This window comes from Rhinolophus hipposideros, assembly GCF_964194185.1.
Source record: "Rhinolophus hipposideros genome assembly, chromosome: 1".
Lineage (NCBI taxonomy): Eukaryota > Metazoa > Chordata > Mammalia > Chiroptera > Rhinolophidae > Rhinolophus > Rhinolophus hipposideros.
In genome coordinates this window covers 35,303,321-35,439,434 of record NC_138047.1, presented here as the reverse complement: position 1 = coordinate 35,439,434, position 136,114 = coordinate 35,303,321, and the positions used below count along the sequence as shown (strand labels likewise).

At 36.9% G+C, this 136,114-nt stretch overlaps 1 protein-coding gene and 3 pseudogenes across 4 annotated transcripts; 2 read left to right on the top strand and 2 right to left on the bottom strand.

Annotated features, from left to right (window-relative positions):
* Positions 1 to 19,860: 19,860 nt before the first annotated feature.
* On the top strand, positions 19,861 to 94,364 carry SLC30A9 (solute carrier family 30 member 9). Its single transcript, XM_081045765.1, has 18 exons — positions 19,861 to 21,730; positions 31,510 to 31,656; positions 41,684 to 41,746; positions 44,757 to 44,856; positions 47,654 to 47,746; positions 48,131 to 48,213; positions 53,487 to 53,545; positions 57,826 to 57,893; positions 60,080 to 60,182; positions 70,338 to 70,393; positions 74,364 to 74,499; positions 76,135 to 76,174; positions 76,999 to 77,070; positions 77,507 to 77,614; positions 79,878 to 80,043; positions 84,045 to 84,174; positions 85,966 to 86,079; positions 92,900 to 94,364. Exons 1-18 carry the CDS (start codon positions 21,619 to 21,621, stop codon positions 92,942 to 92,944), a joined length of 1,695 nt encoding a protein of 564 aa, XP_080901891.1. The 5' UTR covers positions 19,861 to 21,618; the 3' UTR covers positions 92,945 to 94,364.
* Positions 24,284 to 30,537, bottom strand: LOC308495857 (large ribosomal subunit protein uL22-like; annotated as a pseudogene). Its single transcript has 2 exons — positions 30,480 to 30,537; positions 24,284 to 24,826 (listed from the first exon to the last, which is right to left on the bottom strand). The product of its transcript is annotated as a large ribosomal subunit protein uL22-like (transcript).
* Positions 61,669 to 65,644, bottom strand: LOC308496575 (glycolipid transfer protein-like; annotated as a pseudogene). Its single transcript has one exon. The product of its transcript is annotated as a glycolipid transfer protein-like (transcript).
* A 5,740-nt stretch (positions 94,365 to 100,104) lies between the features above and the next one.
* Positions 100,105 to 114,202, top strand: LOC308499131 (septin-10-like; annotated as a pseudogene). The gene is made up of 3 exons: positions 100,105 to 100,260; positions 110,880 to 111,213; positions 112,913 to 114,202. The product of its transcript is annotated as a septin-10-like (transcript).
* Positions 114,203 to 136,114: the final 21,912 nt, after the last annotated feature.

Genomic DNA, 136,114 nt, shown 5'->3' with positions numbered 1-136,114 from the left:
GGACTGTGGTAAAGACCCTTATTTAATGCTAAGGAATTTATTTTGATTAATAATAGTTATTTCGAAGCTTCTACCCTGTCCAAATCCCCTTAGGATCTGCTAGCCTGAAAGCTATCACCCAAATTTAGACTAATTTTGCTACCTATGCTGTAATCAAAACTTCAGAGAGTGTGACCAGATAGCCGTGTTTCTGATCAGTAGGTGGCACTCTTTCCTCAAGTAGCCCCCCAATTTCACATGTCACATGGGAAGATTAAGTTACTAAAAGGGCTATCAGCCACAAAGGTAAGGATCCTGATTCTATGACCTTTTAAAATATATACTCCATATCTAACAACTATTTAGTAAGTATTTAAGTACATTTTTAAAATACTGAAATGTTCAAAAGCTGGAAGAAGTACCCTGTTAATATCTGCTTTCTAGGTAAACAGTAAAATAGCCACAACTGGGAATGGCATTATTCAGATCATGGTCTCTGTTTTTTTGTTCTTTTCTTTTTCATTATAAGTGCCTAAAAACACATCAATTGTAAAATTGTTTTCTCCTTTTCAGGTGTATAGGGAAATAGTACTTAAAAATTTCTTGTGGTCGTTTTGTGGGTATTTGAGGTATAGGCAGTCCAACCTCTTAAAATTTGTACTTTCATAGAAATACAAAAGCATTTTGAAATTTTTGGATATTGTATCAGGAATGGTATCTAGATTTGTAAAGTCAGTTTAAGTTACAGAGACTAGTTTCTCTTAACAACTCATTGGAATTTCTCTAGGATTAGGAGAATTCTGAAAGGCTTTATGATAGTGTAGCTCAACAGATAGTATTATACCATAGGCATATGGTTATATATCTAGTTGTTTCCAGAGATTGTTTTAATGAGCAGTCCTCTTATATTCTGGGTGGAAAGTTGTTACTGGATCTAGTATTAGAAAGGAGCTGCTAAAAGTTTGGGAGGTTTCCAGGTAGTGGTAAATATTCTAGGACATGTTTATCTCCTAAGGTGATATTCAGATGGCTTCTTACTGAGTTTCCTGGAAAATAAGACCTAGCTGGACAATCAGCTCTAATGCGTCTTTTGGAGCAAAAATTAATATAAGACCCGGTCTTATTTTACTATAATATAAGACCGGGTGTTATAAGACTGGGTATAATACATTAATATAATATAATATAATATAAATATAATACTGGGTCTTACATTAATTTTTGCTCCAAAAGACGCATGAGAGCTGATTATCCGTCTAGGTCTTATTTTTGGGGAAACATGGTAGATGGAACGTTTCTGTGTGATGGATTAACTTTAGCCTAGTCTTTCTCTTGTGCAGTGCAAATAGGAAAACTGACCTGCACTGATTTTAAGTTGATGTGACAAGAGAATAAACTATAGTATTTTTTTAATCTAAAGCAGATTCTTTTTCTTAGAAAGTAATAATAAAAAATTATTAGTGGATATCTTTTCTGTAATCTGAAAATTAGCTCATACTCCAAGAAAAAGAAAGGCCCAAGAATCATTTCACTTTTTCCTTCCTTGCCGTCTGAAGCTACTTTTTTTATATACTCAGTGCTTTTATTATTTTTATTTTTTCCCCCTTCTTTCGCCTCCCCCCCACACTCCGGTTCAAGCCGTTGTTTCTCAGTCTAGTTGTGTAGGACACAGCTCCCTGGCCCATGCTGGTATTATGAGTGCACCCTCTCCCACGCCCCCCAGGGGTTGTGGTGGCACACGGTAGCCTTGGCAGCCCACGCCAACCTCGCCAACCTCTGGCTGCTCACGGCAGCCCAGCTCCAGGGAGAACTGTTGTTCACAATCTTAGCTGTAGAGGGCACAGCTCGTTAGCCCATGTGGGAATCGAACCGGTGACCTTGGCGTTAGGAGCATGGTGCTCCAACCACCTGAGCCACTGGGCCAGCGGCTCAGTGCTTTTAAATTAACCTTTTTTTCTTGGTTCATGACAGTTTAATTCCAAACTTTGCTTCTTTTGGTAACTTCAAAATAGAACAGTTGCTTTTGACATGAATTTTTGCTTATGTATATATTTATAAGTTGAGACCAAATGGGCTAAGTCTTGAGCAGGTAATATTTGTGATGTGAATATATTGGAACAATTGTAAAAGGGTCGCAAGGATTAGGGTCATAAAAAAACTGCTTGATTTATAAATGCATTACTTCTGGTGCTCTATATAATGGGATATATTGAACTAAAAAATGTGTATATACAGTATGTCAGCATTTCTTAGTAACTTCTCTTGAATCCATTTTTAATATCTAATATTGTACAAGTTGGGGAGTTACACTCTTCAGGCCAATACTATCCAGACTATATAAATTTATAAAATAAATTGAAAAATTCATCATTCCCCTATACTCAAGACCAAAGCACATAAATGCTAATGTAGGGCTCAGAGGGGAAATATATTTCTCTTGAATATTTGAGAAAATGTGAAGTCCTTTCAAGAAAATCTAATAAACATAATAATCATAGCCTGCTGACACTAAGGAAAAAGGACCTTATTTGCTCTTTCTTTTATGTAGCGATTTACTGGTCCCTACTGATTTCCAAATTGGATCACTAGTAAATTATCTATGCTGGTACCTGTGAAAGTAAGCCCTGAGATCCATATTTGTTTTGTGTTCTGCTTAAATCAGCAAGAATGATAAATTTGATGGTGTGAAATTGGAAGTGTCAAGGGCTTTCTTTGGTGATTGAGCAAAATAATGTCTCCACTTATAATTTATTATGCCCCTTTTTCACTGTATGCTTTGTATATCTAATATTTATTTCAATACAAATTAAATTGTTGTTCCTTCATCTGTATTGTTATATCTAAGAATTTATTGATGTAAAAATGAAATTGTGTAATAAAAACCTCTCTGGATTTAAGCAGATTTGAAAATGTTATGTTGCAGAAAACATTTACCTTTAGAATTTAGCTTTCCATTACACTTCATTGCTGTATTGTTAGAATAAGGTGAATTTGAACACTTCCGTTGTCCTCCATTCATCGCAAATAATAGAAATGGTGTAATTTTTGGTCTAATATGAAACTGGAAAAAATATGGTCTAAGGTAAATTATAGTGGATCTTTCTGTTGTTTCTTTGCCTGCTTCTGTACTTTTTTGTTCAGTGAAATTTACAGCTTAGTGGATGAGTTATTATAACCCTAAAATGATTCACAATATACAGTATATCCAAAGTCATAAATCATCACGAGATAACAGAGGAATATATTTCTCTTCTGGTTGTTTATAGTTGGCAGATATTTTCTGTGGCAATTTTAACAACTTGTACTAATTAAAACAGTACAAGCAAGTTAAATCCTCATCCATTTAGAGATTATAATCTTAAGAGGCATTATGGAAATCAGTTGTCTAAAGGCAATTCTGATAGGTGAATAAATATTAACTTAGTAAATGAGCTGTAAAGCGTATGTATAGTAGCCTAGTAAATAAAGAGTATTAGAAAAATAGATTTCCTAAAGCTATAATGGTGTAGGGTCTTAGGAACCTATACATTGTTGACTCATAATGCTGTTTCCGTTAGCATATGGGAATACATGGAGCTGTTTATAAAATAGTTCTGTGCTTTAGGAAGGGAAAGATAATCTCATTCTCATTGAATGGAGAGACTCGTCAAAGAAGTGGTTCCCTGAGATCCTTGAGGGTTAATCAGTTTAAGCAGGTGATTTGTCAACGAAGTTCTTTTTAGAATTTATGTTATTACGGGGAGCTCTGAACATACATAGAAATAGATATAATGAACCTCCATATTACTATCACCCAGCCTTAACAATCATCCACCATGGCAAACCCTGCCTAGCCTCACCTCCATGCACTTTCCCTTCTGGTTTAAATAATTTCACATTCTTTTATATCACTTAGTAAAATTTTCATTATGTGTTCTGAAAGATAAGAACTCTTTTTAAGATCAATGTAAAAAAAATAATTAACATAGGTCTTTTAGACTGGAAGACTAAAAGTGATTGACTAAAAAATAATGCCCTGCCTGATACGAAAAAGGTTTACCCGATTTTATAACAATAACCATAAAATGGAGGGGGAAATTCTAGCATTTTTCAGTTAAAGGAAGACCTTTCTCCCTATATTGCTGCCCTCAGAGAGAGACCACCACCCTCTTGTCACAGTGATAGGGAGGGAGATTTTGCCTTCCTACTCTATTCCTTCTAAAGGAGATTGTGTGTGTATCTAATGATTTTTCATTCACAACATGGGAGTGTGGGACTTTGACGGTCTCACCAGAAACTAGGGGCAGGTCAGTTCTTCAAAGGGAGTGCTGTTAACCAAAGAAGGAGGTAAATAATCTGGGGCTATGCCACTAAATTAATATTAGAAACATTGTTCTTGTTAAATTGCCTTTAAAACTAAATTCCAAATAAATTGTGAGATTCAGGTCAATTTATTCCCAGTTTTATTTTTAAAATATAAAATATCCAGTATATAATATTTTTTCATTAAATTCTTCAAATTTGGATCTCTACAACCATTATTACCTGGAGCTCCAAGTGTAATAGGCCATTTCATTTAAGTAACAAACTAAAAACCCTCAGGACAAAGAAAAGAAACTTGCAGTGATTCAGAATAAAATAGGCTATCTTTTCTTTCAACTCATAAAGGATACAATTGTATATGCAGGATTCTCCTATCTGAAGTAATGATCCTTGATACTATGAATTACCAAGTTCATATTTTGCAGTACAATTTAGTAATATCCAAAGCATATAGTTCATCATTTGAAATATTTACAAATTACCTTTTTGCCCCTTTAAAAGGCGAAAACTTCCTTTTTGGGCTTCTTGTACTGTTGGGCTTATTTTGAGTCAGTGTTTTTTGTATGAACTTGGTATTTCCTTTTTCTGAAGACAATCCTCAATTTCAAAATAAAAACATTTCTTACAAAATGTTAGAACAGTTGTTAGAAATATATTTTAATTTGGGCCCTTTCATATTTTTAGTTAATGGATATATTTCTGTGAATAAAATGTTTTCAAAGTGAGTAATTAAATATTTACCCTAATAATTGGAACATACAGGGGAGGTTTTTTTCTTTGCCTTTAATATTGTGGTGAAGTCAAAGGATATGTAAGGCTTACATACCTGGATTTTTATGTTCATTATACTTTTCTAAAATGGTTTGTGGCAGCTATGATTATATAATAGTTATATAGTACTAATACGCTTTCAATAGCATCAATATCTTTTAAACCTTTGACATTAAAATGTACAAATAACCTTGAAGCAGGTTTATAAAATCTTTTTGTCTATTTTCTATATACTGTTAGTTACCAGTTTCTCAAATTTTAAGACATTAGAATCTTATTTTAATTACAAGCAAATTTGACACCCGGGTGGCAAGTTTTCTGAAACATAATTCTAGTGGCTGTCAGTTTGCATGTATTGAGAAACCATGGGGGCGGAGGGGGAAAGAAACCTAGCTTGGCTCTTGATTTTATTTCCTGTTGGTTTTTACATTGAACACCTAATCAAGGTTTTTCAACCTTTTAATGTTATAAGTTTTTAGGCCATTATCATTGGTTAATAATTAGTACCAGTTTTCAAGATGCCTAAGTACGCTAATAATTTTTTCCATTTATGAGACAAGTAGAGACTTTATTTTAAGACTGAGAAACCAAAATTCCACGGGCAAGTCAGCGGGAATTCCTAACAATTTATGAAGGAAATCATACTACAACCCTCTTTCAGACCATGTTCACTGAGTGAGTGTGCATTTTTATAGTCTAAGTGACTCTTAGAAACAGCAGCCCATGTATTACCACTGTTGGAGTACTTGGGTTCCCCATGATAGAAATCAAGAGGAAACCCCAGAAATATTTCCAGACAGATTTTATTAAGCTTATGCTAAAGCACGAGGGAGGCAGCACAGAGGAAAGTTCCTCCGAACCGGCTCGGGGGCTGGCTCTGCTTGGTTGCTTCTATAAGCTGAGGACAAAGTGGTCTGGTGGGAAAGGGCCGGCTTGCTTTACCCATTCCGTCGTCTGGTAACCATGTTTGGCCTGCGCTGTGAGGCAAGATAACGGACTGCTCGCTATCGCCACCCGAGGAAGGTCGTGTAGCAGTCAAACCTTGATCAACTGCGCATGTGTAATACTGGTTTTACATCTGTTTGGAAGTAAACGGTTAGAAGGGAGAAAATAATCAACTATTTCTGCATTTTTGTGTAAGGGGTCATGGAGTGGTGGCATTCTTGTGGTCAGCGTATCCCGCGTTCCTCCTGGCCATCTGGCATTCCTTGGGCCCCTGGCCCAAGTCCCTGTGCTGTCTCTTGTCTCACATGGATGTTCTTTGGGATACCAGGGTAATGGATATTCACGTAATTCTTTTTTAAAATTTGTAGAATAAATGATTCAATACTTAGGAGATCCTCCATATATTTGCTGTTAGTTAGCCCAACCTCAGGTCTTCTTAGACATTCACATGTCTTCAAAGATTTGAGCAAGGATAAAAGGAGATAACTCTTCTGTAAATGAACATTTTTTTTTTTTTTTGTGGTCATCAATAAAGGTTCTCTTACAAATGGATCTCCTAACTTCCATGCCAAGAAAAAAAAGTATTGCATAACCATTTACACCAAATATTCAAATTATTTTCCTTGAATTAATAGCTTATCAATCACAGACATCAATAGAACTTAATACTGGTTATTTTAGTGTCATTTCTGTATAATCTTTGTGTTTTGTTTTTTATTTGATTAGATGCTTTTCCATCCCATTTCCCTCATCCACCAATTTATACACACTTGCTACTATTTTTCTTTTTTTTTTTCATTAAACTTCAGAAATTTGAACATGCATACTTGGTAAGTTTGAGATTAAAAGGATTTAAATTTGCTTCTGCCAGGTGCTTTGGGGCACTTACCAAACTAGGAACTACTTTAAATTTTTAGCTCTAGATTTTGTTTTTTTTTACAGGAAGTAGAAATTTGGGGCACATTGTTACGAGTACTGACTTGTGGTTATAACTTCTTGGGGGAGATTTTTCTTTCCACTTGGCACCAAAGTAGAAAAAGGGCACTTTACTAGCTGTTGCTTTAGACTTCAAGTGCAGTGGTTTGTTATGCAAACATATCCTATTAGATTCCCCTTCTGGGGTGGGCCCTCTTCTTTATCTCCTGCGTTCAGTGTCCCAAACTAAGTTTAACTAGGAGCTAGAATAGATTACCTATGTGCATTCGCTCATTCTGAAAATTATTTGTATTTTGCCGTCTTGGGGTTGCTTTTATGGTGTGTTGGGAGGGGGAATGTTTGCGTTTTCTTCCTACTTTATTTTTAAGTTTGATTTTAGCTGAAAGATAATTGGGTGTGTCTAGTTGACCACAGTACCAGAAACAAATCAGTCCAAAGTTAGGCTTTGAGATTTGAGAACCAGTCAGCATTCAGAAAAGAGTTTGTTTGGTACGGTTTTATTCTGAAGAATCTGATGGACCCAAAGCTTTCTCCAAAGATGGATGGGACTTGAAAGATCCTTTATTGCCCATCCAAGATAGAGATGGGAACCTAATGGGAAGCAGGGGGCAAGAACAGATTGGGGAGAAAGGATGGATAGAAGGAAGGAGATGGTGAAGAGGCAAGGAGCCAAGATAGAAATGGAACTACTGTCTATTTGACCTGGACTGTGAGGTATAATCTGATAAGAGACTCCATGAGAAAAGTAAATAAATGTTTCACCACATTCTCCAGGCTCTTGAGTTACAAATACATACAATATCAGGATAATGTCACAAAGTCCACAAATGGTGCTTCCAACCTGGAGACATTCTCTTCATTTCCCTGGGCCTCAATTTCCTCATTTGTAGAATGTGGCCGGTAGAGAATTATGTGGAGGATTGTTATGAGGTGAACATATTTGTACACTGTAAAAATTTGTACAAATAGCTACGTTTTATATTATGCTTCTCATTTTTACCTTAGGAGATTCTGGGACTCTCGAAATTTAAAAAACTTCCCTCAACATCCTGCTGGATGAATCAATGTTGGTTAAAACTTACGTTACCACATTTTCTGTCAACACCTTTCTGGGCAAAAAAGAAACTTTGGACCTGTTAAGAGAATTTTTTCCCCCTTTTTCCTCAGTACACAATTTTATGTTGACAGTTGGGTTTTTTATACTTAGGTAAATTCCAGGAACATAAAGGCTTATGCAAGGGACAGAAAACAAAATTGCTATTACTTAGTAAAATCAGATCAGCCTCTAACTTATGAGTTCTAGAAGTTCATCTTCAAAATCAGTAAATGATTAAGTCCTCTCCAAAACGTTGTCTTTTTAAACTATCCCAAATGAATGCATAAGGATGCAAAAATAGTGTATGAAAATGCTCAAAACTAAATTGATCTGTAATGTGCAAAGAATGAGGCCCAGAATACAATTCTAGCTTCTTTAGGGAATCTGCCAGAAATTGGGGGTAACTTCATTTTTATCCTAAGTGAGACACCTAGGAGATAGTGGAGATGAGACCATTATCATTGGAAAGCAGAACTTGGCCAAGCTCTAGGGCTCTGAAGTCTGACAGACCTGGTTCCAGTCACTGTTTAGCTGTGTGATCTCTGCTTATCCTATAAAATGCGGATAATGATATCCCATACATTGCGAGGTGATAAAATGAGCTTAAGGACAGAGTGCTTAATATAGTGCTTCCTATAAAAGGGCTGAAAACATTTTGGCTGTAATTTAGAACAATTCTGTGGAGTGCTTTATTGAATAGTTAATATAATTTCCCACTTATCTATATCCTAAACAGTAAGAAAATAACTAATTGTTTTCCAGGTTCTGTTTAGTAATAATTGATATTTGTAATGATGACCATCTCCCATTTTCTTCCCTACCCAGAAACTGTACATTTTTAAATCGTCTAAGTTTAAATTTTGGAGATCACATGACATTGTGATACAATTTTAAGAGCATAAAGGTCAGAACCCAAGTTTCAGTTGTTCCTACTTCATACAGATCTGTAACCCTGGGTAATGGCATTTAACCTCTCTTCATGTCTGTTTTGTCTTTTGAAAAACAGAGTACTATAGCATCAAAATCATTAATGTCTGTATGATGGGATGGGGTTTTCTTCCCTGCCATTCCCTTCCATTTTCCAGAATGCTGAGTAATTCCAGAGGTGTCGTTAAAGTGATGTTACCTAAGGTATTGAAGGAGAAAACGTATCAGTGCAATGAGGAAAGGTCTCATTGCATTAGATATTTTATCTGGGGGTCATACTCCCATGAGGACTTTCCCCCTTGCCTCGTTCACACTCAAGTTCCAAAACCTGCCCGCTATCAATAACAGAACCACTTGGCACAGAGAAAGATTGACAACATCCTTTGGAGGCAAGACCCAAGAAGAGCTGGAGGTGGGACTTCAAGGAAAGAGTGAGTACATCAAAAAACTGAGACTGTGTGTGTTCAGAGCAGTCCAATGGAAATACAATTCACGGCACAAATGTGAGCCACATGTGTAATTTAAAAACTTCTAGTAGCACATTAAAAACAGTAAAAAGAAACTGGTGGAATATTTGTTTAATGTTTTATTTAACCCACTATATCCAAAATATTATCTTTTCAACAATTAATATATTTTTCTTTTTTTCATACTAAGTCTTCAAAATCTGGTATTTTATTCTTACAGAACATCTCAATGCAGACTAGCCATAGATCATACATTCCTCTCCACGTGACTAGTGACTACTATATTGGACAATGCAGATAATGAAGGTATGATGGAGATTGCTGGAGATTCTCTGGTGACCTTGGTGTTACCATGTTATTCCTCCAGAGCGTAGGACTGAGACTCCATCGCTGTGAATGGAGTTTAGGGGTAAGTTGAATGGATTAAAAACAGTGAGACTCTATAAGGAAGACAAGACAAGAACAAAGAAAGGAACTAAAAAGAGTAGAAGAAAAGAGAAAATTTTTGTCATTTGCAGATGATATTCCTGTCTATCTGGGAATCCTAACGAATCCACCGAAAAATGATCAGATCATACATAGTTCAGTAAAATATTAGTTAGAGTTAAATACACAGATATCAGTTTTCCTAGATAATAGCAAAACCAACTAGAGAATGCTTTGGGGAAAGATTCTATTTAGAAGGACAAGAAAAAACATGAAATACCTAGAAATAGAACAAAAAGACCTATATGAAGAAAATTATAAAACTTGACTGAGTCACAATGCTTTATAGCATTTTGAGTCACAAAATGCTATAAAGACAAAAATATCAAGACATCAATTCTGTCCCCACTGTGCCCCAATTTATTGATAAATTGAATGTAATTCTTCCTGAAAAACAAACAAAAAACAGTGAGACTCTAGTCTCCGCTGGCTTATGGATTTGTGGACTTTGTATAGTTTGGATTATTTGGCCTGAAAAATGAAGTTATAATTTAACAGTCTTTGGGACTTTGTATGTACATTAAATTGGCTAACATTAAGACTGTTTTGTTATAGATTAAACCACCTTTCTCTTCTGTAATACAGTGTATTAGTTTGCCTGGGCTACCATAACAGAATACCATAGACTGGGTGACTACTTTTCTCACAGTTCTGGAAACTGGAAATCCAAGATCTAGGTGCCAGCAGGGTAGATTTCATTCTCAGGCCTCTTCTCCTGCCTTGTAGGTAGCCAGCACCTCACATGTTCAGGTACATATATGTGGAGAGAGGAAGAAAGATATTTCTCTCTTCCTCCTCTTACAAGGCCGCCCATCCTATTGGCTTAGAATACTACTTTTATGACGTCATTTAAACATGAAGACCTCATAAAGGCCCTAGGTCCAAATATAGTCACATTGGGGGTTAGGAGGACTTTGAGGGGAAGCAGGGTTTGCCACCCCAAAACATGCCTTTTGGGATATTGATTATTTTAAGCTGGTTATTTTTAAAGAAAGACTCAGGACAAACCTTTGACCTTCCCCCTAATCGCCTAAAAGAATTTAGATACAGATCGGCTCCAGGAAGAGCGTTATTACCATAGATAACTATAGTTTAATAAGAACTAGTGTGTGATAGGGAAGAACATAGCAAGACCCATTTAATCAGGCCTCTCTGTGTCCCATTGCTAATGAAGGCCCCCCCCCCCAAACGTTTATTTACCAAACATTTGCTTTGCCATCTCCATGTGAATTGCCTTTCTGCTCTTTGAAGTCCCAAACCACAACTTCTCCTTCCCTCCTAAGCTCAAGATGGCATATAAGCCTTATCGGCACTGTCTGTCCTCGGGTCCCATATTCTTAATGGAACCCCTGTATGTACATATGTAATAAATTTGGACATTTTCTCCTGTTAATCTCTCTCATGTTAATTTGATTAGTCCAGCCAGAAGAACTTAGAAACATAGGAAAATTAATTCTCCCCCACCACAACTTCAACATAAGAATTTGGCAGAGGGGACACAATTCCATCCACAGTATATGGGCTTAGTGTTCAAAATAAATATGTACAAAGTATTTTATAACTAAGAAATAAAAGGGAAATTTAGGAGATGGTGTAATGCCACTTTAGAGTGCGGCAATGATATAGCACTTTCAGCAGTGAGTTCAAGGATCGGGCTTTGTTCCAGGCTGGCTCTCGTTACCAAACTGAAAGGGGCTCGTTTGCCTATGTGCATCAAAGCCAAACTAGCTAGGAACGGGCCTGCAGCCAAGTAAAGACTTAAGGAAATGATGCCAGCGCTCAAAGACCTGGCTCCCATGGCCTCTAGGGGAAAGATCATTAGTGATGGCAGCTAAGGGAGTTGGGGTCGTGGGCTCTACCGATTGGTCGGGGTAGGGCAGGAAGCATTTGATCATTGCATGAAGTCCTGGTATCGGTCATGGTGTTCTGTCTGGTCACGAAGGAGGCTCGTCCCACCTTCATGGGTCTAGAGCTGAGACACAGCTGAGGTCAAGACGTTAGCTTTAGTTTATCTAAAACTCTGGTCAACAGTCCTGAGGCTTTGTTCCTAAGACTGTTTAATGCTGACCAATATCTGATGTCCTAAGGGCTTAATTAAGGGAGAATGCAGTATGTTGTTGTGAAGGAGACCCTGCTGGCTGCGCCATTTGTCGCTCAGGGCGGCCTGTGGGGTCTCTGCTCCCGCTCCCCACATAACCCAGGACATGGTGAGGCCAAACAGGAACACCCACGGAGCCATAGGTACGGGAGTCATACCACTGTATTCTCGCTGGCGGCTGGGTTGGAGACACAGGAAGCAGGAGCCACACTGTTCGCAACCCTCACTGCACCGCTTGCAGGCTCAGCCACCATCCTCTTCTTAGCTCCCATTTTCCTGCTAGCGTAGCCACAGCAGTTACATTAGTGGCCAATGGCTCACTGGTTACAGCTGACGGCCAACTAGCCACAGCTGATGGCCGAGAGGCTGAGAGCCTGGAAACTGCTCTTTGGGGCTCTGTCCCCACAGTGTACAATGGTGGAAGGATGAGGAAAGAAGCAAGTGAGTCATGGTGCTATTAGACTAACAAGGCCAGTTTGAGTCAAGGAGAAAGAGAAAGTCCTTTTAAAGTGAAGTTTTTGCCCCATTACACTCTCTGACACTAGTAGGTGACCTGAGGCAAGTCACTTCCATTTGTAGGTCTGTTTCCTTATCTGTGAAATAGGTAACACCTACCTTTTAAGGTGGTTTTGAGTTTGATAATGAATGTTAAGGTGCTCTGTAAACTCTAGTGCTATTTAAATTTTTGGCAAAGTTACCAAATTACCATGTCTCTCATAGGAAGCACTGAAAATGACTTCAGCAGAGTAATGAGCTACGTCATTATCTGTATCAGATTGTATTAACTTTAAAGGTCTATCTCAGTGTGAGAGAGCTTATCTATTAATGCTGAGACTACATATATTTCTGCCTTCTGATTCTTATAAAACATTCAATTACATATGCTAATTCTGGTTGTCAGAATTGTTAGGTCATCAGAAGTCCCCAAACCAATCTGTCAACAGACTGTTAGTTACACCTCCAAAATATATCCAGAATTCGTACTATTTTTCTTCACCCACCTCAGTTACCACCATGCGCCAAAACGCCTTCATCTTTTACCTAGACTGTTACAATAGCTTCTTCATTTTTCTCTTTCTACAGCTTTGCCCACCCCTGGTGCGATTTGTTCCCAATGCAGCAATCTCAATGATCCTGTTAAATCATACAGCAGAACACATCTCCTCTGCTCGGAATCCTTCAGTGGCTTTCATTCTTGAAGCCCTTGCAGTGACCAGCACCTGCTTGATCACTCTCCTCTTGGTCCTCACCTCCTACTTTTCCCCTCGTTCACTGTTCTAGCCACACTGGCTTCCTTGCTCTTCCTTGAATGCGCCAAGCACACTCCTGCTCCAAATACTCCTTGTGTCCCTTCTCCCTAGAACATTGTCCTAGATAACCATAAGTCATTCCTTTAACCTCTTTCAGATCTTTATTCAAATGTTCCTTTGGTGAGACCCTTCCTGACCATCCTATTTAAATATGCTACACTCGATCTCTACAGTGGCATTTCTCCTCCTCCTCCCCTGCTTTATTTTTCTCTATATTATTTATCATTTTTTTATAGTACTCACCTGTCTCCCCCTCCAGAGTGTAAGATTCAGTAGGAGTAGAATCATTTTGTTTTTTCATTGCTAAAAGCCAGTTCCTAGAACACAGTAGGAACTCAATGAATGCACACTGAATGCTTGAACAAAATCCATTCTAGTTAGTTAAACAGAAAAGGAACTTTTTTCAAAGGCTATCAGGTAGCTGACAAAATCTGAAAGGAGGGGAGATCAGGCTTGGAAGGTATATAACTAGGAACGATGGCACTTCTTATTGCAGTTTCCACTGGAGGCAGTCATCACTTGTGCTGACTTCTGTCCCTATTACCTCCGAAAACCGGATGTATCTGCCTTACGTCTCTTCCCTTGCCAAAATATATTCCATGAGATGCCTTGCTTTTCACCTCTTTTTTCTTTCAAATTGAAGCCTCTCATAAATTTCTGATGATTGGTTAGAACCTCTGTCACATCTGTGGGCCCTAGCTGCAAAGGAACCTGGGAAAGTAAGTTCAATGTCTACTTTGGGGGGGAGGGTGAGGGAAAGGTGGGTAAATCCACAAGATGGGAAATTCCCCAAATATTGGAAGTATGTTCAAAATATGCTAGGTAGCCACAAAATATAAATGTCCTTCACTGGCACTAAGTTCTACCATTTGAAAAAAAAAAATTCCAGGATACCTGAATTTAGTTAAAGCTTTATGTTTAATCCAGAATTTGTTTCCAATAGCAACTGTTAAACAATCTTAAATTTATATTTCTTCATTCCTGATCTTGGCCCTAAGCTTTATCAGTTGCACATTTTCTCTTTTGACATCCTGGTAAATAATAGCCAAAACCCACTGCCTGGAGTATGGTTTCTTTCCATCATTGACTTGTACTTCTTGGTTGGGGGCGTGACTAAATAACTTGACACTTTCTTATGGAAAAGGAATAAGAGTATGAGCCCATTATCAAAAAAAGCAGCAGGGGTGTAAAATATTGGGTTGTCTCAGAGCTTCTCATCTGGTACCATAAAAACCACTGTATTCAACAGCTAGGTCAGTGAGCAGCCTGCTGCCAATTTCAAATGGTGTATTAGATTCTATGACAAGTCTGGACGCCACTAAACCATTTTTTCTATAACCTTCATTCCTTCTTTCTATCCTACCCCCACTCCCTCCCTTCCTCTATTGTTTTTGCCTTTCTGCAAGCATGGAACAGGAATGACTCTACTGAATTATTATGTATTTCAAGTTTAGAATTCACTGGCATCACTGCATAATTCAGTTGCTGAAATAACAGGGAGCAGATGATATGGTGCAAGTTAATGAATAATTATATTTTTTGTACTCTGGCCTCTGATTGCGATTCATTTGTCAGCCATGTGGGTTTAGTAATTATTCTTTTGACACTTGCCAAAATTTTAAGAAACATTTTTGCTCCTTATTTTTAAATTTTTTGTTTAGTTCTTTTCTATTTATTAAATTCCTCCATTTACCTCTATCCTTTGGAAAGTCTCATGGCTCTTAATGGTCTACTTTTGTTTAAATATAAAGAGAAATGTGAAATTCTTCAATTGATTCATTTGTTACTGTAAATAAACCAAAGCCACAGTCAAGCTTGTTTACCATTTCATGGGCACCATTTAGGCCTCGGCTTTCAGAGGTGTATTTTCAGCTTGTTACAAACCATACTTTGGTCTCCCTTCTCCAAAGTTGACTCCTTTTAAACCAGGAAACAGGGCGGGGACAGGATTCCTTTCCTCCCACTTCAATTTCTTTATAGCTGCTTATGTCCAGAAGTAATTAATACCAGAATTGACTCAATTCACCTCTTAAAAAAAAGGGGGGGGCTAAAAAGGCCTGGATATTTTTAGAAAGAGCAAATAATTAGTGTAAAATTTCACAGAAATCTGATGGATATATATAGTCGGAGCAAAATATTTCCAGCAAGCAACCCAAAGAAAAGGAACGTACGAGGTATTAGAAGAAAGTGAAGTTGGTGGGAGCAAAGAACTTATAATGAAGCATGTACATTCTGCTGAAATAGTTGGAAGATGGGTTTGCAAGAGGCTGAGAATAGAATAGAGCAAGAACCCAGCCGTTTATCTTTTTACTTTTCTATCTCCACTTATATAGATATTTAAGGCAAGAAGATGAGGAATATTACCTCCTATCCTTCTCTCCCTGAGTCCCAACAGCGATACTGAAGTGAGGAAGTAGCTTCAGATGTGAACACAGTTGGTGGATGGGAAAAACTCAGTATTAAGATGCATGTGTAAGGATGAGGAATTTTTAAAAATTCACACACACACACACACACACACACACACACACACACACACACACACGGTAGAAGCTGGTGGACATTGCCTTTATCATGTAGTTGTGAATTGTGACTCTGAGGCAGGGTTTCTGAATAGTGGCACTCCTGACATTTCGGGGGGTGTAATTCTTTACCGTGACAGGCTACCGTGGGCACTGTAGGATGTTAAGTAGCATCTTTGGCCTCTACTAACTAGATGCCAGAAGTATCCAGCTGTGACAACCAAAATGTCTCCAGACAGTGCCAAAAGTTGCCACTGGTTGAGAGCCCCTGCTGCAAAGGCAACATGATGTGGTTATGCTGGGGAACATGAGACTTGGGGCTGGCGCAGGCAGGCTGGAAGGCTGGAAGGGCAGCAGTGTGAGGATACACATGGAAAAATGGGAGGAAATGGATAAAGAAACTGAGTGGAATGCTGGGGATAGAGCATGGAGATTTATAAAGAGAGGGAAAGGATCCTAGAGGCTGAAATAGCCTTTTAGGAATGTAGATCAAAAGTCATTTAACATTTAAGGGGAAGGCCTGCTTGCTCTTTTGATGGTGGGGTCAGGTCAGGAAGGAAAAACAGGCACTACGTTAAGCGCCTTTCTGTAGTTCACTGTGGTTTATCAAGCTTATTGTCAGTGAGGATGTATGGGGACCCCAATAGGCCCCACTGAGGAGAAACTTGGTCCCAAGCAGCCCTTGCAAGACTTGCTGTATCTGTCAGCTGACTCTCATGTGACAGTGGTGAACTACATTTTTTGGATACATACATACCTCTTGCCCCGTGCTGTGGTGTTCCATGGCCAGTCTACAGACCTCAGTCTCATTTACTCTCTGTGATGCCAACTCTGAGTTCTATAGCATCAGACAGGATCCAAAGTTTATATATGTCACAGGAATTCTCTCTGGTCCCTGTACCATCTCCCCAGTGCTCAAAATTTTCTCCAAATTCACAGCATTGCAACAGGTTAGCAAGTTTGGTGGCTAAGCAAACATCCAAATGGGGGTGAAGAGATCAGTCTCCTCTTCTTCCAAGACACTGCAAAACTTTACAAGTAACATGGATTAGGTACAAATTTCCTAAACAGAACACAAAAGATATTAACTATTAATGAAATAAATTGATAATTTGGACAAATTGATAATTTAACATTAAGAACTTCTTTTCATCAAAAGACACTACTAAGAAAATGATAAGACCACGGACAGAGTGGAAGAAGATATTTGTAGTACATATATCCAACAAAGGACTTGTTTCCAGAATATATTAAGAGCTCCTACAAATCAGTAAGAAAAACACAACCTAAAAGAAAGGCGAGCAATAGGATATAAACAGGATATCCAAAGGGCCAATATACATTTGAAAAGGCATCCAACTTAATTTATCATCAAGGAAATGCAAATTAAAATCACAATGCCATACTACTACATACCCCCCATAATGGCTAAAATAATAAAAGATAGTAGCAAATGTTGATGCAGTTGTGAGCAAACAGAACTTTCACACACTGCTGTGGGTAGTGTGTATTGGTACAACTACTTTGGAAAACTGCCCAAGCTGTAAGTTTGCATATCCTATGACCAATAATTTCAGTCCCAGGAATATATCCATCAGAAATGCATACATATGTCCACGACAATCTGTAATAGCTCCAAACTGGAACTACAAATGCTAATCACCAGTAGAATGGATAAACTGGGCTATTCACACCAGGATCCTTTATAGCAATGAGAATGAACACAACAATATGAATGAGTCCCACAAACATAATGCTGAAATAAAGGTGGACTTTTTCATATGGACTATTAAAGAGTACAGAATATACAATTCATGCAAATAAAAGTCCTCAAACAGGTAAAATTAATCTATGTTGTTCGAAGCAGGATAAAATGGTACACTTGAGGGGTGGGAGGGTAGTGACTAGAAGAGAGGCTTCTGGGAAGCTGGTAATGTTGGATACTGGTTACAGTCTTGTTCACTAGTTAAAATTCTTAGACCTGTGCCCTTAAGACTTGTGCCTTCTGTGTATTATACTTCAATAAAAAGTTAAATTTTGGAAAACTTAATGAGAATTTCTCTTGGAGCCCCAACCTGTGGCTTTGGGGGAAAAAACTCTCTTCTCAAATGCTGCCCTTCCTAAAAGTACCAAATCTACATGCTTTCAAGTCCCCAGCTTACTTCTCTCAAGGATAAAGGTTATCAAACAGTTCTCTTTTGCCCCCAGGAGTATTTAGTAAGTTGATTTTCCCAGTTGTAATAACTGTAATCCAAATCTTGTTCACTGACCTTTGAGGAAAGGGTGTGTGTGTGTGTGTATGTGTGGTGAAATACATTTATATATAAATTCTCCACTTTACAGGGTGAATTTCAGGAGGAGGAGCTATTGGAGAAGCTAAGAAGAGTTGAATAAGATAGCTAGGACCCAGGAATGTGGTCACTATTGGAGAAATCGTTCTCGATTTTATTCCTGGCTGGAAGTGACAAAGTGAAGCTAAGTTTAATGGTAATGGAGTACTATATGGTTATGTCACATAATTGTGATAAAATTCCCACAAGTAACTTCACAGAATGTGGAGGGAAATTCCATCAGAACAACCAACCCCTGCCTTCCCCTTGCCCCTGGCCATGCTCACTCAAGTATATACACAGGTTTGGAGCCAGAGGACCTGAGTCTAACTCCTTGTTCTACTCCTCAGCACAACCTTGCTGAGTGGTCTCAGGAAAATCCCTCAACTTCCTCAAAAATACAGGTGAGGATTAGTAACCTGGTCAGAAACCGTATCACCCCCACGTTTCACTTCCTTTGCGTATTTAGGAGAAGTTTGCCTGTACACATACAAAATATGTCTATACAGACCCACTCTGCTTCTGATCATGGTTCAACAGCAGGGAATGACGCTGGTGTGGCTAGGTATTTTCCCTTTTATCCATGTGTAAGCCATTTTCTTTTTGAAGTTTTCAGGTGGGCAAGTTCCCTCCTTCCCCTATCCCTCAGGCAAAACAACATGATGCTAACAAGTATTTATGTTCAAAATTAATTTGTTTGGTAAGCCTCATGACAGACAGAGCCGCTCACTTTATCTAATGGATTATTTAAGTCAATTTTCCAGATAAACAGTCAAGTTTGTCTCATGATCAGAATCATTCTTTTCCCAAAGCTATACACAAGATGAAACCAAGCAATTGTCACGTCAGTTATAGAAGCGAATTTTCAAAAGACGTTGGAACTTCAGAGTTAATAGAAAACCTTGCGTGAGTTATGGTGTATAGTAGTAATCAAATGACACTTCACCCCTTTCCTTCTATTTCCATCTATCTGACTTAATAGTTAACTATATTTAGGCATCTATTTGTATCACAAATCCTCATGAAATTCAGGCAATTTAATATGTTGATCACACATAAAATGGTGTAAAAAAATCTGGGGAAATGCTCTTTCTTGACGTATATTTCAGGAAACAATGAAAGGCCACATTGTCATTCACATCTCTTGAAAGATCTCATATTTTCTTCCAAAGGATAGGCTCACTGACTTACAACGTGTGGTGGTTAAGAACAAGATCTTTGTGCCTTAGTTTCCTCAACTACGCCAATACTTGCTAAGGTGTTATGAGATAATGCACATAGAGGGTGTGGCAATTAGTAAATGATCAATATTACTACTAACATCACGATTTGAAATGATGTGTGTTTACTTTTAAATTTTCTGTCTCCTCCAATAGATGCTGGAATCTTACCTACTTAGTACATACAGGTAGCTGCTGAATGTCTCAAGTGGAACATTAAAGCAGTCTCTTGGTAAAGATGGGATTTCTCGAAGAATTTAAGGTCAAAGAAAAGTTCCCTAAAGAACTCTAAAACTGACATTGCCTTATTTTTCAGCACTTGGAGAAAATTTGAAAACTATCCAGTAGGACAAGTATATATGATGACAATATAGGTAAAACACAGAGACAACGGCAGGAGTATTTTAATCCAATTCCCTAGAGACCTTATTATGGGATACAGCATTATGAAGGTTAAACAAGGTAACAGCATGATCCACTTTATTCTTCAAACTTTTTTAGCAAGTCAAGACTTTTGGAGGTTTACCAAAATTAATAGTGTCTAAGTCAAGTGATAGCCCAGCTATATCAGGGGAAAGAAAGGTAGGACAAAACTAACACGTGGTGAAAATGTACTATGCACCAGCATGTTACACACATCACACAGTTGTGTTATTAAAATTATTTTAACCCCCTGCAAAAATTGTATTTAGAAAAATTTTTTAAATCACAAAATAAATATTCCCCTAAGAATGATTAAAAGATACATATAAACAAAAAGAAAATTAAAATCCTATTGTACCTAATGAACTGCGAAGCTTTGATCAGTTTTGATTAAAATGATTGTTGAAACCACGGGCTACTTTAAGAATCCAATTATAATTAGCGTTATAACAAAAGTTAACGATATGGTAAGTTACAGTTACCATAAAATTAAGAGTTAAGCCTTTTGTATTTTATATCATAAAGTTGAATTTCTTAAAATCTCTTTAATCAGATTTGAGTCATCTTGAGGTTATGAATATATGGAACAGCATTAACTTTAGCCACTTAATGTTTACGTTTGCCTTAGGAAGTTAAATTTACCAATTTTGTGATAATTTAATCACTATGACTTCATTAACCTGGTTGTGCTTATCTCAATCAGCATAAAAGACTATTGATTCTCTTAAAATTAGGAACATGCTAATTTATTTCCCCTTGAAAGTTATTGTGTAGTAATATACCGTAGTTAAGGGACTCGGATTAACTTTAAAACCAACCATTCAATTAATTTACTTGTGCCAGACACTGTTTCAGCCTTTGGCAAACAGCAATGTACGAAACACAAGATCCAACACCAGGATGCTTCTTTTCTATTCTGAGGGACAGAAAATAAAATCACAGATAATTTCAAATAGCGATAAGCGTCTTGGAGAAATGTACCGAGGCCGACGACAGCAAGGAGCCCGCAGAGACGAGCACCATTAACGTCCCGGGGAGCACCGTTCTGTTCTCTCGGGGACTGGACTGACTCCTGTTTCGATGTCTGCACATCTTCGATGACGCAGACAAATCTTTAATTTACAAAAGTCTTATTCTACTGTATTTCAGACGCGAACCCGAGGTTCAGAGGTGAGTAGGGCCAGTACCTTACTCCGAAGTGGGTACTTGCCTTCGGGGCACCGGGCACACAAGGCTGTTCCCGGCGAAGAACGCTGCACACCCGGTAAAGGTTCGGGGGGTACCGCGGACACGCGGGCCTCCGTTTGGGCTCATCCGGAGAGTCTCCGGAGAGGGGGACTCAGCAGACCAGCGTCCTTCCTGCCCACCTTTCCTCCTGTTCCCAACACACGGCCCAGGTGGCGAGCGCGCAAAAAAGCAGCACGCAGAGGCCCCAGAAGCTGTCACTTCCACTAAGGCTATCTTGGCTGTTAAGGGGCAAACGATTTACGCGACGATTTCAAAGCAAGATGTGAAAGTACCGGTGCGGAGGGAGACAAGAAGGACCCCCGCCAAACAACATTGCACCCACGCCGCGGGCCAGGTCGGCGGACGCGAAGGCCTGCGATTGGCGCTCCGCGCTGCGTCACTTCCGCTGCCTCCTCGGCAGGGGTCGCTAAGCGATGTTACCATTTCCGGGTCACTTAGGCCGCCTGCCGCGGCGCAGGCGTGCGTGTTCGCCGGTGACCTGTGTATGGAGTCAGTTGGTGCCGGCTGCGGCGCGGAGGCAGGAGGAGGTGTCCGAGCCGGCGCCTGTGCCCCGCCAGGATGTTACCGGGCTTGGCCGCCGCCGCTGCGGCCCACAGGTGTAGCTGGTCCTCGGTGTGCCGGCTCCGTCTGCGCTGCAGGGCGGCGGCCCGCGTCTCCAGTGAGCCACAGGGTGAGTGAGTGTCCCGCCCCGGCCGCTGACACCGCGGAAGCCAGACTGGAGGACCGGGCCGGGCTCGGCGCTCGGCCCTTGGATTCGGGCGGGAAGCCCGCTGGCCTTTCCCCAGCCCCGGAGCCCTCCTTTCCGCGCTCCGCCTTGGCCGTTCGGCCCGCCCAGCCCGCGGGGCTCATGACAGGCCCTTCTGACCCTGTTCTTGCCGCTGGTTCTAGCACAGCCCCCGGGAAAAGGCGCGGGCCCCTAGCGGGCCGGGCCACAGCCGATGGAGCGATCGCTTTGTACCAAATAAAGCCTTAGTGCGCGTCGCAGTGTCTGGCGGTGACCCCCCCTCCCCCCCCGTGGGAAATGAGACTCCACACACGGGGTCTTCTGAGCTCACCGACTCGCCTTCATTGAGTAGTTTTGGCCGAGTGGATTTCCTTGCCCTGCCCCCTTCTCATTCCCAACTTGTGCTCTTACATTTCCTAAAAGAAGAGGAAGGCGGTGGTTTTTCGCAGTGGGTTGCTACTCGGCATTTGCGAATCATACGTGTTGAGAGTATGACCATCCCACAGTCACGCAACGAGCCCGGTTTTGTACCGAGAAAAACCCCAAACACCTCAAGTTCCGCTGAACGATCTTTTTGGTGAAAAAGTGTCCCCCGGAGCTGTAACCCAGACAAAGGTGATTGGCGAGAATCTTTATCCCGCTACGTAAGCATCCTTTGCTGACTCAAAGTTAAATTGTCCGACAGTTCCCAAAATAACATTGAACTTGTAGGTTGTAATCAGGCTTCCCTCCGTGTTGGCCCTAGTTTGCCATGCCAGAGCTTGACACTTGAGAACTGATAGGAACAATGAGGAAGAAAACGGAACCCAACTCACCTCTAATCTCATCCCCCAGATTCCTGGGGGTGCAAAAAGTGTTTACAGAAAAACTTCTCAAAAATCCGTGTTTGAAAAAACTTGTAGCACGTGTGTGACCTTGCAGTAGAAGTTGGAAGTTGTAGTCAAGTCATTCAAGTATATAACATGCCGTGATAACACCTATGCTATGCAAATAAGAATATATTCATCTTTTAGTTGCAGGAAATGTAAAAACTAGCTCTCAAAATTTAAGAGCATTTTAACAGCACTGTTCTTGGGGCTTTTTGGTGGTGATGGAGAAGTACAATGTTTGTATTTGCCTATATTGGCAGTATACCTGGTTCTCATGTGAACAAAGTGAATTATGTGGTTATGCTGTACTCCAAAGTACTCACATAAACTTCTAGCACAATTGCTTCTATTGACCAAGCAATGCCAGCCTTTTACACTTCAATTACATACAGTGGCTGTTGAATTTAGGCTAACCTGCCCTGTAAGTGTTGGTAAAAAGGAGTTGAAATCGTGTAATTTGTAATCCAAATTCTCTGTAGCTGTCATTATGTCAAAAATCATGTGCTCTTTGTATCATGCATCTGTGAACCACGGATAATAATTACCTATCTCACCACTCAGAATGACGTTGCAAAGTTCTTTGGAATGTTCACACTTAAAGACAGTAGGTTTTAAAAATAATCTTGTTTGTGAAAATTTAGTTTTAGTAATACTGAAACAGTTTTTAAAAGGACAGCCATTAATTGTGGTAAAATTTAAAAATCATTTTTTAAAAAGTACTATTTAAGTTGGATGCATGTAAGAACAATAGTTGAAGAACTTTGGGGGGAAAATTCTAAAAACATGTTTTTCTTTGTCAAGAAATAAAGTTCAGTTTATGCTTCTAAAATTCCTGTGTGGGAGAATTTGGAGCTGAGAAAAACTTACAAAAAACAAACAAAGTAGAAAACCTTGAGGGAAACAGTGCTTTATTTGCATACTTAAAAATGAGAAAAGCCTGTTTGTCAAACTAATACTGAAAACATTTAAAGGAGAAAAGGAAAACAATAATCGAGAGCAGCATTGTCCAAAAGAAATATAATGTGAGCCATGTATGTAATTTTGAGTTGTCTGATAGCCATATTTTAAAAAGTTAAAACCTGTAATTAATTTTAATGATAATTTTTATCCAGTGTATTCAAAATGTTTCAACATGTAATCAATACAAAAATTATTGAGATATTTTACATTATTTTTTGTACTAAATTTTGCTTTCCGGTGTGTATTTTACATTTACATCATGTCTTAGTTCAGACTAGCCTCATTTCAAGTGCTCAATAAACAGTGACTATTGTATTGGAGTTATAGAGTTAGTATCTCTACTTTTTAGAGAAGTTTTACAAACCAGTGTACATTCCAGTAGAAAAGTGGGCAAAGGAAATGAATAAGAAGTTCATAAAGGAGTTCAAGTGGCCGATAAAAATGCCAAAATGTTTTATACTTGCTAATAAGAGTAGGAATATAATTTAAAGGATTTACTACTCATTGCCTACGTCTATTGGCTAAGTTTTTCCTAATGATACCACATAATGAGGGTGCAGGAAAGCAGGAACTCTCTTACTACTGATTGGGACATATAGTTGAACAGTGTTTTTGGAGGTCAGTTATTCTTTTTTTTAAAACTTTTATTAGCATTTATTTGATGCTGAATTTACTCTCGGGCCATAAGATTTTGTTTCTTCAGTCTCTTCTGGGAGATCTTTTTCTTCTGCACAACCTTCTTTTCTGGTTTAGGAACAATCTGGTCTTTTTCAGGACCATGTCAGTGTGGCAGGGAGAGCTCACGTATGGGTTAATCGTCCGGGATCTCCGTAAGTTCTGCGCTGCATCCTGGGAGCTTTGGTCACCTGTGTGCTCAGTGACCAGAGAGTCTACATCTAAACCCTTAAGTGCAGCATTCCTCTCTGCATTTTTAAGCATGTGCAGCAAAAATTCTGCTCTCGTTTTGGGCCACTGACCCTGCGTCCAGCCCCACTGTTTGGCCTGGGCTTACCTACCAGCTCCACCACTGTAGCAATGGAATGGCACACATTGCTGTGTAACGTGACATCCTTTAGGTACTTGGTGGCTTTTCAGATGCATGTCCTTTATGGCCTGGGCAGTTTCACAAGTGTTCTTAAAGTGAACACACAAAGATTTGAACCTCTTGATTTACATGATTTTATGGGGTTCTCTGGGTCAAGTGAACAGCAAACTATTTTTAGAGGTCACCTCAGGCTGCTTATGGAAAGCCAGTTATTTTTATATGAGAAGAACTTTAAAAGTTGATGCCTTCTAATCCGGCAATTCTTATTTAAAAGGGTTTACTTTAACAAAACAATCAGATACATACTAAATGCATAAGTTCATTATTTATAGTAATAAATTGGTAACCATATGAAAAGTTGGAAACTGAAATATTCTTATGGTACATTTATTATGGGCTGGTGATATATGCAACCATTTTTTAAATAATTTAGAAAAATATTTAGTGACATGGGAAAATGTCTTAATGTACTTTTAGGTAAAACTAGAAAAAAATTTAGTAAGGATACATACCATGATATTAACAGTGAGTTTCTCTAGAAAAAATTTTTAATTTTATTTTTCACATGATCTACAATGACCATATACTTTCAAATAATAAAAATGCTACTTACTTTCTATAGTAAATGTATCCTTTTTTTCTTTTAAGTTTCTTTGGTTTTTGCATAGAGCACGTTCTTAGTTTTCCATGTATTTATGCCTTGCTTCATTTGACAAAATTTGAGGTGGCAGGATGCTCCTTCAAGTACCACATACTAAACAGATACGTGCTTTTGCTTCAGTCTGAATTTAATAAAAGTGTGGTTTTTAAATAAAAAAAAAATTAAACCTTTGTATTTATTCCTGTCTCTACTGTGGTCATCTTTATTACCATAAGAAAAGTAGAGTGGGAATTTTAACAATTTTAACTAATAGGAACATTGACAGTTATAAAAGAGCATTTTGGCAGACTTGACAGCATGATTCTATGTGGTTCAAGTTAATGATAGGATTTATAACTGGAAAGTGAGGGTAACCATAGTATGTGCCTCATGGGGCTTTTGTGAGGGAGGATCATTTAATAAAGAGATGCCGGTAGTGTAGTGCTGGACGACACACACAGTTTCTGCCTTCATTGGGCACACGCTAGGGATGAGAAAACATCTAAGTGCTATACAAGCAATAAGCAGGGTGATGGGCTGGAAAGTAGCCAGCAGGGGCCAGATATGCTGGCCTGGAGCTCTAGTTTTTCTACTGAGCCAAGGTATGAAAAATGAAAATGAGCATGCCAGGTGAAGACTGGGGCAAGGAGCAATTTAGGCAGAGCATATAGGAGCCCTGAAGTTCAGACTAGTGGTATTCATGAGCGGAAAGAAACCTGCTGTGGCTGGGGTCGGCTGTGGGGGCCGGGCTGGTGGGGTATGAAATAAGGTTTGAAAGGTTTCAGAGCCCTTTAGGCCGTAGGTTAAAAAAAGGGTGATGTTTTTTAAAACATCCCTCTGACTACTTTGTGAAGCATGGATTGGAAAGGGGAAGGTGAGTAGGAGATCATTAGGTGGCTGTTACATTATAGTGATCTAGGTGACCGAGATGGTGGCTGGGCCATGGTAGTTGGCGGGGGAGGTGGAGAGTAGTAGATGGCTTTGATACATGTTTTGGAATATAAATGATAAAATGTGGTCATTTCTAACTGGTAAATCATTTAGGGCAATTGCATTTTGTAAGTCCTTAATGTATTAGATATTGTTATTGCTGTTTTTACTTTTTCTAAGCAAATATTAAGAAGAATTAAGCAAGGCAGTAGAAATGTGTGCCAAGAGGCAGTGCAGGAAGTTGTCAGCATTTCATATTCTTTACTTTAAAAAAAAGAAAAGGATTCCTTGTTGCTTACTCTGTTCTGGAGAAAACTCATCAGTGGTAGTCTTCCGGGTTGAGCCACCCAGTCTGGGTCATGCTTTTGCTTACTTGATGATTAGGCATAAAAGTGACTTTCCCTGCATTTTTGGCTAACTGAAAGCAAGCTAGGGATAGTGTGTTAATATTAGCAGTAATAATACTAAAAGTAACTTTGCAATGGAAATATTCTTAGTTTTTAAATTGTAGGCATTTTTTGAAAATATACCAAAAGTGTATTTGATATTTTTTTCTGCCTCCTAGAATAAAAGTATAGAGTAAAAGTAGTGCATAATCCAGATATTTCACCAGTCACATTTGTTGAAATCAGTGTATTATTTTGTCTCCTGCTTTTTAAGTGCAATGTTATGAGTGTTTTCCCGTGTTATTAAAAGTTTTAAATGAATACGCAATGAAAATATAGGGACCTTTCATAACTTAATCATTCTATTGGGGAACATTTATGTTGTTTGCAATTTTTGCTGTTATAAATAATACCATAAAGAATAGTTTTTGCATTCTATATTATTGTGTATTTTGTGGGTCCAGCAAGCTTCCACTGTGCTACTCTGCTTATTGTGTATTTTAAATCCACACTAACTTCTTTAAAAATAAGTGTAACAACGATTTAGTTTTTAATATGTCAGTGCTTTAGAAATTTTGGGGAAAAATGACTGAAATCATTTCTTAAGCAGAGACTGACCTCTGGAAGACTTAGGGTACAAGTTTGGTGCTGAAATTATGCAGAAATAAAACATTCCAAACGGCAAGAAATTTTTTGTTTGTTTTTAGTAATTGTTATTACCTAAGCAACATACATAGTAGGCAGAATTGTCAGTTTACATGGGAGAAAGTGTTTCTCGTCTTGTTTGTTGTAGCCTGAAAAAAAAAGGCCAAATTTCCTCTGTAGCAAACCAAATTGGAGAGAGGACAAGTGATCAGTAGTGGTGGTCATGAGGAGCTCCGAAGGCACAGACAGTAAAATAAAAGCAGAGTAGAGTGATTGTTGTGACTAGATAGAGATACCAGTAGCTCTGTAGTCTTGATGAAGAAACGTCCCTTATGTGTACAGCAGTAAGGTCCTTGTCCAGGCCTGTAGAACAGTGAGCACCAAAGGTAAGATTAATCTATACGAAGGCACCTCGAAGAAACAGTATTAATGGTTGGTGATATTTTTTTCTGCCTCCTAGAATTAAATAATGAATTCAGTAATTTATTCAGCAGATGGTGTGTTTCTACTGCAGAGTGTTAGGTATTATTTGTTTTATTGACCCAAATGTTGTCCTGTATATTTTTAGAATAGAAAATGTTGAAGGCGGTAATGTGTCCTGTAAGTTCTGTGCAATTTTTGATCTTGTTTTAATGTCAAATGTGTACTTTTAAAGTTGCTGATACCTGAAATTCTACTGAAGTTAAAAATTAAGGACTTTTCAAAACAGCCAACAAGAAAGCTATCAGATTACTAGGAAACTGTCAAATAGACGCAGGAGTCAATTTGAAGAGACTATGAGCCAAAAATGGCACTGTTTGAGTAATAATCAGGATAATGACTAAAATGGATTGAAATACATCAAATAATGTTTAAATCTATGAAATCATAATGATACATGATACACACAAATTAACATGTCACTACTGCAGATGGTAGGTCATGAACTCATTATTTTGAGAACTAGTAAATAAAGGGGACAATTAAACATTTAGCCTAGTTTCCTCTATGAACTATACTGCTGGTTAAATAAATGAAGAGAATGTTCTCTTTGTAGAGTACTACAAAGTGACCAATAAAAGCGATAATGTTAAAATATCACCATTTTGTAACCACCTAATGAATGAATGGGTCTAGGCATTGAACAACAGCATACACTATCACAAAAAGGAGAGACAACCAAATATTATGTGGTTCCTGATGAAACAACTATCAGCATCTAACAAGTGGTGGTGTCCTAATAAAAAGAATAGAATTTGGATAAAGCCTTTAGATCCATCAATTTATAGGACATTATAGAAGAACAGGATAAACTATACCAATTAATTCCATCAGCAAAATGTAGACTGGAAAACTACCAGAACAAAATTTTAGGACAACTTAATTTTTTCAACTTAAAAATTGCCCCCAAAAAAGGCTTCCTTTAGCTTAAAAGAGACTTAACAGACATCTCAACCAATTGCAGTATGTGGATCTTATTAGGATCTGTTCACACAAAAAAATTACAACACATGTAACAACTGGATATTGGTGATACTAAGGTATTGTTTATTTTTTTATTTGTAATGGTGTGGCTATATTTAAAGACGCTCTTGTCTCAGAATACATACTGAAATGTTAGTGAATGAAATTATATTATGTCTGAGATTTGCATCAAATTAATATAGAGGTGAGGAGATAATGGTGTGGGTAGAGATTGACCGTAAGTTGATAATTATTGAAGGTAGGCAATAGGTACATGGACGTTTACTGTATTGTTTTATCCCACCTTTGCATATGTTTGAAATTTTCTTTAATAAAATGTTTTAAAATCTAAGGAGAACCTCTAGACTGTGGAGTAATCCGTCTTTAAACACTTTAGCACAGTCTCTATAAAAGTATTTCATTAGTGGTGACAAAAGGTGTTGTGGCATATTGTCTTTGTTATCTAATAATCACAAAAGATATTTTGAATAGGGTTGACAGGTCAGAACACCAGTGGCCATGGTGAAGAAGATTTTTATCTACCGATTAGGTTTCTTGGAAGAATTTGCTGTAGCCTTTGCTTCACTAATTAATTTTGCTAGTAGCCCATATATATAATTTTTTTAATTAAAGTTTATTGGGGTGACAATTGTTAGTAAAGTTACATAGATTTCAGGTGTACAATTCTGTATTACATCATCTATAAATCCCATTGTGTGTTCACCACCCAGAGTCAGTTCTCCTTCCATCACCATATATTTGATCCCCTTACCCTCATCTGCCTCCCTCCTCCCCCCTTAACCTCTGGTAACCACTAAACTATTGTCTGTGTCTATGAGTTTGTGTTTCTCATTTGTTTGTCTTGTTCTTTTGTTGTTTTTGGTTATATACCACATATCAGTGAAATCATGATTCTCTGCTTTTTCTGTTTGACTTATTTCACTTAGTATTATAATCTCAAGATCCATCCATGTTGTCACAAATGGTCCTATTTCATCTTTTCTTACCACCGAATAGTATTCCATTGTGTATATATACCACAACTTCTTTATCCATTCATCTATCGAAGGACATTTTGGTTGTTTCCATGTCTTGGCCACCGTAAACAAAGCTGCAATGAACATTGGAGCACACGTGTCTTTATGTATAAATGTTTTCAGATTTTTTGGGTAGATACCCAGGAGAGGGATTGCTGGGTCATATGGTAATCGTAATTTTTTGAGGAACCTCCACACTGCCTTCCATAATAGCTGCACCAGTCTGCATTCCCACCTACATTGTATGAGGGTTCCTTTTTCTCCACAGCATCTCCAACACTTGTTACTATTTGTCATGTTGATGATAGCCATTCTGACTGGGGTGAGGTGATATCTCATTGTGCTTTTTAATTTGCATTTCTCTGACGATTAATGATGTTGAGCACTTTTTCATGTGTCTATTTGCCATTTGTATGTCCTCTCTGGAGAAATGTCTTTAGGAGTAGCCTATATATTTTAATGTGCAAGAAGATACACTGTTATGTTTGCTTTGCTTAGCCTTTAAGAAATAGAGGCAAATGACAGAAAACATACTGGGCCTTCAACAATTATTTGCCAGATTAATGAAAAAGAGTAAGTTGACATCAGGAAGTTTGTTAAGAAAACAAGTCCCAAGCCTGAAATTTGAGTGCATATTTATGCTGCCTTATGTCCCTCATGCTTTTCAAATTGTCTTTAGCATTTGCAATAGCTTAGGTTCCTGTTGAATTCTCTGAGATATTAAGAAAAGGCTTACTTACTTTCGAAGGCATATTTCTGTACATGAACTGGTATTTTTGTAAAATCATTATTAAGCATTTAGAAAAGTCTCGACTCTTAAATGTTTAACCCGCTACTCTTGGAAAAACTTAACTATCTCTAATGATATAATTTTATTATTACACTTAAAACTTTAGAAAATGCATAAATTATATCTAAAAGGGTTTTTGAGTTCTTTTAGAAGGGAGAATTCTAAGTATGCATATAAAACATAAAAGAGAACAAAGATCACATGAGAGTAGACACAGATTTGCTTTTCTACCACATCTGTGCAAGTGTGGAATATGTTTTTCTTCTGTATATCAGCCCTCTAAAGTCCACAGTGAACCCAGATGCAGCAGCTGAAGTGCTTCATAATTAATCTATTCTTCCCTCAATTAACATTCCCTTATACTAAGGCATTTCATCAAATGTTGATCTAATCTGATTTTAAAAAATCAGTAACGGTATGAATGACTGATTAATATAATTCACTTATTGATTGTGAAATGAAAGAGGAATAAATCTCCAGCTAGTAGAAAGAGGACACGGTAATTTTGAGTAGTTTGGTATATGGGAATTTTGAATAGGAAGCCCTGACCTCCTCCTACCTCAAGAGTTCTTTATTCTGAAAAGTACACTATGCCAGTATTTTTTTGGACATGCAACCAGCATACAAAATAAAAAAGAGTGCTATATGATGAACTTCTTTCAGAATAGCTAAATAATATGAATGTTTCATTTGATTTTATGTATTTTTAAAGTTTCCATATGAATAAATTTATAAATTAGAGAAAACAGGAATATTCTCCTTATTTTTTCTTTATAAGATTTAGTCCATGTCTACCCAAGGATCAGTGAAACACCTGGAGAGGAGAGGAAGGCTTGGCCTTGTACATTTGGGTGTCTTGCAGTATCAGTTTTACTGTTACTCAGTAAAATCATTCTCTTTCTAATCATAGTAGAATCTTTTATTGGGTATAAAAATTCTTGTGAATTTGTTTGAAATTAAAGTAAAATTTTTTCTTTTAGAATGGCAGAATTTAGTGACATTTGGAAGCTGTTCAAACACGGTTCCCTGTACATTGAGTCAAGTAAAGCTGTACTCTACAAATGTTCAGAAAGGACAGGGACCAAAAACTCTCGGAGTGGAAAAAATACCATCATTCGATGAAGCAGGTATGTATAAATCTTTCAAAATCATTTTTTCTGTATACTGGAATAGTTTGTGTAAGAATATTTGTTCCTTAAATATTTGCTAGAACTTACCTGTAAAACTATCTTATTGTTGTTTTCTGACAATTCAAGAATTATACAGTTCTCTGCAACTATCCCTTCAGATGTCTTTTCCCATTTCTCTATTATCTCCTTTTGGAACTCTAATTAGAAACATGTTACGTCTTCTTGCTTTATTTTCCAGGTCTCTAAACTTCTCTGTCATATTTTCTATTTCTGAATTTTACTTTCTATTTGTGTTATATTTTCTGGCCTGAATTCTGGATTATTTCCTTAGGTCTGCCTAGTTTACTCATTCTCTCTTTAGTTACTTCTGATCTGCTGGTCGATACATATGTTGGGCTTCTAATTTTAATGATTATATGTTTCATTTCTAGAAAGTATTTTTCACCTTACTTGGTTTGTCTCATGTTCCTTCCTTATATTTTCAAACTTCTCTTTTATACTTAGACATATTAAATATAGCTGTTTTATATTCTATGATGGAAAATCGTGCTGTCTGATGTCTTTTCAGTTCCCACTATATTATTTTTTTTCTGTTTTTTGCTGTCATTCATGATGCCATATCTCTGTTTTTTTAACGGAGAGTTGTTCATTTTCCATGCGATTTTATATCTTAGGACTGTTTGATGTCTCTGGATTGAAGATGTGGTTTTGCATAGAGAGTTTGCTTTTGCCTCTATTATTAGATTCTGGGAACACAAATTGGGGTCACATTAAATTAAATTCCCTGCTTTCCATTTTTTAGATCACATTGATAGCATGAATTCAGACGACAAAGTTGTATGAGGGCTGACTAGTCTTATGATTTTCAGGGGAGTTCTTTTCTTCCCACTGCTTAACATCAAAGTAAAGGCAGGCGTGCTTCCCTTCTGTGTGTATTAGTTCTAGTTGACAGTTACACCACCTATGTACGTAGCTTTTTTCCTGAGTGTCTCCTGTTAAATTCTCCATCTTGAGCAGAGCGAGTCTTATTCTCTCGTCTCCCATGCCCCTTGCAACCATGATGGTAGAAGCTCAAAGAGTATAAGTGTCAATAGATATCATCAGAGAAAAAGCTGGCTTTGGTGTGCTCACTTATTCTATAGAGGTCCTGCTTTTCCTTTGTTTATGCCCTCTTCGGAAATTTTTTGCTAGTTTAGCAATGCATTTGAAAAGATTTTGTTCAGGCTATCTAGTTTGCTGTGCAGCATTAAAAAGAAGTCCTTTATTCATTTATTCATTAAGTTAGTCAAGAAGTATTTATTGAATACTTTTTATATGGTAGCAAATGAGAATGACTCTGAGTTTATAGTCTCTATTGCTAAAATAGAAAATTAAGCAAACCAATATAATACGGTAGATTAAGTGCTGTGCTGGGGGAATACTGTGTGCTGCAGGAGCATATGGGAGGGACACCTAACTGAGTCTTTAGTATTTGGGAAGGGTTTCCATAAGGAAATGATATCTGATTAGGGACCTGAAAGAAAAGTAGGTACTGGTGAATGGTGGAGAAAGGTAAAATTGCAAGTAATGTAGTGTGATTGGACTAGTCAGTCAGTGGAGGGCCTGGTGGTGGGGTTGGTAGTTTTAAAAGTCCAAGGGATGAAACTCAAGAGGTAAACAGTAGTCAGATCAGGGTCTTGTTCAGGAGTTTGGACTTGGTTTTGTAGGCAGTGAGAATCTATTGGAGTATTTTAAGTAGAGGAAGTATTTGATTAGATTTAAGATTTTAGAAAGATAACTAGTTGCAGACTGGAAAACAGATTGCAAAGGAGGTGGTGATACAAATGAGGGTCTAGATCAGGGGTGTCCAAACTGCAGCCCATGGGGCAACTGCGTTCCAGGATCCATTTTTTATTGGCCCGCAGCAAATTCCAAAAATATATTTAGTTTACTTAAATAAATCAGGTGAGGCAATATGTACTTCACCACGAGTGAGTGGCCCGGCTGTTTGTGTATTTTACCGCAAATGGCCCTTGGTGAAAACCGTTGAAAAAAGTTTGGGCATCCCTGGTTTAGACCATGCTAATGGCAATGAGTTTCTTAAAAGGAGTAGATGAACTCACGAGATTCAGGAGCTGAATAATTAAGGCTTGGTGATTGAATTTGGGGGAATGAAGGAGAGGGTCAAGAAAAGGACAGTATCTGGTTACTGGGATGGGCAATTGTGTGGATGATTTCATTGGCTTCTAAAATTAGGAATACCAAAGCTAGATAGAGTATACTCTAATGAGAAGATGATGATTCAGTTTTGGACATCTAAATTGTAGGTGCCTCTGGGACATCTTAACAGCTGACTGGTAGGTAGGTGGGTATACTACAGACATACTTCAGAGATATTGTGGATTCAGTGCAGACCCTACAACAAAGCGAGTCACACAAATGTTTTGGTTTCCAAGTGCATGTAAAAGATATGCATACACTATATGTAGTCTGTTGAGTGTGCAGTAGCATTATGTCTAAAAATGTACATACCTTAATTAAAAAATACTTTATTGCTAAAAAATTCTAAGCATCAAATACTCAGGCTTCAGTAAGTTGCAGTCTTTTTTTGGTGGAGGGGCTTGCCTTGAAGTTGATGAAAGTGCAGTACCTGTGTAGAGCAATAAGGCGAAGCACAATAAAATGGCACGTGTCTGTGCTCTTCTGGGAGACATCGTCACCTCTTGGCTGGGTCACCACAATAACCTTCTTCCTGGGCTCCCTGCTTCACTCTTACTGGCTCACTTACTTGCTCATGTTTCAGGCAAACCAGTCTTTATTTGGTTCTTCGAAAACACCAAGCCTGTTCTCATTACAGGGCTGTTGCTCCAGTTGCTTCCTCTTTCCAAGGTGTACTTCACATGGCTGACCTCTGCTGGTCATTTACATCCATTTCAAAGGTCAGCTCTGTGCAGTCATTCCTCAGTCACTTAATCTAAAGTAGCCACCCAGTCAGTCTTTAATCTGACCCTGATTTCTGTGCTCTGTGTACGTTGTACTTGTTGTTGACTGACATTTTCAGTGTTTGTTTATTTCTTCATCTCCCGTTTGTTTGCAAGCCCAATGATAGCGGGAAGCTCAGTGCCTACAACAGTGGTTTGCATCTAGCAGGGGGTTTAATAAGTATTTGTAAATGAATAAATATGTAGAGTTCTAACCTGGAGATACAGATTTAAGAAATATTGGCTGTACCCATCGTGGAAACTGAAGTCATTGGGTGTGTTTGAGACAGTGCAGGGAGTGTTTAGAGTTAGGAGATAAAATCTTCTAGTACAAAACCCCAGTGAGTAAGGACAGGTGGAAGAAGAGGAGCCTGCAAAGAATAGTTGAGGAGGAGCAGACCAGAAAGGTAGGAGAAAAACCAAGGAAGGTATAGTGTTGGGAGAATAGAGTGTTTGAAGAATAATAAACATTTCAAGGCTACCTTTCCTTTAGTTGAATGTCTTTCACAGCGGAAGATTGTACAGATTTCTTGAGAAGCCTGTATTCATGTTTATGATGCCTGTTTTTCATCCTTTTCCCTATGCATTATCCTCCTTTCAGGCTTCCTGTACACTTTTAACCAATTTCTTTTCTTTCCCTTGTGATAGTGAACTGCTGGGATAAATATTGATTGAGAGTTCTGATATTAGAGGATGAGGGGTTGGAGAGTGCAGTGAGTCCCTAAGTTCCAGAAATAAGCATATTTATTAGATCATAGAAATGGGAGAAGAAACAAGTGATGCAATAATGTAATTAAGGGTAAACTATGTTACGCTCTTCTGAGGTGAACATAGACTCAGGCAAAAATATTTAATATTGGTTCCACTATGTAAAATGCTTGAAATTGAAATCCATGCTTCTTTTTTCTCTGCTGACTGGAATAAAATGTTCACTTATTTTCTTAGATTATAAATACATTGCATATTTTGGGCTTAATTTTTCAGAATTTGCTTAGACCAAATCAGACATTGTTAGCTATCAGACAGACAGCAAGTAATTGATTGATTCAAAGATAATTTGTATATTTAAGGGTTTGAAATTGACTTTTGAATAATTCAAATCACATGATGAAGTCAGGAACAGCTCATAAAGAGGCAGAGACTTGCCAAGGAATCCTCAAGTTTTTAAGGAGCATTCAGATATTTTAAATTTCAGTAAAATTAGTTTTAATTTTGCTAATGACAAGGTGTGTGGCAAACAGCCAAGGCTTGAGCTTAAACCAAGTATCTAGAGAGATTCACGGATAGAATGTCTGGTTACTTACTGAAATCATAAAGATTCTACTCCAGTGATTCAGTGGGAGTTTATTAAGATGGAGATGTACACAGTAAGTATTCATACATGTGTTGGAGTCATTTAGTAGCATTTCTTGTTTGTGATTCTTAACACTATATAATTAGTAATACCTAGATAGTTTGTAGGGAGAATATCCAAAATTATCAGTCTCAATGTAATTCATTTTATGTGATTTGGTTGAGTGACTGCTCATTGTGGAAAGGAGGGGTGTCTCTGACATTTTTGACAGTACATTTCAGTTGTTCAGAGTTTTCAAAGTGTTGAAAGTTTATTGTTCCACCACTGCTTTGCTTTCACTTTCCTCTACCCTTCTGTCTGTTCCCCAAAGCAAACTTTTAGGAAATTGATGTATAGATTCTACAAAGGTGCTTGAGAATTTGCTTGCTGTGTAGCTAGATACATAAATAAAATCATAATCATTTAATTGTTAAATGTCAAATGTCACAAGCTGTGGTCATTATTTAAACAGAAGTGTTTTTAAGCCTATCTTTAACTTACCAGTGTGCCATCATAACCTACTTAGGTTTTGGTGGATAGTTAAAATAAAGCCGTTTTGGAGTTTCTGTGCATGTTTTAGTTATCAAAACATAGCATACCACGTTAAATCATTTCCCCAGTGGTTTTCACTGAAATAATATAATTAAGAAATGTACTAAAAGTTACATAAAATATTTTTTCCTTTATTTCAAAGAGAGTTTTGTCTTTGTTAGTGCCTACTCTATTGGAGTTTAATTTATCCGTAAAAGCCTTGAAAGAAGGTAAATCAGTAGATAGGCAGAAATTTTGAACAGGATGGCATTGTGAATAGATGCTTTGAAGTACTTATTCTACTACTCACTCATTGGAGTGATAGATAAAATACAGAAAAATTGAAGAAACAGCTGTATTCAAAAAAAGACATGCTATGTCCAAGAAATGGAACAGATAGTGCCAGGCTCTGGGTCTGTAAGAAGGCACTGGCGCCAGGAGTTTGGCTTGTTTGGGGTAATGCATTTACAGATGCTACATGCATAGCCAGGTGTTAGAGTCAGATTCTGTTTGAAGTTACTCACCCACCCCCGTACAGGAGGATGAAAGGAGCCTCTTCCTTCTGTTACCTGAGGCTCTGTCTTGTGGGAAGCTGTCGGGTAGGGAGGCAAGAGGAAGAACTGGAACTGAAACCTGCGATATACTGGCTTGGAGACTGGATTGAGAGATAGGAATTTAAAATTGCCATATGAGATTTGGTTCAGGATAGAAACATCAGATTGAGCACTAGAGCATGAAGAGGAGAGGGGAAGGATATGTCCTATTCAGAATAAGATTGCAAATTCCAAAATTTTAAAATACAGGAAAGATTATATTGCTATATATATATCTCAAATCAACACATTGTACACCTTAAATTTACACGTTATATGTCAATTATATCTCAATAAAAAATATATGAAGAATCCTAATGTGAAGAAAGCCAAAAAATCAACAATCAAATATGAATTAACTCCAGATGACATTAAAAAAACAGCCTGAATTTTTTTAAAGTTTAATTTCCTCAAAATGAAGGACTCAGATATTTTGAAACAAAAACTGGCAGACATAAAACCAGAACACATAAATCTGGAAAAGAGCCAACTAAATATCTTAGAAATGGAAGTGTAGTCACTAAAATAAAAATCTAATTGATCATTCATATTGAAGTAGAGAATTCACATTGAAATTCAGGTTGAATGCACAAAGGAAAGCAAAAAGTTTTCAAAAAAATAAGAAAGCATTTGAAGAGGCATGAAGCTCTAGCCTACATTTAATAAGCATTTCAGAGAAAAAGAAAATATAGAAATGGTGGGGAAGTATATAAAAAGACAATGGATGAGAATTTTTCAGAATTTGAGAAAAACAAGAATCTTCAAATCAAAAGTACACTTGGAGTATTAAGCAGGATAAGTGAAAAGAAAGCCACACCTGTGAAAAAACCAAACAAGAAGCATCCCAGCTCTAAAGCTTCCAAAAAGAAAAGTCAGAGTGCTATCAGTCCACTTGTTACTGTTTTGAAGTAGACTTTTTATCTGTAACAATATGCAGAAAACAAAGGGAGAAGTGCCTTGGAGTATTATCCATGAAAGGGTAAAAGGAAAAATAAATGTTAACCTAGAATTTTTTTTAATTAAATAATCTTTATTCAAAATAATTAAACCCTTTTACTTACAGGAAAAATGTTACCCTATGATTTTACACTGGTCTAATTAATGATTCTAGAATTAAGACAAAATAAAAACATTTTCATATACCAGGGGTTCCCAAAAAAATGTATACACATTTTCAGAGATGTTATCTATGTATTACTTTTCAAAGTTGAATTGAATTACGGTAGCAATGTGTAATTGCAGAAGTCAAACGTGTCTTGTATTCATCTTTTGTTATTGGTATATATAATTACAATTTTAATACAGGTTTTTCCTTTCTTAAAACTGTGTATACGTGTTTTTGGCACCCTATGTATAACGATAAATGTGACTTATTACTAACCTAGACACATTAAAAAAACTATTAAAGTATGTATTTCTATAAGGTGCAGAGTAAACCCAGAGGTACAGAAGGGTTGGGATATAAAAAAAAGACAGTGACAAGCAGGAAATGGATAAAATATGTTTGTAAAATTAACTAGTAATAGCAAAAAATAATAAACTTTTAAAAATACTAAATGCTGAAATTTTAGTTAGAAGTAGTAAACTAGATAGAATTATTCAGTGGTTCTAGAGGAAGATAGAGCTACTGAATAACTTTATAGATGGTTAGAAAGATTATGTAAAATTTTTAAGTGGAATCATTAAAACAATAGAAATAGAATATTATAAATTCCAAACCAGCATGGGGAATGGAGTGGGAGGAGGATATAGAAAACTACCAATCTAACAGATGGCAGGAAAGGCAAAATAAAAATAAAAGCAAAGAAAAAAGGGTGGTAAACTGAAAACAGACAATAAGACTTCTGATGTCCAAATGTACCACTAATTAAGTAGTAAGATTTCATGGTGTTGCATATCATTTAAATACATTAGTATTCTAAATATGTGGAAATAGTTCATTTCTGTTTGATTACATGTTTTCAGAGATGTATGTTCTAGAAATTCTATATCATGTGCTCAAGGATTTTGCTCTTGTGATTATCTTCTTAATTTACTACACCAACAGTTTCTCCCTTTACTTCATCATTCCCATTTCTCTGTAAAATACAGTTACTCTTTCCTTGTTTCCATTCTCCTTTCCAGCTGCTGCTGAAAAGTCCAAATACTGCTTTTACTTCTTCATCTCCCATTCTTACCTCAACCTGTTGCCTCCATCCTGCTCTTCCCCCTGAAATGGGGAAGAGGTAATCCAGTATTCACTTCTGTCCTCTTTTCCCTCCCATGAAAATTACACAAATATCTACTCATAAATCAAACATTATTTTAAATATAGAGGCAATATAAGAAAGTGGTTAAGACATAGATTGATCAAAATGACTTCGGATTCAATCCTTACAGTGACTCCATGTAACACTAGCTGTATGTCTTTGGAGGAAGTTATAAAATTTCTCTGCGCCTCAGTTTCCTCATCTGTAAGATGAAGATAATAGTACTTACCTCAGAGCAGCTTTGGGAGGATTAAATGAAATAATACACATAAAGCACATAGTATGGTATGTGGCATATGGTAAATGCTTAGTAAATGTTAGCCATTAATAAACTCTGAAATACTATTTTGTGATTGAATGAGGGTATAAAGGAAAATGTTTCAAGGGTGAGATTTTTATTATAAAATATTTGTTACTTATGAAAGGATATATGCAGTGTATATGTAAGTTAGGCAACATAATAAAATCAATACCCAGGAATTTTCCACCTAGCCTAAGAACCTTACATTTTTTATCGTTCTCTTCATAGTTCCATTCACCCTATGCGTCCAGTGTGACTATTCTGAATTTTGTTTTTCTCTCTTGACTTAAAAATGTATATGTAAGGCCAGCCTGGTGGCTCAGGTGGTTGGAGCGTCGTGCTCCTAACGTTGAGGTCTCTGGTTCGATTCCCACATGAGTTCCCAGAGAGTTGTGTCCTATACAACTAGACTGAGAAACAACTGCTTGAACCAGAGTGTGGGAGGGGGGAAGGCCGAAGAAGGGGAAAAACAAAATACATATATAGATTTAGACATTCGTGTATATATCCCTAATTGTTAGTTTAGTTTGTGTTTGTACATCATTGTGATAGCTTATTGTATATATTCTTTTGTAATTTACTTTTTTCACTAAGTTTTGTTGCTAAGATTTATCCTCACGGTATATATGTCTGGTTCATTGATTTTCATGGAGATAATTATAACATGTACTTTTTAGGGCTGTTGTGTGAATTCAATGAGTTGGTACACGTAAAGTGCTTAGAATACTGCTTGGCACATAGTAAGGGCTTAATTATTCACCGCTGTATGAGATACATGAATAGATCATGGTTAGTTTATTCTCTTGCTTATGTTCATTTGGGTTGTTTACAGTTTGAAACAACAGAACATATTGCTGCTCTGAACATTGATTTACCTCTTGTGCCCTCAGGCAAGTTTCTCTGAGCTAAGTACCTAGAAGTAGAATTGCTATGTCATAAATTATGCTGTATTCACTATATTAGATAATGCCCACTTGTTTACCAAAGCTATTTTTTTATCTTGTGCCTGTTTGTTTCTACCAGCAGTGTATGAGTTCCTATTGCTCCATACCCTTGCCAACATTACGTATTGTTATAATTTTTCATTTTTCCTAATCTGCAGATTGTAAAATGGCATCTTGAGTTTTCATTTTGATTCTGTTAATAATGAAGTAATTATCTCTTCATATGTTTATTGGCTATTTGTATTTCTTTCTATGCAAGTTTGTTCTTCTCTCCTTTTTTTCCTAGTGGGTTGTTTTTCATTGATCTGAAAGAATTCTTAAATGTACTTGATACTCCTTTTTTGATTCTGTTTGTTGGAAATACCCTTTCCCAGTTTGAGCCTTTTCTTTCTTTTTCTATGGGGTCTTTTGATGAAGAGATGTTCCGAATTTTAATTTAGCAGAATTTGTCCATTTTTTTCTTGTGTTGTTTGTATTTTGTTAAGAAATCTGACTCCACTATAAATATAGTCTATATCATTGTCTGTTAGGCAGGTAAATGTCTTCCCATTAAAGTTATTAACCTACCTGGTTGTTGATGGTGTGAGGTAGCTTCCAGTTTCCTTTTATTTAATTTTTTTGGTGGGCGGGTTGCACAGTAGTTTCAGTAACTACTTCATAGTCATTTTTTCTTCATTGAACAGTATCTCTAGCGCAGTTTTACCTAGAAAAATCAAGAGTGTGTGTCCTTGTTTTGTTCCTCATTTTAAAGGAATGCATGGAAAGTTTCCCCATTGACTATATTACAGTTTTCGGTTTGTTTTATCCTCTAAGGAAATTCCTTTTTGTCCTAATTTTTAAAAAGCGTTTGAAACTTGCATGAATGTTTTATTTTATTATGTACGTCTTCTTTAGCTCCTGAAATGATTCTGTGGTCTTTCTCCTTTAATCTCTTAATGAGGGGATTTAGTGGCCTTTTTCATGTTTAATTACTCTTAACATTCTTAGGATAAATCCAACTTGTCTATGATATATTATCTTTTTTATACACTGCCAGATTGTTAGCTAATAGTAAGTTTGTAGGTTTGTAAGAAAGCTACTTCTTAATGTAAACTTTTTAAATAAACTTTACAGCAGAAAATATGGGTGAAGAACTCAAAGCTCCACTTATTAAGCAAGATCCTCTCCAAGTAAGAGGTAAATATATTTTTATTCTCTTTTTGTATTATAATGGTGTTTTGAAATAAATATATAAAATTAGTGTTATATATTTATAATATTTACATATAAAATAGAGCTTTGATAGTTATATTACTATAAGGATATATTTTATTTTCCTTTAACTATATTGACCATAAGGATTTATTCTCCTATTCATAAGCTAAACTTCTATTGAAGTTTACTTTACATTTTGGTCACAAATTTTGTGGTAATTGTTTTTTCAAAAGCCCAAAGAAAGGAGTAATGAAAAAATCATTAAGTGCTTTGTCATTTTAGAAAAGTAATGTGATTAAAGAATAAAAGGCCAACAACTCTCAGCTACAGCTTTTTCAAATCCAGGTAGAGTTTGAATATTCTTGTCTGACTTTCTCTTCTAGGAGAAATTGTGTAATGAAGGAATTTTTGTTTGCAGCTCTGTTTTTCATAAGGAGCAGGGGCTTCCAATGAGCTATGGCTCCCATTTGCACAGTAACGGGTTTTGTGGAGGCAGTAACCGTGATTAGGAGCTGTGGCTTCGGCGTCAGACAAAACCAGATTCAATTTTTTGGCCCCACCATGTTCCATTTGTATGGCTTTGGGCAGTTTACTTGACTTCTCTGAGCCAGTATTCTTTCCTAGAAGATGGTGCTAAAAATGGGACTTCTTTTGTAGGATAATTGTGAAGATGATACACAGTGTGCAGTCATAATTAATGTTGTTATAGCAGTCATTATCATTAATAATCTGGGCCAGGACAGGTCAACAGGGATTTCTAGCTACTTTGAAGAAATTTTTAAAAAGTAATTAAAAACAAAACAAAACACCTGATCTTTTAAAAGAGAGATTTAATTCTCCCCTTTGCTCTACAGAAACTCATCTGGATTTTAAGTTTTAGGATTATTGGAGTAAGACATTTCAGAGATGTGAGCTCACACAAAGAGAAACTTGAACTTCTTTATATACTTTTTTTTCAAATAAGGTTTTGATTTTCATACTGAACTTTATTTATGAAATGTTTTGAAATGTTAGGTATCTGTGCATTGGATTTTAATAGTTAAGACTCTTTTGATAGTTTAAGAATCTTTTAATCTACTGTAGTGATGGATAATTTTAGTCTTAATTTGCTCTTTCAACTTGGAAGTAGAACAGAAAACTTATGAATTAGTATACATGAGAATAGAATATGAAGTGACTAGGTGACAATTTGGAACAGAACACTGGAGTTTCTTCTTTTGTTTTGCTCTTGCTCTTCAGATATTTGCTTATGTTATTTACCTGTATCGTGACCAAAAGTCTCACTGTATAATATGACTTATAAACATAGACCATAATTGAATGTACTTTTTAATTCACAGATTATAATTGATGCCAAATTAGTATTTGTTGTCATCTCTGGCCATTTTTTTCGGTCTGGCTTTTTTTGACCACTTTGATACTTAGCAATAGGAAAATAATTTAATAGAATATAGTATTTTACCTATAACCCATAATAAATTTTCTATAATTTTTTTTAAAGATTTTATTGGGGAAGGGGAACAGGACTTTATTGGGGAACAGTGTGCACTTCCAGGACCTTTTTCCAAGTCAAGCTGTTGTCCCTTCAATCTTAGTTGTGGAGGGTGCCATTCAGCTTCAAGTTGCTGTCCTTTCAGTCTTAGCTGTGGAGGGCGCAGCTCAGCTCCAGGTCCAGCCGCCCTGCTAGTTGCAGGGGGCACAGCCCACCATCCCCTATGGGAGTCGAACCGGCAACCCTGTGGTTGAGAGCCCGCGCTCCAGCCAACTGGGCCATCCTGGAGCTCAGCGGCAGCTCAGCTCAAGGTGCGGTATTCATTCCCAGTTGCAGGGGGCACTACCCACCATCCCTTGCGGGACTCTAGGAGCCGAACCGGCAACCTTGAGGTTGAGAGCCCACTGGCCCATGTGGAAATCGAACCGGCAGCCTTCGGAGTTAGGAGCACGGAGCTCCAACCGCCTGAGCCACCTGTCCGCCCCCTATAATTTTTAACTGATAAAAATGTTCCTTTTGTTACATTATATGAAACAGTCTAGTAGTTTTCAAACCATTCTGACTGCAGCCCACATAAGAAATACTACTTGATAACTTAGTGTATATATGCATGTGTGTATACATATATATGTATGCTGTACGTATTAACTATTAAAATTGTAATGCTCAGTATATACTGATAACGAAAGATGAATGCAAGTCACATTTGACTTCTGCAATTACAAGAGGTGTTCAAAGTGGTCACCATCAGCATAATTTTAATATAATGTTTTCCTTTCTTAAAATGTGTATACAATTTTTGGCACCCTCTGTATATATACACACAAATATACATATGTGTATGTGTGTATATATATATATACGTTATGTGTATGTATATATGTTATATATATATGTATATATATATGTAACTGAAAAACAAAAGTTTTCACAAGTACTTACTTTTAATTACAATCAGCACTTTTTAATTACTTTTTATTTTCATTTTTGTAAAATGCTGTTTTTACCCCACAGTTTGAAAACACTGAATTATCTTATAATTTCTAATTGGAACTTAAATTCATTTTTGTGATTTTTTTTCTTTTTTTTTTTTTTTAAGGAGGGCGCAGCTCACAGTGTCCCATGTGGGGATTGAACCAGCAACCTTGGTGCTTCCAGCACCCGCTCCAACCAACTGAGCTAACCGGCCGCCCCTAAATTCATTTGTATTTAGCCCCTAAGCAGTTTAAATTGTGATACCTATCCAAGATGTCCATTAGACAGAGGGTTGGCCTTTTGGCATCAGTTAAAGATGAACTATGGAGATAAAAGCTAGATGGCTACAAATGTCTATTCTGCACTTGGGAGAATTTTCTTTTCTGAAGCCATTTAGTGCATCAGGAAAAAGAGCAATATTTTATGGAATTCATTAGCAAAGCTTCAGCATTCAGCATATGTTCATCTTTAAATGTGACTTTTGTTGTACATATTTTTTATGTTTTCCTATAATTTTGGTTTTAGTCAAAGCAGTCCTTAAGAAGAGGGAATATGGACCAAAGTACACTCAGAATAATTTCATCACTGGAGTCAGAGCAATGAATGAGTTCTGCCTTAAATCCAGGTACAGTAATTTTTTTTAAAAATGTGGCAGTTTGCCTAATCTAAATGACCATTTATTTAATTCTTAGAATGTGTTGCCTGCTACCATCCATGTGGAAACTTTCCCATGGCTTCTTCCAGATTGAAGAAATGCATATGTGTGTACATACACACACGCACACACATACACAAACATGTATATGTATATATATTTTGTTTTGTTTTTGTTTATAAACAAAAGAAATTTATTTCTCACAATTCTAGAAGCCGGAAGCCCAAGGCCAAAGTGTCCAGCAGTTTTATTGTCTCACGGCTAACGGAAGAAATATTTTTATTCAGTCGAAAAAAATGTAAAATTGTTTGCTTACTAAATTGAATTCTGCTCTGGCATGAGCAACTTCAGTCTTTTTGGGCTACTTAAATTCAAAAGGCAAATTTTTCAAAACCTTTGTATTACACATGATTTTAGTAGGAGTTTTATTGTTAGATTCACGTGGCAGAATTATCAGTAATGTTTGCATATTTTTATGTTTGACTTTTTTTTTTTTTTTTAAGATTTTTATTGGAGAAGGGGAACAGGACTTTATTGGAGAACAGTGTGTACTTCCAGGACTTTTTTCCAAGTCAAGTTGTCCTTTCGATCTTAGTTGTGGAGGGTGTTGTTCAGCTTCAAGTTGTCCTTTCAGTCTCAGTTGTAGAGGGCGCAGCTCAGCACCAGGTCCAGTTGCCCGTTGCTAGTTGCAGGGGGCGCAGCCCACCATCCCTTACAAGAGTCGAGGAATTGAACTGGCAACCTTGTGGTTGAGAGCCCGCGCTTCAACCAACTGAGCCATCCGGGAGCTCAGCGGCAGCTCAGCTCAAGGTGCCGTGTTCAATCTTAGTTGCAGGGGGCTCTGCCCACCATCCCTTGTGGGACTCGAGGAATCAAACTGGCAACCTTGTGGTTGAGAGCCCATTGGCCCATGTGGGAATCGAACTGGCAGACTTCGGAGTTAGGAGGATGGAGCTGCAACTGCCTGAGCCACTGGGCCGGCCCCTATGTTTGACTTTTTAAAGTTTTGTTTTTTGGGCTAGCAGAATTGAGTGGTGCTTAATTTAGTTAGTACATTTAGGTTTATATTCAATATGTGGTTTCTGTTAAGTATAAATTACTTTTACTTCTTTCTGGTATCTTTTACTAATTTTCTTACAATCGTAAAGATTTATTGACATTATATTGTCACATATTTAAAAAGTTTCCCTTATGTGTTTGCCTACAAAAGCCATATTTATGTGGAAGCCTTCTTGGGTTATTAGAGATGCCAGATATGGTTGACCTTTTTTTCCCCCTCTCCCTCATGGTCACCTCCTTTGTGGTGTAATATCAAAAAGTAAGGAATCCTATAATCAATTTTATAACATATAACTATTAAAACGATAATCAATTATAACATTGATGTAAAACTATATTCTATTTCACATAGAGTATTTCATTTAGTTCTCACAAAATTTTTGTGAATTAAGTCCGGTAGGTATTCCTGTCTCCACATTACAGGCCAGGAAACATAGTAAATGTGTTAGTGATGGCTCAGCTCATGTAGTGAGTCAGTGACAGAGAGAAAACTCAAATAATCTTTTGATACCTGGTCCAAAGTTTTTTACTAACGTGATATATAGTTGGTTGTTGATTTTTTTTAAATTCCAGATTTAATTTCTAGAACTTAGTAACATTCCTTAGTTACCACATTTTTATTTATAGGTCTTTCCATCACTGTTACAGAATTTTCTTAGGAACACTAGTAATCAAATATAGTATGACTAGGGGCCGGCCCGATGGCTCAGGCGGTTAGAGCTCCATGCTCCTAACTCCGAAGGCTGCCGGTTCAATTCCCACATGGGCCAGTGGGCTCTCAACCACAAGGTTGCCAGTTCAGTTCCTCAAGTCCCGCAAGGGATGGTGGGCAGAGCCCCCTGCAACTAAGATTGAACACAGCACCTTGAGCTGAGCTGCCTCTCGGATGGCTCAGTTGGTTGGAGCACGGGCTCTCAACCACAAGGTTGCCAGTTCAGTTCCTCGTGTCCCACAAGGGATGGTGGGCTCCGCCCCCTGCAACCAGCAACGGGCAACTGGATCTGGAGCTGAGCTGCGCCCTCCACAACTAAAACCGAAAGGACAACTTGAAGCTGAACGGCACCCTCCACAACTAAGATTGAAAGGACAACAACTTGACTTGGAAAAGAGTCCTGGAAGTACACACTGTTCCCCAATAAAGTCCTGTTCCCCCCCCCAAAAAATATATATAGTATGACTAGCGGATACTTGATGAATATATAAACTTCAGAATTCAAGAGAAGAGAAAAATTGTTAAATAGCATGGAATTGACACATAATCATTGTGACTTGATATCTTTGAATGATATTAACACAGTATTAATCTGGATATAAATAACTAGGACTTTAAATTTTAAATTTAAAATCTTAAATAGAGGGATGATACTCTAATCCATGTTCTTTCCAGTTTTCACTTTTTTTTTTCGTACACCAGACATTGCAGTGGTGTGTCCATAGCAGATAAAATGTAAGCACATGAAGGAATTTAATCTCTGTGTATTATGTTATGGTATCTATATTGAGCATCAAGAATAATTTTTTTTTAGTCTGTAGACCAACTTTTGTGTACAAAATGTAATCTTTATAAACTGATCTTCAAAAGCTACACAGATCTATAGTCTTAAGATGAGGATTAATATAGTAGCTTTTATCTGTTCTTAATAATTGTTTTAAGTACATAAATTGTATGAACCTTTTCTGAATAAATTCAACATGTTTTGTTCTTCAGTGATCTGGAACAACTTCGAAAAATCAGACAACGAAGTCCCCATGAAGATACTGAGTCCTTTACTGTATACTTGAGATCAGATGTGGAGGCAAAGTAAGTACATAGTTCTTTTAGAATGAAAATGCAAGCTGAATTTGAGAGTAATAAAAACACATTTCAGAGAGAGCTAGAATTTTTTAAGTGACATTTTAAAAGTAGAATATTTTTTTATTTACAAATTTGGGAATTACTTTTGTACTGTGTAGTACTTAGCTAAAAATCTGTTCTAATTTATAAAACAAACTGGCTGTTGAATTTACTCTTTTGTTTAGATTTAGTGTAGAAAAGTTCCTTCAGTGCTTTATATTTTTCCTAAAGGACCTAATGCATTGTTGTAAGATTGTCACATAGTTATATACAGTTCATCTAGATTTAAATATGATTAAAATAAAAGTTATTAAAATTGTCCTCTGTTCTTGGTCATGTGTTTATGCACAGATCTTTGGAAGTTTGGGGAAGCCTCGAAGCTCTTGCCAGAGAGAAAAAACTGCGTAAGGAAGCAGAAATAGAATACAGGGAAAGTAAGTATATTCAACTTAAAGCTGAGTTAATTGGAAAGTACAGGCATAGTTCAGAGACATTACAGTTTCAGTTATAGACCACCACAATAAAGCGAATATTGCAATAAAATGAGTTACAGTGTTTTTGCTGGTGTAAGGGCTTGCCTTCAATGTGTAAAAAACACATCTGTGAAGCATAGTGAAGTGAAGCACAATAAAACGATGTGTGCCTCTAACTCTCAGCTAAGTATCGTGCCTACAATTATGCACTCCCTGGTGGTTGCATACCTTTTGGCTTTGGCTTTGTTGATTCTAGCATATAGCAATCTCCATTTTGGGATTCATTTATTTTATAAAAACAGTATCTATTTTTTTGTTTTCTCCTCTATAGCTTTTAAAAGATGATCAGAGGAAGTGAAACTAGTTTGTGGTTTTCATAAGACATGAATATTAAAATCAGTGGTCTTACTTGAAGATTATACTTATTCTAAAAGCGACAGAATAGATAGTACTTTTCTATAGAAAAATCTGTTAATTCAGTTACCACATTTTTAATTTAATTCATTCATTCGGCAGATATTTATCAAACATCTATGAACTAGAAGCTGTGCTTGGTGCTTGAGATTTAGATGCAAATAAGACTGTCAGGGAATTTAACAATCCAGTGGTTTAGTGACAAAGCTACCTTAACAGAATTAGGATTTATGTAATTTGAAATATTCACATTACATAATATTCACATTACATAGATAATTTTTGATTTATATATGTATGTATTAATAACAAAAGTGGTACATACTTGCAATTTTAAAAAGGATACAAAAATATAAAGAATAAAGAGTCTCCTTTCATTTCCTCTAATACTGCCTCATTTTTCTTTGTAGAGATAACTGTTATTGACAGTTTAATGTATATCCTTCCAGAATACTTCTGATGCTTTTCAAAATTATATACCCTGATTTTTTACTTAAACATAAACTGGATGACACTATACATACTGTTTTGCACCTTGCTCTTTATACTTAGCAGTGTAGTCATAAACACCTTTCCATGTCTACATACAGAAATCTACTTCTGCCTCATTCTTTTTAACAGCTGCACAGTATTCTATTTTACGATGTGGCAAGCTTTATGTTCTCCAATTTATCATTACTAAGAATACATTAGTGAATGTCCTCGTACTTTTTCTTTTTAAACATTAACACTATTGTATAATGTAACATAACACTTCTTCAAATTTTGTTTTGTTCCCACCCCTTCCCTTGTAGTAGAGAAATTTCAAATATATTCAGTAGTACAGAGGAAAGTATAATAATTCCCCCAAGTACCCATCATGCAGCTTTATAATTATCAACACATGGCCAACCTTGTTTCATCTAGATCCCCCTCACTAACCCTTACTCTACCGAATTACTTTGAAACCAGTCCAGGAATTACATCATTTTTTCTGTAAATATTTTAGTGGATAGCTCTAAAATAACGGATGTTTGTTTTAGTTAGTTCATGTGATTGTGATGGTTGAACTGTTTTAGAAAAGTTCACTATCCACTGCCTGTAGCAGCCTGTCAGCCTTAATAATCCTCTCAGTTGTCCTTGGTTGAAGGTCTAGGATGTTCTTATGTAGCTTTAATTCTGGTAAAGAAAGTGAATGACTCTGCTGATGATTTCTTTGGTTGACAAAATTGAAAACATCATTTCTCTTTTAGCTATAATATTAAGTTACTGCATACTGAGTAAATATAGATTTCCTTGCAAAATCCAAGTCCTTTAAATCATTGGTTTAGCATTTTGAAAAATATGGAGAGTCACTGAATCCTAGTATCTAAGCGGTTTTGGCCACACAGAAGAAGCAAACAGTTGTTGACTATCTTTATATCCACAGATAACACTAAAGAGAGCTGCCCTTAAATCCACAGGAGTGAAATGTTTATTTTCAATGAATGAAATACATATTGGGATCAGGGAGTGCCAGAATTTTGGCATCACTGTTCCATCAATGGCTTCCATTGGGTTTCTTTTAGGTAATACAGGTGCTAATATAGGATATGATCAAATTTTGTTGGAATAAGGTATATTCTGTTGGGGAATTAGATACTTATGGTTCTCTTATTCTGGGGAACTGATATGGAAATGTAGCACGATTAAAGTAGAGTTAGAGGTGCTAATATCTGCAAAAAATATACACATATTTCTTAGACAGGCTTTATTTAGGAGAATTCTGAATTTAACTATGTAAGTTCTGCATGGAATCAAGGCTTTTAAAGGTGACTATTTCCTTCTCCTGATGAGTTGGCAGAATTTCTAAGTGGAAATTTGAGACAATTAATGATTAGTAACATTGAAAGAAAAGGGGTAGAGAACATTTCTTGAAAGTATAAGGGTCAGTACCAAGAAGGGGAGCAGTGGATAGGAAGGAAGTCAGTGAGAAGGGGGAGAGGGTAGAGAAGACATGCGAGGAAGGAAAGAACAGAGTAGGCAGAGTAGCAGCACTCAGGTTGTCCCATTTTTGCCAGCGGAAGCACCTAAAGTCGATTCCTGAGCCCTTTTGTCACAACTCTGGTACAACAAAGCATCCTTGCTTTTTAGGTACAATACAGTGTTTAAGGTTCATCTTGTGCATTTCCTGCCCCAGACTGGGAATCGGCCATTTCTAAAAGGAAGTCCTTTGCCTTTTACTGGGAAATAAAATTGAGAGACCACACTCTGAGCATTAGAGGTACTCATTTTTAATAGGTTGACATATTTTTAAGGTCTTTTCAGTGGACATGGCTAGGAAGTATTTTTTTCTTAAGAGAGAAAATACATAGGTTATTCTGATAAACTTACTGTTGTTTTTCTCTTTTTTTCTTTTTTTGGTTTTTATATCTTACACTGAAAATGTCTTAATCTATTAACATAATTACATTTTTGTTTTACTCTTATGTATGTACACATATAGAGAGAATACAGTGTAGTGTCAAAATAACAGTATCAATATTATTGCTATCAGGGTGAGTTGATTTCTTTACTTTTCTTTTTATCTTTAGTATGTATCCCACTAGGGATGTATAGTCAACTTTCTCTTTTAAAGTCACTTGAAATTTCTCTCTGGATAAACCATCAAATAGATATAAAATGAGGTCAATTTATTTCATTTTTGCTTTGGATTTTTAGAAATAATTTTGATCTTTGTTTTATTTTGGTTTTGTTTTTTTTAAAGATTTTATTGGAGAAGGGGAACAGGACTTTATTGGGGAACAGTGTGTACTTCCAGGACTTTTTCCCAAGTCAAGTTGTTGTTCTTTCAGTCTTAGTTGTGGAGGGAGCAGCTCAACTCTAGGGCCAGTTGCCATTGCTAGTTGCAGGGGGCACAGCCCACCATCCCTTGCGGGACTCGAGGAATCGTACAGGCCACCTTGTGGTTGAGAGGACATGCTCCAACCAACTGAGCCATCTGGGAGCTCAGTAGCAGCTCAGCTCAAGGTGCCATGTTCTATCTTTAGTTGCAGGGGGTGCTGCCCACCATCCCTTGCGGGACTCGAGGAGTTGAACCGGCAACCTTGTGGTTGAGAGCCCACTGGCTCATGTGGGAATCGAACTGGCAGACTTCAGAGTTCGGAGCATGATCTAGGCCCTTGATCTATTTTTATTTTATAATTTTTAAAACATTTACATGATTCCAAAATCACATCTTGGAGACAAAATACTTAGAAATTTAACTTCATTCCTGTCATCTCCACTCTATTCCCTCTTTCTTGCATAGGTAACTGTTTAAAAAATAAATTTGGGGGTTATTTTTTCCATTTAAAAATATATAATAAAAATGTATATAATAAAGTATCATGCATTATGGTATTAGCCCTCTCCTGCTCCCCCTTTCATAAACAAGACATACTATATATACTTTCTATCCTTGCTTTTTTTACCTGACAATATGTCCTGGGAAGTATTCCCTAGCAGTAAATAAAGAGATTTCTTTGTTCCTTTTATAATACTCCATTTTGGGGGGTATACCATAGTTTATTCAGTCATTTTCCCCATAGGTCATTTCCAGTTTTCTGCTGTGAAAATAATGATACCACGAATAGCTTTGTACATATAGTAACGGCAATATTTAAAGGAACAAATTTCGGGAAACACAGTAACGGGAAAATATTTCTTCCAGTATTTTAAAGCTTTGAGTTAAAAATGAAGAATTGGTTCTTATATCAAGCTTAAATAATTCATATTTTTAAGATACTTTTGATAAGAGCATCTGATTCTAATTGCCTTTTATCTCATTGCAAATCCAGATTTCTCCCCATCTTTTTTTTCATTGTGGTAAAAAATGCAACATAAAATTTATCATTTTAACAATTTTTAAATGTACAGTTCAGAACTGTTAAGTATATTCACATTGTTATTAAACAGATCTCCAGAAATTTTTCCTTTACAGAACTTTTTTCATCTTACAAAAATGAAACTATACACTTAAACAACTTACCTTGTCCCCCTCCCCCAGCCCCTGGTAGCCACTGTTCTATTGAATGTTTCTATGAATTTGATTACTATAGATACCTCTTAAAAATAGGATCATACAGCATTTGTCTTTTTGACTGAGTTTTTTACTTAGCATAATGTTCTCAAGGTTTATGTAACAGGATTTACTTTGTAAGTCTGAATAATATTACATTGTATTTATATACCACATTTTGTTTATCCATTCACCCATCCTTGGACATCTTGGTTGCTTTCACTTCCTGGTTATTGTCAATAGTGCTGCCATGAACATGAGTGTGTAAATATTTCTTTGAGACGCTGCTTTCTTTTTCTTTCTCTTTTTTCTTTTTTCGGCTGTATACCCACAAGTGGGATTGCTAGATCATATGGGAGTTTTTGATTTTTTGAGGAACCTCCATAATATTTTTCCATGGCAGCTGTACCACTTTATAATTCCACCAGCAGTGCACAAGGTTTCCAATTGCTTCACATCCTCACTGAACACTTGTTACTTATGTTTTTGGATAGCAGCCTCTCTAGTAGGTGTGAGGTGATACCTCATTGTGGTTTTGATTTGCATTTCTCTGATGATTAGTGATATGAGCATCTTTTCATGTGCTTGTTGGCCATTTGTATATTATCTTTGGAAAAAGGTTTATTCAAGTCCCTTGCCCATTTTTTAATTGGATTGCAAATCCAGATTTCTTGTAAAGTGATATTTTTGCTGGTGTTTAATAGAACATATTTAACTTAGTCTTAAAGAGAATAATTGTATTAGTCTAAAATGTGATGAATAAGAATATGCATGTGCTAAATGTGTTTTATAATTCTTATAGGGCTATTTAGAAACCAAAAAATATTAAGAGAATATAGAGACTTCCTGGGAAACACCAAGGTAAGAATATCTTTCTGATAATGTTTTGCATGTGTTGTACGGTGAAATCACAGTGTCAGTCCACTGTGAAATTCTAGCATGTCTGTGATCCTACTTCAAGATTTTCTTGAACATAGTGTAATTTACTGAACTATGGTCTGTTTGCTTCTGATTTATTTGAAATTTTAAAAATTGGGACTTAAGTTGTCTTTAAATTCAGACCTGTTGTAAACCATAAGTGTATAGATATCGATGAGGGGGAAGACTTTATTTTCTTAGGTTTTTAGCGAGATTTTGCTCTCTCATATCCACCTTTCATTTCCTTTATCCTCTCTCCTACTTATAACCCAGTTAAACATTTAAACTGCCAGTTTTCTGCTTGTACCCCAGAAGTTCAGCCCTATTATTTAAGTCTTAGAAACCTCCATGGTACACTCATTTTCCCACTCTGAGATAGCTATTGAATATCTTTTCCTCTCTTCCCGAACTTCCTACAGCCTCACTCTCTACTCTTCAGCTGATGACCTTGTTTCATATTTCATTGAAAAAAAAAATGTAATCTGATAAAAGAGATGTAACCTGATAAAAAGTACCTCACTTCCCATCACCAAATTTACTAACTACTTACGTACATGTGTGCCAGAATACTGTGTTTTCCTTCCTACTAGAAATTAATGTTGGGACCACTAAAGAAAGTTCGTCTTTACTCTCTCACCTCTTATTCTCTCCTGAATTCTCTTCAGTTGGGCTTTCCTCCCTACCACTCTACTGAAATGGCTCTTAGCAAAGTCACCAGCACCAACCACCAAGATGCCAAGTAATCATGCCCAGAGTCAACTTTGCATTTAAACTTAGCTGGGAGGTATGTCCTACCAAGAAGTGAGTGTCATACCTGGAGATGAGGCTAACCGTGCAAATTGTTTTGCTCCTTCTGAGTTATATTTGAGACATGGCTCCCGTCTTGCAAAATTTAAAAAATTGTCAGGGATGACAAGCCTGATCATATCTTATTTGAAATGCTTTTCTTTCCCATTCGTTATATTTAGAACTTCTTCATTTCCATTTCCCCTTTGAGCCTTGTGTGTCTGGCACCCAAGTGCTACACTGTCTTCAGTGGGAGAGACTTCATATGTCCTGTGAACCAGCATTTTTACTTCTGTACTGTGACAGCTGCTGCCACTGCATCTTGCTATGATATAAGTTAGGCTGGTTAGACCCGCCTTTTGTGAAGATTTATGCCTTCCTGGCCTTGTATGTCTTTCACATGAAGGATCTTCCTTGCTAGATTTTTGAATAGTACCTATGGCTTCTGAAATCTGTGTCACTAGAGGCCTTTTGTAGATTAATACTCGTCAGCCTTGAAATGTTCCAGGTTTTGAATAGAATTTCTTTCTATTACACTCTTTTTTGTAGTAGTAGGATGGGACTTTAGTTTTTAATTTTCCTCTACTGTTCCCATATTGCTTTTGGAAACACTTGCTCTCCTACTAAAGATGGTTGCTTTCCTTCTGTAAAACATGTGGGGCTAGTCCTGTTCACTGGAATTAAATGCCTTCTTTATTTTTACTTCTTTTTTCCTTTTGGACTTAGACATTTGTTCTTCTGTTATATTCTTCTTTGTCTTGTGGGAACTCCAATAGTGAGATACACGAACTATGTTCTGCCAAAATTCTTCTCTCATCAGAACGACATCCAGCCCACCAACACCTGATTTCTCAGTGTCCCTTTAATACATTTCCACTTGTCTTTGCCTTCCTTTAGAATCTTAATGCTGTGAATTTCTTGGGATGGTTCTTCAGAGCATTGGAAGTAACGTTTATCTATACTTGCAACGATAGTATCACTTTGAAATATACCAGTAGTGCTTTGAGTAGTTTATGCTGATTTTCCCAGTAGTCCTCAGAAATCTCTCCAAATTTTCTATTTTTGTTCCAGTACTAAAAAAACTTGTTTATTGTGAAAATTTTCAAATGTATACAAAAATAGAAAAAGTAGATATTTGATACGCTCATTGTCCAGTTTCGTTAATTACTAACATGTTGGGCATTCTCACTTTAAGGGGTAGTTCTCCAGTTGCTTTTATTGTGGAATTTATGGGTGTCTGTAACAGGATGCTTTCCCTAGAGGGTTGTGAATCTCCTCTCCTTGTGGCTCTCTTGCTTTTCCAGATTTTGCTTCTCTTTCTGCTAGATTTCCTTGGACCTTTCACTATTTCTAACTTAGTTACCACCAACATATTTCACCTTTTCTACAGCCTTTTTTATCAGAGCAGTTTGAGCTCAGTGAATCTTTTTTCTTATTAAGACATTCTCTTCTGGTTTTTAAAGATCTCATGTCTCTCCCCTATCTGTCTTGTTTATCCTATAACTTCTCAGACCTTTTTACTAAAGAAATCTTTTTCATCTTCCATTTTAAGCCTCATGTTTTCATTTATTTGATATTCATTTCCTGCTGTTCCTATAATAATTTCATTGAATATTTTTTTCTCTACTCAACCTAAGGATATGGCATATTTTCATAATAAAACACACACACTCTGTTTTATGTTTATCAGTGAACAGTAGAACTCAGAAATCTAGAGCCATGGTTAGCATTTAGAGTTTACAATAAGGAAGTCAATTGCCTGCCACCAGTACCAAGTATTCCTTTTTCTTGGAATCCCTTGTTCTCTAGAAGCCCAAGACAAACTTTGTTGTAATTTTTCTCTTTCTTCACTAATTCTTCCTCCTCATCTGTCACCTTTGTAAAAGACCCTGCTTTTTTCCTCACCCTTTAAATGTTAGAGATTTACTATAGGCCCTTTTTTCATTGAAATCCATTAGCAAGTCTCACTGACATTTTCTTCAAACAGATACCTAGTATGACAGCTTCTCACCATGTCCCTTATTGAAACCTTAGTCTAAGCTATCACCATCTCTTACCTTGACTACCCTCCTAATTGAGCTCATCTTTTTCAAACATAAATCACACTGTGTCAAGGATCTGCTTAAAATTATCCAGTGGCTTCTTTTTGCCATTGGAATAAGATTTATACTCCTTACCAGAGTCTACAAAGTCCTGTGGAACATGGCCCCTGCTTTAATTTCTGGCCTTAACTCCTACCATTTCCCCTGCTGTCTGTGCTTTAGCCACAGCGAGCTTAATTTTGTCCTTTCTACACACCAAACGTATTTCTGTTTCAGAGTTTTGAATGCTTTATATATATATTCTGCCTGAAACATTATTCCAGATTTTTTCATGGTTGCCTCATTCTCATCATTGTGCTGCTTTCCCTGACTACTCGAGCTAAAATAATCCTTTCCACCATACATCTGCCCTGCATTATTCTCTCAGTTTTCTGTGTTACTTTACTATATTTATCACTATCTGCCATTATGTATTTGTTTATGGATTTGTCATCTATCTTTTGTACTAGACTGAATGTAGGGACTCTGTTTTATTTACTACCCTGCCTCAGCATACCTCAGCATCTAGAGCTTTGCCAGGCATAGAGTAGCTGCAGAATAAATATTTCTTGAATAAATAACATAAGGCAGAATATGCTTTAATGGGAATGTAAAGTGCAACACTAAATGTGTAGCAGAGTCAGTATTCTCAGTGGGGCACCAGGGAAGGCTTTACATACAAAGGTGACACTCAGCCAGACATGGAAGAGGATGGGTAAAACTTGGACAGATTGCAGTGAAAGATGCTAGCATTCCAGGGAGGGGAAAGAGCAGGAGAACAGAAAGTACATATTCAAGGAACAGCAAAAGAACATTTAACTCAAGAAAAATATTTTCCCTGAATATGTTTCTCTACTTATTTTATTTCCTTCTGTTTTGGTCTGTTTTGGAATTAAACACATGATTATCACTTGAGGTCTTTGATCTTTAGAGAACAGGCAGAAGTTAAATTAGAGCAGTAAACTTGTTGGCTTTGATTGTTCCTTGTTTAAAAGTTAAGACGTTACTGAAGGAATGGAAAGATTTGAGTCGATTTTAATTCAATAAATTTTTATCACTTTATCCCTGGTTTTTATATAACCAACTCATATCCTTTCTGGAAGTAGGCAGGAGATGAATTACAAACAAAATAAACAATTAAGGCTCTGGAAAAAGACCCAGATGCACTTTGAATTTCCATCTTCCCACTTATTGGGGAAATTCTGGAGAAAAAGAATTAAATAAGTAAACCTAGTTGTTTGGAGGTATTGATAGAGGAGATATTTTCTGGTGTGTTAGAGTCACTTATAAGTGTTAAAATGCTTCTCTGGGAAATTTCAGAGATTAAATTTTTTTGTTTTGTTTTGTTTTTTATAGCCACGTTCCAGAATGACATCAGTTTTTCTTAAGGGGCCAGGAAAAGTGGTGATGGTTGCCATTTGCATGTAAGTACTGAAAAAGAAACCTTTAAAAATAGAAATACATTATTTTTTGTGTATATTCTGGAATATATGCATTTATTACTTGGTATCTAATAAAGAGAGATCTTTATTGTTTTAGGAGGAAGTTGAATAAGTCTGTTTTTGTCAGTAAATTGATGGGGGAAGAAGCCATATGTATACCCATGCTTGTGTTGTATATACATATTTTTGATATGGTTAAGATCTAAGAACAGTTGCTATCTGAAAATTCTGTCTTATTTTCTATCGAAGTTGATAGAAGTCTTTTTTAAAAAGTTGAATTAGTCAAGGTTATTTTTAGCATAATTAAATCATGCTGGTTCTAGCTACTGAAGTATATCTGTACTCTTATTTTTCTTCCACTTAATTTCGTAGAACATAATTGATATTTTTGCCATCTTTTTCCCTCTGTCGTCTTGATTCCTGTTGTTTCGTGTACCTTTTATCCATTTTTTTGAATAATTTATTTAAAAATGTTTAAATGCATTAATTCCATGATTCATTAGTTTGTTCTTTTATTTCCAAAATATATATATTACATGTCTCAGGAATTGTGATAGGGTCTAGAAATACAAAATTCTTACCTTCAAGGATTGGAGGGGCACTAGACTAGAGGAAGTCATTTGTAATAATACAGAAAAGAGATGATGATGCACTAACGTAGGACAGTGGTGGTAGGGATGGAGAGACTCATTAGGTTCAACAAGTATTTAGGAAGTATGGAAAAGGATTTGCCTAGGTTACTGGACAATTGGATAGATACTGTACCATCGTTGAGAGAAGGAACACTCGAAGGAACAGTAGGGTGGGAGCAAAGGGAATGATGAGTTCATTTTTGGTTTTGAGTTTCCTACAGGCACCCAAGTGGAGTTGGTCAACAGGATTAATTATTTCTGTCAGTAAAACTGGGGTTAGCAATTAAAAGTTTTCTTCATCAGAGGAATGTATGGAATTTATGTAAGCTGCTTAGTATATTACCTGGTGCATAACATGTCCTTCATACTTATTGTTACTATATATTGATCTGAAGCTCAGGAGGGAGGTCTGGAGTAGAGATTTAGAGCTGGTATTAGTCTACAGATGGTAATTAAAGCCAGAGGTATAGTTAAGATCATGTGGAGAATGTATATAGTGTGAGGAAGAGAAAGGCCTCAGGAAAAAACCTGGAAGAATGCTAACATTGAAGAAATGGGTAGAAGAAAAGGAGCCTGCAGAGGAGACTGAGGAAAAATAAGGGGGAAGGTAGGAAGAAAACTAAGAGTATCAGTGGAAGCCAAGGAAGACAGTGTTTTAAGAAAATAGTGGCAAATGCTTCTGTGAGATTAAGGAAAATATTAAAATATTTCTAGGAACTTAATAGCAAGAAACGATTGGTGGTATTGATAAGAACAATCTAATGAGGTATTGGAGGTAGGAGCCTTTGTTTAGTGTGTTAAAGACAGTACAAAGTGAGGAAAACAGACAGCAAGAGCAAGGATTTCATTCAAGACATCTGAAATGGAGGAGAGGGGAAAAAGGGTAGCTGGAAGGGGGTGTACAGTTTCCTCATTTATAAAATGAGGATGTTAATATTTCTTAATATTTATATAATAGAATTATAATAAAACCTGGTAAAACATAGTGCTTGAGATAAATCATACTAGTCATTACTGTTGGAATCAGAGCAACTGGCTCGCTCAGAGCTAATCATATTTATTTTAGCATCGATGGTCTTCTAGTACGACACAGAGACTGCTTGGTCTAGATTTGTCTTCACCTCTGGCATCCGCCTATTTCAGTAAACAGACTTTCACCAAAGTCTTGCCTTTCACACTGGTCTACTGGACAATATCACGAACAGATCTTCTTTTACCTACCTAAGACATGTAATTTCCTTTCTGATTTCATTTTGTCCAAATGAATTTCTCATCAATTCACAAAATGCACTTAATTTACTTACATACATCATGCCTCTTCATTTGAGTATTTAATGATACCATAATCTGTATTTTTCAAATTTGTACTCTTTTTTTTTTTTTTTTACCTAAAACATAAGTTCTTGAAGGCTAGGGATTCTTTTTCATTTATTTTGAACAGAATCTAATATATAGGTATATATGGTCAATGAAATAAGTTTTTGGTGGAAATTTTTGTCCAAACCAATGCTAAATTGTTTTCTCTTTCTCTCCTAGCAATGGATTAAATTGCTTCTTTAAATTTCTTGCTTGGATTTATACGGGTTCAGCAAGTATGTTCTCCGAAGCTATACACTCTTTATCTGATACTTGTAATCAGGTGAGGGGTAAAAGTTTTTTTCTTACTAATTTTAATCTAAACGTGAGCCTGCTTAAAAACTGAATAATTCCTATAGTTGGCATGTGGAAGAAAAAAAATGTTTTACTTTTGAATGATGAAGTACATAGAAATATGATCATAGTATTTTAAAGCAGGTTGTTAGGCTTTAAGAACTTCCAGCAGTGGAATATGAAATATTAGATTATCAGTCACTAAGTGTTTGGGCAGAAGCTTTTGTAGAAGAGATTCTTACATTAGGTGGAATTTTGATCTCTGAATATGAGTTCTTATGACTGTGAATTTAAGTTTTTTGAATAATGATACAAACTAGACACCTGTAATTGATGAATTAACACAATTTCACATTAGAATAGTATTTTGAATTCCTTTCCTGAATTTGCAAATGAAGGTTTTTGTAAAATTAAAATATCTTCTTTGATTCAAATTTTGTATACTACAGACCTAAGCCTTTTTAAAGAACACAATAAAAATTTTTACTTGTGTTATTTCACATTTTTTTGATTCCTATAAAATAGAGATTTATTTATTAAGAATTATTTTGTTTCTGCATAAAAATCACCAGTTGTTTCTCATTGGATTTTTAACACACATCATTTCTTTGGAGGTTCCTCTGTTCACCCCAACACTTTAAAAAATACAACTCTTTTTAGCACCAGGAAGGACAAGGCAGTTAGGTGTTTCCATGAGTCTCAGCCTCTAAAAGGATTTATTGTCTCCCTCTTGAGAGAATACACCTGATAGGTAGTTTCTTAGGTTGGAAAAGCTGTCCCTGAAGAAAATAACTATGCAGAAAAATTCAAATACAGTCGTCATCTCTGGTCCATTATTTGTGCCTGATAGCTTTAAAATAAAATCTCCTTGGTCATGGTCATCAGAGGCTTGCTGGTGGTTTTCAGCTATAAAGCAAAACAAACTGGGAAAAGACAGCAAGAAACAGCAGGCTCTGTAATGATGGTGCTGTCAGGCTGGCAAGCACCACATGAGAACACACACCAGATTGCTTTTTTTAAAAATTCAAAATCAGACTCCTCTGGTACTTAAAATACCCAAGACGTCACTGAGCCAGATCCTCAGGACACAGTGCTTATTCTTAAAGAGAGGTGTATGACATGGCTCCCCCAGAGTCATGCTCCACGTGTGGGAGAGGGGGGACAAAAAAACTCTAGGAGTTGATTATTAACAGCATTGATTTTTACCGCACTGAAATAAAGCCAGTCTGTGCTGTTAAGTTCAGAGGCAATTCGGAAGTGGGATCATTATTTATTGCTCCGTTAAGATAGACCCCAAAAATCACTTTTAAAACACTGAAGCAGATTTCCTGCAGACCCTGGTGAGACTCTGGGCCGCTCTGGTGTGTGTGGGGGGGTGTCGCCGGCTTGATTCACCGTGATTCAGGTTTGTCTATTTCTGGAAGTGGCGGCATGTTGGGGGCTGTTGGCCTGGGCGTGCCCACCACTGGGTACTCCTACACCTTGTATTTGAGCTTGGCGTTCAAATTGGTGTACATCTCATAGGTGATGTCGGTGGTGGCCGTGTAGTTGACCAGTAAGAGGCGGATCTTCTCCAGGCATCCCTGTCATATTCTGGCCCTTAGAGAGCGCCTTCAGGAAGTTATTGGGTGCCGCGTACCGCGCTGCCCGGAAGATCTTCTGCACGTCCAGCCATGGTACTTCTGAGGGTGGTCTCGTAGGCCTTGGTGGTGGTGTCGCTGATGTGGCTGGGGTGGTTCTCGTACTGCCCCGCATCACAGATGCTCTGGAGCAAGACCTGGATGAAGCGGAGGCCTCTTTTCAGCCACATCAGTGCCAGCGTGGCCCCCACCTTGGGCCACTCTGCTCCATACATTTCCTTCTCTACCTGTGGGATATTCCGCAGGGTCCGGAATTTGGCCGGGTCGGAGTCATACGCAGCTTTGATTTTTCTGATGTTGCCACATATGTCCGTCTTGATGGGAGTAAACACTGGGGGCCCAGGGCAATCGAAGAAGGACAGCAGGTGGGACACAGCCTCAAGGAAGTGCCCGGTTTCCATCTGCTTGTCCGTGGCGAATGGCTTCCGCTGCTGTTCCTCCAGCAGTGCCATTTCAGGGTCGAGGTCCACGGTGATGCCCCAGCCAGCCCCACGGGGCCACCATGCTGGGGACCCCCACCCCCCTGCCACAGCGATCATAACTGGGGCTGTCAATGTGGTGCCCCCACCCCCACCCCCTGCCCCGTGGGATCGGGTCGTCAGTGTTGCCACTTCAGCTTCCGATGCGCCCACGTAGCTGTGTGCTATTTCACAATTTAAAGAATGGGGTGTATTAAGAGAACGCCTTTTCAGTATTTATTTTTTTATACTACTGTTATGTAAGAACTAATTTGGGAGAGCTTACAGTAAAAGATGATAGATTCAATAAGAATGTTTAAGACGAGGTTAAAAATAAAATTGTAAGGAGTAGAGAGGACAATCTTAATTAAAAATTAAACCTGATAACTTGCCTAACTCATTGAAAAATGGATTAAAACCTTTTGCAAAAGTAAGGAAAGAAGTAAAACATCTGCTATCAATACTAATAAATCTTCCCCTTGAATTAAAATTGTGCAGAGTAAATACTTAATACTTTATCGATAAAATATTTTCCCAGTCGGTTGTGGAGTGGAGAGGGGGTAGGAAGAGACACATAATGCCTAGTACCAACTTTGTTGAAAGCTTATCAGAACTTAAGAAAGTGAAAGTGCAAAAATATTTGTACATATGGACAAGGAGATGTGTACAGGGATTAGTTTCCTTATTAATTGTTATTTAAAACATTGGAGACAGTTTTTCAGTGTCTGTACTCTGAAATACTATTCAGGGGTTTAAGAGAATGTGACAAATGTAACTATGTACTGATCTTTAAAAAAAAATCAAATTACAAAACATTATGCAAAGAACTTCTGTTTCTAGCCACCATGGACTAATGGGGACCAGACTTAGTCTTTTGCTGTAAAAACTAAAAAACTAGACAAAATATATGAAACAATGTTTTCAAACATTGGACATACAAGCCGTGAAAGACCATGATCACTGAGAGAAAGAAAACCAATAAGTTGAACTCTATGATCTCTTTGGATTTTTGCTTGGGGGCACATTGGGATAGTGGAACAGGGTGGAGATAATGGTCTTATTAAATTGAGAAAGCAGAAATTAGAGTTTAGTGAGTTTGAGGAGGCTAGAAATAACAAGGCAGAGTTCCACAAGGAGGGCACTAGGCAGACAGAAAGCTAAAGAAGTCTACATAGGGTTTTCCTTGAGTTGAGGCTTTGTTGAGTGTTAAGTTACATATGTGTAGGGTAAAGCCCCTTGAGTCTGGGCAAAGAACCATCAGGGAGCATTAAGCCGAGTAATTCCTAGAGCATTCACTCAGGGCTGGGATACATCAAGTTCTGACCATTTGAAATAGAGTCGTCATCAATAACCTAAGCCAATAGAAGGGTCAAAAGTCATTAGAGGGCTAAATTATCGTTGGTGCGAAGGCTATTCTAAAACCCCCCTAACAATGTTCTAAAAGCTGATCTGCAGGTAACTCAATAACCTGCCAAAACAAAGCCCCACACTCTATAAGGAAGACAACAAAATCCAGACACTCAGTATAATGTTCAGTGTTCAGCATTTAATTAAAAAAAACAAAATGTACTAGACAGCCAAGAAGCAGAAACTTTGACTTCTACCCAGGAGAAAAATCAGTCAATAGAAACAGATTCAATTGGCATATGATAGAATTAGCAGACAAGGATGTTAAAGGGTTATTATAACTACATTCATGTGTTGAAAGGAAAACATAAACATCTTAATGAGAAATGGAAGATATAAAAAAAGAACTAAATGGAGCTTGTAGAGCTGGAAAATATATCTGATATGAAAAATTCACTATATAGAGTTAACAGATTAGACATTGGAAAACCGATCAGTGAACTTAAATATATAGTAGAAGAAAATAGTCATACTGAGGAAAAATGACTGAAAGAAATGAAGGGAGACTCAGTGACTTATGGGACAGTATCAAGAGGATGCTATCAAACATCTAAGGAAGAAATAATACCAATAATACACAGACTTAAGTATAGAGAAAAAAGAAAGGCTTTTCAACTTCTCTAATAAGGCCAGCATAACCCTGATACCAAAACCTTAAAATTATAAGAAAGAAAAATACAGACCAGTATCCCTCATGAACATAGATGCAAAAATCCTTAAAATATAATCTAATTGAATCTAGCAAATATATAAAAATGATAATATGTCATAATCAGGTGAGTATTATTCTAGGAATATAAGGTTAGTTTAACATTCAGTAGGTATAAAAAGCTAATATGCAAAAATCAGTTGCATTTTTACTGTCAGCAAACAAATGGAGAATGCAATTTTTAATAAATTCTGTTTACAATAATGCCAGATAATACTAAATAGTAACTGTAACAAAAGATGTGAAAGACCTTTACACTGAAAACTTAAAGTGTGACTGGGAGAAATTAAAGAAGACCTAAAGAAATGGAGAGATATGTGATTCTGTGTCCATGAATTGGATAACATGGTGTTCATATGTCAGAACTCCATAAATTGATCTGTGGATTTACTACAACCCCAGTCATTACCCCAGCAGATTTTTCAAATAGAAGTCAACAAATTGAATACATTCTAAAATTAAATGGAAATGCAAAGAACGCAGAGTATTCAAAACAATCTTGAAGAAAAAGGAAAAATAGTTTGGAGTACTTTGAACATTTTCATAAAGCTATAATAATTAAAGACAGTGAGATATTGGCCAAAGGATTAACATCAATGGAAATGAATAGAGGATCCAGCAACAGAATCACAGTTACGTGGTCAATTGATTTTTGACAAAAGCACCAAAACAATTCAATAAAGAAAGGAAACACTCTTCAACAAATGGTGCTGGAAAAATTGGATATTCTTGTGGGGGAAAAAAAAGGACCTCCCCCAGACCATATACAAATTTGAGGTGGGTCATAGGCCCAAATGTAACAGCAAAAACTATGAGGATTCTAGAAGAAAACCTAGGAGAATGGCTTCTAGACCTTTGGGTAGACAGATTTCTTAAATAGGACACAGAAATAATAAAAGAAAAAAATTACAAATTAAACTTCATCAAAATTAAAAATTTATTAAAAGACATTCTTAAGAAAAAGGCAGCCAGCCCGGTGGCTCAGGCGGTTGGAACTCCGTGCTCCTAACGCCAAAGGCTGCCGGTTCGATTCCCACATGGGCCAGTGGGCTCTCAACCACAAGATTGCCGGTTCGACTCCCGCAAGGGATGGTGGGTTGTGCCCCCTGCAACTAGCAACAGCAACTGGACCTGGAGCTGAGCTGCGCCCTCCACAACTAAGACTGAAAGGACAACAACTTGACTTGGAAAAAAGTCCTGAAAGGACACACTGTTCCCCAATAAAGTCCTGTTCCCCTTCCCCAATAAAATCTTTAAAAAAAGAAAAGAAAAAGGCAAATCACAGATTGTGAGGAAATATTTACAAAGCATATAATCTGACAAAGGACTGGTATTTAAGATAAAGAACTTCTACAATTCAGTGTTTAGAAAGACAACCCAGTTTTTTTTAAGAGGCTCGATATTTGCACAGGTATTTCTTCAATAAAGATATGGAATGGTGGCCAGTGGACACGTGAAAAAGTGCTTAACACCATTAATCGTCAGGAAATGTATATTAAAACCCCAAGAACACATCTCTACATATCCAGTATAGTGTCTAAAATTAAAATTACCACCAGCTGTTGAAGATGTGGAGCAACCAGACTTCTCAGACATTGCTAGTGGAGTGTAAAATGTTAAACCACTCTTGGAACAGTTTGTCACTTTCTTGTAAACATATGCCTATTTTATGACTCAGCAATTTCACTCCTAAGTATTTACCCAAGAGCAATGGGAACGAATGTGTAGAAAGACTTGCATAAGACTTGCATAAGAATATTTATAACACCTTATAATGGACAAAAATCTGGAATTAACCCAAATGTCCATCAGCAGTGGAAAAGAGAAACAAATTGTGATACAGTATACTCATACAATGGAGTGTTATGTAACAATAAAAAATGAAATACTTATCCAGTCAGAAGCATATATGCATCTCCAACAATATGCTGAATAAAAGAAAGTGAACACCAAAGAGTACTTACTGTGTGATTCCATTTATATAAAGTTCTAAATAGAACTTTAATCTTTGGTTAAAAACTTCAGAAAAATGGTAGCGTCTGCTATTGGGAGGACTGACTAAAAAGAGGCACAAAAGAACTTTTTGAGGTAATGGGAAGATTCTGTGACTTTATGTTTCTGGTGTGTGGATTTTTCAAAATTGTACATTTGTACATTTCATTGTCTGAATTTTAGCTCAAAATTTAGAGTTTTCATATATGGGAATGTGATTACTATGTAGATATTTGATAATACTAAGGAATTAGTATTGATTTTTAAAAGTATGATAATGGTCTTGTGACTATTTTCTAAAAGACCAGTTTTTTTAGATTCATCCAAAATATTTAACAATTAGATGGTCTGATGCTTGGAATTCATTTGAAAGTATTCATGGGGGAGTGGGTATGAATTCGATAAAAAAAGATGTGGTCATGTGTTTGTAATTGTCAGAACTGAGTGACGGATGAGTTGGGTTTATTGAAATGTTCTTTCGGGTCTTTTTTTGTTTTATCCGTCTACCTATATGTACTTTAGAAAATTTTTATAAAATAAAGTACAAAAAGGTACTATGTAGATTGTGATCATATTTTTAAGCACACACACCCCCTTTCTGAAATCTAGTACTGTCTTTTGTATATAAAAGCAACATTAAAAACTACATGTAGTTGTATGTAAAGACAGTCTGAAACATACTCCAAACTCTTAATGACTCCCTCTCTTATACTGTTTGAATTTCTTTACAATGATCATATATTAGTCTTGGAACTAGAAAAACAAATTAATTTTTGTAACAGATTGAGCAGCAATAGAGTTAAATAAAAGCTGAGAACATGCGATAGCAAGTGTTTTGAGAACTCCTTGGTGAGTCGTTTTGATTTGAGTGGTCAGAAAGGCTTTGATGAAAAAGATTTCAACTGAGCCTTCCTGAAAAGATGGAAATTGCATTTGTCATGGCCTTTTGAGACCTATGATAACAATTTAAAAATTTAATTCATTGTAGTATTTTAATGCCATAGTATTATTTTTATCTTTGTCTCTCGCGGCACTAAAACACCTCCAACATTTAAATTAGACCTGAGTCTTTAAGGATAACTAGTTTTATGATTTCTCTGGCAGTTCATTTGGGAAAACTTTTCTGCTAAATAATATATGGTATATTATTTAGTATTAGTTTATATGAATTTATTGAGCACTTGAGTTTGTAATGTGATAAGTGTTTAGAAGACACAGTCCTCTGTCTTCTGTAAGCAGGTCGTACACACAAAACAACTAGAAAGATACTCCAAGACAACATTTAAGCAATTGAATGATAGTATGATAACTGAAGGAAAACCAAAACAGTGAAAGATGAATGGTCTCATATGTGGAATCTAAAGAATAAAATAAACATAAACAGAAACAGACCCATAGACACAGAGAACAAACTGATGGTTACGAGATGGGAAGGGGGTTGGGAGGCTGGGTGAGAAAGGTGAAGGGATTAAGAAGTACAAATTGGGGGCCGGCCAGGTGGCTCAGGCAGTTAGAGCTCCATGCTCCTAACTCCGATTCTCATATGGGCCAGTGGGCTCTCAACCACAAGGTTGCTTGTAGTTGCTGGTTCAATTCCCGCAAGGGATGGTGGGCTCCGCCTCCTGCAACTAAGATTGAACAGGGCACCTTGAGCTGAGCTGCAGCTGAGCTCCTGGATGGCTCAGTTGGTTGGAATTCGTCCTCTCAACCACAAGGTTGCCGGGTGGACTCCCGCAAGGGATGGTGGGCTGCTCGCCCTGCAACTAGAAAACGGCAACTGGACCTGGAGCTGAGCTGTGCCCTCCACAACTAAGACTGAAAGGACAACAACTTCACTTGTAAAAAAGGCCTGGAAGTACACACTGTTCCTCGATAAAGTCCTGTTCCCCTTCCCCAATAAAATCTTTAAAAAAAAAGAAGTACAAATTGGTAGTTACAAAAGAGTCACAGGGATGTAAAATACAGTACAAGGAATATAGTCAGTACTACCGTGTTTCCCTGAAAATAAGACCTAGCCAGACAATCAGCTCTGATGCGTCTTTAGGGGCAAAAATTAATATAAGACCTGGTAATATATTACATTATATTATATTATAATATTATACCAGGTGTTATAGTAAAATAAGACCGGGTCTTATGTTAATTTTTGCTCCAAAAGATGCATTAGACCTGATTGTCTGTCTGCGTCTTATTTTCAGAGAAACACGGCATTGTAAAAACTATAGTGTCAGATGAGTACTAGACTTATCAGGGAGATCACTTCATAAATTATATAAATACCTAACCACTACGCTGTACACTTGAAAAATATAAAATAATATTGAATGTCAACTATAATTTAAAAAATAGTCATTGGGATATATTGTACAGTGTAGGGAATATAGTCAATAATGTAATAACTACAATGTCTGATGTAATAGACTTAATTGGGGTTATTTGTGAGGTATATAAATGTCTGATCACTGTGTTGTTTTGTACACCTTAAACTAATAAAAAGAAAAAAAGTAAAAGATGATCATGCGTGGGAGAGCATTAATAATGCTTATCTATTAGATGTGAATATTAATGCTGTAAACCAAACAAATGTAGGTTACATATGTTGTAAATTAGTAGAAAAATGTCTAGAAGGACACATATCAAACATAACTGATGCTACCCTAACCTCTGGGAAAAAAGAGAATTAGGGGTCTGTGATATTTTTATAAGAAGAACTAATAAATATAGTTTATATTCAATATATAAAATACTTGATGATATCCCACACTTTATTGTACCAATAAATCTGAATATTAAGGATTTTAAAAATAATTGAATATGTTTACTGTTTCATAAACATTATAAACATACACTTAAATATAGTGTGGATTAATGAATATTTCAGTCTTTATGAATATTTCAGTTTTAATGAACAGGTTTAAAAATTATATGTTCTTAATTTACTCTCAGTCTCTTAGTTTAATTCACTGAAAAACCATCCTCTGTTTTTTAGGTAGTTTTAACCCTTTTTCCCTTTGTAGTCCAGTAGGGGGAAAAAATCTTACAATATTCTTTCTTTATGGTAGGATTTCTAATATCAAAACTTAAAAATCTGTGCTTTCATTTTTGCCATAGTTACTTCAGTTTTATTTTAAGAAATCTTAGTTATAATTAGTACCCAGCTTTATTCTCTCCTTCCTCACCCCAGATAATCACTGCTCTGTATACATTGATATGTGTACTTCTGTGCATAGTTTTACAGCTTTACTAGAAATGTGTGTACACATATACAATATATACCATTTAAAATTTATCCCACATATATAAATATATACCACATATACAATATATACCATGCACAATATATACCATTTAAAATTTTTAGTCTTATTTTACGGCTATGCAAATTATTCGTATAAAAAAAATCAGATAGTACAGACCACCCTAATCCTACTTCCCTCCTCAGAGGTATAAATATAGCTAAATACGAGTATGCATTCTTCTAGACCTTTTCCTGTGCTTTACATTGTATGTAGTTTACAAAAACTACAAAACATAAGTTCTGCTGTACATACTACTAAACTTTCTTTTCCCCCTTACACTTAGGTTTGTCTAGGAGCTTTTAGCCTGTCAGCACAGATAGCTCTATTTCTACTCCATTCTTTTAAACTATTGTAGAAGTAATTTGTGGTTTGGCTATACCATCATTTGTTTTGCCATTCCTCAATAATGGAGTTTTAGGTAGCTTTCTCATTTTTCATCTTTACAAGCAATGGCGTTTTGAACCCTTTTGGATTCATCTTTATTTTTCTCAGGTAAGTGTTAGAAACCAGAATTGCTGGGCTGTTGGACATGCGTATGTTGTTTCTTTGTCATTGTCAGATTGTACTCTCTAGATTGGTTTTTACCACAATATACTCCCAATCTTTCTAATGATTATTTACCTTTTTCCTTCTTCATAGGGTTTACTAGCACTGGGCATCAGTAAGTCTGTTCAAACACCAGATCCTACTCATCCGTAAGTACATTACTTTTATTTTTGTTTATTTTGGTGGCAAGTCATTGAAATAAAAGCCACTGACTTTTAGAAATCTGTTGTTCCTATATCTGTAGTTTCATATTAAAGATTTGGTAATTTATTCCACTGAAGTATCTCAAATGTAGGACTCACTGCTGCATCAAAGTTAATTTAAGAAAAAAAAAAAAGTTAATTTAAGATACACAAGGTGTGATTAAAAACTATAATGAATGTTTAAATGTAAAATAATCTATTGCAGAAAAAGACACATTGCCATTAATACCCCGCAATATATTCTCCCTTGCTTCGAACACACTTATCCCATCATTCTTGGCCACTTCCTGAAGCATTTCTGGAAGTCCTCTTTCATGAGTGTCTTTAGTTGTGCTATTGTGGCTGCCTCAATGTCCTGAACCAATTCAAAACATTCACTTTTTATGGTCATCTTGACTTTGGGGCAGAGCCAGAAGTCACTCGGTGCCAGATCCGTTGAGTAAGGTGCATGAGGACACACCAAAATGTTTTTATTTGACAGAAATTGCGGTACCAGAAGCAATGGGTGACACGAAGCCTTTCCATTGTGATTGAAGAAATACTGGTGAATGCTGGTGCCATCCAATGGAAAGACAGGGATTATCAATACAGGAAGTGTTGCCTCGAACCTTAGTAACAGTGTGTGACAAGTTTCAACTGTTTCAGTGCAGTCAGTCGGGTGTGAGCTACGGTTGAGAGAAGGTGTGTTTTAAAGTGTGCTGTATATCTTCCTCCATCATGTCAATGCTCCATATCATACATCGCTTCTGGTAGACAGCAATTTCTGCCAAATAAAAATATTACAATGTGTCTTCATGCACCTTGTTTACCAGATGTGGCACTATGCGACTTCTGGCTTTTCCCTAAAGTCAGAATCATTCAGGACACAGAGGAGGCCACAACAGTACAACTACCGTGTTTCTCCGAAAGTAAGACCTAGCCAGATCACCAGCTCTAGTGCGTCTTTTGGAGCAAAAATTAATAAAAGACCCGGGGGTCTTATATAATATAAGATTGCTTACATTGTGTAATATAATATAAGACCGGGTCTTACATTAATTTTTGCTTCAAAAGATGCATTAGAGCTGATGGCCCGGCTAGGTCTTCCTTTCGGGAAAACACAGTAAAGACAGTCACGAAAGAGGATTTCCAGAACTGCTTCAGAAAGTGCAAGAACATGGGATAAGTGTGTTTGAAACGAGACGGGGTATTTTGAGGGTGATTAATGGCAGTGTGTCTTTTGCTATAATTTTTAAAAATGTAAACATTCACTTTGATCACACCTCGTAATTTGAAAATGGAGTTTAAAAGTATTTTTATGTTTTGTAACATAGCATAGAGATCTTATTTTTTTCATATTTGGTAATTAAAAACCACATATTTTTTTTATATGATTTTTTTTTAAAGGTTTTATTGGGGAAGGGGAACAGTGTGTACTTCCAGGACTTTTTTTTTTTTTTTCCCCAAGTCAAGTTGTTGTCCTTTCAATCTTAGTTGTGGAGGGTACCGTTTAGCTTCAAGTTGTTGTCCTTTCAGTCTTAGTTGTGGAGGGCGCAGCTCAGCTCCAGGTCCAGTTGCTGTTGCTAGTTGCAGGGCGCATAGCCCACCATCCCTTGTGGGAGTCGAACCAGCAACCTTTAACCAGTGGTTGAGAAGACGGCGCTCCAACCAACTGAGCCATCCAGGAGCTCAGCGGCATCTTAGCTCAAGGTGCTGTGTTCAATCTTAGTTGCAGGGGGCGTTGCCCACCATCCCTTGTGGGACTCAAGGAATTTAACTGGCAACCATGTGGTTGAGAGCCCAATGGCCCATGTGGGAATCGAACCGGCAGCCTTCAGAGTTAGGAGCATGGAGCTCTAACCGCCTGAGCCACTGGGCCGGGCCGGGCTGGCCCCCCCCCCAAAAAACAGCACATATTTTGATCTTAGAGTTGTTTTGTTTGGTCAGAGGAAATATATTCCATATTTAGACTAACAGACCACTCAATCTAAAATCTTAGTGATAATTTATAGTAAACCCATACTATAATTTTTAATCCTCCTGTTGTGATTTGGAAATAGTATTCTGTTAATATTTCAAATTATTGACTTGTAAAATCAGTGTGCCTTTTAGAATACATTATTTTGAATCATATCAGTTATTTGATAGAGATTTTTGTTTGTTTGTTTCTTCTAACATAACCAGCTAAAACTTGAATTCCACATGCATCATTTTTTAAAACATAGTTCAGTAGTAGAATTTGATCAATCTTAAGGCCAAAAAAATGTGCTTTTATTTTTGTAAAAGAGTATTTTTCTGTGCTTTATATAAATTCCTTTCTGTACTTGAAAGCAAGACACTGCTGTTTTCTTATAAATAGTAACATGTTTTGAATGTCCTAGAACTATGAATAAGCTAGTATAGAGAAAATTAGCTTTCTAGTCTGCTAATTACATATCATTACAATATTTTACTATCTTAAGAAGTCTTTTTTTTTCCTGAGTAGTTTTATACACCAAAAATCTAAAAACAGGGTAGAATTTTAGGTTATAAAGGTTTCTTTTCAAGATTTCTTCTCAATAATCTATTATACATTAGTGCTGCCCAGCAGAATTTTCTACAAACTCTATCCAATATAATAGTTACTAGCGTAAGTAGCTGTTGAGTACTTGAAGTGTGGTTAGTGCAGTTGAACTACATTTAAAATTTTATTTAGTTTCAATTAATTTTAAATTTAAATAGCCTTGTGTGGCTAATGAGTTCTTTTGGACAGTGCAGATCTACAGAATTAAAATTTTCAATAAGAACCTATAAGTTCCTAAAAGTCATGCCATTTAATTTAGATCTTAATTTACTTAAAGATTTTATTTTATGTGTGTGTGTGTGTGTGTGTGTGTGTGTGTGTGTGTGTGTATCCTACATTACTTTGAGGGAAACTGGAGAAGACAGTAAATTTTCCTAAATCAAGCTGGTAGAACATTGTCACATCTATAAAGCAAGTAAGAATTCCCTATGTCAAGATTACATGTTTGCAAAAAGAATTTTAAAATCAACTTTAATTTAAAATTCTTATTTAAATTTTCATTTGCCAGAGGGTACCATAGAATTTGGATTTGGGGGTAAATTTCCCATGAACTGCTTTTATTGGTGAATGATTCTTTTTATATTATAGTATGTCATATTTTTGAACTTCTTAATACTCAGTATTTTATTGGCATATACAGCAATACAAAATATTGCACATAATGAACAAAGATGCTTAAAGAGAATTGAGATTTAAAAAAATTGTCATAAAAGTCCCTGAAAAACAGAAGCTCTTAGTCCTAATAATAGTAGTCAGTTACTGTTTGTTAAACTAATCAGAACCAGCAACAAGTATCCAATGTCAAATTATAGGGAATGTAAATCATTTATTGTCTATACAAGACCAAAATAATTCAATTGGCTGCATTACAAGGAAATTTAAATGTTATCCTGTTCATTAAACATCTGAATGCATTTTTTAAAAAGATTAATTTTATCAGCATTTGCAGTATGTAATACCCCGTTTCCCCAAAAATAAGACCTAGCCGGACAATCAGCTCTAATGCGCTTTTGGAGCAAAAATTAATATAAGACCTGGTATTATATTATATTATATTATATTACATTACATTATATTATAAAGACCGAGTCTTATAGAAAAATAGCACTACTAACTGAAAACAAACTATATGGAAAAAGGATTAGAAAATACCTGGATTAAATCATATTTACTCTTTTCATGTATTTCCAAAGATCTTCCAGTTTTTTCCACTTTATGTATTGATTTTCTGATTAGATTTGAATTTGGCATTTACACTTTACTTAAATATAAAACCATAATATCTTAATACTGTGAGAAGATTTTTATTGACCTAGTAAACATTTTGAAAGGAAATCATTTGTATTTCTTGTAACTGTCATTTTTATATTTCAGGTACGGATTTTCAAATATGCGCTACATTGCTTCACTAATTAGTGGTGTTGGTATTTTCATGATGGGTGCAGGATTATCGTGGTACCATGGAGTCATGGGATTGCTTAATCCTCAACCAATGGAATCCCTTCTCTGGGTAATCTTTCCAACTCCTCATTTTTGAAGTAATATAAAATAGTGTTGAAGTACAGTAAAATGCCTTTGTAATACTGATGTTAAAGAGTGGGGCTAACATTTACTTTCTTGACTGTGTCATTTAGAGATATATATCTGTAGTTGTGTTTTTTACAACATCTGAACATGACCTCTACATCCATACGATTTAGTGACGCTGAGCAAGAATAGCACTGTAGGTACAATTAGTAAGCACTGTCTCTTTGGTTAAAATATTGGTCATTTCCATTAATTTCTGTAGTTTCTGTTAAAGAACAAGAAAGCTTCTATTCCCTTTTAGTCCCAAGAATAATCTGTCATTAATTAAAATATCCAGTCTCATGTGATAGTCACACATTGGAATTGTATTTAGAGTTAAAGCTTCCCATTTCCCTTGTCCTGGTAGGAAGCCTACACTGGAGGAATGGGAAGATGGGAGCATTCTGTGTTTTCCCATCCAGGGCTTCTACCCTTATTTCCTACTTCCTACCTGTAGGTTGCTTCTAACGGCATTGAAGGTAGGGATAGGGGACAAGAAAGTACTACAGTACTGGCATCAGTGTCATTTTGCACTGGTTTCCTCTGGTCTTTGTAGAGATTTAAAGATTTTTTTTTTCCTGTCATGGGCACTTACTGGAGATTACCCTGCTTCACCACTCTGACTATTGCTCCCTTGACAAGCACAAACTGGTCATGTAGCACCCCTTCTTAGCTTCTGCATCTCATGTAATTCCAGTCTATTTCTGCTGCGGTTGCTTTGTGTTTGGTCCAAAAAGGTAATGTTGAAAATTCTACAGATGTTTGGTTTGAATTTCATTTAATTTTTTTAAAAATTTGTGTTACTAGGTTAACTCTTTCTATGTACCTTGGATTAAAGTTTCTCTTGATTATTTAATTCAGTAGTGTCCTGGCACTGCAAGGAAAATGGTGTTCCAAAAAAAAATTAATTACTGTTTATAGCTGCTTACCTTTTGAATTAAGATTCAGGAAGGATTCTCTTGGTCCTGAGCATCAAAACAAATTCAGAACTTACTTGGGTGTGGCTGTGGATCTTACTGCATCTGGTATCCACAACCCCAGATTTTAAATCTTTGTGTTCATTTTGAACTTCAAAAATATTTTTATGCCAATTAAGTAACTCTTTTATCTTTTATATCATGAATTTAGCTTAGGCCATGGCATAACATTCTGTAGAAAATATATATACCTATATACCAATATATATTATATATTGGTATAATATAAATATATATAAATAAATATATATACCTATATATCAATATGTATATCCATACGTATATTGATACATATATTGATATATAGGTATATATATTTTTATATCTATATTATATATAGGCATATACATTTATATATATTATCTATATATATAGATAAAAATCTCTTCTAAGTATTAAAAAGTGAGATGGCCATTAAATTTTAAAGCTTTTATCTGTTTCCTCATATCTCATTTTCCTCGTGAAGTGTTTCCATCAAGATTCTTATCTGGCTTGGATTCAAATTTATGTTTCCATTTTAAACATTACAACTTTATACATGAACAGTTGTGATTCTTTAGTGAAATATTAATTTATGTTTCATTTTAATATTTATTTTCTAGGCATATTGTATTTTAGCAGGATCATTGGTGTCAGAAGGAGGTATGTACTGTCATAGTGTCACTTTATTCTTGATTTAGTAATACATATTCAGCAGTCCATTATTATAGACTGCTAAGTTCCATTGATTAAATAAAACTGGGAATAGGAATCTAAGGTTTGTCTATTCTTAGGGAATAAATTCTGTGTACAATGTACTATGGTTGTTCCTGTAATGTATGAGGGCAAGGGAAAAGCTATTTTTCTGTTCTGGAATATTGTATCAGAAAACTTACAACATTTGAAATGAAGACCATTTGAAATATAACTATATACTGAGTTTTAAAAATCAGGTTTTAGTAGTGTGTTAATTAGAGAAGGCTATCTCTTTTTGCAATACAAATATTTCAAAGTTTCTGAAAGTTTCAGCTATAGTAGTATTATGACAGAAGTGCTGCTATCATGTATGTAACTGCCTAATTTACTGCTTTACTCATAGTATGTTTGCTTCTGCAACATTGTCACTTTCTATGCAGTGTTTCTTTCATCTTTGACAGTCTATAAAATGGTGATAACACCACCCGCCTCTAAGGTTGGGAGGATCAAATGATTGTGCTTAGTGTGTTGCCTGCCAAATAGTAGCTGTCTAATAAGTTAAGGTTGTTGCGGTAATGACATTTAAATTATCTTGGTTAAGAAATATGGGATTCGTTATATTAATGAGGATTAATTGGGATCTTGATAATGACTAATTAATACAGAACTTTTCCTTATTGCCAACCCTGGTCTTAGAATGTTGTGCATATTTACTTATCTTTTGAGATACTGTCTTTGAAGTTTAGAAGCATGAAGTTTTTTCCTTGCTAATATGAATGCCTTTCTTTTAGCAACACTTCTTGTTGCTATCAATGAACTTCGTAGGAGTGCGCAGGCCAAAGGAATGTCATTTTATAAGTACGGTATGTATTTTAGAAACTGGATGTATTATTTCATCTCCTCTGGTTGCTTAAAATTGCCTAGTACTATCACTTTGTTCTTTATCAATATGTGCAAAATATGTCTCAGTGTCTTCCTTATGTGTGGCTCTTTGATATACATCAGCTCTTTTAAAAAGAGAATGTAATGTGATTTGAACATGAATACTTTATATTTGGGTGTAACTTAAGTGAACTACAAGTGAACTACATTTCTGTATGTGCTTATATAACTTGAGAAAGCAATTTGAACATTTAAGCCAAGAAATTATGTTTGCATTGAGCAGGCTTTTTAAAATCAGGATCTCATACATTTTTTTATCTTAATTTATCTTAATTTTAAATAGATACTTATTAAAATGTTTCCTGAGAGTATCAAGATTTCAGAAAGTTTCTTTCTTATCTCTCCCCCAATGATAAGTAATGGAAAGTCGTGATCCGAGTACAAATGTTATATTGTTGGAGGATACGGCAGCAGTCTTGGGCGTGACAATAGCAGCCACTTGTATGGGCCTTACGTCTATAACAGGTAACTATTCCTTAAATTACAAAGTGATTTATTTGTACTACGTAAATAATTCTCTTATATGTGAGAATTTTCTTTTGTATCATTGAATAATTTTAAACCAATAGATTGTAAGATGCTAATTTCGTAGTTAGAAATAAAGAAGGCTGTTAATTGAGCATTTCTGTAATGCTCTAAACTTTTGTAGCTGTGACTTAATAAATTACACAATCATTCTGAGCTTTAAGTTTTTTTTTACCTGTGGAAGTATTGATATTTGTCTTAGTGACCTCAAAAGCTTTACTAACATAATATACAAGAAAGAAATGTTAATAAACTCTAAAGTTCTAAATAAATACATATTGTGGCTCTTGTTCATTTATCTTTTTCATTGTTAGCGCCAATAGTAAGTGCGAGTGCTTTCCTATTTCCTTGACTCTCAAATTGGTTTCATCCTCATTTTGGTAGCTAGTTAAGTGTTTTGAAGGCCCGTACAATACAGGTGACTAAGAAAACACAAAACTCTTTATTATTTTTTTCCTAAAACAGAACCATTTAGTAAGCAAAGACTCAAATTTCTGAGGTTGGAATTCTCTTGGAATGGAATTTCTTCCATTCTTACCCATTTGTTCTATATTTAAAATAATTTTAGGTGGTGAGCTCTCACAGTTGTGCAGTGTTTCTTAAAATAGTCTGAAATATGAATAGGACTTGCTCATTTTTAAATAGACATTTTAAGATTAAATGAGCATTCTCTTATGTTCACTGTGATCCAGAATATTTCTGAAAGTTTTTATTGTTTTTCTGGTTGACTGTATTGTTTCAGATGTTTTTTTGGACAAAAATTATTACTTAGCAAGATTTTAGGCTTAAGAAAAGTGTGACTTGATGAATAAGTCAACTTTTAATAAGTTATTTTCTTTTGCATAATGTTAGCCAGTCAAATCAAACTTATAAATTTTTTATGTTTTAAGAGTATTTCACATGAATTAAATTGTATTTAAGTAGTTAAATTAATTCATTTAACTTAAATAAAAGACTAAGAAATCAATAAAATATTTTCCAATTCCTCGATTTCTGTAGGATTGTTTATACATATATATTTTTAAATAAAAATAATTAAATTTGGATTTCTAAAGAGCAATATTAGAGTTTGAATTCTATAATTACAGACCTCCTAGTGGTTTATGTTTCAATGGATTATATTTATGTAGATCATTTTTAAGACTTTAGTATAGATAAGTGAGTTTACTCTTTAGTGTTCTATTTTGACTAAATGTTAGTAAAACTAATATGATTTTTAAATAAAATGTATGTTTTACTAAGCATTAAGAGAGTTAAATATAATGTTGACATTTTATTTTTGGAATAAAAAGACTTCTAATCATAAAAGCCTATGTGTAAAGTTTACTACAAAGTTTTAAAATGTAATATCGATTGATATGTGTTATATAAATTAATCTATACATTGATAGATAGTAAACCAGCTCTGCTCATTGGTTCTGGGAGAGCATTAGGCCCTAATAACTGAAGGCAGTTTGTAGAATCAGAATCACCTGGAGGTTGGGAAGACACAGAATGCTGACCCCGACCTCCACAGTTTTTGATTCGGAAGGTCTGGGGTGAGGCATGAGAGTTTGCATTTCTGTTAATTTCTCAAGTGATGCTGATGCCACTCACTGATCAGGGGACCACACTTGGAGAACTACGGCTCTGAGGTCCCCAGAGCATGCAAGGAATTAACTGTTTTTTTCTTAACCTAGAATGGTGTTAGCTATGTATCACCCTTGGTTGAATGAGAGAAGAGTGACCCATATAATTTTTTCTATTGCTTAATTCTCTCACAGAACCTTGGTAAGAGTAAGACACAAAAATGGTTATTTCTTTCAGCTTTTGATCTCAAAATTATTTTGTCAACCTAGGATAGGAAAAGTGCTACTGATACTGCTAAAGGAAATGGACTTTTTATTGTATTATTAATATGTATATTAATATGTATATGAATTCTCTAAGCTGAAAGTGCCCTGAACCCTCACCCTCACCCATGTAATGACCAGGTGCAAAAAACAGATTTTAAATAATTAAACCCCATAAAACTCATAGGTAATATGAAGCAAGTTGTAATATCCACATTTTGTAGTATGGTAAGACTATGAAGAGAACATCATTAAAGGAATTAGAATGAGTTTCAAATCCCTTGTTTCACTGATTCTGGTTCTTTGCTCAGTAAAGCTCATTAAGCTAATAGAAAATGTTAATTTACTCACTTCTTATGTGCTTTATTTAGGCAATCCACTGTATGACAGCCTTGGTTCTTTGGGTGTGGGCACCTTATTAGGTGTGGTCTCAGCATTCCTCATCTACACTAACACAGAAGCACTCTTAGGGCGATCGATCCAGCCAGAACAAGTGCAGCGGCTTACTGAACTCCTGGAGAACGACCCATCAGTAAGGTCAGCTTATTCCCATGATGCTGTTAACATTACAAAATCATTAAGAAATAGAGATGCTTGGTTTGTACATGTGCTGCCAAAGCGAGCACAATGCTTGGTTTGTAAATACTTGCAGAAGAAGTTTTGGAGCCCTATAGCCTTCAGAACTTTTTAATTTATTACTTTTAGAATTGCAACCTTGCAAGAAAGGAAGTATGAAAACATTTAGGAAACTTCTTAAGTTTCCCTTAAATTTTGTATATCTAATTTTTAGAATAAAAAACAGTTAGATGATGTAATTGGAACAGAAGTTTGCAAAGTAGTTGCCTCCTTAATGTGGAACCAGTTAAGTGGAACTTTTATATTTATATTTGCCTTATATTTGTATTATAATTACAAATTGAATGTATTCAATTTAAGAAGACTTTTATTCATGAGGAATTGATTACCAAATTAAGTATAATTTATATATTCCTTTTGAAAATAAACTGTTTTAGCTTATTTTAAAAGTTTTTCCTTATAATCTTTTATCTTAAATTATGTAAGAATAAAGTACTGAAAATTTAGGAGCTAATCAGAAGAAATACAGAGTTCTAATAGTACTTTTCAGTGAAATTCAGTGGCGTCTGGTTTCAGGGTGAAGTGGAAGGAACAATCCTTTAAAATCCCAATTTTTCCACTAGCTACATGTATATTTTAAACTTTAAAAGAAGAATGTATTTTTCTTCTGTTACAATTAAAATCTTTAAGTTAAATCTTTTAAGAATGACCTGTATATCCGAATTGGCAAAACAAATGAGTAAATGATTACTAGATCTACATTCTAAGCCCTTTATGTTTATCTTGAAAAGTAGTTACCTAGTTGTATCAAAATTAGAAGTTGAGCATTCATAAAATCAGCAGTAGGCTTAGTAACTTAATGTAAATTAATCTACATTGATATCCTTTCCTTGCAATGTCTTTGATTTTGGATTCAAGGTAATACTGACCTTATAGAATGAGTTGAGAGTCTTCCCTCCTGTTCTGTTTTTTGGAAGAGTTTGTCAAGAATTGGTAGTATTTCTTCTTTAAATGTTTAGTAGAATTCCGTGGCAGTGCCATCTGGGCATGGACTTTTCTGTGTGGGTTGTTTTTCGATTATGTTAGAGGTCTGTTCAGATTATTTTTTTCAGATTATTTTTTTCAGATTATTTTTTTCTTCTTGAGTCAGTGTTGGTGCTTTGTGTCTTTCTAGGAATTTGTCCTTTACTTCTAAGTTACCCAGTTTGTTGCCATGCAACAGTTCATAGTAGTTCTTTGTAGATCTTTCTGTTTCTTTAGTTTTGGTAGTAATGTCTCCTTTCAGTTCTGATTCTCGTAATTTGAGTCTTCTCTCTTGTTTTTCTTGGTCATTCTAGCTAAAGGTTTATCAGTTTTGTTGATCATTTCAGAGAACCAGCTTTTGGTTAAATTCATTTTCTGTTTTTCTATTTTCTAGTTCATGAATTTCTGCTCTAATGTATACAGTTTTCTTTCTTTCTGCTTGTTTTAGGTTTAATTTGCTTTTCCCAGTGTCTTAGGATGGTAGGTTAAGTTTTTGATTTGGTACCTTTCTTCTTAATGTAGGCTTTTATAGTTAATAAATTTCTCTCTAAACTCAACTTTTGTCGCATCCTATAAGTTTCAGTATGTTATATCTTCATTTTCATTCATTTCAAAGAAATTTCTAATCTTATGTGGGTTTTTTTTTATTATTAGTTTCAGGTGTCTAATCTCACTTTTAATTTCTTCTTTAGCCATTGGTTTTTTAGGAGTGTGTTGTTTAATTTCCATGTTTTTGGAGTTTCCCAAATGTCTTTCTGTTGCTGATTTCTTATTTTATTCCACTGTGGTCAGAAATCATACTTTGTATTATTTCTATCCTTTCAAATTTACTGAAGTTTGTCTTATGACCTAGCCCATGATCTATCTTGGATAACGTTCCTTGTGCCCTTGAGAAGAATGTGTATTCCGCTTTTGTTGTATGGAGTATAACGTAGATGTCTATTAGGTTTAGTTGCTGTATAGTGTTCAAGCCTTCTATTGCCCTGTTGATGTTCTTGTTTACTTATTCTATCCATGATTGAAAGTGGGATTTTTGGAAGTTTCCAGCTAGTATTGTTGAATTGCCTATTTCTCCTTTCATTTCTGTTAGTTTTGCTTCATGTATTTTGGTGTCCTGTTTTAGGTACATACCAGGGTGCCAAAAAAATGTATACAAGTAGACACTTTGGTCAGCGTTGCTCAAGCAGTAGTTTGCCGTAATCAAAAGTTTCTGGACACTGATGGTAACCACTTTGAGCACTTCTTGTAATTACAGAAGTCAAACCTCATTTGTATTCATCTTTTGTTATTGATATATTGATATATGTATCAATACATATATATTGATATATGTATTAGAATTTTAATACAGTTTTCCTTTCTTCAAATTTATATACATTTTTTGGGCACCCTCTGTATATGTTTATAATTTTGCATATATTGTTTATAATTAAAGCCTTAAAAAGGAGCTGCAAATGGAAAGATTGTGGCAAATTTTCAATTTTCTGGAAGATTGAAGATTGGTGTATTAAATTGTTGGAAAAAAATAAATGTTAATAATCCAGAAAGTTCATACAGTTTTTAGACAATGTATTAGTTGTCTATTGCTATGTGACAAATTACCCCAAAACTCAATGACTTATAACAACATTTATTATCTCACAGTTGGTCAGGAATCCGGGCATGGTTTACCTGGATCCTCTATTTTAAGTTTTCTCCCAGACTGCAATCGAGATATTAGGTGGGACTACAGTCATCTTCTGGGGATGGCTCTGCTTCTAAGCTTACTCACTTCGTTCTTGACAGGATTTAATAATTTTTTTGCCACATGGGCCTCTCCAACATGGCGGCTTGCTTAATCAGAGTGTGCAAGCTGAGAAGGCAATAGAAATTGAGGATGAACAAGATAAAAATCATAGATTAGTCATCTCATCTTGGCAATGGCATCTCATCACTTTCCGTGTTCTGTTGGTAAGGAGCAAGTCACTAGGTCTAGCCCACATTCAAGGAGAGAGCATTGCACAAGGGCTTTGAATACAGGAGGCAGGGATCATAGGGAGCCATGACAGAAACTGCCTATCAGGTTTTTTTATCAGCAGTTAGTTATATATAAGAAAATAAGGAAAAAGTATATTAAAATACTTTCACTAGCTGCTATTCAAGTATTACCCAAATAATCAAGTTTATTAATATTTTATGAGGATTAAACTAAATATGCTTTTTAAAAAAAAAATGAATAAATTATATAGCCTCTTGCCAATCTAGATTAGTTTTATTTCAACTTGGGCATATGTAACTATAAATATTAAATCATTAATTCTTATTTCCATCCCAGATAGTTGATAAATATGCTTTTTTATTTATATGGACAAAGCGTTTTAGACTCAATATTTAGTAACTTGTTCAAGGTCACTCAGAAATTAGGGTCAATATTTTAAGAGTACTTGGAGTCTCATTTAAGCCTGTTTTCCTTTTCTCTTATATATCCTGTAAAGAAAAGATGTTATGGTGATTACCATGAAAGATACTAATTTCTCAATGGTTTTTTAGGGAAGATTGATTCCGGAGGGTGTGGGCAGGAGGGATGAAAAGCAGTTACACTTGAGCGTCTGCTTCCCATTCTGGGAGGCAAAATGGTATAATGGAAAGACCATCTGAATGACCACATTGTAGAAAAGCAATTTAAAGTTGATTTTTTAAATCTACCAACTTTGTAATTCATATGTATACAGATTACCAGAAAATAATTAAGTTTACACCTTTGTAAGGCATATAAACATAGCTAAATGGACATTTATTTGGAAAAGTAATAGTTGGTACTTAATGGTGAACACTCTGAAAGCCATCTTAATCCATTTTCATCACTGGTAGAAAAAACAATTCTAGACTTTGTGTTATTAAAATGTATACGTATGTTGCATATATATACATAAATTTATAAGCATTGTTATTGATTGCAGGGCAATTCATGATGTTAAAGCCACAGATTTGGGATTAGGTAAAGTAAGATTTAAGGCAGAAGTAGATTTTGATGGACGAGTTGTTACAAGATCATATTTGGAAAAACAAGATTTTGACCAAATGCTACAAGTAAGTTTATGTATTTATTGTTTTCTTACAAAGCCAACAGTAAGGAAAATTACTTTTTAAGTAAATAAGATAAAACGTTTATAGCTCATAAAGTCACTTCAGCTTTCAACTTCTTAGGGTTACAAAATTTGACAGAGACCCTTTTATTTACTGTAGAGTGAGTAGGTTGGAGGAGACAACAGAAGTGCAAACTTATTATTAAAGTGCTTGTTATATGTGTCAGGCATTTTATATATGTTATCTTATTTACTCTATCCTGTGAGGTAAAGAAATAATATTTTCATTTTTCTGTATGGGCAGATTGAGACACAGAGAGATTAAGTAACTTGCCTAAAATTACAGAGCCATAATTTTACAGAATCATGCTTTTTTATTAAGACTAGTTTAAAAGAGAATTTACAGAAGATAATATAATGAACAGCACAGAGGTTACCACTTGCTTTTGTCAAATTCTAATATTTTATCTTACTGTATTTGTTTAAGATCTTAAAAAAAAGAAATCATTACAAAAACAGTTGAAGTCCTTGTTTTCTCATTCTAGATCCTATTCTCTTTCCTCCGTCCCTAAAACTAACAATCATCCTGAGTTTAGTACCTGTCATTTCTATTTAGGTTTTCATACTTCTCAATATATTTTTTAGCATAATATATAACAACATTTTGGATGTTTCAAAATTTAGATGAATGGTATCATATGATTGCCTCTACAATTTCCTTAACAGCATATTTTTGAGATTCTTCCATGTTAATATATATACCTTTAGTTAATTTACTTTAATTACTATATAATTTTCCATCTTATGAATGTCTTAAATTTATCCATTCTCCTGTTGGTGGACATTTATATTGTTTCCTGTGTTAAACTGTTAGAAACATGCCACAATGGCATTCTCATACATGTTTCCTTATTCGCATGTACAAGAATTTCTTTAGGGTAATGTATAGAAAGATTTAAAATAGATAAGACATTGGATGAACATATCTTCAACTTCTCTAGACGTTTGCAAATTTTTCTCCAAAGGAGTCAATTTACCTTTTATCATTGGTATATCAAATTTCTATTACTAGCCTGTTGACAGAGTAATTTCTTACTAGACTGTTGACAGAGTTTTGAAATTTTTGTCATTATGATAGGTGTGAAATAGTATCTTGTAATAATTTATATTTCCCTGGTAGTAGTGAGGTTAATAAACATTGAAATTCATTGACCAGTGGGATTCCCTCTACTTCTTTAATTTCTGTTATTCTGACAGATTTGTAAATACTTTTAATATGGTAGATACTAATCCTTCCTCAGTTGTGTATCTCCAAATATCTTTTTCTGGTTTGTAATTTTAACGTCAGATTTGTAATCTTTTTCTCTATGCATTTTATTATCTTGCTTGAGAAATGCTTGCTTATCCCATTGTCATAAAAATACTTTTTTTTCTAGAAGTTTTATGTGTTTTTTACCCTTAGGTTTTTAATACACTTAAAATTGTTTGTTTTGTTTAATGGTTTGAGGTAGAGATTTAATGTAATTCTTTTCTTATAGAAAAATAATTGCCCTGACACTACTTTTTGAATAGTCTATTCTCTTCCCACTAATTTGTAATGTTGCCGTAGTGTAGCCTTGTACTCAATTTTTTATTGAATTTAAGTTTTTCAGAAATAGGTGGTTCATTGTCAATAGCTTGAACGTTTTTCATTTTTCATTAAATTTAATGGTGTTATAATTTTTTAAAGAAATCATCAACTTACTGCTACGACTTTTAAAAGTATTTGTTTTCTTGCTCTCATTTTTTTAAATAGGAAATTCAAGAAGTGAAAACTCCTGAAGAACTAGAGACCTTTATGCTTAAACATGGAGAAAATATTATTGATACTTTGGGAGCTGAAGTAGATAGACTTGAGAAGGAACTGAAAGTAAGATATGCATAACAATAATATAATAATGTCTATTTCTTGAGTCCTTACTCTGTGTCAGACGCTGTCCGAATTGTATCACATCTATCCTTATGTTCTCAGTTAACCCATAATGTATTAGTAGCTGTGGGCAAGCAAATGATTGGGGTAGAGAAGTTGGATAATTTGCTCAAGGAAACAAGGGAATTGGGATTTGAACCTATGTGTTCAATTCCACATTCCGAACTTTTAGTCACTATTCTGTACTACTTGCTTAGTTTCTAAAATAACCAAATGTTTTTTATTTGTTTTTAAATAAGAAGCATTTAGAAAGTTTCTAGGGAAAAGTGAAAAGAAAACTATAGACTTTTCAAAAGTTAGGAAAAAATAGCATGTGACCTTAAACGTATACATATATCTTGCTTTTTGTTCATCTGACATTACTTTATATTTTCTGTTTGTTTCTGTTCAGTTGGTGATCATTGGTTATTTTACTGAAATATTACTCGATCAGACTGCCTTTAAAAATGTCTCAGTGCTCTCCAGTTGTTATTTATTGACATTGGAGTTCTATTTGTTTGTAGTGAATAAAACTTGTAAATGGTCTTAACATACATAGCTTATTGAAGGCAATGCCTTTTCTTCAGTTGCTGTTGACCATTCTTTAGTTTTGCTTAAAATTAAAAAGAAACATGAAAAAAAATTGAGGGGAAACATTTCTATCACTGCTTTATTATCCTTTCTTTTAGCATCTAGATATCTGATCAGATTAATAGAATAATTTCAAATAAGATGATTTTGTTAATATTATCATTCATTTATAAGCTTTATCAGGCATTAATTTTGAAGTTTGTAGATGAGCAATTCTCACATATTTTGGTCTCAGGATGCTTTACATTCTTAAAAATTTTGGAGAATCCGAACAGCTTTTATTTGATTTGTATTTATTGATATTTACCAAATCATAAATTAAAATTGAAAAATTTTAAAATATTTAAAAACATAATAAACCTATTTCATGTTAGTGTAAATAACATTCAACCTAAAATAACTATTTTCCAAAATGAAAAAAATAATGAGAAGAGTGATATTGTTTTGTATTTTTGCAAAAATCTAAGACAGCTGGACTCCCATATCTGCTTCTGCTTTCAGTTTGCTGCCATATATTGTTTTGGTTGAATATGAAGAAAGGGAGGAGACTTTGTAAGTGTTCTGGTAGCCTTTTCAGATAATTGTGATATTCTCTTTAAATATTACACTAAAACCTGACAGCATCTTAAAGTTTAGTTGTAATGTGGAATCTGAAACTATATCAATGAACTTTTTATATACTGTTTGTGTAAGGGGCACAGTCCACAAGACCACCCTCATTTCTAACACCAATTGCAGAGTTCGAGGGGTTCCTAAGAGCACCTGGAAGTTAGGAAATTCACTAGGACTCATAGAACTCACTGAATAAACTCACAGTTAATGTTTTATTACAATGAAAAGATACATATTAAAACCAGCCAAAGAAAGAGGTGCATAGGTCAGAGTTACAGACACAGAGCTTCATGTGTCCTCTCCCCATGGAGTCATGGACAGTATTTCTTTCCTGGCAACAATGTTTGGCAGTTTGCATGGAGTGTTCCCAATCAGGGAATCTCAACTAAGCCTTGGTGTCCAGAGATTTTTATTGGGCTTCACCTTTCATCTTCAGCCCCTCCTGGAGGTAGAGCAGAGACTGTCGCCAAACATAAGCAAAGACATAATTATCAGGCAGGATAGGATGTTCCAAGGACCTAGAGATCATCTCCCAGTAGCCAGCAGACAAAGGCCAGAGCTCTCTTTGGGTATGATTAACTCTACACTATTATATTACAATCAATCTTTTACCCATGCAACAATTCTTTCACATTAGGAATTGTTCATTTGGAAAATATTGGTTGACAATTTATGCACATCTTTCAAATGTTACATTTCTAAGTAAAAGCTGTCAGGTGCACAGTGGTGGGTACAAGTTTTCTAACATTCTAATTTTCACTTGAAAGCTTGAGTTTTATCATTAGCAATAAATACTTTCATTTTCTTTGAAGTAATAGACCCATTTTGTTAAGTTTTTAGCAGACGCCTGCCAAATTCCCAAATTTGAATAACCATAGTTTCTTGGTTATTCTTTTAAGTAAAAGTGATGTTTAGATAAAAAAGCATCTGATTCAGCTCGTACTCAAGCAATCACAGTGTTTCTCCTTGTGACAACATCAGACTTCAGTATGAAGCACGAGGGCTTGTACACACTTTCCGTTTTGTCACAGAATATTTTTTAAAGTGTACTCAGGGGTTCAGGTTTAATAAGCCAGTACTTTTTACTACTTTATGAAGGACATTTTAAAGTGAAATTACCTTTTTGTTTTTTTAACTGTGAATGGCAGTAAAGGAACAAAATGACTACCAGTATAGTTTGGTGTCACTTGCCTTGAATTTTGTGAAGGTGCCAGCAGTTTGATCCACCACCATTGCTTTTATGCCATCCGAGGAAATTTCAGTGTAGTAAAAAAAGCAAATAATATCTTAGTGTTTGTTATTATGAAAATAGTTTTGACCTTGGGGTCCTCCTGTAAAGGTCTCAGGACCCCAATTATCCTTGGAGCATACTACTTTGAGAACCACTCTTCTAAATAAAATGCGAGGTGATTATTTTTGTGCAGAGTGACCCAAGAATAAATAAATTATGCTTTTCCATTCTGTCTGTTCTTATCATCCTAGCAAGGAAAATAATGAGCTTTTAAACTAAATATTTTAGTTTTACTTTTTAATAGAAACAATAAGTCAGAAATCAGATTTAAGAATAAATACTGTTGTGGCGTGGAATTAACCCCTGGTTGTTCGCAAAAGGTGAAAGCATTCACACACAGACTCTGCAAAGTGGGAGAGTAAAGGAAGTTTTTATTAAAGTTAGGGCAGAGAGAGAGTGCCCATGGCAGTGTCCAAAGATGACGGCTGTCTTTGGTAGTAAGGAGAGAAACACTGGGGCGGGAGGTGGGGATGAGAGTGGGGCCGGGCCAGAGTCTGATAGGGACAGCTGCTGAGACAGGAGTAAGAGAAATGGTAGCAGAAAGGAGTTTGCCAGAGCAGTCGGATAGAAAGCTGCTGCAGGTAGGAAGGAGAGAAACAAAGAGATAACAGATGAATATCTGGATAGATCAAACTGCAAACAAACTAAGTGTAATTCCACGTGGCGAGATAGCAAGCTGTGTGGTGAGTCAAACTGCAACTAGCTAAGTCTGTTATTGATTTACTGAATTTCACCCTTACAAATACCAAATTGATCATTCTCAACTGTACTCTTATCATAATCAGATAAGCTTATTATTTTTGTTAGCTTTGTGTTTTAATTAGAAGCAATTTAATCATTAATAGTTTGAACATCTCATAAGTGTTTTTGATTTATATAAGTCTTTCAAACCAGGATGCCAAGTTTTCAGGTGGAAACATCTTTGACTAACGTAATAAGGTATACGAGTATAAGTAATCTTAAGTCAAAGAAAGTTCTTCTAAGACACCAAAGGGAATGCATGAATGTAAGTCTTCTTTCTTGTCATGAAAATAAACCGATTTTCTTTGAAAATTAAAACATTGTACACTGGCATATTCCCTCCTTTTTAGTATCTAAGTATGGTTGCCTTCGAAGTTTAAATTTTAATAATTGTTGAATTACTTTGGAAGGTCCCACTCAGTGATAAAATTCTGCACCAGAATAGCAATGTGTTGATTAATTAGAATAAGTGATATTTTTAGTAAAGATGGTAAAAATAATAGAAGCTAGTTTATAAAGTCCCATGTTACAAATGTGAGAAATATTATTTTGAAGTTCTTTGAACTGGTAACTTAAAAGGGTTTTTTTTTGTTCTACCTCTATATTTCAGTCTATGGATAGACTCTTTTCTATCCCTCCATGAAGTTTTTTTGTGTTTTTAGGAGGAAATAATTCTATTGGAATTGATTCAGTGGGAAGATGTCACAACATTTGCAAATTCCTAATGAGTAATGTTCCAGTTAAATACTCTACTCTTTATCTTTTGCTTCTGTAATTGAATCCCATAGCATTTTCTTACCTCAAGAGTGCAGCATTACAAAATAAATTACATAATTTGTTTTTTATCTCTCCATAATATGAGTACTGGAATAAAATCTGTGGTATGTAAATGTTCCAATTTACATAGAACAGTGCCTGGGACATAATAGATTAATAAATATTTGTTGAATAAATGAATGAAAATTACAAGTTGGACACCAATTATTGACGTTCAGTTCTACTTAACAAATATTTATTCAGTTTGTTATGTACATAATAGCTTGTTAGGCACTAAAGATTAAAATTTAAGGATATTAATCCTATATTTTTTAATTCATTCACTTAGCAAACATACTTCTGTGTCTACTTTGTATTGGGCATATATTTTAGGAATTTGATTAGTTTTCTCTCTGAAAATTATTTTTAAAAGAGCAGACTAACTTTTTGGTTTATTTTTCTTGAGATCAGATTGTTATTAGTCCACATTTATTATACAGTGATTTTAGATAGAATAACTTTAAACTTTCCATGAAAAACTAAAATTTTTCAAGTCCTACTGGAATGGGTAACAGTTGAATGGAGTGGGAAAATAAAATTCAGTTTCATTTCTCTTTGAGGAAATCTTTTTTTATTCCATATTGAACTTAAGGAGTTTCAGACATACTTTAAGATAAAGAAAACATTGAAAAGAAAAGTGTGCTTCCCTCCCCAAGTTTGGGGACCCCTGGCCATTCTTGCATTAGAATCCAGGAGAAAGTATCCGCAGCTACACTTGAACAACATAAGTTATAAGAAAAATCCCAGTGCACATTCAGTAGAATGCTCTAACTGGAGCTAAACTCCAGTATTATACCAAGTTTTGTCTTTATGACTGCATTCCTTTAATATGAGAAATATATAGATGTTCCTCGGATATTTTTTAAACTAGAAACGATTGATCCTTACTGGTTATCAGAATCACTTAGAGGAGCTTTTTTCCCTTGCTGTTTCTACAATTTTAATACAACCAACTGAAAAGCTTATAACAGAAATAAGTGTCACTTGCTTCACCCTCTTGAATTCTTAATTCTATTTCTCAAAGATAACCATTTGTAGTACTTTTCGCATCTTTTATATTTACTGCCATATTTTTACTTAAAGTCTTAATACTGCCCCTCTTGATTTAAGCATTTTTTTGTTTTTGATAGGTGGAGATTTTGTTACTTTATATACTCTCTTTTATCCTCTATTGTGACAATATCATTATATTACATTTTATTACACTTTCAATTTATCCAGAATTGAGATAGGTGTCCTTCCTTTACATACCTGTGGGGTATAGAAAGCCAGAACCTTTACTTTGCTCTGTAGTAGCATATTGTAATTGCCTGCTTATTTACCTCTGTCTCCTCACCTCACCAGACATTAGTTCATTGAACCAGGTACTATTTGTTTCCTGTAAACTGTTGTGTACTTCAGTGCCTGGCACAGGACAGGCATGTAACAAAGATATCTTTGTTGTTATCGAATTGAAGTTCCGTAAGCTGGCATTTAAGATTTTTCACAGCCTGCCTTCTACCTCCCTTTCCAGCCTCATTACCATCTTGCCCTTTTCGTAGCTGCTGTGCTAACTATACCATACAGTCAGTACATACTTTCCAGGCTCTCTGACTTTGTCATGCTGTTCTCTTCTGTCTAGACTCTCTTCATCACCCATCTGGAAAACTCAGCGCATTCAAACCTTGCTTAGGTACTATATCCTCAGTGAAGTCCTTCTGGATCTCATGAGCATAAGTAATAGATCTCACATTTTTGTTCCCAGAGTTATTGTTTAATACATTGTAATAGTGAGGAGCTTGAGGTCTGGAACCAGGCCTGGAATCCATTCTGGCTCCATCACTTACTAGCTGTGTGACTTTGGACAGTTTAGATTATTTCTTCAAACTTCAGTTTTCCCATATGTAAAATGGAAATAATTGGGTTATTATGAAAGATTGAAAAGCACATGCACGTGAAGCCTTTTACTTAGCCTTTTACTTAGCACAAGACACAAGAATAAGTGCTCATTAAATGTTAACTGTTATTATTAGCTATATAGTGAGTGCTTAAGCTCGTAGATGGTTATTGCTGCACTTGTGTTCCTGGTTAAACTGAGGCCCGCAGGGTCAGGAACTTAATAATCATAGCTCCACTTCCTAGCACAAAGCCTGGCCCAAGACTAGATGGATTGTTACTAAAATGAGTGAATATCAGTGTATTTTTTCTTTTTTTTTTTCTTTTTTTTTTAATTGGGGAATATTGGGGAACAGTGTGTTTTTTCAGGACCCAAAGGCTCCATGTCAAGTCATTTTTTCAATCTAGTTGTGGAGGGCGAAGCTCACTGGACCATGTGGGAATTGAACTGGCGACCTTGGTGTTATGAGCACTGTGCTCTAACCACTGCGCAAACCGGCCGACCCAGTGTATTTTTTCTGATTGTTATTGTTTTGCAGTGATTTTCTTTTCACCACAAACAAGCATATTTCCAGTGCTTTGCAATGGTTGGCACATACTAGATTCTTAATCCATTATTGTATTAATGAACATATGACAAAACTCAGGGATATGAGACTACTTACTGTGTCATTTATAGTCTTTTTTATATATTGATCTTATTTTCTTCCTTATGCAAATATTTCTCTTGCTAGTATGCTACAAGGAAATATTTTGACCAAATGTTTTCATTGGCTTTAGTGATCAAAAGGAATAAAAGGAAACAGAAGATTCTGTTTCGCTAAGAGTAATGTGGTGGTGTTTTTTTCCTTCCAGAAACGAAATCCTGAAGTTCGACATGTAGATTTGGAGATATTATAGATTTGATGGGATGAATCACCTTGGAGGGAGCTTGGAAACAAGTTTGTCGAGCCTACTCTCCCACACTGAAGGAGTCAGCGCCATTCAGAAGCCATTTTTTGTTTTTAAGATGAAGGAAATATTTTATGTAAAGGGCAATTCAATGGTCCGCAGAAAAATACTACTTACTTCTAAGAGACGTGTTACAAGTTGAAGCAATTTGGAAATCATGTTTTTATGTTTTAGTAGGGACCACTTTTGTTACTTCAATTGATCTAATTTCTCATTTTACCCTGTCAGGGTATATTGTACCTTGCAATGATGTTTCCTTTCTTCACTTTGGTAAAATAAGCAACATCCATGCAACATCCATAGGTTTATGATTTTTAATTTTGTTTCCACTGAGGATTTCACTCCATCAAAACCTCCCAATCTTGAACATGCTGGCTAAATCTTGGTTTGTGGTTTTTAAATAGTCACTCCATTTTAAAGTCTGTCTTTCCTTATAGAATGTGGAAATGATTTCTACCTACCTTGTAATTTTGCCCTGAGCACTAAGAGGAATACTCTCTTAACCTGGTTACCCATAAATGTTCATTCCAGAATTGGCCTACTTACTGAATTGAAGGAAGGCACTTCAGTACACTCTTTTAGGTCATAGTAGTTGCTGTTTTCTAAAATTCCTTATCTCTTTTACTTTTTTCTTTACTTGGTTTAATTTTTCTAATAGTGAAATAACCCTAGATATTTCCATGGGCCAGTGTAATGACTGGTTTTTTTGTTTTGCTTTTTAACTGGCTTCAGTGCCATAATGTGTATTTTCTAGGAGATGATGCATTTATAAGTACTTTGACATTCTGTAAAGTGGACTAGAAATATTTATAATTTACAGACAGAACAGCATTTTATTTTTAATTTATTTTTAAAGAGGCACTACTTATGTAAATCTGAACTGTGGGATATTTCTTGCTCTAAGAGAAAGAGAAGTAAATCTCTTATGCAGAAATTTGTGGCCATGATTTTGTATAATATCATAAATAGTGTGTCTGTAACATGAGTTTCTTGCAGTTACACATGGGCATTTAGTATAATATATGACTATAACTGTATGTAAGTAGCTTTCTAATGATCATAAGGTATCACGGTGAAAAAACATGCAATTCAGTAATTGAAAGTTTAGTGCAAAACAACAGCTCTGTCTCCATTCATCAAAACAACTCATGCACTTTAAATTGTTCAGGTAGCAGTGATCTCTTTGCTGGATAAGTGAGTGCTTAAGATGAGGACCTAACTACCTGTGTGAGGTCCGTGTCTAAAAACTTACTTAGATTAAAGGTTATAAACTACAGCAAATTGTAATGCTGGAAACAGAAAATAAACATTTGATTAAAGGGGTTGTAATGGTAATTTTTTTATCTAGAAATGTCATTTACTGGAAAATGTTTTATATATATATATATATATATATATATATGTATGTATGTATATATATATGTGTGTGTGTGTGTATATATATAATTTGATTCTCTTCATATGGTTGCAAATTCTTCACCCTTTTTTCTGAAACTTTTTTTTAACCCATTGTAATTCACTCTACATACTTTTTCTATCTTCTTCCTCCCCTTTCCCACCTGACATTTGTTTTTCTGTCACTGCCATATGGGAAGGCACCAAATTATATCCAGTTCCCTCCTAGTAAAATTACTCTGAAAAATTTCATATAGCTAGACAAGAATAATTAACTCATTAAAAAAAAATTTCAAAGTTGATAGGCAGAAGTTATTCCAAATTGTATTATTTTAGGACTTTCTAAAAAACAGCCAATTCCTGATATTTCTGTGATTTCTGTAATCTGACTTCATTGAGGTTTTACCTATTCTTAAAGAATTAAAGGCTTATGCTTCTGTCTTTTATTTCTAGTTCTGTTCCGCACTGATATTTTAAAGTTTGTTTAAGCAAAAATTGACATAAACTACAGTATATCAAGCAATTTGAATATTTCTGTGGACTCAGGACATGCATGACATCTCCGGTTTATATTTTTTTCCTTTTAAACTGGAGTCAAATTTGAGTTTTAAAATTAGGGAATTTGGCCCATTTCTTTAAAACTAAGATAATATGTAGTTGTTCAGGTTTCTTGGTTTTTGTTTTTTTTTCCCAATGAATACTTCTTACTTCAAGTCTTACCCTGATCCATAGCATTTGAATATTTAAGTATATAAATTTTAATATTTTCAAGGAAAATAGCTTCTGTAATAGAATAATTGCAAAAGTAATGTTGGACAGAGAATTGGGTGGTCAAGGGCCCATGACTCCTCTTTGTACTGAGCTGAAATCTGGGAACAATCAGAGGTGAAGTATACTTGTTGTCAGCTTTGGCTGAGAATGAATATCTAATCAGGCCCCAAACTATGTAAGGTGGCACATTTTTTAGACTATGGCAGAGGGAGGAGGAAGGATGGAGACCTGTTTTTAAGTAGACCCTGCTGGTGGCCAGTATATCCAATTCCAAAGAGGGAGGAGATTCCTGAACATGTAGAGGAAACTGTGAGATAGGACCAGATTGGAAAATTTTCACGTTCTCCCCACCAAAAGTTAATCTCTGCATATATCATCCTACACACACACACACCAAATAACCCAGAATAACAAAATGACATAAGATTGAAGTTGGGGTATATGATTTTAGTGTTATCTCAATTATCCCATTATTTGGGCAATGCTTTTTGCTAAAATTATACCATCTAAAGGAAATGGCTTAAGTTTTAAATCTGATAAATTTTGAGGTAGAATGCTGGGAACTACAGAAAATTACAGACTTTGGGAATTTATACCATCTTGCTCAGATTGCTTTTGTCAGGCTTTGGCATTTCCTTTAAATGTGATGACTCCCAATTTGCCAAACTGTCAAAAGTCAGTGAAGCAAAGAATTGAAGGTAAAATGTTGATTCAAAGATTGTCTCCCCTAAATCCCTCATCCCTGTCTCTTAAATGGAAATTTGGAAGGCATTTATATAGCAGATTGGTCTGACAGCCTTTATATTTGCATTAAGTTTACTAGCAATTGTAGATTTGGTTTTATGGGAAAAGAAAATTTTGTTTCTATTACATTGTAATTCAACTGGCTGATTTTGCTGGCAGGTTAAGATGGTCCTGGTCCCTCAGGATGTTTTTTTTTCTTAATAAATGTGTGTAAATAATAGCAGTTCACTTATTAGTTTGGGAATTTTTCACCCAGTGATAAATGTTTTTTAAACAAATCCTTCTCTACCTCATGTGTTAAGAACTAAACAGTGTAATTGGATACATTTTATCTTAAAAATAATGCCCATGGTTTTTTTTGTACGTCTTTTTCAATTTATTTTTTAAAGATTTTTATTAAAATATATGTAACATACAATATTAATTAGTTTCAGGTGTACACCATAGTTATTCAACCTTTATACACCTAAAGAAGTGATCACCATAAGTGCAGCAAACATCTGACACTGTACCACGCTATCACAGTATTATTGATTATATTCCCCACGCTGTACATTACATCCCCATGACTTACTTGTTTTATACCTGGAAATTTGAACCTCTTATTCCCCTTCACATTTCCCCCCTTTTTAAAATTTTTCAATTATAGTTGACATTTAATACTATTTTATATTAATTTCGGTGTACACATAGTGGTTAGACATTTGTATAATTTAAGAAATAATACCCCTGACTAGTACTCATCTGGCGCTATATATAGTTATTATCATATAATTCAGTATATTCCCTGGGCTTTACTTTACATCCCCATGACTATTTTGTAACTCAGTTTGTACTTCTTACTCCCTTCACCTTTTTCACCGTCTCTCAACCCCTTCCCATCTATCACCCCAACAAATCTAGTACCATGTGATACCATACATAGTTATTATAACAATATCATTGACTATATTCCTTATGCTATACTCCACATCTTCATGATTACTGTGTAACAACTAATTTGTAGTTCTTAATCCCTTCCCCTTTTCCACTTACCCCCAAACCTCCTCCCATCTGGCAACCATCAATATGTTCTCTGTATCTGAGTTTGTTTCTGTTTTGTTTATTTTGTTCTTTAGATTCCACATGTAAGCGAAAGTACATTGCATCTGTCTTTCTCTGTCTGACACCCCACTCAGCACAATATACCCCAGGTCCATCCACACTGCCGCAGATAGCAAGAACCCATCCTGTTTCATGGCTGAGCAATGTTGCATTGTAGATATGTACAACTTGCTCTTTACCCGTTCTTCCATCAACAGACACCCAGGCTGCCTCCACAATTTGGCTGTTGTAAACAGTGCTGCAATGAACTTAAGAATGCACATATGTTTGAAGTAGTATTTGGGTTTTGTCTGATAAATACCCTGAAGAGGGATTACCAGTTCCTTCTTTGTCTCTTGTTATAGCCTTTGTTTTAAAGTCTATTTTGTCTGATACAAGTATTGCTACCCCAGCTTTTGTTTTTGTTTTTTTTCCATTTCCATTTTCATGAAGTATTTTTTTCCACTCCTTTCTGTCTTTGTTATGTCTTATAATCTGAAGTGAGTCTCTTGTAGGCAGCATATGTAAGGGTCCTGTTTTCTTATCTATTCTGCCCTCCTCTGTCTTCTGAGTGTAGCATTTACTACACTTATATTTACAGTTATTGTTTATAGGTATGCAACTACTGCCATTTCATAATTTTGATCTTTTTTTAATCTTAAATCACTCTTGACATTTCTTGTAATACTGATTTGATGGTGATGAATTCCTATAGCTTTTTCTTGTCTGGGAACCTCTTTATATGTTCTTTGATTCTAAATTATAGCCTTGCTGGGTAGAGTAATCTTGGTTGTAGATCCTTGCTTTTCATCATATTGAATATTTTGTGCCAATCCCTTCTGGCCTGCAAAGTTTCTGTAGAGAAATCACCTAACTAATGGGAGCGCCCTTATAAGTTACTAGTTGCCTTTCTCTTGCTGCTTTTAGGATTCTCTCTTTGTCTTTAACCTTTGCCAATTTAATTACAATGTGTCTCGGTGTGGGCCTGTTTGGGTTCATCTTTTTTGGTACTCTGCACTTCCTGGACTTCTATGTCTATTTCCTTTGCCAGGTTAGGAAATTTTTCGTTCATTATTTCTTCAAATAGATTCTCAATCCCTTGCCTTCTTCTCCTTCTGGTACTCCTATGATGCTAATGTTGTTATGCTTGATGTTGTTCCAGAGGTCTCTTAAACTCGCCTCTTTTTTTTTTTTTTTGATTATTTTTACTGTTTGTTGTTCTGATTGGGTGTTTTGTGCTACCTTGTCTTCCAAGTTGCTGATTTGATCCTCTGCTTCATTTAGGTTGCTGGGATTCCTTCTAGTGTAGTCTTCATTTTAGTTATTCTTCACTTCTGACTGGTTCTTCTTTATGGTTTTTATATCCTTTCTTATACTTGCTATCTCTGTTGAAGTTCTCACTAAGTTCCTTGAGCATTCTTATAACCATTGCTTTGAACTCTGTGTCTGGTAGGTTGCTTGACTCCCTTTTGTTTAGTTCTTTTTCTGGAGTTTTCTCCTCTTGTTTCATTTAGGATGTATTTTTTTGTTTCCTCATTTTGGATGCCTCTCTGTTTCTATGTATTAGGTAGATCTGCCATGTCTTCCATTCTTGGCCGGGTGGCCTTATGTACTAAGTGTCCTGTTTGGCCCAGTGGCACAGTCTCCCTTGTCACATGCTCTGGGTGCTCCAGGAGTGTCCCTTGTGTAGGTTATGTGTGCCCTCCTGTTATAGTTGAGCACCCAGTTGGTTGCTAACCAACAATAGTTGGTTGCTATTGGCATGGCAATAGATGGGAGTAATCCTCAGGTCAATTGGCTGTGAGGTTTGGCCACATCCACAGCTTACATGCTGCTGTGCATGGTGCTTACCCCACAGAGTGGAAATTGCCCCAGCAGGCTCTGGTGCCTGTGGAGACCGCCCTTTGAGTGTGCTGCTTATGGGGCTAATTGGCCAGTGCTCTGCTGTGGTTTGAAGCCAAGTACAGGTTCTGACAATTAAGTTCGTGAACTCATCCTAGAAAAAGTGCTACATACCTCATTGCTGAATATCACTATGGTCACCTTCGAAGTACTCCCCTTGGGAAGCTATGCACCGATGCCAGCACCTAGTTCACCCTTCGAAGAAATTTTGCAACTCTTTTTCTGGAATGGCCATCAGAGCTGTCATCATATTACCCTTGATGTCCTGAATGTCATCAAAATGTTTTCCTTTCAATACTTATCTTCAGGTTAAGGAAGTCTTTGGGGGCCAGATCAGGTGATGAGTACAGTGTTCCAATAAAATTTTTTGTTTACTGGCTAAAAACTCACAGTGTTGTTGGTTGTCATGATTCAAGAGCCGTGAATTGTTGGCAAAAAGTTCAGGTCATCTAACTTTTTCACGCAGCCTTTCCAGCATTTCCAAATAGTAAACTTGGTTAACTCTTTGTCCAGTTAGTACAAATTCATAATGAATATCCCTCTGATACGAAAAAGGTTAGCAACATTAGTGCAATAAGTTCGTGAACTTAATTGTCAGACCGCATATGTTGGTTCTGGGGCCTTGTGCGACGGACTCTGGGGCAGGCCCAGGTCAGCCACTGTCTGACCAGCTGGGGACTACTTGGTAAGAGCTATAAAGTAATCTGGTTGTTCACTGCTTCTGCTAACCCTGAAACTGCATGGGAGAGGCCATGCTGTGAATCAAGGACATCTGCCACCAGTACCGGACCTAGGGTAGCTCTGCAAAATGCCAGGACACCTGTTGACTCCCTCAGGTTCAGACACTGATAAAGTCTCATGTGGTACACAAGTTGGGTGAAGTAGGGCCTCAGGGAGTCACTAGAGTGGGAAGAGCTATGGTCAGCAGGTTAATGTCGGCTCTGGTTTGGTGCCAATAATGAGCCTGGAGTGATTCAGCAAGTCTCAGAGCACACTGAGGTCAGTTGCTGCTGCCTGGGGTCTGTCAGACTCTTGATAGTTTTCCAAGAAAGTGCAATATGAGTGGGGCTGGCTGCTCTTGGAGAAAGTGCCTCTGGCATTGGGGGAATTGGATGGGGCAGGGTCCCAATGAGTCAGCAGGGGGGAGCTGTGGAGCTCATCAGACCAATCAGATTCAGATTTGGCCGTTTGGGGGCGGGCTCAACACAGGAAAGATGGCCCCTGCCGGCTGGCTACATATGAGGAGGACCTCACAGGGAAATGGCAACTGTTCTCCAGCCCTCAGCCCAAAGCAACACAACTCACAACTCAGTCTGCCCCCGTATGTCTCTGACACCCCGCAGAGTTACTCTCCCAACGCTGGAGCCAAGGTGAGTGCCTGGGAGAGCGTCTGTGCATGGGCCCCTTAAGAGGACGTCTGGGTTTCCTGCCTTCTGTCTTACCTGGATGGTCAGAATCCCCACTGGTTTTCACAGCCAGATGTTGTGGGGGCTCCTCTTCCTGGCACCAGTCCTCTGGGCTGGTGAGGCCAGTGTGGGGTTGGGGTCCCTCACCCCTCTGGGGGAACCTCCGCAGCTGAGATATGCTTCCCAGTGCTCAACTGCCACACAGAGGTTTGGGGTTAACCAGTTCCTCATCTCTGCCCCTCCTACCAGCCTCGATGTGGCTTCTTTATATCCTTGGTTATAAAACTTCTGTTCAGCCAAACTTCAGATGGTTCTCCAGGTTGATTGTTCTATAATTTAGTTGTAATTTTGATGTGTTCATGGAAGGATGCAGGCACAGGGTTTAACTACTCTGCCATCTTGAATCACCTCTCATGCCCGTGTTTTTAACAGGATTTATTATTGAGTATGCTTGTTTGTAACTTTCCTGGTTTTACCAAAGTATAACAACTCTTAATCATTTTGTAATCAGTTTTTAGTATAACGGGAACTATTAATAATATACTGTTAGGATGGTAAAGTGCAAATCTAAAAGTTATATCCCTTAGTGATAGGTATCATCATTACATTTTGATAAAATTAGATTTCATTTGAGATGTATCTATATACCATATTTAGAGAAAAAATTTCAAAACATGAAATTTCCAAAAGCTGCAATCTAGGAACAGCCTGAAGTGGGATCCAAGTTGAATTCTATACTAATCCTGTAGGAATTTCAGTTTTCTTTTTTTTTTTTTGGAGTTCAAGTACCTTATATTTTAATGAATTAAAATGTTTTAACCGCATTCCAATTTATACGTCGAACTCTTTCCAATTTCTCCCACAACCTGTCCTTTATTCCAATCAGGCACATTTTACAGCCTTTAATAAATCACCTTGAACTTCATCTGTGTTGCTTTGTTCATGTGATGCCTTTGCTCTAGAGGTCTCTCTCCTTTGCCACCATTCATCTAATTCCGGTGCTATCCTTAAGGTTCAGATCAAGTCCTGCCTGCCTCATCCAGTTTTCTTTTTCACAAGAAGCTAAACACCAGCAATTAGGTATTTTGAGAGGGTATATAGAGTTTCTTCCCAAACATCAAAATGTATTGAAAATGGAGGCACTATAGCTTAGAATTTACATATAAAATTACAGAATTGTATCTTTGTCTTTAAGAGCTTCTAGAGGTTAAAAAATAGACTTTAAAGTAAAAACATACCTGTTTATATTAATATATCTATTAGGATAATTTGAGCTATTTAATACCAGGTACCATTTTAGATACATTAACCCATTTCATCCTTACAAAGAGCCAGTGAAGTAAGAATTATTCACATTTTTCCATATGAGGAAAGTGAGATACACTAGATACATAATGTGTCTGAGGACACTCAGCTGGTAAGGAGCAGAGTCAGGATTTTAAATCAGATAGTCTGGCTCTCTACATGTCACTCTAGTTGGCAGAAGAGCCAAAGGAAAGTAACATTATATCAAAAGTGGAAATGAAATACTCATTTTGTTGTAAAATAAGCCCACGAATTAATGTTCAGTAATCAGAACAACTGGCTGGATCTAACTTGGATTGCTTGGGACTAAGGGGAGGTTGGGATGGGATTGGGATGGGGCGCTGATGTTTTATGGAAGTCAAGGAGTTGTCTGTCATTCTGAGATTTAGTTGCAAGCATTTCTTACAGGAACCTTAGAGGCATTTCCAGAAGATAACCTTTAGTTCAATTGTCAGTTATTGACTTGAACCATGTAGGAAAGAAATTATGGAAAGGTGTGGAAATTAGCATTTATCAAAAATTTTAAAAATATTTAAAAATTGTATTTGACCCCTAGTTACCAATTGACTTTTCCCAATGACGACTACTATTACAAGTTTGTCAAGTATTCTTATAGATATTTAATGCATATATGCATATGTATATATATTTATTATTTATAATATATATTTCCTCTGTTCTGCACAGATGGTAAAATACATATACATTCATGGATCTAATGATTTAAAAAGTAGACAGGCAATTTTCAGGGTTTTGTGTTCACTAAAAATTTTTAATCATGAGGGTATAAGAAGAGACCATCTTATTGCCTTTGGGCTCCCACAGTCTCCCAGGGCCCGGCACAAAGCAGGAGCTCAGCCAGCAACTGGTTCACCCCCTCCTGCTCCTTCTCCTTCATCTGTAAAATGAGAGGCTTAGTCTTGGAAGGGCTCCTTCCAGGGCACATGGCCCCTGAGGTAAGCATTTGCTAAGCACACCATAAAGCTTGGTGCCGGCCCCCACTTTCTCCACCCTTCAATCCATGCAGAGAATGGGGCTGCTGATCACCTGTCATTTAGCTCCTCGGCCATCCCAAGGGCTTGGTTCAAATCGAGCTGCCCTTCAAAACATAGTTGCCTCTGCCCTGTGGCTGCTGCTTCTGGCATTTCTGGCCACTTATGTGTGATTTAAGCTTCCCTTCAGACCTTGTTTGACGATTTCTTCTGTCCAACAGCACTGGCAGAGGCAACGTTGACTAAAATCCAACCTCTCTTTTTACTGCGAAGGTGAAGATTAGTCGATAGGCAAAACCCTCTTAGCAGAGCTCCTTTGGCTATGGACAATTCAGGGATTCCCAACCTGGACTAATTTGCCAGAAACTATAATTTGTATAGACCTCGTAGTTCTTTTTACCCTCCAGTATAACCTCATTACCAAAGCCAGATCACTTAATTGGTCATAATTATTGGACTGCATGGCTTTCTACCCACATGAGGATTCCTAATATCTCTAATTCTCATCTGGAAATCAGAGCATGTTTTCTTTCTACCTGGAAATTGTGTTATTCTTTGTATTGTTCAGATGCTGTGTACTTTTCAAAACTGTTTCTTACACTGATCTCAACAATAAGACAGAAAAAGAGTGAGCTTCCCAAGAGCAAGAGCAAGGACCATCTCTGCCTCATTCATCACAGTGTAGGTCCTTTGCATATGTTTGCTGAGTGAACGGCTCATCCTGGATTAGAAGTCAGGAGTCCTGGTTTCACGTGCTGGCATGGTCTAAGCAAGCACTGTCCAGTAGAAAGAGAATGCAAGCCGCATATGAGGTCTGACAATTGAGTTCACGAACTCATCCTAGAAAAAGTGCCACATACCTCATTGCTGAATATCACTACGGCCACCTTCGAAATACTCCCCTTGGGAAGCTATGCACCGACGCCTAGTCCACATTTCAAATTCCAGAACTTTTTTCTGGAATGGCCATCAGAGCTGTCCAAAATTTTTAAAATATAGACTTTAATTTTTAGAGTAGTTTTAGGTTAACAGCAAAATCAAGCAGAAAGTACAGAGATTTCCCATCTATCCCCTCCTCAGCATCTATCAGCATCCCTCACGGAGTGGTGCATTTGTTAGAACACATGACCCTATAATGACTCATCATTCTCACCCATAATGACTCATTCTCACCCAAAGTCTATAGTTTACATTAAGGTTTACACTTGGTGTTGTACCTTCTATGGATTTTGACTAATGTATAATGACATACATGCACTAGTAGAGTACCACACAGAGTAGTTTGACTGCCCTAAAAATCCTCTGTGCTCTGCCTCTTCATCCTTCTCTCCCCACTAACCCCTGGGAACCACTGATCCTTCACTATCTCCATAGTTTTGCCTTTTCCAGAATCTCATACAATTGGAGTCATAGAGTATGTAGCCTTTTCAAATTGGCTTCTTTCACTTAATAACTTTTCACTTAATAACATGCATTTAAGCGTCCTCCATGTCTTTTCACAGCTTGACAGCTCATTTCTTTAGAGTGCTGAATTATATTCCATTATTTGAATGGAGTACAATTTGTATATCCATTCACCTGCTGAAGGACATCTTGGTTGCTTCCAAGTTTTGGCAGTTATGAATAAAGCTTCTGTAAACATTGTGTACAGGTTTTTGTATGGACATAAGTTTTCAGCTCATTTGAATAAATACCAAGTGCAACTGCTTGATCAGGTTGTTTTGTTTTCTAAGAAACTACCAAACTGTCTTCCCAACTGGTTATATATCATTTTTCATTCCTACCAGCAATGAATGAGAGCTCTCGTTGTAGAGTTTCCCTACATCCTCACCAGCATGTTCTCAATGTTGAATTTTAGACATTTTAATAGATGTGTAGTGATAACTTGTTGTTTTAACCTCCAATTCCCTAATGACATATGATGTTGAGCAACTTTTCATGTGCTTATTTGTCATCTGCATATCTTCTTTATTAAGGTGTCTGTTGATGTCTTTTACTCATTTTTTAATTAGGTTGTTCATCTTATTGTTGGGTTTTAAGAGATTTAGATAACAGTACTTTATCTACATAATGTTTTTTGCAAACATTTTTGTCCTGGTCTGTGACTTGTATTCTTATTTCTTGACAGACTAGCCAGATTTCAAGTACTCAATAGTATTCAGTAGTAATAGTACTCGATAGTACTAGTAACTACTGTAGTAGACAGCACAGTTTAAATAGATTACCCTGGTGATAGGATACAGTCACTCTACCTCTGAGATGAGACATCCAAGAGGAAATACCTAATTAGTGGTTGGATCCAGGAAGTTAGAGCTCAGAAGAAGGATTAATGTAGAACTTAAATACAGTGGTACCTCGGTTTTCAAAACGTAATCCGTTCCGGAAGACTGAGTTCTGAAACATTCGAAAACAGAGGTGCGGTTTCCCCTTAGAGAGTAATGCAAAATGGATTAATTCATTCCAGACCTTTAAAATCAACCCCTACATCTACAAATTTAGCATGAATTTTGCTATCTAGTGATACCATAGATCCATAAAATTTACAGCATTTGTAAACCAAAATATTCATCAATGGAGACATTTGAAAACCGAGGTACCACTGTACCTGAGAGTTATTAGCAATTAGGTGGTAGCTGATGTGTGTGAGCAATGGTACTACTCAAGGAAAGAGAATTGACTGGAATGAAAAGAGGGTCTAGAATGGATTTCTGAATAATCAGCCTACCAAACATCTCCACTTGGGATAATCGAGAATATTCTTAGATTCAGAATATCCTCAGTTCAGTTCATTCTTTCCCTCCTCCCCCAGATCTTCTTTTACCAACTCATTTACCAACTTGTACAAGCTGGAAGTCTGGAAGTCATCCTCAAGTACTCCCTCAGCCCTCAGCTTCCAATGAGTATCTGTGGCCAACTCCTCCTCTAATTCTATATCCTAAATTGCTCTTGTATCTGTCCCCTATTGTCATCCCCATTTCATCATCTCTCACCTGGATCACTGCCATAGTTCCCTAACTGGCCTCTCTGTCTCCAGTCAGGCCTCACTCAAATATATTCCACACACTGATGCCATCGTGATCACTTAAAAAGGTAAATCTGATCATGTCACTGCTGACTTAAACTCCTTCAATGACTCCCCATTACATTCATAATAAAGTCTAACTTCAACATGGCATTTAGGGCTTCAATGCTTGCCTCTCCAGCTGCACGCACAGGTACCCTGAGCTCCAACAACCCCAAGTGCATCCCAAATCCTTGGTATTCTCTCTTGTCCTCGCTCTTATGCTCTCATACTCTCATTGCCTTTGTGCTTGTGCTAGTCACTAAATGTTTGTGTCCCCTTCCAATTCATATGTTGAAGTCCTAATCCCATTGTTGGTATTTGGAGGTGGGGCCTTTGGGAGTGAATTAGAGTAGATGAGACCACAAGGGTAGAGCTCCCAGGATGTGATTAGTGCCCTTAGAAGAAGAGGAAGAGACCAGAGACTTCTCTCTCTCCTCCACAAGACAGTATAGCAAGAAGGTGGCCATGTGCAAAACAGGAAGAGGGTTCTCACCAGACAACGAATCTGCTGGTGACTTCATCTTGGATTTCCAAGCCACCAGACTATGAGGAATAAATGTTTGTTGTTTAAGCCACCCAACCTATGGTGCTTTGTTGTAGCAGCCCGAACTGACTAGAACGTGCTTCCCTGTGTCTGTCCTCCACACCCCCTCTCTCTGTCTTCCTTTTCCACCTGGGTCACCCCTTTATGATTCAGCACAGTGTCTCCTGTTCCAAGTGTCTTTCTCTAAGCTTTCCCGTACCAAGCTGGGCATGCCTCCTCTCTCCTCCCATACCACCATGCGCATGCCTTTAGTATTATTTTGTAAGTGTTATATATTCATGTCTTGCCACCTGCATTGTGAACACCCTGAGGTCAATGATTGTGAACTTTTCCCATGTTTGGCAGGATGTATTTGAAAAGTTTTATCAAATAAAAGAGCAGCAGAAGTACCAGCCCAGTACCCTAAGAAGAATCACATATGGTTACCTGGTAATATTACCCAAGTATTTTTTCAGGGTAATGAAAAACTGTGTATGAGAGGAGGAAGTAACCCCAGAAGTATTGGAACAGTGAAACGTTTAATGCTAAGTGGTAATGGTTAGGGATTTTGTGTGTGTGTGTGGCTGTATTATCACTTAATGACCAAATTAGAAAGGTCGTACTTAAGGACTTAACATCCACCACAAAACGAATCCCGCAAAACTCCTTGCTTGTTTCTGCGTACATTCCTACTTCCTATTGTCCCTTTATTTGCATTCTAGAGTGGAGTCCCATGTACTTCTAGTAGGTCCTCTGCCACATTTGGTGGAATCTATATTTTTATATAGGGCATGCCTTCAGGAACGCTTGAGTCTACAATACATTCCCTCCCTGAGGTTCAGAGACAGAATGTCGTATTTTAGTGGCAACTTAGAGTATGCTCCAGAACCGAGGGAGGCCTTCCTGCAGAGAATTCATCTCAGTTCACTCTGGGCGACAAGGTAGGAGAATCTAAAGTAATATTTTGGACTGACCTTACAGGGATCCGGCTTTCAGCCAGCTTCAGAGGGTAAGGCACCACAATGATTTTTCTGTACATTAATTGTTGTTGGAAGGATTAAACGCAGCATTGTATGTATCTATCGTGATAAACACTCAAAAAAGCATTGGCCATTATTTTGGTTGCTGCCATTATTAGTGTGTTTTCATATATCACATGCCTAGAATACTGCCTAGCATATGGGTAACTCTCAATATATCTTTGCTGACTGGCTGAATGGATGGAAAGAAGGAAGGAAAGAAGGAGAAAGAAAGAAAGGAAGGAAAGAGGAAAGGAAGGGAGGGACACATGGATGGATAAAAGCAAACAGACTAATCCATATTTTGAAAAAATAGTTTAGTATTTCTCAGAAAAGAAACCATAAGTTTCTCTCTGATTAGTTAATCAGGTGGTCAGGTGTGGAGGGCTTTGAGGTATCAGGTGAATACAACAAAAGAGAGGGCTAGCACCCAAGATAAACGTTCTTTTAACTGGTTCAATTTTGTCTCTTTTACTGCCATCAAAGTTTAAAGAGGCTTCTTCAATTAACTCAAAGTTTTCACTGCCCTGGGCAATTTTGAGATTTAGATCTCAGTAGTTTTACTTGGCTGTGTGTAAATTAGAGCCCTCATGGTGTGAAAGGAACTTAACTTTAAATCCTGGAGAGAAATCTTTTCTTAACCCTTTTGCGGTGACAGTCAGATGTATCCAAATGAATATTTCCATTCGCTAAGTGTAGATAAAAAGTTCCAGAAAGGAATTTAGCAAAGCACATGTACATTTTTCCATATTTTTGTGTTTTTCAAGAATGAATAACAATAGGAAATTTTTATACATAAAAATAGTGTCATTTATATACAAAGCAACACAAATTATTATTAAATGTGTAAAATTGTCAAAATATCAACTTTTTGGTTTTTCGTGGATTTCTGACATATTTTGAAAAAAAACTTGAAATCAATTAACATAATGAAAGAGTTAAGACCCATGTGCAGAGTTAAGACTCCATTCTTGCCCTGATTCTGGCGTAGAGGATTATAGGTTAGCACGGTGCCAACAGTCGTTGGAAAAGAATATATACTTCCCATGTCATCGTCATCATCATCCTAAACAAACACTGCACACTTCATTGCATGCTTAGGAAGCATCTCTGTATTGGTTGCTAAGAATAAAAGCTCCATATTCCAGCCCTCAGTGAATTTATATTCTACTTGGGGTGATAATATAGTTACATAAAAATAAATAACATAGCTAGGCAATTTATCATGAGGGCCTATTGAATGCTCCTGACAAAACTCCTGAAATTGGGGGCGGGGTGAGGGGAGGACTCACAAGTCAGTGTAGCTCATCAAATCTTCCTGAAGGAGACAAAATAAGCTCAGGCCTTGAAGGGCGTGTAGGACTTGGATACTCTAGAGAGGGGCGGGCGGGGGGGGGGGGGGGGGTGATTCCAGGCAAGAGGAACCATGTTGGGTAAGAGCTCATGACCCTTTAGGGGAGCTCAGACCAATTTGCTTTTAGGAGATGGGGCTGCAAACAAGAGAAGAAAGAGTAAGTACTAACTCTCTCACTTATTAGAGCTCAAGGAAGAACTGCTGCTACCCAGAGCTGAGCCAGGCTACCTATTTGTGATCTGGTGGCCAGTGTGCCAAGAACAACTTAATTTGGGGTTGAGGCTAGTGAGATCACACTTGGCTAATTTTCCTCTAGTCACATCATGGCTGGCTGATGCTCTCTGGCAAGAGTGTTATGACATAAAGTCCTTCTTTTCTTAGTGTTTTAACCATATGCTTTCCATCTTCCCCGTCTCTGCTTGGATCTGCAATAGAAGGGAAAGACTATCCTCTTGGGTTTAATTATTTATTCATCTGTTCATTCAATAAATATTAATTGAGGACCTACTAAATGGTCATCTCTATGTTATGCACTAGGAGTCAATGGGGAATAAAAACAATCACAGGCCTTGCTCTTGTGGAGCTAATAGTCAACTGACGAAGACAATTGCTCATTAGGTAATCATCCCAGCAAATGCAAAATCACAACTGTGATAAATACAGAGATTTTCAAGATGTATAGTATGGGGTTTACCTTGTGAGACAGGTCAGGAGAGACCTGAAGATGTTAAAATCAAGCTGAGATCTGAAGGACAGCAGGATGAGGTAAAGATAACCAGATGAAAACGTGGAGCAAGATCATTCTAGAGAAAAGAGATAGCTCATACCATGACCTTATGGTGGAAACGTATGGCTCCTGGGAGCAACCCAGAGAAGGCCTGTGAGACTAGGGCAGAGAGACCAAGCGGAGCAGAGGGCAGAGTGAGATTGGAAAGGCAGATGGCCATGTCACAGATTTTGGCCTTTACCTTAAGAATGATGGGAGCCTTCAGCAACCCAAGTGAGTTGTCCCTGTGGAGCAACATCTTGGCTGCCAGGCGGTGGAGTTAGAACAAGTTTTTCTAGAGTTATCAAGTTCAAGTATCAAGCTTTGTGACAGTAAAACATGTCTTTTTTCAGGTTAGTTAGGCACTAAGTAGAATGCTGTAACAGACCACAAATAACAGTGACTTCAGTTTACATCTTTCTCTAGGGCCAGCAGGGTGGCTCCACATCAGGAGTCATGTCCCGTCTATCCTGTTACTCTCATCCGCATGGTCCATGATGGCCCACCATCACCAGGTCAGCATTCCACCCAGCAGGGAAGCCGAAAAGAGGAAATAGAAGAATATGACTATTTTTCATAAGGGCATAACCTAGAAGTTGCACACAATATTTTTCCTCACATCCCATTGACCAGAATTACTTTCTTTGGCTCTCCTAGCTACAAGGGGAACCAAGAAATGTGGTCTTTCTCCTAGGCAGTCCTGTACCGGCAGCCAACAATTTTACCACTTCTCCACAAAGAGGAAAAGGAATATTGATGGACAGTCGGCGGCCTCTGCCACAGGGCCCTTAAATGATCACCTAGGCCAGCTGATGCAGATATACATTCATTCACTGAGCACTTACTGTTTGCCATGGATGTGCAAAGGGTAGCGGTTATAAAGATGAAGGAGACATAATAACTACCCTTGAGTAGCTCACAGTCTAGTACAGTGGAGCTCAAACTTACCTCCATGTTAGAGTCCCCTGAGGAAGTATTAAATCTCTCAGTGACGAGGTCTCACCTCTTCTCAATTAAATCAGAATCTCTGAGGGTGAGACCCAATTATTGCTGTGTCTTCAAATTCCCTGGGTGCTACCAATGTGCTGTCAACGTTGAGAAATACTGGCTCAGTGGGAGAGAGAGATGGGTTAACAAAAAGCTCCAACACAAGGCAATACCTGCTCTGATAGAGAGAGGTACAAACCTCCGTGGGAACACAGGGGAGCATGTGACTCCTTAAACAGACAAGGGTCATCAGAGACTGCACAAAAGAGGTGACACTTGAACAGAGTCTTAGAAGATGAGTGGCAATTTGTCAGGTGAGCACAGTTGGGATGGGCATTCCAGGTAGAGTAAGGAGTATGTACAAAAGCATGGACCTGTGAACCATTTTTGAAATTCTAAGATAAGTAGAATTCTTTTCCCCAAATTATACGAGGTGCTAACATGTGATCAGTCATAGATGAGTCAGAGACTTGCTCCTAGTATCTGAAAGCAACGTCTGATCTGCAAATGACTAAATAGTTAACATTTTGTACTGATTTGCCTGCTGCTGCCTATAAACACTTGGCCTTGTAGGTTCCTAGGGGTACCTTGAGCGCATCTGAGTTATGGGGTGATGAGGCAGAATGTCTTTCTGATGGCATGGCAAGGGCAGCAGCCAAAGAGAAGGGAAGCCATGTAGATCCCTTCCTGTGTCCAACTTTAACCCTTTACTTAGTGAAACATGGAGAGGTGGGCAGGGGAGAGGTACCTAAGGGTTGGGCTGACAAGGCCAGGCTAGCAGAGATGCACTCTGGAGGCTCAGACATTTTAGCAAATGATATGACCATTCAGTTGCATACTAGCTTCATGTTAGCCCTGGGCGAGGTGCCTCATGGAGCATCAGAAAACCAGGCATTACCCCAGTCACGTGCAGCATGTGTGATGCTGAGATGAGTAAGGCCACCAACGAAGTAGACATAAGGTGAAAGACATGGGTGGCAAGATGGAAGACTAAGATGCTAACGGAGTAGGAGAAATCAGACGAAGAAACACGGGACAAGAGTACCAGAAGAAAGGAAGGCATCACAAAACTCAGGAACAAAACAGAGGCCCACGAAATCCTGTAGCTTGAAGCCCCCTGGCATCAAATCATTTGAAGTAGTTCCTCTGCAGCCCCTTCCGTCCTTCCCAGTGTTTAACTCAGGCTGAGGTTTTGCAAAATGACAAGAACCAGACTTCTGGTATGGCTGGAGTTGCCTAGCTCAGTCCCTGATCACTCAGGAGGAGAGAGAAGTGAAGCAAGGAATGTGCCAAATATGGCTGTCACCCATGAATGCTCACAGATGGCCCAGGAGAGGAAGGTCCAGGAAAGAGCTACTTATGTCAGGCTTGGCTTTGGCCCCTCATCCAAAATGAGAAGTGGACAATAGCCGGCCATTGTGTATCCAATCAACTCTCAATTATCCAAGGGCAGAGTCTCCACTCTGTGAGTCCCCCCTACTCCCTTTGAGTTCCCTCCAGCTGTCTGCCCTTTGACCGGTTTCCTGCCCATCAGAGCCACAGTCAGAGGGTGGGCAGGTGGAGGAAGGGCGAGGATGTAAAGTTCAGATCAGTCATTTTAGAGGCTGTTCCTTAGTCACTTGCAAAAGGGGACGACTCATTGGTTAAACCAACATTCGGTTTATTTGGGGTTTTAATTTATCAGGGCTGGGCCTCATCCTTCATTAGCACGGATAATTGGTAATTGGTTAAGTGATATTTGTTCAATCTGTGGCGCCTCTGCTATTGTATCTGCCTCATTTCATTTTTAAAAATCGTCTGCATTAGTAAAAGCCATGTTGAAATGATGTTCTCAGTGCACTTAGAGCTCTACTATTTTAGCATAAAATCTACATCCGCATTCCCTATTTGAAGGAAGGAGAAATTTGAAAGTGGATGGTGTAACCACAGATAGGGAAATTTGTATCCATTGAAATAGTTAAGTAAATGCTTTAAAGTTATGTTTATCTCACTTTCACATGTAAGCAATTTAAATCTGAAACAGATTTGTTGGGTGTTTTTAAAAATCTCCCCTGAGATTTTGTATGGTCAAGGTGAAGGCAGAGTAGATCTCTGACTCCTCTCCTATTACTGCCCCCTTCCTTCCGACATCTTAGTTTACTCACCTGCACAAAAGAAAAGTAATTCTTTTAGTTACTGGAATTTTAAAAAGTTGAACTAACCTATGTACAGAAAGAAATTCATTCAGTTTGGAGGCACATTCAGATTTACAGTGCCATTTAAAATGAAATTTGACGTTCCCCAGTTTCCTCCATTCACCCTCCCCTTGCATTGACTTGTTCTGTAAAACATGGAGGGGCACTCCTGTATCCGTGGGTCACTGAGGCCACCAGGCTCGGTCCCTCCCTTACCCAGACCTCCAGCAGAGGCCGCCCTGCTCATTAAGCCTCCTTGGCCCCCTTCACTCCCTCGGCCACTGGAACACACCTCTTGGTGACCAGGGCTGAGACTGTCGCTTCTCTGGACCCCAGCCTGCTTGGCTCAGCTCCTGCTCCGGACCCTGACTCTTTCAGTCTCATATGGCAACAAAAACTTGTACGTTCTTTCAAGTATCTGATGATGACCAGAGACCAAAAAAAATATTTGTTCCTTAACTATGTCTGGCCATGTTGGTTTTGAGAGTTTGCGAATCTCCTGGTCAATTGATCCATTCAGCAAGACTTCTGTTTTAATGTTCTCTGTGTTGGGAAGACTGGAATTGGAAAATCAACACTGATTAATACATTATTTAATACTAATTTTGAAGACAATGACTCTCCACCTTTTTACCCACATGTTAGACTTAAAGCTTGGACATATGAACTCCAAGAAAGTAAAGTTCAATTGAAATTGACCATTGTGAACACAGTGGGATTCGGTGACCAAATAAACAATCACAAGAACTAACAACCAATAGTTCACTATATAGATGCTCAGTTTAAGGCCTGTCTCCAAGAAGAATCTAAAATTAAGCATTCTCTCTTTAACTTCCACGATTCTCGTATCCATGCTTGCCTCAACTTCATCTCACCAACAGGCCATTCTCTGAAGACACTTGATCTCTTGACCATGAAGAGTCTTCACAGCAAGGTGAACATTACATTGGTGATTGCCAAAGCAGATGGAATTTCCAAAACTGAATTACAGAAGTTTAAGATCAAGCTCATGAGTGAATTGGTCAGCAATGGCCTCCATATATACCAGTTCAACAGGTGATGAAACTAATGCTAAAATCAATGCATCAATGAATGGACATTTGCCATTTGCTGTTGTAGGAAATATGGATGAAGTAAAAGTTGGAAATAAGATAGCCCCATCTCACCAGTAACCTTGGAGCGTTGTATAAATGAAAATGAAAACCATTGTGACTTTGTAAAACTCCAGGAATTGCTCATTTGTACAAACATGGAGGATCTGCCAGAAGGGACACACACTAGGCACTACACGATGAACTTTACAGGGGTTGCAAACCAACTGGAGGAAACGGGCTTTACTGATGTGGGCCCGGAGCATAAGTCTTCAAGAGCCTACGAAGCCATTCAGTCTTCAAGAGCCTACGAAGGAAAAACCACAAATTTTATGGTGAATGTCAGAGAAACAAAGAAAAAACGAAACAGATGTTTTTGTAGCGGGTAAAAGAGAAAGAAGCCATTTTGAAAGAAGCCGAGAGAGAGCTACCGACCATAAATGAGCACCAAAAGAGTTCACCAAGTAGACACAAAGAAGCTTGAAGAAAAGAGAAGACTTTAGAAGAAGAAATAATCTCTTTCTCTATAAAGAAATCTACCTCTGAGATATACCAGAACCAGACTTTATGGCAACGGGCGCCAACCTAAATGAAGAAGGACAAGGACCGTAAGAACTCCAATTTTATGTAAAACAAAGGTTCCAGATCACAGATGGTCATCACAAGCAAAATGTATTAAAATGTTAGAAGTATGCCGTGATTTTCTGGCTGTTTTTATTTGCTGTATCACTTATTCTGCATCTGGCAAATGGCCACAGTGACTGCCATTTATGAAAAAATACTTTTAAGTATAAGGTCAATACATTAGCCAGAGTGGATGATAGCACTTATATAGTCACTGTTGTTAGAAGTTTTTAAGTTGCTGGTTTGTGATGACTCAGATGGTTCCTCCTGCTGCCCACTTATTATCACTTTGCAGAGCACTGTGCCACAGAGCAGTGTCAGTGCCATGGAAAGTACAGAACTCTTCATATATGGCTAACTGATTGCACTTATATTCCAAGATGAACCTTTTTTGGGTACATACTAAAAGCAAAATTTTGGGAATGTGTTTTAAAATGTATTATGTACCTGATACTGACCTCTCAACTGTTTTATAAAACTTTTTAATTTTTGATGTAAGCAATTGGTGACATGATCCTAAGCTTTTGTATCAAATTTTATACAAAATGATGGCTTCCAATTTTATATAAAGTGTGCCTTATTGTGGTTGGTGTGTTATTATGAGGAAACAAAATACGTTTAAAAGTAAAAACATCCAGATATAAACCCTTTTCTAGTGATACATATTTTGAACCTGCATATTTTCACAGTATTTTCATTAGCGTGTATTACACACTTGCTTAAACTCTGTCATCCAGTGGAAAAAATAAGAAGGTTGAATAGTCTTATTAAAAATATTTCTTAAGGGGCTGGCCAGGTGGCTCGAGTGGTTTAGAGCTCCATGCTCCTAACGCCAAAGGCTGCCAGTTCGATTCCCACACGGGTCAGTGGGCTGTCAACCACAAGGTTGCCAGTTTAATTCCTCGACTCCCACAAGGGATGGTGGGCAGCGCCCCCTGCAACTATAAATGGCAACTGGACCTGGAGCTGAGCTGTGCCATCCACAACTAAGACTGAAAGGACAACAACTTGACTTGGAAAAAAGTCCTGGAACTTTTTTTGGAGGGTTCCCCCAATAACACACTGTTCCCCAATAAAGTCCTGTACCCCTTCCCCAATATAAAAAATATATAAAAATATTTCTTAAGAAAATAACCGAAAATCTAAATATTAAACATATAAAAATTTAGATAATTCATATCTCATAGGATTTTTTAATTGAGTGCCTTAGTAGTATTCTCAAAACAATTAACTTTTTCTTAACAGTCATAGGAATATAATTTTTCACTTTTTTGTACTTGAATATTCTAAATCAGGGGTGTCCAAACTTTTTTCAACGTTTTTTACCAAGGACCATATGTGGTAAAATACACAAACAGCCAGGCCACTCACTCGAGGTGAAGTACAAATTGCCTCACCTGGTTTATTTAAGTAAACTAAATATATTTTTGGAATTTGCTGCGGGCCAATTAAAAATGGATTGCAGGCCGCAGTTTGGACACCCCTGTTCTAAATAAAGCTGACATTTACTCTGGAGTAATAAAATATATCTACTTATATACAAAAAAATTTTTTTAAATAAATGAAATGAAATCTTACTAGGTAAACTAGGGTAAAGTAAGTTTTGTTGCCATTTCCATGGTACAGTATAAAAGGAGCAGAATTTACATTCTAGAATTAGAAAGAAAATTTCCATTGTGAGGTTTCTTGTGTGCTTTTTTATTATAACTATTCCATAGTGCTTTGAATTGCTTGCAGATATCTATATGTCTGTATCTATATCTGTATCTGTATCTATATCTATCTATATCGGGGGTGCCAAAAAATGTATACATGACTTGTATTCATCTTTTGTTATCGGTATATATTGAGTATTACAATTTTAATCCAGTTTTTTTCCTTTCTTAAAATGTTTATACATTTTTTTTTGGCATCCTCTGTATATATTGTAAGAGTAGGACCAGCCACAAAAAGAGTGGGGTTAACCATGATGTGGACTGGTGAAGTGCTCAGGCTTGAATTTGTGATAGTGTAGCCTGAGTGTGAACAGAGTTGAGGAACTGCCTCTGAGCATAAATCTGCCCTCTGAGGGGCAGGTGATTTTTTACAGGGGCTGATCTGCTCCAAGAAGTTGTGGGTTTGATCCTGAACTTGGCCAGTTACTTGTCAGGTGTTAGTAACCATCTCTAAGCTTTGGTTTCATCAGCTTAAAAAGTGGAAGTGATAATGGCTCCTACCTCCTAGAGTTTGGGGAGAGATGAAATGCATGAAAGTGCTTGGCATGATGCCTGGACAGAACAAGTGCTCAATAGATGTCTATACTGTGCTTAAGACCTGCATTGATAGCAGTCTCGGTGCCCGGAAAATCCTCAGTAGTTATATAAAGAAAGTACATGAGAAGTCGAGAAGAAAGTTGTGAGAAGAAAGAATTTCAATCGCATAAAACAATCTTTTCCATGACAACGTACTTATTCATCCATTCATTATTTAATAAATATAGTTATAGAATGAGATTGCCAGGTGAAGTGGATAGCTTCATTTTTACCTTCAAGCAGAGACGTGTCCTGGGTTAAGTTGGCTTAGAAAGTATGTGTACTTTATAGACAGATTTTGACGAGGGTCCTGAAATAATCTGTTGAAACCAGAGCATATTCTCATTTTTCAGCAAACCGGGTAAGCGGTCTGAGTAGGGATATGCCTGGTCTTTCACAAGGTATGGAACTGCCGTCTCCTGTTTGGGCATTTCAGAAAACATTTGGATTGCTTTCGATGTCTTACCATGCTAATTAAATAAAATATGACTAATTAAATGTCAGAAAGCATGATGTAAATTTGTTAATGTCAGGGGAGATCTTTAAAAACAACTATAAAGACGAAATTTGTCACATGTCAACATTTTTAGTTAATTTTTGGGGGTAAATAAGCAAATTTTATTTAAGAAATGAGAAAACTGCCTGGCGATGTGATTAGGGCATCCTATATTTTGTGCCTGATTAGACTGTGACTTACATGGGGGGCTGGAGAGTCTCTCCTGAATAGTTAACTATCCATTTTTTCAATTAAACATAATGTTATGTTAACATCCTTGAAAAGGTAAATGATGGCACAGTAAATCCAATTAGAATACATACTTACAACTGGATTCGCTTGCAATTTTCAAAAAGCTGATGGCATTTTACATCTTCCCGCTATTGTCAGAGCGGCTTTAGCACAAGTTGCTGCACCCCCGCCTGGTGTCTGTGTCTTTTCATGGTGACCTTTGCTGGGAGAGCTGCTGCAGACATCACAAACTCTCACATCAATTTGCCACAATTGGATGTGGCATCTTGCAGCTAATTTGATTTGGGAAGAAATGCACCTGGCTCTGTTTTTTCCCTATAGAATGTGGAGGGAGTTCTGAGTCCTCGCAGATGCCATGTACCCGAGGAGTCTATGTGTTTTTCAAGGTCTAAGCAGTTTGTCTTCATCTCCCCAAATACAGACTATTACAAAGGGAAAGGAGCTGAATTATTTAATGCGAAAATAAGCTAGATTGGAGTCAGAGACGGGGAAAGAGAAACAAAGTGAACTGAGAACTGCAACTGTTGATATAACTTCCAGGCTTCTTAGGTAAAAGAGAAGCAAATCGTTTTTATTTGGCTATTCAACTGTTTCTTCCCTTTGTTTTCATCACATCAATTAAACACAATTTCCCTCATATCTGAATTCTAAAGAAAGGCCAACCTGTCAAATTCGTACTATTTGATAGACATACAAACGCACAAATATAGTTTTATGGTGGTTTTTTTTTTGAGTTTCAAACTGATTTGAGGTTGTGGGGAGTAGATAAAATGCTAATGTGCTCAATCTATTATTGATGAATTTAAGTAGATCAAAGACTGCTTGTTGAAGGAAAAATACAAGTGTCAGGCCTTATATTCAGTGACCCACATTTTATCTCAATTATACTTCAGATATTGAACAGCAAATAATCAACAAAACAATAACAACACAACCTGCCTTGTAAATATGAGTTACATTGAATAGGTAAGGGTGCTCTGAAGGTATGGGGGAGAACGGACTACTGAGTACTGTTGACCCTTGAACAACCTGGGTTTGAACTGCCTATGTCCACTTATATGCAGATTTTTTTCAATAAACACATACAGTACTGTAAATATATTGTCTCTTCCTTATGATTTTCTTTTTTATTAAATTTATTGGGTTGGCATCGGTTAATAACAATACAGTATATATATTTCAAATGTAAATTTGTATGTTATCTATATATTGCATTGTGTGTTCACCACACAAAGTTTACTTCCATCACCATATATTTGACCCCTTTACCCTCTTCATCCTTTCCCTACCCCTTTCCTCTCTGGTAACCACTGTGTCTATGAATTTGTTTGTTTGTTGCTTTATGTTTTATATCCCTCACGAGTGAAACCATGGTTCTTTTTGTTTTCCATCTGACTTTTTTCGCTTAATGTGATACTCTCAGGATCTATCCATGTTGTCGCAAATGGCAGCATTTTATCCTTTCTTATTTTTGAATATTATTCTATTGTATATATGTACCACATCTTCTTTATTAAATCATCTGTCAAAGGACATTTGGGTTGTTTCCATGTCTTGGCTACTGTGAATAAAGCTGCTGTGAACATAGGGGTGCATGTATCTTTACGAATACATGTTTTCAACTTTTTCGGGTAGAAACCCAGAAGAGGGATTGCTGGGTCATATGGTAATTCTATTCTTAATTGTTTCAGGAACCTCCATACTATTTTCCATAGTGGCTGCACCAATTTACATTCCCACCAGCAGTGTAGCTTCTTTACTTTTTTAAGATTCCACATATGAGATCATACAGTATTTGTCTTTCTCTGACTTATTTCACTTAACATAATGCCTTCAAGATCCATCCATGTTGTCACAAATTGCAAGATTTTCTTCTTTGTTATGGCTGAGTAATACTCCTCCATGTATACATACACACACACACACACACACACACACATTTTTTATTCATACATTGATGGACACTTAGGTTGTTTCCATGTCTTGGCTATTGAAAATCATGCTGCAACAAACATGAGATTGCACATATCTTTTCAAGTTAATGTTTTTGTTTTCTTTGGATAAATACCCCAAAGTGAAATTGCTGGATCACAAGATAGTTCTATTTTTAATTTTTTGCGGGGCCTCCATACTGTTTTTCATGCACCAGTTTACATTCCCACTAACACTGCACAAGGGTTCCCTTTTCTCCACATCCTTGCCAACACTTGTTATTTCTTGTCTTTTTGTTAATAGCCATTCTAACAGGTATGAGGTTGTATCTTGTGGTTTTCATTCTTAGTTCCATGATGATTAGTGTTGTTGAGTGCCTATTCTTGTACCTATTGGCCATCTGTATGTCTTCTTTGGAAAAATGTCTATTTAGATCCTTTGTCCATTTTTTTTAACCCAAGCGGTCTGTTTTTTTAAACTGAAGTTTAACTGACATACAACATTATATTAGTTTCAGGTGTACAACATAATGATTCAATATTTTCATATATTGCAGAATGATTACCATAATAAGTCTAGTTAACATCCATCACCATACATAGTTACAATTTTTTTTGTCTTGTGATGAGGACTTTTAAGGTTTATTCTTTTAGCAACTTTCAAATATGCAATACAGTATTATTAACTATAGTCACCATGCTGTACATTACATCTCCATGACTTATTTTTTAGATTGTTTTTGCTGTTTAGTTGTATGAGTTCTTTATATATTTTGAATATTAACCCTTTATCAGATATATGATATGCAAATATTTTCTCTAATTTAGTAAGTTCCCTTTTCATTTTGTTAATGGTTTCCTTTGCTGTACAGAAGCTTTTAAGTGTGATGTAGTCCCACATATTCATTTTTTTCTTTTGTTGCTCTTGCTTTTGGCATCAAATCCATAAAATCATCACCAAGGCCCATGTAAAGGAGCTTACGTCCTATGTTTTCTTTGAGGATTTTTACGGTTTAGTTACTTAATTTTTGATACTCATATTTAGTCCAACACAATTTGGCTAAAGTCCTCTTGAAGATTGACATTCCTAAAACTTAACTGTAAATTAACTTTCTCCTTTTAAAGGTGGTCACCACTGACTATTCTATCAGAAAAGAATTCATTTGTTCTCATTAGTTGTTGCATTGGTACTGTAAATTATGTTGTCTCTTTATATGATCAGCTAGAACGTATTTCTCAAATTTTCACCTGCATACAAATCACATGGGAATCTTGCTTAAATGCAGATTTCCTGATTCAGTAGGTCTGGAGCGGGGTTGAGATTTTTGCATTCCTAACAAGCTCATAGGTAATTCTGAAGGTGCTAGTCCATGAACCACCTTTTGCTATCTAAAGATAAAATTATCTTCAGATATTTGGTTATGCAGTCTACGGGCACAGGAATATGTCAGCTTTACAAGAGATGTATCTCTAAAGACATATAGGTAGTTATCGGGGTTGTAAAATTGAAACACTTTATAAAGAAAGATCACCATGAATTCTCTTATAAAATAATAATTTTTACCTAACTAATTTTGGGGGTAAATTTGGAATTGTATCCAAAGTATGACCATAAAATAACGTCAATGGTATGTTTAATAAACATTAAAGATCAACTAAGTGTTCCTTTAAAAATAATCCCCTGTGAGTCTATCATGTTATTCTGACAATGCTGCCATCTTCAGGTTATGTTTGGAACACTTGCTTGGGATTTAAAGAGTATATGTGACCAATGTGTAATAATAGGTTGGGTGAAATGATGGCTATCTTCAACCTCTGAGGATAAATTTGGTTTTTTTGGAAACAGTCGAAACTAGTTGGACCCAAGAATGGTGGATGGGAGCTGGGTTATTATTATTTTGGGTTAAAAATAAGGAACACTATCACAAAATCTATTTTCTGTTTGTGGCTCATCAGTTCATTTAACAGGAGGAGCCTAACTATGCTACGAACATTGTTAAAATAAGTTCTCATGCTTTAAAACTTACTGCATTCATTTGAAGAATAATGCCTGTAGATATGAATTCTGGATTCTTGGTTAAAGAAAATAGTCTCATTATTTTATCCTCCTTTTAAGTATTCTTACCTAATGAAAAAGGACAATACTTGAAGTTATATATAGCTAGTGCTTCGGAGGCACATTTGGGTTCAAACTCTGACTCTGCTCCGTAGTGTAAGTGTGACCTTAGGCAAGTTGCTTTACTCACCTGCTTCAGTTTTCTTACCTGTTAAGTGAAGGCAAAAGAATTACGCAACCTCGGATGGATTAAATAAAACATCAGATGTAAAATACTATACTGTTTTATTCCCAGTAAGAGCCTAATTAACTTTAGCTGATATTATTACTATCATTTTGGAAGGTATTTCAAATAGAAGTGGCCTTGACTATTGCCCCGCTTACTGCCTCCAGCACAGGTAAGGATAACACAAACAGAGCCTGGAGATGAAACTGAAGGTCAAGGAAGATAGAATTTGTTGCGTAGATTGTAAGAGAGGAAGGAGGTACAGAAAGAGTATGTTTAAGAGATTGCCTTGAGTCTTTGGTTAAGTACTGATCTGTGCATGCATGTGGTGAAATTCCTCAAAACCGAGGAAAGAATAATTGGAAATCAGTAAACCTAACAATTCCCAGAGCTCACAGGAAGCTGGGCGTAGTTCGTTTTCCATTAGTCAGAAGGGAGAGACCCTATAATGCACAGGACGTTTGGTAGAGTCCTTGGAATGATCACACGTAGTGAAGCTAAGTTAGCCTTAGAGTAAAGCCTTGTATGGATCTGCCCTAACAAAGCTTAATGCAAGCCTCAAAAGAATCAATCTGATCTGCAAGTAAAGGCATACTAGAACAAAACCCAACTCTATAAAAGAATACAACAAAATCCAGCAGTCAACAACATAATGTTCACAATATTTAGCATCTGATCAATAATTCTCAGCAGGGAAAGACCCATAACTAGGAGAAAAAGCGATCAATAAATACACACAGACCCAGAAAGGACAGAGATGAAGAAATTAGCAGACAAGGACACACAGACCGCTATATAAATATAGATTTGCTCAAGAATGTAAATGAACACATTGTGGATGAAAAGGGGTTCTATGGAAGGTAACCTCACAGGGTGATCTGACCCGAAATTCCTAACTGTGTGGATCGTGGTGGGCAGTCACACCCCAGGCATATACCTCCTTTAGTAAATGGTTGATCTTTGCTTTAAGAAAGCCCTGATCATTGTTTCTGTGTATCTAGGTTGACACATCTTTGAAATGCCCCCTTTCAGATCCCTCCTTCTAAAGCAGATCACCCTCAAGAGAGCACCTAATCTTAACTATCCTGTAATCTGATCCCTGCCTTGCTTTCTCCCACCCTCAGGTAATCTTCCTTACCTTCCCTCCTTAATTTCAAATGCGTTAAAGAAACTGCAAAACTTGTTCTCCAGAGCACTTGAGATCTTGCTCCCCAGCATATGTCATCAGTTTGGCTCAAATAAACTCATAAAAATTCTCTATGTGTTTGATGTTTCTTACATTGACAACATGAACCTAATGAGGACAGATGTGAATGAATATATATATATATGTGTTTGTGTGTGCATATATATACATATATATATATATTTATAATAAATGGAACTTTAAGAAATAAGTAATACCATATTTGAAAAGAAAAATACACTAAATGGAATAAATAGCAGATTAGGCACTGCAAACGACAAGATTAGTGAACGTGAGGCAATATGCACTATCCAAAGAAAAGCACAGACAAAAAAAAAAAAAAAAAAGAGCCCATATGACCAGTGGAACAATACCAAACTGTCCAATATATGTGTGTATTTGTTTGCTATGGCAGCTATAACAAATTACCACAAGCTTGTGGCTTGAAACAACACCACACAAATTTATTACCTTACAGTTCTGTAGGTTATAAATTTAATCGGGGTCTCGCAGTTGTGACAGGGCTACATTTCTTTCTTGAGGCTCTGGAGAAGGATCCTCTCCCAGCATTTCTTAGCTGTGGCCTCCTTCATCCAGCTTCAAAACTGGCAACAGTGAGTCACGTTCTCACATTGCATCACTCTTTCTCTCATGCTTTCCTCTTTCACTTTTAAGGAACTTTGCAATTACACTGGCCCACCCAGAGGATCCAGAGTAAGCTCCCTGTTTTAAGGTCCACTTTGCTATGTAACTTAACATATTCACAGATTATGGAGGTTAGGATGTAGACATCTTTGAAGAGCTATTATTCTGCTTTCCAAACATTTAATGGGAGTGCCAGAAGGAGAGAAGAACGGAGGACAGAAAATATATTTGTTAAGTTATATTTAGGCCAGGAGCAGAAACCTTATCTTAAAAGCCATCTTGTCTTGATCCTGTCTTGCTTTATCTCCTAGGGGCCTGTGATCAGTGGGCCCGGGCTCAGGGTGTGGAGCTGGAGGGCTTGGTCATGTCCTGAAACCCTTTGTCATTGAAGGGGGAACAGCCTAGTTTAACCCCTCCTATAAAGCTCCATATTCCTCTTTACTCGAGGAGGTTATGGTCTTTTCTAACCTGACCTCCCGCACCTCAAACACACCAAATAAATTCTAATAGACCAATTTTGGTCTCCCGCGACTCATTCCAGCCGTACCTAACAATATTTGAAGAAACGACTGAAAAAATTTCCAAATATGATGAAAAATATAAACCCATAGATCCAAGAAGTTTAACACACCCCAAGCAGAATAAATATAAAGAAAACCACATCAAGGCACATCACAGTCAAATTTAAAATAACAGTGATAAAGAATCTTAAAAGCAGTCAGAGGAAAAAATGACATACAGTTACAGAGATACTTAGATAAGAAATATGGGAAACTTAACATCAGAAATGATGCAAGCCAGAAAAAAATGAACTGACATCTTTAAAATGCTAAAAGAGAAAAATTCTCAAACTAGAATTTTATACTCAGTGAAAATATCTTACAAAAATGAAGGTAAAATAAAGACGTTTTCAAACATACAAAACTGGAAGAATTAATCACCAGGAGGCCTCTACTACAAGATATGTTAAAGCAAGTCCTTCAGGCAAAAGGAAAATTAAAGCAGATGGAAATCTGGATCTACACAAAGGAATTAAAAGCAGTGAAGGAAGTGATTAAATACAAACTTTTTTTCTTATTTTAAAAATTATTTGAATGGATAGTTGACTATTTAAAGCAAAAATAATATAGTATGTTACTTTTTAAAGTAAAAATAATATATCAAGTGTAGAACTGAAATGTACATTTCATAACAATAGCACAAATACTAGCCAACAAGAAATAGTATATTGCTATGAGGTTCTTATATCTGTGGTGGTATGATATTTCTTGAAGGCATATTACTTGTGATAAGTTACTTGAAGGATATTAGTTGTGATACATTGAAGATATATTCTCTAACCTGTAAAGCAACCACTAAAAAAAAGAAAGAAGAAAAGAAAAGAAAGAGCTATAGTTAATAAGCCTACAAAAGACATAAAATGGAATGATAAAAATATAAAATCCAAAACAGGGTCAAAAAAGAGGAAAAAGGAAATAAGGGTTGGGACGTACGGAAAACCAAGAGCAATGTGGCAGATTTAAAATCAATTAATCAAAGTAAATAAAATGGTTTAAACACTTCAGTTTTACTGAAAGGCAGAGAATTGTCAGATTAGATAAAATGGAAACCCAACTATATGATTCCTTTAAGAAATCGACTGTAATTATAAAAATTCATATAGGTTAAGCATAGTAGGATGGAATGGACTATATACCATACCAATAGCACTCAAAAGAAAGCTGGAATAGATACATTAATATCAGACAAAGTAGATTTCAGAATAAAAAGTATTACCAAGGATAAAGAAGGGTTTTCATAATGATAAAGGGGCTAATTCTTCAAGAGGTCAAAACAATCCTAAGTATTTATGTATTTAAAAACAGAGCTTTAAAATACATGAAGCAAAACTGATAGAATTGAGAAGACAAATAGATAAATCCACACAACAGCCTTCTCTCAGTAATCAACCGAAGTAGACTGAAAAATCAGTAAGTATATAGAAGATGTGAACAACTTATCAACTTGACCTATTTGACATGTATAGTACATTCCACCCCCAAAAAGAAATATACATGCTTTTGAAGGGTACTCGGAATATTTACCAATAAAGACAGTATGCTTGGGCATAAAACATGTATCAATAGATTTAAAAGGATTTAAATCATACAAAGTATGTTCTTTGACCAAAATGGAGCTGAATTAAAAACCCATAAAATGTAGAATTAAAATATATGACAGCAATAGCACAAAGGACAGAAGGAAGAAATTAAAGTGCATCATTGTAAAATTCTTACACAAATGAAGTGGGCATGACTTTCTTTCAAGGCAGACTGTGATAAGTTAAGGATGTATATTGTAAATCATAGAGCAGCCATTAAAATACACACACATACACAAATAAAGAGGAATAGCTAAAAAGCCAACAGTGGAGATACAGTGGATTCAATAAATACTCAACTAATCCAAAACAAGGCAGTAAATAAGGAACAAAGAAAACACAATACAAAAAAAATAGCAAGATTAGCTTTAATTCTTATATTAAGTTGAAGAGGTAAATATCATTTTACAGATAAGGAAACTGAGACTCCGAGAGCTTTAAATAACTTGCCCACTGTGACACACTCAGTATGTATTGGGGGCTGGGATTTCAACTCAGATTCCATGAATCTTTCCAAGGTCTATGCACTTTATTTAATGCCAAGGTATTGTAGTATTATGTGCGTGTATGCATGCTAGCTACTTGTGCGTATAGAATAATTTGGAGAACTAAACCGGTCTTCACTAGTTGTGCATATGATTGACATTTAAATTTCTGCATGCCTATATAACTAAACTATAGTCTCACTTTTCAAATTACAGTGAAGCTACACAATTATTTCTGGAGTGTTTTCCCAACTATCTTCACTCTTCCTCACAGGTCAGGAGGTTATAGTTGAGGGAGTGGGATGAGATGGTGTGAGCAACCAGAAACACTGCTGTATGGTATTGTCTCCCTGACCCCGATGGGGATGACCTACATCACCTACCACAGATCTTTTCGTTTTCAAGTTTCTTGCTGTGTGTATCACCCGCGTATACACATACATGCATGTGAGCACAGTACACTAACATGTTAAAAAACATTTTGGAGCTCCGTACAATATGCCAGTATCTGTGCTAGGTAAAATATATAAAAAGGTGAAAGAATGAATTGTGTCCCCTGACATCACAGAGGTAAAAGTTTCATGAGGCATACAAACTTTATACAGAGTAATATGTGTATAATTATAATATTGTCATAAGCTCTGTGAAAGCAATAGAATATCATAGTAGATAGTAGGATGACCCATTTGGAGCAATTTAAGGCAAAATAGGAAATACCCTGCCTTTCCCTGAGAATTATTGTTATGGTAATGTTGCTTCCCTTTAAATTTCCAGGATATTCCTTTGGCTATTCACTGTTATCCACAAATTCAACGGGAATAGCCATTTTCTTCCTTTACCAACATATTGAAGACTTGGAAACTATCACAAAACCACCAAGCTAAAAGTTGACAATAAGTAGTATAGTTTAGTAATAAAACAATTCTTTCACCTTTAGCACATTTGGACCCAAGTGATTTATTTTTCACAAGATATTTCTAGTGTAGTCTCTTGAGTAGGAAGGACTGCAGCCTTCAATTACTTTGAAAGTTATTCATCCTTTCCACTCTACTAAATCTTTTTAAGAATAAATATTTAACTAGGAATTTTTCATTATAACACAGGCTTTAACCATAGGACTTCAGAAGAAAACTCTTCACTTCGTCAGGACATTTAAAAATGGGGCGGGGGGGGGGAGGGGCGGCCCGGTGGCTCAGGCGGTTGGAGCTCCGTGCTCCTAACTCCGAAGGCTGCCAGTTCGATTCCCACATGGGCCAGTGGGCTCTCAACCACAAGGTTGCCAGTTTGATTCCTGAGTCCTGCAAGGGATGGTGGGCTGCGCCTCCTGCAACTAAGATTGACAATGTACTTTGAGCTGAGCTGCTGCTGAGCTCCCGGATGGCTCAGTTGGTTGGAGCGCGTCCTCCCAACCATAAGGTTGCCGATTCCCCAACTCCCGCAAGGGATGGTGGGCTGCGCCCCCTGCAACTAGCAACCACAACTGGACGTGGAGCTGAGCTGTGCCCTCCACAACTAAGACGGAAAGGACAACAACTTGAAGCTGAACGGCACCCTCCACAACTAGGATTGAAAGGACAACAACCTGAGTTGGGAAAAAAGTCCTGGAAGTACACACTGTTCCCCAATAAAGTCCTGTTCCCCTTCCCCAATAAAATCTTAAAAAAAAAAAAAAATGGGTGTGGATGATTTGAAAAAAGCTGTTAAGATAAGGGGTAACTTATGGAACCTGTGAATGTCCAGGGCCCACCCAGATCCTACTGCATTCATCACAACCTGTGTCCTGATCACAACCTGTGTCCTGGGAGAAATGGGAGAAACTGAGCCACGTATGGTACCTGGAGGAGCCCACTGCCCTGTCTCAACAAGAGAAGCTCTTGCAGAGCCAACTGGTGAGAGCCCAGTGACAGCTGCAGCTGGTGTGAAAGGTGCCCAAGTGTCATTCTGAAAAGATCACAATACTCTTCCTCCATATCCCATCTTTTTTTCTGTTGATAGGAAACTGGAGACCCCAGGACAGGGCCCAGGACTGACCACTTACATAGTGCCTAGCAAATTAAACTCTCAATAAATGCTTAAGAAAGAAAAAAAAAAAGGAAAAAGAAATATAAAATAAAATGGGTGTTTGGCTTCAGAGAGCTCAAAAGGGAGACGAAAACTAAAATTGGTTTTTGTTAGTTGTTGGCTAAGAACCAGAACAAGAAGAGACAAGAAACAATGATTTTAAAGTTACTTTAGAAAAGCACAATCATTATCTGGTTACTTGTTAGTAAAAGTAGCTTCATTTTAGGAACAAATTTAAGTGGCCAGATTTCAAATATTCTCCCCAAGTATTTTCATGGCTAGGCACTTAGTACCTAGGCAACAGAAAGATCTGCTTGCTGAACAGACATCATCGCACAGAGTAAAGGCACTCAAACAATTCCATTTGCTTTTCTGATTAGAGCAAAGGGGAGGGAGAGGAGGGCAGGAACATGCAGGGAATGGTGTGGGTGGCTGAGTCTGGGGTGTGTGCCTGCCTGCAATATAAATGGGCAGGCTTGTCTGGCTAACGAAATGGGAAGTATTGTTTCTAGACTGGAATAATTGTCGTTAAAAATGTTTCCTTATAAATATTTTTATTAGTATACCATAAAGATTTTAATATGAAAGAACCCACCAGATTAAGACTTGGCATAATTTTGAGAAGTATATGCTCCAGTATTTAGGGGAGCAAAGATGCTTTGTTTCAATGATTGTAGCATAATGCTTTTTTAATAGTAAACTTTTCATTTTTCAAAACAGGCTTATCCATTTGTCTTTCCAATACCCTCTTTCTAGACTAATAATTTGAGCAATTCATTTTAACATTTTAAAGCAGTATATTTTACTCCAAAACCTTTCTATGTAGTCAACAAGTGCTATAAGAAGAAACAAAACTGTAAGATAATCTATCAGATAAAAAGTGATTCTGAGCAGAGGAGAAGAAGGTTCCAGATTAGGAGTTCTTAACATGGGAAGCCTGAATAAGCTTTAGGGAATTCAAGAACGCTTTGAAATTTTCTGGAAAAGTTTGAGTGTATGTTCACCAAGGAAGAATACACAGTTCTCATAAGACTCTTAAAGTGGTCTTGACCCAAAAGTTAGAATCGCTCCTGTAATATGAGTCAATAATAGACTCAGTTATGCTGCAGTAACAAGTTAACCCTGAAACCTCAGTGACTTAAAACCACAGTTGCTTCTTACTCCTTAAATTACTTCCCCTTTCAACGCTTGTCAGACAACAGATATTTGTTCAGAGCTCTGCTCAAGGCTCCTGACTAGGATCCCAGAGAGGGAGGGGTCGGATGCCCTAGACTTCTCATGAATTTACTTCTGGGCAAGTTCCTAAGTTTTCCTTATCCATCAGATTCTTATCTTCACATAGACAAAGAGGAGACGGAACCCTGGTGGGGTTGAGAAGGTAGATTCCATATGTTGGACACATAGCTTGAAATGTTTTTGTTGATGTTGGGGAACAGAGGAGTAGGTGGCAGAGAGGGGTGAAGGAGATGTCATTTCTTTTTTATAAATGTTTGTTTATTTATTTATTTAATTTATTGGGGTGACCATTGTTAGTAAAATTACATAGATTTCAGGTGTAAAATTCTGTATTACATCATCTATAAATCTCATTGTGTGTTCACTACCCAGAGTCAGTTCTCCTTCCATCACCATATATTTGATCCCCCAGGAGACATTTTATTTCTGAGGTTAGCTTTTGAACACTACAATTTATGTTCCGGGAAGCACTCTAATATACTTATTATCTGTACTTTACCTATTTCCAGGTAGAAATAGACATAGGTAAAGTCTAAAATAATAGACATAATAATAAAGCACTATTACAATAAACTTTCAAGAATAAATGCAAAGACAAGTACAGAATGATGGTGGTAGAGAATAAGCATACCAGAAGAGATGAGCTAAGGGAAGCTATAATTGAGATAGAACTCAGCATTGAACTTCCTGCCAGCCAAGGAAAAAAGGGAGACACCAATAAGAAATTTGGACAAGTGGTTATAAAAACCTTATAGTTCTAGGGTACAGTATTATTTTGATATCCATTTAGGTACTGTTAGTAAATAGCTTCATGAACTTGAACAAATCACTAGAATTTTCTGGGCCTTACTTTCCTGTAAGTGATGGTAATTGCCTGCTGAATTAGAAGATCTTTAAATTCCTTTTATCCATAATTTCTCAATTATTAATGACACTTCAAAGTAATGGCTTCCTTTAAACCTTTCACTAGGATTGTACACTTTTTCATAATTGAATGTTTGTAGTTAACTGTAGATTCATGAGATTTCCCCCATTAAGTACACTTAGAGAGAAAGGTGACAGCATTACCCAATCAACCAATTTTTATGCTATCATGTATTTCATACATCACATGCCTTGTTTTGGCGTTGACATTTTTCTGCAGTCACAGAAAAAATGGTCTATCCAAAAATATACTAGAAACTGAAAGGGTAATTATTTAGCTCAAAATGTTAATAGAAAACACAACACAATCAAACACAATTATATATTTTCAATTGAATTGAAAATGCTTCTGTGTTGCCAGGAAGGAGAAAGAATTTTGTCACTGGCACAAAAAAAGACAGACTAGAAGACATTTTCATACCCCTGTTCCTCATATCTTGACAGAGCCTGAGTTTCTTTCTAGAATCTATGGAGTGTGAAAAGAGTTTGTATTTTTTTTTTTAAACTTTTATTCATTTAAGTGTGTTTTGCCAGGACCCATCAGCTCCAAGTCAAGTAGTTGTTTCAATCTAGTTGTAGAGGGCGCAGCTCACTGTGGCCCGTGTAGGGATCGAACCAGCAACCTTGTTGTTAAGAGCACCGCGCTCTAACCAACTAACCAATCTAACCAATTGAGCCAACCAGCTCCCCCAAGAGTTTGTATTTTAAGTCTTACTTATTGCTGGAAAGTGGATCTTAGGTTTTAAAAAATGTCTTTATCATTACATTCCCTTTGCTTCTATTCAACCATGCAGCCTACTGTTCATTATATTTCATTTTCCCTAGTGGTATTCTTAAATATTATTGTGCCATGATGACATTTGATTTTTAATAGTAAAGATGGTAAAAAAAGTCAAGATCAATCTGATCTCTAACATTTTTATGACATGAGAATGAATGTTTATCTTTTTGTTTGTTTGTTTCAGATGTGCAAAGCATTGTAACAGTTAGACATTTAACCCCCTCATAAAGTGATAACCCACCCCCAAAATCTACTGCCTCTCTGACATCTTATATAGCTGCTACAATACCATTGACTATATTCCCTAGGCTGTACTCCACATGCTGTGACTATACTTCACCTTTACCCACCCTGTCCCCAAACCTCATTCCCATCTATCACTCTGATAGATCTAGTGCCTATCTGGCACCATACTTAGTTATTACAATATTATTGACTATATTCCTTATGCTATACCCATGACTACTGTATAACAACCAATTTGTACGTCTTAATCCTTTCCCCTTTCACCCATCCTTTACCCCCTCTCCCATCTTAAAGAAGTCCCTCTAAGATTCTTGTAATACTGGTTTGGTGGTGATGAACTCCTTCAGCTTTTTCTTGTCTGGGAAGCTCCTTATCGGTCCTTCAATTCTAAATGACAGACTTCCTGGGTAGAGCAATCTTGGTTGTATGTTGTTGCTTTTCATCACTTGGAATATTTCCTGTCACTCCCTTCTGGCCTGCAAAGTTTCTGTTGAGAAATCAGCTGACAGTCTTTTGGGGGCTCCCTTGTAGGTAACTAACTGTTTTTCTCTTGCTGCTTTTAAGAGTCTCTCTTTGTATTTAATCTTTGACATTTTAATTATGATGTGTCTTGGTGTGGGTCTCTTTGGATTTATTGTGTTTGGGACTCTCTGTGCTTCCTGGGCTTGTATGTCTATTTCCTTCACCAGCTTAGAGAAGTTTTCTGTCATTATTTCTTCAAATAGGTTTTCAATTCCTTGCTCTCTCTCTTCTCCTTCTGGTACCCCTATAATGCAACTGTTGGTACGCTTGATATAGTCCCGCAGGCCTCTTAAACTCTCCTCAATTGTTTGGATTCTTTTTTCTTTTTGCTGTTCTGGTTGGGTGTTTTCTGCTACCTTGTCTTCTACATCGCTGGTTGGATCCTCTGCTTTATCTAATCTGTTGATTCCCTGTAATATAGCCTTCATTTCCATTATTATATCCTTTATTTCTGACTGGTTCTTTTTTATGGTTTTCATCTCTCTGTTGACATTCTCCCTGAGATCACTGAGCATTCTTATTACCAGTGTTTGGAACTCTGCATCTGATAGATGGTTTATCTCCGTTTTGCTCAGTTCTTTTACTGGAGCTTTGTTTTGTTCTTTTATTTGGGACATGTTTCTTTGTCTCCCCATGTTGGCTGCCTCCCTGTGTTTGTTTCTGTGTATTAGGTAGGGCTGCTCTGTCTTCCTGTCTTAGTAGAGTGGCCTATGTAGTAGGTGTGCTGTGGGGCTCACTGGTGCAGTCTTTCTGATCACCTAAGCCATGTGCTCCAGGTGAATCCCTTGTGTGTGTTGTGTGTGCCCCCCTCTCAGAGTTGAGCCTTGGTTGATAATTGTACATCAGTGTGAGGGACTGACCCTTGGGCTCACTGGTTGTTAGAACTGCCCTTGACTACAGTGGAAGAATTGTTGTGCAGGGGCTGACCCTACGGAGCAGGATCTGCCTCAGCAAGACCCTGATGCCTGTCCAATCACCCCTTGAGTGTGTTGTACTTGGAGATGGCTTGGTGAGCTCCAGCTCATTTTGAAGCTGGCCACTGGGGGCACCAGCCCCAGGATCACCTTGGAGAGGACCCGCTATAAGTCTACTTCAGCCACAGCCTGTGCCCCACCTGGGGCCATCCAGTGGGAGCCAGAAAGAAATCCACAGATGTCTGCCACCCATGCTGTGCTTGGAAGAGCCTTGAGAGGCCAAGCCGCGAACCAAGGCCGCCTGCTGCTAGTGCCAACTTAGGGCTGCTCAGCCAGAGGTACAGGACACACTCAAGCCAGATGCTGCTTGTCTGGGTCCTGCAAACCTTTGAAAGGCCCTAGGAAAGTCTGCAGCTTGAGCCAAAGCAGGTGGTCTGCATGAAAAAGCCACTGAAAGCAGCCTGCATAAGCCCAAAAGTTGGGCGGGGCCACGTCTCAAATCGCCAGGGTGGGGGAACAAATGGCAGAGACTCAGAAACAGTGGCCACCTGTGTTTGCCCACCGGGAAGGGGGGGCGGTTAACAACAAAACAACGGCCTTCATCAGCTCCTCCATACAGGAGAAAGCCGCCTCTCCAGCCCCCGTCCCCAGCCAGACCACTCAGTTCTGCACCATATGTCCCTGCCACCTTTCCAGCTGCTGCCCTAGTGCTGGCGCTCCGAGTGAGTGATTCTGTTGGTGGGTAAGTCTGTGCGCAGTCCCTTGAAGAGTGTCTGTGAGTGCTCTCAGTCTGAGCTGCACTCAGTCTGTCACACTGCCCGCTGGTTTTTACAACCAAAATTTATGGGAATGTCTTTCTCTGGCACTGGAACTCTGGGCTGGGGTGGGACTGGGATCTCTCGCTCCTCTGGAGGGTGAAGGGGGACACCCAAAGCCGAAATAGCTCTCCCAATCTTTAAAGGTCACACACGGGTGTGGGACCAGTCGGTTCCGTGTCTCTAACCTTCCTACCAGTCTGGAGGTGGCTTCTTTTGCACGTCCTTAGTTGAAAAGCTTCAGTTCAACTTGATTTTAGGCGATTCTCAATGATGGTTGTTTTGTAGAATAGTTGTAATTTTGATGTCGTTGTGAGAGGAGGTAAGCACAGCGTTTACCTACTATGCCACTTTGGTTGTCTCCTATGAATGTTTATCTTAAAACTGTATTTCAAACCATGATTTAACAATTTCTTAAAATTTGAAAATTGGTAAGTACAAGGACCAAGATACTTTATTTTAAATGTATTTTATCCCACTCATTCATTCATTCATTCACTCATTCATTCATTCATTCCTAGAAACAAGAATGTTTCTAAAAATCAAGACCAATGAATACAGAGGACCGTATGGTGGAGGTACTGAGACTATATGTCTGTGTGGCGCTTTAGGATTGAATCAGAACCAAGACTCACCTGGAACCCAGGAATTGCACTAATACTCATCTGTGCATTTTTTCAAGATTTTTAGCAGCAGTCTTCTCAGGCCAAATTGAGAGAAAAATTCGTTTTCTTAGCCAGAGCTGGGTAGACTTAAAAGACAGTAACTTCTTGAGCCTTGCCTTTGCTTGGGTCCATTCCAAACCCTTTGGAGTGTACTTTTTCTCCTAATTGAGCCATTGAGCCCTTTGGCCCTTTTGAGCCTTGCTTTTGCTCAGGGCCCGCTCCAAACTCTTTGGAGTGTACTTTCTCTTCTAATAATGTTACCGGAGAGTGGGCCCTTCTCGGTGCGATGTCCAGGTTCTTGGCGTCTCAAGCAAAGAATTGAACGAGATACCAAAGAAAAGTAGTGAAAAAGCAGTTTATTAAAAGAAAAAGTACACTTCAAAGAAGTAGAAGTGAGCCCAAGCAGAAAACAGTGGCTCAAGGCCATTATTAGAAGAGAAAGTACACTCCACAGGGACTGGAGTGGGCCTGAGCAGAACAGGCTCAAAAGGCTCAAAGGTTCAAAGGCACTGACCAGCGAGGACTTCGGAGTTTTTATCCCTTTTTTTCTCTAGAATGGGCTGTTCCTTTCCAGTCTTGGCACCACCTGATTGACACCTGTGATTGACAAGAGGCTATTATCTCATCACTTCAGACTGTGCATGCTCCTTCCCAGAATTCAGTCTGTTACAATGATATTAATGAACTTCCGGGCATATGCATATTATAGTGATGGTATAATGAGGCCCAGGTGACATAAAGGTAGTCGTGGCCTTTACTGTGCAGGTGTGAGTGACCAGTTTAATCTAGTTGGGTATTTTGTACCCATTTGTTTTCTCTTAAGGGTAGATAATTACAGTGGAAAAGGGAAGTTTTGGGGGGAGAGGGGAGGTCTTTTGGGTGGTCGCATTCTGTGGGTTGTGTTGGACATGCAGGAATGCAGGGACCCGATGCCTATATCTAACTGCTTTCTCCTTGGGAGATGAGATCTCCATAAAATCTCTATGGGAAGTTGCGGGACAGGAGGTCTTTTCTTCTGTGTCTGCTTCCTGCTGGGCAAGGGCGTACAGCTGTCCCTACCGTGTTTCCCTAAAAATAGGACCTAGCCAGACAATCAGCTCTAATGTGTCTTTGGGAGCAAAAATTAATATAAGACCCAGTATATATTATATTATTTTATATTATGTTATATATTATATTAAAGGCCCGGTTTTATAGTATAGTAAAATAAGACCAGATCTTATATTAATTTTTGCTCCAAAAGACATATTAGAGCTGATTGTCCGGCTAGGTCTTATTTTTGGGGAAACAGTAGCGATTGGGGGATTCATGGAACTCTAGCCCTATCTGATCTTAGATCTTAGATGAGAGGAAGAGGTCTTGAGATCCTCCTGGAAGACCATGCTGGCTTCTTTGGTTGGGACAGGTAATCTTGCTGGGTATCATCTGTATCCCCAAGGCCCCTGAATAAGGAAAAATAGATTTTGGTTAGACAGAGTTAAAAGTCTTGGCCCAAGAAGCAGGACCCAAAGCCAAAGAAGCAGGGTGGCTGTGTGACAGAAATTCTTTTTAGCTTCGTGGAGCTTGTAGTCTTTTCCTCTGGTTAATCTGGTCATTCAGGTGGCGGTGTTCACCTAGGAACTGGGCCTGGAATGGCCTGGAGCAGGCGTAGGGGACTTCCTATGATTCAGGCTTGGATCAGTCTTCTATTTAAGATTAAAAGCTGATTAAGATCAGAAACTAGGGAGCTAAGAAACTCGTTTGGCTGTATCAATAATAATGCCATTTTGAGCCCTTGACTCTCTTGACCCTTGCTTTTGCTTGGGTCCACTCCAAACCCTTTGGAGTGTACTTTTTCCCCTAATAATGCCTTGAGCTGCTTTTCTTTGTGCTCGGCCTGCTCCTAATTCTGTGGAATATACTTTCTTCTAATAAACTTCTTTTTCACCACTTTACCTCTGTGTCTCATTCAATTCTTTGCTCGAGATGCTTGGACACCGTGTGGAGGCCCTAGCCCCGGCAACATAGCGGTTAGAATTCCCACTTCTCCTCCCCAAGGCCTGGGTTC

Coding starts and splice junctions, on each gene's coding strand:
- SLC30A9 (XM_081045765.1), top strand. CDS start 21,619: ATGTTACCGGGCTTGGCCGCCGCCGCTGCGGCCCACAGGTGTAGCTGG. Junction 31,657..41,683: donor ACCATCATTCGATGAAGCAG/GTATGTATAAAT, acceptor TAAACTTTACAG/CAGAAAATATGGGTGAAGAA. Junction 84,175..85,965: donor ATTTTGACCAAATGCTACAA/GTAAGTTTATGT, acceptor TTTTTTAAATAG/GAAATTCAAGAAGTGAAAAC.